A 143,912-nucleotide genomic window follows, 5' to 3' on the forward strand; every position below is an offset into this window, starting at 1 on the left:
AATACAACATAACTTTTCACAAAAAAAATAAGAAATTCAATCTATATTTAAAAGTTTTCATTTAAAAAAACTCCTGGCCCAGATGGCTTCACTAGTGAAATCTGTGAAATAAATCCATATATTTAAAGAAGCCAAAATAGCAAGCACAAAAAATATTCCAAAGATTAAAAAAAGGAAGATCATTTTCCAATCATTTTATGTGACCAATAAAACTGTTACCAAACTGATAGGGACAGAACAAGGAAGGTAAATGACATGAGATTTTTACTCATGAACATAGTTGCAAGATTCCTAATCAAATTATTAACAAAATGAATACATGAATACATACAAAACATTAAATGATAATAGGTTTATTTATGAATGCAATGACAATTTAACATCAGATAATCATTATAACTTAACACATGAAAGGAAAAATATGTATGTATCTCAAAAGGTTTATTAAAGGAATTTACTAAAACTCAATCTAAAAAAAAAAAAAAAACTTGGCAAATCTACTAAATGACCTGTTTAAAATAATAAGAAGAAGAAATCCTAGCTAGAACAATCAGGCAATAAAGATAGACAGATAATGGTGATAGATAGATAAAGCTATATAGATTTGAGGTATAATTATAATCTCATTATTTGAGGATTATAAAATAATGTATGATGTCATAAAATCCAGAATAGGGACTCTGGGGTGCCTCAGTCTGTTAAGCATCTGCCTTCATCTCAGGTCATGATCCCAGGACCTGGGATAGAGTCCCACATCAGGATCCCTGCTCACGGGGGAGTCTGCTTCTCCCTGTGCCTGCGGCTCCCCCTGCTTGTACGCTCATGCTCTCTCTCTCTATCCCCCTCTCTCTCTCTGGTAAATAAGTACATAAATAAAATATTTTTTAAAAAATAAAATAAGGGGTGCCTGGGTGGCTTAGTGGGTTCAAGCCTCTGCCTTTGGCTCAGGTCATGATCCCAGGGTCCTGGGATGGAGCCCCGCATTGGGCTCTCTGCTCAGCAGGGAGCCCGTTTCCCCTCTCTCTCTGCCTGCCTCTCTGCCTACTTGTGATCTCTGTCTGTCAAATAAATAAATAAAATCTTTGGAAAAATAAATAAGTAAAAATAAAAAAATAAAATCCAAAATCATCTACAGATAAATCATTAGAATTACTAAGCGCTTGACAAAGATTCAGGATATTTAGTTAATATACAAAAATTAGTTGTCTTTCTATATACCATCAATTGTCAGAAAATAAAATGTTTTGAAATATTACGTATAATAACATCAAAAATAGCAAATACCTAGAAATAAAATTAAACAGAGAGATGCAAAACTTGTACATGTAAATTTATAAGAAATAAGTAAGAAAGTTGAATAAGGGGGCACCTGGGTGGCTCAGCAGGTTAAGTGTCTGCCTCCGGTTCAGTTCATGATGTCAGGGTCCTGGGATCCAGTCCTGCATCCCCATCAGTCTCCCTGCTCAACAGCGAGTAGGCTTCTTCCTCTCCCTCTGTCCCTCCCTACCACTCCTGCAGTCTCCCTATCTCTCTCTCACATGTAAGTAAATAAAATCTTTTTTAAAAAGTTGAATAAGGCACAAGTACATTGAGATATGCCATATTCATGGATTGGAAGATGCAATGTAGTAAAAATATCAGGCCTCCTCAAGTTGATTTCAGGCAATCTCAACAAAAATGCCAATAGTTTTGTGTGTTGAACTTGACAAACTAGTCCTAAAATTTACATGGAAATGTGAAAGCTCAAGAGTAGTAAGCCTTTAAAAAAAAAAAAGAGTAATAAGCCTTTCCTGAAGGAAACGAGGTGGGACAATTTGCTTTACTTGATGGCAACATTTATTCTAAGGGGATGGTAAATAAGAGAAGGTATCACTGGCACAAAGGGGCAAAACGGAGCAGTGAAATCAGAATAACAACTAAATAAAGTCTGAACTAGGCAGAATCCAACTGAGAATCTATGACTATAACCAAAAATATCGCCTACAGTTCTAACAGGAACATTTACAGACTGGCAACAAAATCTGTCACAATGGAAGGCTCTGAAAACTATGTGGTTCTAAGGCAATTCTTGTTTGGTCAAAGTCTAGCATGTTCCAGAAAATATGGCAATGGCAGTTTCCTCTATCAACTGTGTTTTATCTAGCAGCAATATACAATTCAAAATTGTCCAGTGCAGAAGTTCTTCATTTCCTTCATGGCTACTTTTGCACTTTGTCATTTGCCATTTACTTCTGGATTCACTATCTGGCTTCCGTCGCTTCATTCCTCAGTAAACATGCACTGATTGACTACTTGCTATGTGTCAGGCCTCACAGGCATTCATAAGGAAGTCGTGGATCAGGGAGAGTCCTGTAAGTTTGCTGGAAAAGATAAATGCCTATGGAGGCAAAGAAAAAACATCCTTAACATTCAACATTTCTTTCAATTTATCACCTGCCAATTTCTATAAATAGTTCTTTTGAATTCAGTGAGATTTTATGATAGAAATGCAAATAAAGTTATCCAAGGTAAAAGAGGCCGGGTTGAATACAAAAGGAAAGTAATTACTTTACTAGGGTCAGAGGTCAGAAGCTAAGGTCAATCAGTCTGAAGCTGTCAAGTTCTCCAAATCCTATTAAAAAGATGCAACACCTGGGTACTACTGTTAGCAATCAGGACACACAGCTTCCAAGAGAAGTATAACCATAGGAACAGCACCTGATTCACAGCCCAGTGGAATTCATCTCAGACGAACTCTGAACACTTCAGTACTCTTCACCCAGATCGACAAGTTTTCTTAGTCTCGTCTGCATTGTGTTATTCGTGATAAATTTAATTATTTTAACACCATGTGTATCAATAGTATCAGAAATGGACAAATAATTGACACCTGGTGGCTCAATCGGTTAAGCGTCTGCCTTCGCCAATCAGGCCGAGATCATGATCCCAGGGTCCTAGGATGGAGTCCCCCATGGGGCTCCCCGCTCAGCAGGGAGCCTGCTTCGCCCTCTGCCTGCCACACCCCCTGCTTGTGCTTTCTCTGTGTCAAATAAATAAATAAAATCTTTAAAAAGGAAAGAAAGAAATAGACTGTGTTCTAGTCCCTACCTCCTTTCTCTCGAATCCACTCTTGCTTAAACTTACAGCTATGATTCCAGGCAGTCACTTATACCCGGCTCCCACTGTCAATTTTTTTTTTATCACAGAACAACCCGTGATTTGTGTTTGATCACATGCGAATTTTTACCTCATCTATATGAGTACTAGAATTTGTTCTCATATTGTATTGTATTATCTACCATGTCCTACATGCAAGAAAATATCATGGGATTTTCATAAGGGATTTCTCTTAGTCCATCCAGGTGATATAACAAAATAGATTAGGTGTTTTATAAACAACAGAAGTTTATTTGTCATTGTTCGACAGATAGGGAAGTCAGGAAGAAGACCTCAGCAAATTCAGCATCTGGTGAGAACCATCATACTGGTTCATAGACAGCAGTCTTCTCTGTGTTCTTGTGTGGCCCAAGGAGCAAGGGAACTCTCTGGCTTTTCTTCTATAAGGGCATTCATCCTATTCTGATTAATGGGACCCTTAAGACCCGATCAACTTCCAAAGTCCCCACCTTCAAATTCCATCACATTGGGGATTAAATTTCAATCCCCAATTTTAAGAATTTGGAGAAGACACAAACATTCAGTCTATAACAGCATTTTAAACATTATTCATGAGAGGTAACACAAGATTAAATTGTGAGTCTACCTTTTCATCTATTAAATTTGAGGAGAACAAATTTTGGAGGCAGAATGCCTGTGTTCAAATCCCATTTCCACTATTTAATAGCTTGTGTTATCTTGTGCTTAAATTTCCTCCTTTGTAAACTGGAGATAAAATACAGAGTGTTTTTAGAAGCATTAAGTGAGGTAATAGTTGTGAAGTGCTTAGAAGTATAAATGGTAGGTTCATGAAGGAAATGCTCTATTCCAGAGATTTATAAGAATCACCAATATTTCCAGATTTATATCAATCATACCAGTCTGGTGAACTATACCAAACACTTTGGTTAAAATAATAATTGGGGAAATGCTCAGAATATAAAAATAGGCTCCAAGAGAAACAGCGTTCCATTATCATGCTACTGGTTACCATATCTTAGAAAGCAGGTATCAAAAATGTATCATAAACTGAAATTTGATCTCTTTGTAATCAGAACAATGCTAAAAGGACCTCCAAACATTTCTCAGAAAATTTATGTCTGTTACTGAGTGAATAATAATGGCCATTCTACATAAATAAAGATTTCATGAACATTTGAATTTGCTTTTACAACTCTTTTCACATAAGAACCAAGGATATTTTTTTCAAAAACCCTTTGTGTACTTTATTTTTTAATGTAGTGTTTCAATTTACATAGGATTAAAACTTTCAAAATTGAAAACTTCTCATAAGCAGTTCTGATCTTACCAGAATAGTTAATATGGAAATTAACATATGTATTCATGGTAAGAGCACATACATATAGAATTTCTTATTCTCTGCCATGGGATGATCTCAACCCATACACACACAGTGGACATTAGGTGCTTTGACACAAATGAACATAAAAGAGAATATACAGAAGTTTAATACCATTAAGAATTCAGGAGCTAAGACTACAAATAAGTTCCCTAGTAGAAAGAAGACATAGAACTTATTTGATATAAAGTCCTCAAGTGACACCTTTTTCCCTTAAATTTCCCCAAAATATTGCTCCATTCCCACCTTACTTTAAATGGTGATTTTGAGAAGTCTAAGGCTGCTCTCATTATCTTGTCCTTGCAAATTATTTGGTCTGTTAGTACATAAGTGCTAAGGATTTTTTTTTTTTAAGTCTCATAGTTTCACTAGGGTGCATTTTCTGGTTGGTTGGTCCCAATTTTTTTACACTATTAGTGGTGCCAATCTAAAAAGATTCAGGTCTTTTATTACTAGAAAGTTTTCCTGGTTTAACAAATCCAGGAAATGCTTATTTAAGTATTAGATTTAAATTAATAATTTAAAATAAAATTAATAACTCAAATTTAATAACTTCATTAAATCCCATTTTATTTTATTATAATGATTTAATTAGCTATGAAGTAATAATTAATTTTTAGTTTGATTACTTAGTTTTATATATTAATTGTAGTGGGGCGCCTGGGTGGCTCAGTGGATTAAAGCCTCTGCCTTCAGCTCAGGTCATGATCCCAGGGTCCTGGGATTGAGGCCCCCATTGGGCTCTCTGCTCTGCCAGGAGCCTGCTTCCTCCCCTCTCTCTCTGCCTGCCTCTCTGCCTACTTGTGATCTCTGTCAAATAAATAAATAAAAATCTTTTAAATAAATAAATAAATAGATATTAATTGTACTCTAGATAGTACTCTACATCCTATAGGATAAGTATTCTTGATCTGAGGATTCAAGGGTTAAAAGTATGTGCATATTTTTGTATGCACGCCTGTTCTTGTGGCTAAGTGTATTTTGCTGGCATGAGAGAGTCCAAAGAGTTTAGTAGATTTTCAACAATTAACAAATGTAAAAAACTCCAAATGGGAATACTGGTATTTTGAAAATTTACCTTTGTCTCTATAACTCCATGCCTTTAAACTATAAAAATAAGTTGGAATATACTCCAATTTGAAGGAAATTATATTTAAAATGCAATTGCCTGATAAATTCCTTTATAATAATGAATAATTTCTAATGTTAGTTAATTTATTATTATATTCCATGGCTATACTAAAGAGCAGATAACGGCTTGCTATTTCCTAAAAATTGCAAATATGCTAATAAATCAAATTTTTATTACTTTTGTCTAATTGTTTATAATTATAAAGATAAATTAAACTCATACACACCAACTGTTTGGTAATGTCTTATTACCTTATGTTGTACATTATTAACCACATATAGCTTATCATTATGGTAAAATTCCACTGGTGGTATTAATGACATTTTTAATTAGAATACCTAGTCAACCAAAAAAAAATAGATTGAAATGCTGCATTCCTCTGACAGTGAGATATGGTGAGTAATCAATCCTCTCTAACTGGAGATGATTTAAAATGGACGAAATTGTTTCCTTTAGTAATCCATTGAATCCCAGGTGTCTGAATTATTTTTTAACACCTTATCTGCCATTGGCTGAGATGATTAGGATGATGTGGCAGCCAAAGAATTTAGTTCCAAATGACATCGTTTTTAAAAATAATATAATACTGACTTAGAAAAATTTCAGCCTTAACCAAACAGCAACAAAGGCAAGAAGAATTCGTTATTGCAACTTCAAATAACTATTCCATCAGAGTCATTCTTGACCATAGTTTATCTTAATTTTAATTTGTAATGCAAACCTGCGGTGTTAGGTGGTTTTCAAATTTTTCTGGAGACCTGGGAAGCAAACTCGTATGCTGCTGTCCCGTTAGCATGACAGAAGACATCTTATCTATGCCATCCGCAGATTCTGCTTTAAAGACATTGCGGGATAAGATGTAATTAGATATTTCTGGAGGCTGGTATACACAGGGAGAAGATAATTGAGGAGGAACGGCAAGTACTGGAATGGTTACACGAGCAAAAACTACTGCATTTCAAGTAGGTGAGACAGGAGGCAAAGGGGAAAAGCAAGGAGGAAGCTCTGAAATAAGCAGTGTTTGATATCACTTTGTCCTTTCAGTTGGGGTAGTGCTCACAGATGGCAGGAAAATGTCATCAGCAGCAGAGGCAGGCTTAAATGCCAAGGGGGTCCGCTGAATATGGCACAAGCAATCTGGCATTACTGAGAACAGAGCAGCAACCAAGCAAGAATCTTTATGCCATCTATAAAACTTAAAACAGGATGTTTATTTCACACTTTGCTCTGGGATTGGACTTAGGCAGTTCACATCTCCCAGTGTTTCTTTGTTTATAAATTGGGATACAAACACTAACCTAGTCCAGATCTATTGTAGGGGGAAAAAAAAACACACACACACAAATAAATGTGACCGAGAAGGATTTTGAAAAAATAGAGGTACATCAGTGTCTTTCCCTGGATTTTCTAAGAATATTAATAACCAGAATCTTTCCTTCTTCAACTCCCTTAGATGGCGGGGGGGGGGGGGGGGGGGGCAAGATGGTGGGGAAGTAGGAGGAGGCGCCTTTTCAACTTGTACCCCAAAGTGAGCGGATAACCTACCAAAGAACTCCAATCACCCATGAAATCAGCCTGAGATCAGAATTATACACATCTGGATCTCTACAGGGGGAGAAGATGCCAGTGGGCAGGTAAAATGGAGTGGGAACAGCGGACTGATATTGGAAGAAAAACAAAAGGGGGAGGGAGCCACCAGAGGCGACCGGTTGGAAAGTAATACCCCAATACCAGCGAGAGTGCCCTGTGTCTGGGGACCAGCATTAACTTGGAGACTGGTCAACTCCCTTAGATATTAATCAGTCAATACTTTTGATATACATAATAGGTTTTATGTTATACTTGGTGTATTTGAAGGCACAGAAATAGAGGAAGATACAAAAATGTTCCCTCTTTTTTTTTTTAAGACTTGAAGTGCATGGCAAATCCCTTGCACATATTAGTTACTCAATAAATATTTGCTTAAATTCTTTAGCCTTAGTAGAAAAATACTAAGGAGACTTAATGCATTCTTCTTAAGCAATCAGAGCAAAATCATGTATTTCGAACTGAGAGCAAACAAGGATTTCACTGATTGTACAACGTGGAAAATACTGTAAAAAGGAAGCAAGACCCTAAGAATGTTTCTCCTGCACACCAAGGAGCCAGGCACTAACCAGAGCAAAGCACAACCTACAGAAAGAGAAATTCTTCCTGGAAAAGTAGACAAAAAAAAAATCTAGCTTAATTTTCAACTTAATTTTCGTTTTTTTTTTTTTTTCAAAAAAAAATGCAAAATCCAAAATGAACGGGTAGCCAATTTAACTCCAGCTCAAAGTGGAAATATTTCCTAAAAGAAATATTCCAGTAGGAATTAGAATCCAACTTCCATGATTAAACAAATAAAAGTAAATGGATTTTCATTTCAAAATTGAATATGATGGGGCACCTGGGTGTCTCAGTGGGTTAAAGCCTCTGCCTTCGGCTCAGGTCATGATCCCAGGGTCCTGGGATCGAGCCCCACATTGGGCTCTCTGCTTGGCAAGGAGCCTACTTACCTTCCTCTCTCTGCCTGCCTCTCTCTCTGCCTACTTGCAGTCTCTGTCTGTCAAATAAATAAATAAAATCTTTAAAAAAAAAAAAAAAAGAAAGAAAAAGAAAAGTGAATATGCTTTAACATTGGGAGCTATGATTCTACACTTTTTTACTCAACTTGTAAAGGACAGATTAAAACAGAGTCATCTTTATGTGGAGGCGGAGAAAAATCAAGGCAATCCCACCTCAGGTTTAGCTTTAGCATAAGGGCCATCTCAGACCCCTGTGCCCAAGGGCTGAACTTTCCCCTACTTTACTTTAGTTTCAGGAAGCCCCACCCTACTTTAGTTCTAAGGACCCCCACGCTACTTTAGTAAGCCCCACCCTGCTTTGGTTCCAGGAATCCCCACCTTGCTTTAGTAACAAGAACCCATAAATACCCCTGCCTTAACTAAGCTTGGGGTCCAAGTCCCTACTCCTCTTCGTTGGGTATACTTGGGCCCACTCTTAAGCTTGTCAAATAAATCCTCGTGTGATTACATCGGTGTTGGCTCCTTGGTGGTTTCTCGGACACGAAAACTTGGGTATAAGTTTTTTATGGTCATAGTTAAAACCCCATAAGGTGATTTTCATCTTGATGACCAGAGTACTAAGCACATTCAGTTGCACTGAGCTAATTTTCTGTAAAGTACCTAAAAGGATGCTATAGAAACTGAAGTTTCTGCAACAGTGCAGGCAGGGTTTTGTTGCTGTGGCATGGGCTTGCTGCTCCCTGCCAGGGCTGAGGGCACACCCTGAGCCAGCTGTACTGTCAGGAAGCTGCTTAAGTGACTGGTAGGGTCTTGTTCCACGTAGAGGTTGACAACATAACTATGTGGGCCGAGACCAAGGCCAGATTAGTGGTGGGAGCGGGAAAAGAATTGCTTAACCAGAAGATGTCAGAGCCAAAGCCAGAGAGAAAAAGCTACTGCAAAAAGCTGGATCTGGAATTTAATTATCTAGAAGGTTCAGAGAGCCCCAAGCCAGCCACTGATGGGGCAACCCATCCACTGCCTTAAACTGAAGCTAGAGTCCGCTCAGTGGCCACCTCTGGCAGTGCAGGAACTGGGAGCTCAGCTGTGTGGTGACAGGGACAACCCTCTGCAGGGGTTGGGTGCATTTTTCCAACCCTTGGCATCTTGTTTGTCCATCAGCCCCATCAGCCCCAAGGCTATGGCGAGGCCTTGAAAGACTGTAAAAGCTAGATTCTCACCAGAGAATCAGATCTGTTCTCACACCCCCTTCACACTCTAGATCTACCCAGACATCCCCACTTGCTATCCTATTCAGGTTTCAGCCCTGAATATAGAAAATATGTTCTATCATTGGTGAGAAGGCCAGAGGAGAACTCAGACTCATTTTTCAATAAGCCTCTTTTCTATGGGGTGTTTCCTACACTTGTCGACTAGATATTTTTAAAGAAGAACATCATCCCTTACTGCTAGACCATCCAGATTCCAAAATCAGCCTATCATTCTCAACTGAAGACCTCTTGATACTTCTCTCCTTGTCTTTGGGCATGATGCCCCTTTGATCACATCCTTGATTAGTGGTAACAAGAGGGTTTTAGCTTCACTTTTATAAAGGACAATAGAGCAGGGTGGTTCAGAGTGAGGACTCTGTAATTAGATTTCCTATGTTCAAATTCTGCCTTTGTCATTTACCAGGTGTGTAATTCAGGCAACTCCCTTAGCCTTTCTGTAATTCTGTTTCTTCCTCTAACAGTAAATACAAGCATCACCTACCTTATTAATGTTCACGTTGTAAAGCACTTAAGCCTGGCACACTCCATAAAATGAGCTAGAATTACTCTTCTGGAAAATATGTCCCGTTTTCTAGACCTACATCCCTCAGACGTCACCAACCTGACTGGAGTTCTGATTCTGCCCCTCCACCTCTACCATCTCTACCACGTTGCTGATGATGCCCCCAAGGGACACATATTCTATTATGGCATAATTTTGATGAGACAATAAGGGGATATATTTCCTATCATGCTCGAATCTGATTTAAAAGATGGTCTTTCAGTTACTCAGCAATGGGATAAAAAGGGATTAAAAGGCCAGAGATAAATCTTACAACATGTATTTAATGTAAGAACACTGTAGAATCCACATTTCACAACCCCTGGGGTGGCACTTTATCTAAATTATTCTGCGTCTTGGAAGCCTTATTAGTATTTGTACTTTATGGGCAGACGCTGTGCACTGTGCTATTACATTTCCAGATGGGAATGAGAATCATAACATCCCTGAATTGTTCTTGCTAAGCATTTATACAGATGAACAAAATAATTCCGATAAGAAATCATAGAAAAGAGGAAAACTTAGAAGTGTCATAAAGAAACTAAATTCTTTCTGAAGTAAATGTCAGTGACTCTGACCTCATTTAATATCTTCTGTTACTGTTCTGCTGTTTGATTTATGAGAAAATGTATGACAAAATAAGCTACCCTTGGATGATCCAGTGGTAGATTTTTTTCATTCTGAGAATCAACTCAGGAACACTCACTTAACCACAGAATATATTCAATTGACATCCTCAAGTGTCTATTTTTCATTCTTCTGTGATATTATTCCTCTTAAAATTTTTATTCTTCCCAATATCAGACACAGAAATACATCTCAATTATCTTGAACCCTTCCCCAAAATTCATATGTTTATGTCCTAACCCCTAGGATTGCAGAATATGACTGTTTTTGGAGATGAGTCTTTTGAAGAGGTGATTATGTTAAGACAGGGCTGTAAGGCTGTCTGATCCAATCTGACTGGTATCCTAATGAGTAGAGGAAATTTGGATACACAGACACCAGAGGCATGAGTGCACTGAGGGAAGCAGGAGGGTGGCCATCTGCAAAGCAAGGATAGATGCCTCAGAGGAAACCAATTCCGCTGGCATCTTGATCTCCAGCTTTTAGCCTCCTTGATGGTATTCTATTTGAGAGGAAATTTATCTCTGCTGTTTATGCCACCAGTCTGTGGTATTTTGTTATGGCAGCCCTAGAAAACTAATACAGAACCCAGTTCAGCAAATGGCCAACTTCGGCACCAGATTCAAATGATCAGCCGAGCTCTATCTTGGCTCATACCAGAATCACCTGACTCTGACAATTTGCCTGGGCAAAGCTTCCAAATCCAAATAATTCTCCAACAAGATATGAATGACTACATTTTCCCCATCAAGTAAACTTTCTAAAGCCTGCCTCCCATGGTCAACAAATCTTGAAGAATCAGGCAAAGACTAATTCATTTAACTTTTTGACTGTTTGGTAGCAATCTAAATTACCATATTAATCAGATTGTGTTTATGTTGCCCAATCTTTAATACCACGCTTCGGATTCTATTTTTATCCATCCCTTGAACGTCTATACAGACATTTATTTGCAAAGTCTACAATGATCAGGGGCTTTTAGCCCTGACTTGTTTGAAGAAGCCAAGGGCACCTGTACAAGATCGCTAGGCCTGCTCTAACAAAGGGCTACAAACTTGGCGGCTTGTAACAACAGAAATCTGTTCTCTCACAGTTCCCTCTCAAGGTTGGAAGTCTGGACGCCAGGTACCAGCCGGGCTAGGCTCTCTCTGAAGGCTCTCGTGGAGAACCTATTCTAAGCACCTCTCCCAGCTTCCACTGTTGCTGGCAACCTGTGGCGTTCTTCACTTGCGGACATTATCTGGCAGGTCTCTGCCTCCATCGTCACATGCTGTGTCTCTCTGTGTGTCTCCTCTCTTCTTATAAGGACACCAGTCCTCCCTACTGCAGTATGGTCTCATCTTAACCCATAACACAACAACTCTATTTCCAAACAAGGCCACATTCTTAAGTTCCAGAAAGAACATGAACCCAGTACAGCATCTAAAAAATGCAGATGTCCATGCCAGACATGAGCAGGTGACTGACAAGACCCTGGATACATTTTCTTTGCAGTGTTTGAACAACTAACACTAGGTTGAAAAGGGACCACAAAAAGCAAACAACACAGACCAGAAAGAGAACAAAGCGGCATTCATGGTAAAGAAAACAGAAAAAAACTTGTTCAGGAAATAAATGCAGAAAGCACTCTGTAGTTTCTTTATTTTAAAAAAATAGCTTTATACAGTAAATTATACAGAGTTAGCCCTAGCTTAACTGTTAAGACTAATAATAAAGGTCAATTCTGGGGCACAATTACTTGCTAAATCTTATGTAAGTAAGTGGCAGAGAAAATCTCCACTGACCTGTGGGTGACTTTCTTCCCAGAACCATGGAACAACTCATTTCATTTCTGAGCTCCAGGGCTCTCCCTGAGACCTGCTAATCCATTCTTTCCCAACTAAGTTAAATTCAGGGGATGCTACTGAAACATTTCTTTCTTTAAAAATTTTTAAATCCTATATTTTGTAGTGGAAAACACAGATCAGCAGCCCCTGGTCTCTATATCTCCTGTCACCCTAAGATCTATAGCCACAAGATATCGTCCACCACCTTCCCACACTAATCTCTCTCTCTCTCTCTCACACACACACACACACACACACACACATATCATGGTTCCATCCCATTATGACATGATTTTCCATTGTAAAAAAAAAAAGAAATTTACCTTCAGTCTGCTCTAATTTTGCCTCTACTACTTATTTCTCTTAGGAAGCCCCCTCCTCTCTGTTGGCTTGCTATTGTGGAAGTTAGTTTAAATGGGATTGTCTCCATAAAACTTTTCCCAATCCTAGGAGGCACAAGGAATGAGCCTCTCTTTTGACCTCCCATTGTACTTTGTTTAGATCTTTTTCACTATTTCCCTAAATCTTGTTAAAATCATTCATGTGACTTCTTGGGACCACAGAGCTTACAAAAAAAAAAAAAAAAAAAAAAAGAGGGATGTTAGAAGACATGTGACAATAATATTACTCAGAAGACAGACAACTTGAAAAGGTCAGATTTCTTACTTTCAAGTACACAATTATCTCTTTTAAAATGATGGTTTAAGACACACTTTTTTTTTTTAGATTTTATTTATTTATTTGAGAAAGAAAGAGAGAGCATGAGCAGGGGGAGGGGCGGAGAGAGAGAGAAGCAGACTGCACACACTGAGCAGGGAGCCTGAAGTGGGGCTTCATCCCAGGACTCTGAGATCATGACCTGAGCCAAAGGCAGACGCTTAATTGACTGAGCCATCTATCCCTATCCACAGCAACAGGGCAACTACAATTTGCCCAAGACCAAGAAAGCAATTATTTCCAAATCACAAGAGAAGGCATTCTAGTGAGCATTCCACACACCTTCAGTGGTATCACTGATGCTGAATTCATCACAAAAAGTCAAAAGAGTCAATCAATTTATCATGTAGAAAACTGAATACCTTTTACATAATAAAACACAAAGTAGGAAACTGGTTTAGTGGTTGGCTTCCAAGTAATGAAAATATTCTAGTTCTTAGTATTTAAAAAAGGCAATTTTCAAATATTATACACATTTTTAACTCAAAAGACTTTGTCTCAAACAACTTTGCAACCTACCTTTAAAACCTGAAGGTTTGTTAGAGTGGAGGATGTTCATTTTCATGTATATTTATTAGAGAAAGCAATTAGAAGCCAGAAAGCCCAGGATATTTCTGTAATAGCATTTGGAAGCATGATCTTTTCATAGGAAACAATACCAAATTGATATGTTTGTTTAGAAACAATCAGTTTTGTTGCTAAGAGAGTAGAACTTAGAAGTTCTCATCACAAGAAAAAATAATCTGTAACTATTGTGAGATGAAAGATATTAACTAATCTTCAGGCAATCATTTCTCAATACCTACCTATATCATTATACTGTAGACCTTAAACTAATACAGTATGTCCACTATATGTCCACTATAACTCAATATGTCCACTATAACTCAATTTTTAAAAAGTAAAGTTTAAAAAAAGCAATCAGTTTCATGGAATCACATACTTTTAAGTGGAAATAACGTACCAGTGATAAAATATGAGACAGATAAATGTCTTTTAATCCACTCCCTTTGCCAATCTACTCTTCCTCAACATAAACATAATGCTTTAGTATACTGAGAGCACTGAAAAGAGAGAAACCATAAATCTGATATACTATTCCTTTTTTAAGATTTTTTTTTAATTTCTTTTCGCGTAACAGTGATATACTATTCTTAGCTGAAATCCTCGACACATTTTCCAGTAATATCTTTTTTTTTTTCATGGTATAGATTTGCAATGAATCCACATCAAGCGGAGGCTCTTGTTTGTAACACACACTGTGCATTTGGGGGAACACACAACATCAATGAAAACTTCATAAAGAGTGCTTGCTATTCTTGAGATTTCAATCAATGAACATTAAAAGAAGCATCTGCAGTTGCTAGTTCTTTTACAGCCTCTCAGTGGAAGTTAACAGCACCCAGAAGGGCTTAGCTTTACTTTGTTTTTTAAGAGAAGACATGAAAACATGTCCGTTAAAGCTCACAGACCGCATCTATAGAGCTGATCAGGGATGAATTTAAGAAAGCCCACACCTCCTTGATGGGGCTATCAGAGAATTCACCCAGTGAAGGTGCTCTCTGGTTCTTTCTTGTTTTGTTTTCCTTTTACATCCCAAGACTCCAAACAGCAATTCAGTTTGATCCACTGAATTTTGCCATAGGATTAATTTCAAACACTCTCAGTGGAGTGCCCAAGACAGCAACGGCCATGAGCAACTGCTGTAAGTACTCACACAATCAAAACCTTCCAGAGGTACACGAGCATGACTCCTCAAGACCTGATCTATAGAACAATCTGCCTTAGTTTTATACAGCAATGTCCTGACACTCCAGCCAGACAGGAAACTGACTCCTACGCAGATCACTTAGCACTACTATAAAATAAATAATGAAAACATACATTCACTCTTCTCAATGCACTTACATTACAGTAGGGAACATGAAATGGACACAAATAACCATAATCCATGTCAGAAAGTGATTTTGAAAAGTTAGGAAAGTATATATAGAATGCGCTGGTTAATCAAAGTGAAGTTCTTTTCAACAAAGACAATTAAGAAAGGCTTGATAAATGCCATCTATTGTTTATTCATCCCGTTATTCACTAACAAACATGAATCCAGTGCATAGTATCAACTAGGTATACGCTGGAGATGAAACATAGCAAGTTATTCTTCACTCCTGATTATAAAAACAAGACAAAATCACTATTTTTAAATTGCCAGAAAGCAATTTATTTCCTGTGACTTCTAAGGGCAGAAAAACCAATTTCCCGTTTGTTCTCAAGAGACCACTCTGGTGAGTACTTTCCGTTTTACAGCTTGGCCACCCTTTTCTGCAGCTTTGAAGCAACTGCAAACACTGGTAAAATAATCCAAAGCTTCAGAAAGAGATGCTAATTATTCTGTATTCATTGTGTAAATCGGTGAGGATACAGATAGCAGCAGGTTTCTGAGAGCTTTCTTTTTTCTTGTTTCTTTATCAAATCCACCAGAACAAGAAAGCAGGGGTCCTGGGTTTGGGCTCTGAGGACCAAGGGCAAGATTGAGGGGAATTCCACAGGGAAAAGGACAGAGGTCTCAGCAACAGGCAGGCAATGGGAGCTGGAAATGAAGAAATCATGGTGAACCCCTGTGCAAGCCTGGCTGACAGCCTCCAGGAGAATGTTCTCCAACACCCAACGTTAACTATTCCTCTTCTGCAAAGTGTTCAAGTCAGCCTCTTGTTGGCTAATCTGGGGTGCTGTGCCAGCATTTAAGGGAAACCCAGAGCAATATGGAGTGGCAACTCAGAGAAGGACAAAGCAACAAACAGAGCCAAAGATCCTACCGCAGACCCCTCTGAACAACAGAAACAAAGCTAGATCCCTCGTCCTGCCGGGAAGGAGAGGGAGGGCTCTTGCCATCACATCTGCACCTGCAAAGGGAAGCAGAGCTGGGTGGGAAGGGAAACCTGGGGACCCTGCAGTTCTCACAAATGAGTATTACTACATGCTGTCTGCTCGCAGAAGACTCACTGTCTTGGGCCTTGATAAATGAGGAAAGTTCAAACTCCTTTGATGGGGATGAGGAAGATGAGCAAAGGCAAAAGCGGAGACTCCCAGAGTATGCAGGGCTCTCTTTTTTTTTTTCCATTGGAAGAACAAAAAGATTTTCTCTGCTCCAAAAAGTTTACTTAAAATGGACTTTTGGAACCTAGTCCTAAACGGAGGGCTTAGAAGAACACACCGTACTAAATCTTCACCGCATGGCCGGAAGAGAGATTTCTACTTGAGAACTGTAAACATGAACAATTATTTTTGCTTCCTAATTTGCAATCAGTAATGAGGTAGCATATTTTAAATCCAAAAAAAGCCATCATCATCAGGTATCATTTATAATCTTAACCTAGAAGTATATTTTAAAATGTTTCACAACAAATATCTTGTTTTATATGATTGCAACAAATCTTGCTTTTTTATTAATCTGACTCTTCTAATGCTAATGATGAAGTTTTAGAACGTAGGTGAGCTTCAGTGGGGTGGAGTCTGGAGCCGATGACCAAGAAAGAATTCTTGAGACATCTTTGATGCAAAGGGGTGGTTTATTAAAGCACGGGACAGGACCCGTGGACAGAAAGAGCTGCTGCACTGGGGTTGTGAGGGGGGGCAGGTTATATACATGGGGTTGGGGGAGGTAAAGAAAAAGGGAGGTTTCAAAAGAACTTTCATATGCTGAAGAGCACCTACAAGATAACAGAGGCCTTGAGGCCTTTTCGTTGCCAAGGTTTTTTTTTTCCCTCTAGCAAGGTATGAACATTAAGATAGTTGGGAGATTCCCAAAGAACGTCACATATGCGGTGGGGGGGGAAGGTTTCAGGGTGTCAGCTTTTGCTTTGTCCTCAGTCAGCCTTCTGTTCCCTCATCAATAACGTTTGCCTAAAAGTAATGAAAACATAATAGGTATTGATGATAATAACAAATATCTTGTATTCGCACGAATATCGCTTTTAACAAATTTTAAAACATTAGCAGAGACATGGTTCTTATAATGTTCAAAGGTTCTTCTCATTATATTCTCTCAAAATCCTGACCCATTTTACTGGGCATGAGACATCTCCATCTTTTGAAAGAAGAATAAGACACACAGGTTAAAAGACTAGGTCAATACTACAAAACCACTTATTGGCTTAACCTTCTAACCCCTAATCCAAATTCTTGCTAGTATCTCAAAATGCCTCTCTTGTGTCTACAATAATCCCCAGGTTTGTAAGGTCCCCAGGATAAAAAGTCATCCCTAACAACTAATCAGTTCACTCATATTGTGAATTAAATTAACTATCCTTTTTAAGAAATTAAACCTGTTTTTTTTTTTTTAAGATTTTATTTATTTATTTGACAGACAGAGATCACAAGTAGGCAGAGAGGCAAGCAGAGAGAGGAGGAAGCAGGCTCCCTACTGAGCAGAGAGCCGGATGTGGGGCTGGATCCCAGGACCGTGGGATCATGACCCAAGCCGAAGGCAGTGGCTTTAACCCACTGAGCCACCCAGGTGCCCCTCAAACCTGTTTTTGATAGTGTTCATCTATCAATTCAAGCAATGTCATAATTCTGGGAGACAAGCAGAGACTGTGGATAGACACATTCAGTCTGAAAGAATTAATCTGTTAATATCTAACAAATGTTTATTATATTCCACATTCAGCAGTGTTTGACATGCTTTTTGTTACACATTGAAGAAGAAAGCACACACACATTCTAAGACATTGCCTTTAGCCAAAGCAAGAATGTCAGGCACAATTTTTTTTCAGTTATATTGTGTTGCAGGTGGAATCACTACCTCCAGAGGCTGATAATAAAGAAGTAAGGAGAAATGTGGACTTAAGTTGATTTAACAAAGGAAATTAATGTAATTAGGATGATGTGATAAGCCCCAAATTGGGAAATAATATGTCAGATAAATTTTCCCATCAGCCCACCAGTTTCATGCTCCAAGCAACATGACGTATACTAACTGGGGCCACTGTTCCACAGCAAAGAAATACTGCTATGTTTTTTTAAAATAAGGAAACGAGGTCGGATATAGGATGTAAGTGGATATAAAAAAAGAAAAACCACAGTTGCAGAGGCCACATGTAAACATGCAGAGGATGTTACATATTTAGAAACAATCATTTTAAAATTAAGAATATTCTCTACTAGGAAGTGATCTTGAGAAAGAGAATTAACTTTAACACGTGTTTTTCCCCAGTCAAAAGACTGTCAGAAGTCTGTTTGACAGTCACACAAGAGAACAAGTTTCTAACATAGAGGACGAGATGAGAAATAAAAGATAATAAACCTTCTTACTTCCAGACTACTCACTCCTCACAAGCAGGGACCGTGTCTGCCCACGTCTGTATCACCTATGGCTGACATGAGGGGCTGGCATTTAGTGACACTTGGTAAATACCTCTGAATGCATAAACCAAGTGTGCTGATTAACCGAATCTCCTGATTCACTAAGATCCATATAACAAACCCTGCATAGGTTACCGATTTTCAAGGAATTAGGATACATGAAACTGCATGTAGCCCCAAAGCTTATCTTTTTATCCCTTGAAATATTTATAAAAATCTTCAGTGTCACTCAGCGTGCCTCGGGGATGCTTTTAGGGACAACACTATTGCACAGTGTTGGGGGGAAAAAAACCTTTAATGTTTGGACTATCTGCAAATTAATGAGTTCTTAGGCTAGATTAGTAAATTACCTACAAGTTACAAGTTATCTGTAAGTCAACTTATATCTGAACAAACTGTTGACTAGAACATCATTTCTGAAAGAGAGTTGATTTATATTTGATATCTAAATTTACTCACTTTCCTCTCTTCTCAGTAACCTGAGTCTCTAGAGTTCACTTTCTTATACAGGAAGAACCCAGAGTGGTTCATTCTCTTACTGGGTATATTTTTATTGAACCCATTTTATGTGCTAGAGGTACAGCATTGAACAAAACAGACAATACCTCTTGCCTTCACTGAGTCTAGTTTCTACTTAAAAAAAAAAAAAAAAAAAAAAAACAGTAAATAAATCATCACAGTATGTAGTTTCCAGAAAGTGACAGAGACTATGAAGAAAACAAAGCGAAGCAGGGTGAGGAGGTGTATGAGGGATGGAAGCAAACTTTAAACTAGGTGAATGGGGAACGCTTCACAGAGGTCCTATCTGAGCTCAGAGCCAAGGAGGGGAGGCAGCTGAGCATGAAAATAGTTGGGGAAGAGTGTTCCAGGAAGATGGATCAGAGAGGGCAGGGGACCTGGTGTTAAAGAAACAGGAAGAAGGCAGGAAGGCTCAGACAGAGAGGGTGAGAAGGGAAGTGGCCTTGGGAACTGGTCTAAGAGATGAAGTCAGAGAGGTAAAGGCTGTGTGGTCTGTGAGGTCCTGACAGAGCACTGCATCGATTTTGGCTTAACTCTAGGCAAGGTATGCAGCCATCAAAGAGTGTGGGGGAGAGAAGCCACCTGCTCTGACCTATGTCAAAGGAACAGCTCATGCCTCTGTGTTGAGAATACACAGCAGAGGAGAGAAGGGAAGCTGAAAGAATCCAAGCAGAACAGGATTAATCAATTGTGAGAGCTCAGAGTGAGGAATCTGGAGATCAAAATATGAGCATTATTGTTGGTTAAAACTTGGTTGGAAACATTGAGGACGATAGTGATTTCCCTAATACCTAATCCCGTATTTCTGCAACCAGTCACAGAGAACGGGAGTCAACCACAGGTCTAGTTGACCAAAGGTCTAAGCTAAGCTTGCAGCATAGGCAAGGACAAATCAAAACACACTGTTCTCCCGTGACAGAAAGATCATAAACAGAAGGCAGAGAAGGGCTGAGCCTGATCCCTTGTCCCAGTAATAATTTATTCCTTTTCGTCTTGGAGAGAAGGGTGAGGGGTAGAGAAAAGCCAGAAAGGTGCTATAGCAGTGACCCCCTCTGCCTGGAATCAAGAGAAAGGAAGAACACATCCCTCCTCAACCCACCTTGCTTTTGGTTCACTTAATGCATTGGCTTAAGGAAGCCTTTGATAAAGGAAGGGCGTGGGTCATCCTATTGGGCAAGAAGGTAAGCAGCCTAACAGAGCCATTATAGCCTGGCTGTCGAGCCACTCTCCTAATACCAACCTCCACTGTGGATCCACCTGAGACCACCAGTGAGCAGAAGGGATTTTCTGAGAACAGCATGCTCCCACAATGCCCTGAAGTGTCTATCAGTTAAATCACTTCAGGAGGTTTTTCCCTTAAGTCCATACTATCTCTGTTCTATTTATTATTCCAAACTATATTTCCAAACACATCGTACAATTTTTTAGCACTGTATTTTATCAAAAGCTGCCTTATCTTGCCATCAAAAGTCCTACTGCCATCCCCGAATATACAAAGAGCTACATTTCTGTCCTTTCTCCCTATGCAGCAACATTATTTCATAAAAGCTGCTTTATGCTGAACCTCCACTACACGCCCAGTACCAGGCTGAGTGTTTTACATTATAATTAACCAACAGAACAATGCTAGAAGGGTAAGTCTCCTCCTTCCCATTTTGCAGATGAGTTAAAAAAAAAAAAAAAAATCAGAGAGGTTGATTAAATTGCCAGACGTCACAGAGAGAGTAAGTTGCAGTTATGGGCTTTGAACTCAGGTCTGATGTCAAAGCCTGTGTTAATATCATGCACTAATGGGGATCCATAATGAAATTGGGCGAAGAGAGCCTGGGAGCACGGGGACCAACTGGAGAACAGCCACCACCTCCAAGCTCCCAGCTCCTTGCCCCTGCAGAAATGTGGGACCAGCATGGTGAGAGCTTTCAAATGCCTTCCAAAATGGTAACATAGAGAGACCCCACATAATAGAGACAACAAATGAAGATGTCCCAAATTGGGCATGAAGCCTACACTATCAAATTCCCATGGAAAAAATGAAATCTGAAGACCAAATCTGTTTGCAAATTAAAGCCCAAAGATATGGAAATCTAAAGTCTGAAATTAAATTCTCTTGTCTTTGTGAATTAAGAGTCTAAAGAAATAAATATATCAATTTCTTATTCTATTGAGAGAGGAGTTTTGCAGCCCATATGTATGGATTTTCTTTGAGCAGCTATGTCCTGATCTATGGATTTCTTCAGGTATTACTGGTTTTAATTCAATATTAAATCTCTCATAAGGTTCACCTTTAATGAGTTCAAAGTATCAATAGCCCACTTAAGACCGCCACAGCTGAGCCCTACCCCCCTTAGAATCCCAAGAAAAATCATTTCTTAGAACTCTGTACTTAATGTTGCCAAAAGCCACAGAAGACTATTCAGTGGCATCAGAAAGAAGGTGAAAGAACAGAGTGTATCTTCTTGTTTCCCACCTTTCCAAAATGCCACTTAGTTTACAGCAATTGTCAAGAGTCCACAACAGAAGTAAAAACAGGTATGTGGGACTGTATCAAACTACAAAGCTCTGTACAGCAAAAGAAACAAATGAAACAGCAACTTACAGAATGGAAGAAAATATCTGTAAACATACATTTGATAAGGTGTTAAATATCTAAAATACATAAGGAACTTCTATAACTCAATAGCATATGTATGTATATGACCAGATTAAGAAATGGGCAAAGAACTTGAATAGATACTTCATCAAAGAAGACATACTTATGGCCAATAGGTATAAAGGTATAAGAAAACACATTCAGGAGTGCCTGGGTGGCTCAGTGGGCTAAAGCCTCTGCCTTCAGCTCAGGTCATGATCTCAGGGTCCTGGGATTGAGCCCCACATCAGGCTCTCTGCTCAGCAGGGAGCCTGCTTCCCACCCCCCACCCCAGCCTGCCTCTCTGCGTACTTGTGATCACTCTCTCTGTGTCAAATAAATAAATAAAAATCTTAAAAAAAAAGAAATGTTCAGCATCACTAATCATCAGGGAAACGCAAATCAAAACCACAGTGAGATATTACCTCATAACTGTTAGGATGACCATTATCAAAATAACAAAAGTTAACAAACATTGTGAAGAATGTGGAAAAATTGGAATCCTTCTATACTCAGTGGAAATGTAAACTAGCACAACGATTATGGAAAATAATATTGAGTTTCCTCAAAATATTAAAAAGAGAACTACAATATAATCTAGCAATTCTACTTCTGGGTATTTACCTAAGGACTTGAAATCTTGGATCTCTATACAATATCAACATTACATTCCCAGGTTCTTTACAACATTATTCATAACAGTCAAGATATGAAAACAACCTAGTATCTATCCATGGATGAATGGATAAAGAAAATGTGGTACATACAAACAATGGAATTTTATCTAGCCTTTAAAAAGAAGGAAATCCTACCATATGACAACATGGATGAATCTGGAGAACATTATGCTAAATAAAATAAGCCTGTCACAGAAAGATGAATATCATGATTCCACATAGAAGAAGTATCTAGAACAATTAAACTCACAGAAGTGAAGAGTAGAATGGTGGTTGCCAGGGAATGCTAGAAGAGGGAAATGGGAAGTTGGTCAATGGGTGTAAAGTTTTAGTTATGCGAGATGAGTAAGTTCTAGAGATCTATTGTACAACATAATGCCTATAATTAACAATACTGAATTGTGCACTTAAAAAAAATTGTTAAGAGGGTAGATCTCATGTTAAGCGTAATCACCACAAAAACAAAACAAAAACAACAGGGCACAAGGAAACTTCTGGAAAGGCTGGATAAGTTGGTTACCTTGATTGTGATGATAGTTTCATAAGTGTATGGATACGCCCAGACTCGTCGAATTGTATACATTAAATATGTGAAGCTTTTTATCAATTTTACTTCAATTAAGCTGATTTAAAAATAACCCAGGTTTATGATTTGCATATTCAAACTAGCATAATGAAGCAGAAGGTAAGGAGAGGGTGAATACATGTGTAGGTAATATATATATATATAGTTGATATGGAGAATAAAGGAGATTTATCTGATGGCTCTATCTTCTCTGAAAAATAGAGTAAGGTAAAATTACTAAGGATGATAGAATTTCAAATACTCAAGAGAAAAAGTAAAATTTGAAATTGTGATTTTGAAAATTGGAGCATACAATGAATAGCAATTCAGTTGGCTTGCCAAGCAATATGAAGAGCCCATTGGATGTGAGTGGAACCTGAATATATAGGAACTAATATTCTCTTTTATGTGACTTCTCCAGAAATAATCAGAAAATGGCAACTTAACTAAGGCACAGAAATAAATGAATAGCTAAATGCAACTAGGATTAGAGTTTTGTCAGAGGAATGGGAGAAAGGACAAGAGTAGTGTTGCAATCCTAGGTCATGATTTCTAACCTGGATTAGGAGAGAAAAGAAAAGTAGGTAACAAGGAATTGGGAGGACAGGTCAATGGTCTGATGGCTCAAAGAGGCTGGAGGATGGCTGCAACTGGGTTGTTTGAACAAGCAAGTTGCAATGAGAGAGGATGTGGTCAGGGAGCAAGATGACTGACTGAATTAGCCATTTTGGAAGTAGAGCCATTACTATTAATGACAAGATCCAAAGCTGTGACTGTGGGAATGGATGGTTCAAATAAAAGATAAGGTGACTAGAGAAAAAGTAAGAAATCCAGGCAATAAAGGAAGAGTAAACTTTCTCCTGTCTTTATGATTTTACAACATGGAACATGGTGACTCTGTGTGTGTGTGTGTGTGTGTACACACACGAGCTTTGGGGTTGGGGGGATGAGGTGCTGAGGGAGAGGGAAAGAGAATCTAAAGCAGGCTCCAGGCACACAGGGCCCAAGGTGGGGCCTGATCTCACAACCCTGAGCTAAAATCAAGAGTCAGATGCTTAACCGACTGAGCCACCCAGATGCCCCTCGCTAGATTACATTGAAAAATAATGGTTCCCTAAAAAAATCATTCCCTGGCAAAAGGTTTTTAAAAGTTATGCATTTAAAAGGAGGCAGAGAAAGAGTTTATAAGTTCAAGTTTCCTAAAGAAATGCTCTAAAGAGAGGGAGAGGGTCAGAGGCCTACAACCAGGAAGAAACCTGTCAAAATTTAGTCAAATGAAGGGAGGGTGCAGATAAAAATGGATGATATTTAAAAATACATCTTATCCAAGGAATATGCATTTATCTTAAAAGTAAAACTTTTAGTGTTTGCTAAAATTTCCCCCATGAGCCTTGCTGGGGGAAAAAAAAATCTAATTTTAACATATTTACATAGATCACTTTTTAAAGCAATTTGATATCCAACTAAAAATCTTAGAAAGGAAGAAAATATAAGAACAACCAAAGAAAAATAAGATTCTGTTTTTGATTCAAGATTTTATAAATAACGCATAGAATGATAAGTAAAAATGATTCCACCTAGAAATACCTAAGGGTTCACATAAATCAACAAAAAGAATTACTTTTTTAGAGGGAGAAAAAAGGCTTTTATATATGAGTTTCTGAAACTCAGTTACAGTCAAATAAATGAAAATTACAATACACATGTATACAAGCCAAAAAAGAGTTCCATATTGCCCAGAAATCATGTTTACCAGCTCTCTAGGCATCCTTTAGCCTAGTCAACTTGACACATAAAATTAGCCATCACAAAGTAATTTGAAGATATTTTTTGAAAGCCACTCCCAAGAAGAAAAATTGCAAGTGACCAAGAAAAACAAGTTAAAATATCTTAAAGTTATTAACAATCTGAGAAATGCAAATTAAGCCACTAGTTGATCCTACTGTGTACACAAAAGTCATATTAAAGCACGATTTAGACAAAATGTAAAACAAAGGGAATTTTTTTAAAGATTTTCATTTTTAAGTAATCTCTATAACCAACATGTGGCTTGAATTTACAATGCCAAGATCAAGAGTCACATGCTCTACTAACTGAGCCAGTTAGTAGACTAACTGAGCCAGTTAGTAGACTAACTGTACCTCTGAAAGAAAATCTTATACATTGCTGGCCAGTGTAAGTTAATACAATCATATTGGTAAGGAGTACTGCAGTGTCTTATAAAGATATATACACAGGTCCCAGAAATCCCACTCATATGTGTATGAGAAACAGAAGTAAAAAAAAAAAAAAAAAAAAGTCATACATATGTACAAGTATGTCCATGGCAGCAATTTTTGTAACTGGAAAAAAAAAAATCTGAAAACAATTATCTGCCAACTGAATAATGGCAAACTTTTAATAGCAGTGAAAATAAATAAATGAACTAGAGTTACAAGTATCAGCAAAGACGGATCTCAGTAAACTAACATTGAGCAGGAAAGAAAAAGGAGCATAGGTGTAAACAAAATATATTACTTATATAAATTTTTAAAACATGTAAATCTAGGCTGCATGTATTAGGAAATGAATATATGTAACAAAAGTCTATTTAAGAAAGAATTTTTGCCATTCTAACTGGTGTAAGGTGGTATCTCAATGCAGTTTTGATTAGAATTTCCCTGAGGGCTAATGATGTTGAACATTTTCTCATGTGTCCATTAGCCATTTCTATGTCTTCTTTGGAGAAGTGTCTGTTCATGTCTTTTGCCCATTTTTTGACCTTTGATTTGATTATTTGTTTTTTGGGTGTTGAGTTTGAGAAGTTCTTTATAGATCTTGGATACCAGCCCTTTATCTGTAGTATCATTTGCAAATATCTTCTCCCATTCTGCGGTTTCCTTTTTGTTTTGTTGACTGTTTTCTTTGATGTGCAGAAGCTTTTTATCTTGATGGAGTCCCAACAATTCATTTTTGCTTTTGTTTCCCTTGCCTTTGGACACAGGTCTGGAAAGAAGTTGCTGTGGCTGATGTCAAAGAGGTTACTACCTATGTCCTCTTCTAGGACTTTGATGGATTCCTGTCTCACTTTGAGGTCTTTCATCCATTTAGAGTTTATCTTTGTGTATGGTATAATAGAATGGTCTAGTTTCATTCTTCTGTATATAGCTGTCCAATTTTCCCAGCACCATTTATTGAAGAGACTGCCTTTTTTCCATTGGGTATTTTTTCCTGCTTTGTTGAAGATTAGTTGACCATAGAGTTGAGGATCCATATCTGGGCTCTCTATTCTGTTCCACTGGTCTATGTATCTGTTTTTGTGCCGTACGATGCTGTCTTGATGATCACAGCTTTGTAATATAGCTTGAAATCAGGCAACGTGATGTCCCCAGCTTTGTTTTTCTTTTTCGGCATTTCCTTGGTGATTCAGAGTCCTTTCTGGTTTCATACAAATTTTAGGATTATTTGTTCCAGCACTTTGGAAAATGCCATTGTTATTTTGATTGGGATGGCGTTGAAAGTAAAGATTGTGCTAGGCAACATAGACATTTTAACAATGTTTATTCTTCTAATCTATGAGCATGAAATGTTTTTCTTTTTTGTGTGTCTTCTTCAATTTTTTTCATAAGTGTTCCATAGTTTCTAGAGTATAGATCCTTCACCTCTTTGGCTAGGGTTATTCCAAGTTATCTTATGTAAACTCCAAATTTTGGATGGAGAGTTACTTCCAACTAGTTGGTAAAGTTTTATTTCTTGAGCTATACAGCATGAACAAAGATAGTCACTGCATTTCTTTGCCTTTAAGCCTTTTTTTGTATGTATTGAATTTGTCATAGTAAGTTTTCAAAGATTCTTACCCTCGTTCATAATTACAGAAACGCAAATAGTCCAGAGGTTTAATTAGCTAGAAATATATTTATGTAGAATCTCTCATTCTCTGAGGCATTTCTCTATTCAGCCTGCTGAAGTAAATCAACATTTGCACTTTACAAAGATTTTGACACGCAGAATCCTAATTTGCAAAGATTAACCTAGCATAAATGGAAAAAGAACAATTAATTCTGTTCATGAAGGTAATTATTCAAATACAATGGGCTCTACTAGTCTGTGATGAGCACACAGCATGGATCTACAGAATTTTTTTCAGGAAACTTACAAATGTACTCTCATGTGATCATGAAACATTCAACTGAGTTGCTAAAACATTTTTAGTATATACTATGCTAAAATGCTATAAAACTTTCAGAGACCAGTATGTCAGTGCCTACTCTGTAAAGCCTAGATGTCTGCATTCAAACTAACTAGGTATCTTTGGCCATGTGTTTTTTTAAAAGATAATTCTAATGAGAAATTAAAAAAAAAACTTTGGCTAAACTAAGAAAAAAATGTAGGTTTATTCATTTAAGTAAATCATTTGTTTTCTAACATTTACGGGATGGCAAAAGAGAGGTAAACCAACACAGCTGGGTACAGAGTAGGCATTTTTCCCACCTTATAAATTAGAAAGATGAGGACTAGAGAAGCCAAATAATTTATGTAACACCCAACACCCAGAAAGTAACCAAACCAGAGTATAAGTCCCATTCTTCTTCATTCTAAATCTACCATTCTACCGAATAAGTGAAAACAATGCACATAATACAGTTTCTCTTGCCCACATATACCACATTTTTCAGACTAGATATTAGAGAAGATTGGTGTGTGTGTGTGTGTGTGTGTGTGTGTGTGTATGCACAAGCATCTACTTAAGACCATACAATTATAAAACTGATCTTTTAAAACACAAATGATAATATCCTTCTTAAAAGGTTATACATGGACCAATATGTTGCCTGTTAAAAAACAGGCAACTTCCAAGCACACATTTAGAAAAGCAATGGCTTAGGTTGAAGAAGACCCAACCATTCTGGATACTGCCAGCACTTGGGTGGCTGACTGAGCCTCAAGTTGTTCTGAGTTCCTCAGGAGGAGAGGAGAGAGAAAGGGAGGTAAAGAAGAAGCTGAATAAAAACTACTCTGAATATCCATAAAAACATGAATAAAGTAGATTTTTATATTGAATTATTTCATGGGTACAATCACTGTAAATAAAATTGTGTCCCTTTACTTTGTCTTTGGTATTACTATGCGTCCCTATTATTTTGCACTGAGGTTGGGAATGAGGGCTGTATACAACAGATATTAAAGCAGAGCCTTTAGGATCTCATGCACTGAAGAGATACAGGAAGCAGGAATGGAAAGGAATATAACTAGCAAGAACAACTTTCACAGTTGTCACTTGGCTGACATGGATGAATGGTGCTGCCATTAACCAGACTAGGAGGTGGAAAGATGGTGTCAGCCCTTATGGAAAGATGACAAATTAAGTTTTGGATATATTAATATGGACAAACTGAGGTCCCTCAGATATCCACTCATCTGGGCCTCAGTTGGGAGACTGGAGGCTGGCCACCAGTATGCTTCCGTTATTCATTAACAAATAGCTTTTTTTTTTTAAGATTTTATTTATTCATTTGACACAGAGAGAGAGAGATCACAAGTAGGCAGAGAGGCAGGCAGAGAGGGAGGGAGGAACAGGCTCCCCGCTGTGTAGACAGCCAGACATGGGGCTTGATCCTAGGACCCTGAGACGATAACCAGAGCTGAAGTCAGAGGCTTAACCTCTGAGCCACCCAGGTGCCCCACAAATATCTTTTTTTTAATCTGTCAGTCACAGAGCTACATTCTGGGGACTCCAAGATGACTAAAACAGAGCCCCTGCTTTCTTAGGCTGGCATACAAGAGAAGCTATGAAGATCAATGGAAATATTTTGTGATATGTGCCATGATATAGGCACATTCCAGGCTGTGGAAGTTAAACAGAAAGCTGAATCTTCCTGGAGGCATCAGGGATATTTCACAGAAGTAACAGTTAATCTCTGTCTAAAATGGATGCTAAACTTTCAAACCACAGATTTCTAAGTTTTCTTCTTGGGCTTGTAACATCATTTATAGGATTTCTAGAACTAGTGAAAAAAAAAAGTGTTGGACTCCCAGTTCAATTTTAATTTCAGATAAACAACAAACAATTATAGAGTATGATTAGTTATTGTTAATCTGAAATGAAGCCGAGGTTGTTTTTTTTTTTTTTTTTCCTGGCAACCCTAATTAGTTATCAGTATCATTCAAAAAGTAGTGAGGTTAGAGACAAAATTAGTTACATAGCAAATGAAGTAGTTATTGTTAAAACTAGACAATTAAAAAGAATTTTAAAAGAACAATGAATATCATAAATGTTCTCTTTTCTGAATTTTTTAAAAGATTTTTATTTATTTATTTATTTGTCAAAGAGAGAGAAAGAGAACACAACCAGGAGGAGCGACAGCCAGAGGGAGGAGCAGGCTCCCAGCTGAGCAGGGAGCCCCATGGAGCTAGATCCCAGTACCACGAGATCATGACCTGAGCCAAAGACAAATGCTTCATCGACTAAGCCACCCAGGCATCCCCTAAATGTTTCTTATAACAGAATGTATGGCAATTTACTGATGCTTTCCAAGGTATCTCTAAAGTCTTTGGAGGAAAATATACAAATATAAATTAGGCTTTTGATATTTGCACTACCAACACTAACAGATAAGAGTCTTCTTCACTTTTGCAACATTCCCAGACAAAACTGCTATTACACTGCCAAATACCTTCAGCAGTTTAACAATTACAACAGCTGGTTCTCCAACAGTATGATGACAGATGAGAGTTCTTAACTGAAAAATGCCATTGCTAATTTCATGGGAGTCATACTGCTGATTCTGCCTGTCAAACTATGTACAGCCCAGCAGTATTGGGGGTAGTGTGCAATAGAGGTTAAAAAAAAATCCTGACAGGGGCACCTGGGTGGCTCAGTGGGTTAAAGCCTCTGCCTTCCACTCGGGTCATGATCCCAGGGTCCTGGGATGGAGCCCCACATCAGTCTCTCTGCTCAGCAGGGAGCCTGCTTCCTCCTCTCTCTCTGCCTGCCTCTCTGACGCCTTGTGATTTCTGTCAAAATAAATAAATAAATAAATAAATCTTTAAAAAAAAAAATCCTGATGTCCACCACAGTAATTTTTAAAGTCATTTTTTTTTTTTTTTACCATAACTTTAACGTCTCTCACCTCCCAATGTTTCCAGAGTGGCCAACAAGTCAAATCATCCCCAGAACTTTATTAACCAACAATGAGAGGTGATGTTTGAAAGACATCTCCTCTAAACATCTCTAAACTAAAATCATCTCTATGAATCCTTTTTTAAAATATAAGCTTGAAATCATTTAGCGACAAGAACAGTAAATACAAGAAAAAAAAACAGTACTCAAAGAATGAGAGTAAATTTTTATAAAATATTTTTAGTCCTGGTAGTAATTGTTCTTACTGAGACATATCAAACATGCCTAGAGGTAACCGAGTCAGCAATGTGTTTTGATATTGTCAACTCACTGAGAAGCTACTAAAACTCCCTCCCAAACCTTGAAAGTCGATAGCTGATATCATCAATATAAAGTGGAGTCTATGGAATCAAATAAAGCAAATATATTGATTTTAACAAATATTCATAGAGTACTCAGTATGTGCCGGGAACTATTCTTAGCGGTCTAATTTTAACATTAAGTCATTTGCTCTTCATTGGGGACCCCCATGAGAAAACACTGGCCCAGATCCGTTCCCCAAGATCAAAGGAACCGGAGCGCGGCTGGGTCTGAACCAGAACCCAGGGAGGCCGGCTCCGCAGCAGGGCTCTTGACCATAATGCCAGGCTGGCTCTCCTGAGTCCAATGTCGACAGTAGTCGTTCCCAATTGTATTCCAACAAATCCAAGGCAACTACTACGTGCTCATCTCGTACCTCACTTTACCTAAGTTACCTCGGTCGTCGTCACAGCGCTGGGCCACACAGAGGTTCGGATCTGAGGATTCCCCAGATGGGAGATTCCAAACGAGCTCTCAGGGGCTTTGAACCCCAAGGACTTTCTATTTCCCAAGACCGCGTCGTTATGGTGACTCGGAGTCATTACTAGAGAGTCTTAGAAACCTCAGAAATCCTTTTCCCTGGGATACATTTGCACTGAAAGCTGCCACAACACTCACAATCAACACTACACACACACACCCCACACCTGTGCTTCAGCACATGCACATGCGCACGCGCACGCCTGCAGGCCCGCCTGCGCTCACGTGCACGTACACCTGTGCTCACGCGCAGGTACACCCTCCAGCGCGAGCGCGCACGCATACAAAAGCACCTACCAGGGAGGAGTCAAGATGGCGGAGAAGTAGCAGGCTGAGACTACTTCAGCTAGCCGGAAATCAGCTAGATAGCTTATCTAAAGATTGCAAACACCTGCAAATCCATCGGCAGATGGAAGAGAAGAAGAACAGCAATTCTGGAAACAGAAAAACAACCACTTTCTGAAAGGTAGGACCGGCGGAAAAGTGAATCCAAAGCGACGGGAAGATAGACCCCGGGGGGAGGGGCCGGCTCCCGGCAAGCGGCGGAGCAACGGAGCACAAAATCAGGACTTTTAAAAGTCTGTTCCACTGAGGGACATCGCTCCAGAGGCTAAACCGGGGCGAAGCCCACGCGGGGTCAGCGTGGCCTCAGGTCCCGCAGGGTCACAGAAGGATCAGGGGTGTCTGAGTGTCGCAGAGCTTGCATGTATTGGAACAGGAAAGCCGGCTGCAGAGACAGAGCCGACAGTAAGCTCCCAGCTCGGTGTTACCTTGAACCGGTCGCAGGCTCGGTGAGCTCAGAGCGCGGCCGGAGGTCAGGCAGACGGGAGTAACTGGGCACTGTTCTCTAAGGGCGCACTGAGGAGTGGGGCCCTGGGCTCTCGGCTCCTCCAGGCCGGAGACCAGGAGGCTGCCATTTGTATTCCCATCCTCCGGAACTCTACGGAAAGCGCTCAGGGAACAAAAGCTCCTGAAAGCAAAGCCAAGCGGATTACTCAGCCCAGCCCCTGGTAAGGGCGGTGCAATTCTGCCTGGGGCAAAGACACTTGAGAATCACTACACCAGGCCCCTCCCCCAGAAGATCAACAAGAAATCCAGCCAAGACCAAGTTCACCTACCAAGGAGTATGGTTTCAATACCAAGGAGAGCAGCAGAATTCCAGAGGAGGAGAAAGCAAAGCACGGAACTCATGGCTTTCTCCCTGTGATTTTTTTTTTCCCTGTGATTTTTTTAGTCTTGCAGTTAATTTAATATTTTTCTTTTTCATTTTTTTTCTCTTCTTCTGCTAATATTTTTTGAAACTTTTACCCTTTGCTTTTTTAATGTTTTTTAACTAGTTTATCTAATATATATTTTTTCCTTTTAATATTTTTCTTTATTTGTTTTCCTTTTTTAAATTCCTTTTTTTTCTTTTTTTCTTTTCTTTTTTTTTTTTTTTCTTTCTTTCTTTTTGAACCTCTTTTTATCCCCTTTCTCCACCCTCACGATTTGGGATCTCTTCTGATTTGGTTAAACCATATTTTCCTGGGGTTGTTACCACACTTTTACTATTTTACTTGCTCTTTCATATACTCTTATCTGGACAAAATGACAAGGCAGAAAAATTCACCACAAAAAAAAAAAAAGAACAAGAGGCAGTACTGAAGGCTAGGGGCCTAATCAATACAGACATTGGTAATATGTCAGATCTAGAGTTCAGAATGACAATTCTCAAGGTTCTAGCCGGGTTCGAAAAAGGCATGGGAGATATTAGAGAAACCCTCTCGGGAGATATAAAAGCCCTTTTTGGAGAAATAAAAGAACTAAAATCTAACCAAGTTGAAATCAAAAAAGCTATGAATGAGGTGCAATCAAAAATGGAGGCTCTCACTGCTAGGATAAATGAGACAGAAGAAGGAATTAGTGATATAGAAGACCAAATGACAGAGAATAAAGAAGCTGAGCAAAAGAGGGACAAACAGCTACTGGACCACGAGGGGAGCATTCGAGAGATAAGTGACACCATAAGACGAAACAACATTAGAATAATTGGGATTCCAGAAGAAGAAGAAAGAGAGAGGGGAGCAGAAGGTATACTGGAGAGAATTATTGGGGAGAATTTCCCCAATATGGCAAAGGGAACGAGCATCAAAATTCAGGAGGTTCAGAGAACGCCCCTCAAAATCAATAAGAATAGGCCCACACCCTGTCACCTTATAGTAAAATCTACAAGTCTCAGTGACAAAGAGAAAATCCTGAAAGCAGCCCGGGAAAAGAGGTCTGTAACATACAATGGTAAAAATATTAGATTGGCAGCTGACTTATCCACAGAGACCTGGCAGGCCAGAAAGAGCTGGCATGATATTTTCAGAGCACTAAACGAGAAAAACATGCAGCCAGGAATACTATATCCAGCTAGACTATCATTGAAAATAGAAGGAGAGATTAAAAGCTTCCAGGACAAACAAAAACTGAAAGAATTTGCAAACACCAAACCAGCTCTACAGGAAATATTGAAAGGGGTCCTCTAAGCAAAGAGAGAGCCTACAAGTGGTAGATCAGAAAGGAACGGAGACAATATACAGTAACATTCACCTTACAGGCAATACAATGGCACTAAATTCATATCTCTCAATAGTTACCCTGAATGTTAATGGGCTAAATGCCCCAATCAAAAGACACAGGGTATCAGAATGGATAAAAAAACAAAACCCATCTATATGTTGCCTCCAAGAAACTCATTTTAATCCCGAAGACACCTCCAGATTTAAAGTGAGGGAGTGGAAAAGAATTTACCATGCTAATGGACATCAGAAGAAAGCAGGAGTGGCAATCCTTATATCAGATCAATTAGATTTTAAGCCAAAGACTATAATAAGAGATGAGGAAGGACACTATATCATACTCAAAGGGTCTGTCCAACAAGATCTAACAATTTTAAATATCTATGCCCCCAACGTAGGAGCAGCCAACTATATAAACCAATTAATAACAAAATCAAAGAAACACATCAACAATAATACAATAATAGTAGGGGACTTTAACACTCCCCTCACTGAAATGGACAGATCATCCAAGCAAAAGATCAGCAAGGAAAAAAGGCCTTAAACGACACACTGGACCAGATGGACATCACAGATATATTCAGAACATTTCATCCCAACGTAACAGAATACACATTCTTCTCTAGTGCACATGGAACATTCTCCAGAATAGATCACATGCTCAGTCCTAAATCAGGACTCAACCGGTATCAAAAGATTGGGATCATTCCCTGCATATTTTCAGACCACAAAGCTCTGAAGCTAGACCTCAACCACAAGAGGAAGTTTGGAAAGAACCCAAATACATGGAGACTAAACAGCATCCTTCTAAAGAATGAATGGGTCAACCGGGAAATTAAAGAAGAATTGAAAAAAATCATGGAAACAAATGATAATGAAAATACAACAGTTCAAAATCTGTGGGACACAACAAAGGCAGTCCTGAGAGGAAAATATATAGCGGTACAAGCCTTCCTCAAGAAACAAGAAAGGTCTCAGGTACACAACCTAACCCTCCACCTAAAGGAGCTGGAGAAAGAACAAGAAAGAAACCCTAAGCCCAGCAGGAGAAGAGAAATCATAAAGATCAGAGCAGAAATCAATGAAATAGAAACCAAAAGACAATAGAGCAAATCAACGAAACTAGGTTCTTTGAAAGAATTAATAAAATTGATAAACCCTTGGCCAGATTTATCAAAAAGAAAAGAGAAAGAACCCAAATAAATAAAATCATGAATGAAAGAGGAGAGATCACAACTAACACCAAAGAAATACAAACTATTATAAGAACATACTATGAGCAACTCTACGCCAACAAATTTGACAATCTGGAAAAAATGGATGCATTCCTAGAAACATATAAACTACCACAACTGAACCAGAAAGAAGTAGAAAGCCTGAACAGACCCATAACCAGTAAGGAGATTGAAACAGTCATTAAAAATCTCCAAACAAACAAAAGCCCAGGGCCAGACGGCTTCCCGGGGGAATTCTACCAAACATTTAAAGAAGAACTAATTCCTATTCTCCTGAAACTGTTCCAAAAATTAGAAATGGAAGGAAAACTTCCAAACTCATTTTATGAGGCCAGCATCACCTTGATCCCAAAACCAGACAAGGATCCCATCAAAAAAGAGAGCTATAGACCAATATCCTTGATGAACACAGATGCGAAAATTCTCACCAAAATACTAGTCAATAGGATTCAACAGTACATTAAAAGGATTATTGACCACGACCAAGTGGGATTTATTCCAGGGCTGCAAGGTTGGTTCAACATCCGCAAATCAGTCAATGTGATACAACACATCAATAAAAGAAAGAACAAGAACCATATGATACTCTCAATAGATGCTGAAAAAGCATTGGACAAAGTGCAGCGTCCCTTCCTGATCAAAACTCTTCAAAGTGTAGGGATAGAGGGCACATACCTCAATATCATCAAAGCCATCTATGAAAAACCCACTGCAAATATCATTCTCAATGGAGAAAAACTGAAAGCTTTTCCGCTAAGGCCCGGAACACGGCAGGGATGTCCATTACCACCACTGCTATTCAACATAGTACTAGAAGTCCTAGCCTCAGCAATCAGACAACAAAAGGAAATTAAAGGCATCCAAATCGGCAAAGAAGAAGTCAAATTATCACTCTTCGCAGATGATATGATACTATATGTGGAAAACCCAAAAGACTCCACTCCAAAACTGCTAGAACTTATACAGGAATTCAGTAAAGTGTCAGGATATAAAATCAATGCACAGAAATCAGTTGCATTTCTCTACACCAACAGCAAGACAGAAGAAAGAGAAAATTAAGGAGTCAATACCATTTACAATTGCACCCAAAACCATAAGATACCTAGGAATAAATCTAACCAAAGAGTCACAGAATCTATACTCAGAGAACTATAAAGTACTCATGAAAGAAATTGAGGAAGACACAAAGAAATGGAAAAATGTTCCATGCTCCTGGATTGGAAGAATAAATATTGTGAAAATGTCTATGCTACCTAAAGCAATCTACACATTTAATGCAATTCCTATCAAAGTGCCATCCATCTTTTTCAAAGAAATGGAACAAATAATTCTAAAATTTATATGGAACCAGAAAAGACCTAAAATAGCCAAAGGGATATTGAAAAAGAAAGCCAAAGTTGGTGGCATCACAATTCCGGACTTCAAGCTCTATTACAAAGCCGTCATCATCAAGACAGCATGGTACTGGCACAAAAACAGACACATAGATCAATGGAACAGAATAGAGAGCCCAGAAATAGACCCTCAACTCTATGATCAACTAATCTTCAACAAAGCAGGAAAGAATGTCCAATGGAAAAAAGACAGCCTCTTCAATAAATGGTGTTAGGAAAATTGGACAGCCACATGCAGAAAAATGAAATTGGACCATTTCCTTACACCACACACGAAAATAGACTCAAAATGGATGAAGGACCTCAATGTGCGAAAGGAATCCATCAAAATCCTTGAGGAGAACACAGGCAGCAACCTCTTCGACCTCAGCCGCAGCAACATCTTCCTAGGAACATCGCCAAAGGCAAGGGAAGCAAGGGCAAAAATGAACTATTGGGATTTCATCAAGATCAAAAGCTTTTGCACAGCAAAGGAAACAGTTAACAAAATCAAAAGACAACTGACAGAATGGGAGAAGATATTTGCAAACAACATATCAGATAAAGGACTAGTGTCCAAAATCTATAAAGAACTTAGCAAACTCAACACCCAAAGAACAAATAATCCAATCAAGAAATGGGCAGAGGACATGAACAGACATTTCTGCAAAGAAGACATCCAGATGGCCAACAGACACATGAAAAAGTGTTCCATATCACTCAGCATCAGGGAAATAGAAATCAAAATCACAATAAGATACCACCTCACACCAGTCAGAATGGCTAAAATAAACAAGTCAGGAAATGACAGATGCTGGCGAGGATGTGGAGAAAGGGGAACCCTCCTACACTGTTGGTGGGAATGCAAGCTGGTGCAGCCACTCTGGAAAACAGCATGGAGGTTCCTCAAAATGTTGAAAATAGAACTGCCTATGACCCAGCAATTGCACTACTGGGTATTTACCCTAAAGATACAAACGTAGTGGTCCAAAGGGGCACGTGCACCCAAATGTTTATAGCAGCAATGTCCACAATAGCCAAACTATGGAAAGAACCTAGATGTCCATCAACAGATGAATGGTTCAAGAAGATGTGGTATATATACACAATGGAATACTCTGCAGCCATCAAAAGAAATGAAATCTTGCCATTTGCGACAACATGGATGGAACTAGAGCGTATCATGCTTAGCGAAATAAGTCAAGCAGAGAAAGACAACTATCATATGATCTCCCTGATATGAGGAAGTGGTGATGCAACATGGGGGCTTAAGTGGGTAGGAGAAGAATCAATGAAACAAGATGGGATTGGGAGGGAGACAAACCATAAGTGACTCTTAATCTCACAAAACAAACTGAGGGTTGCTGGGGGGAGAGGGGTTGGGCGAAGGGGGGGTGGGGTTATGGACATTGGAGAGGGTAGGTGCTTTGGTGAGTGCTGTGAAGTGTGTAAACCTGGCGATTCACACACCTGTACCCCTGGGGATAAAAATACATGTTTATAAAAAATAATAATTATTATAATTAATTAATTAATTAACTTTTTAAAAAAAGCACCTACCATTACACCTGCAAGATTCAGGGCAGAGTTCCTAGAGTGGGGGAAATCCGGCTGACTCCTCCTCGTGTTATCAGAGTTTAAGACAGTCTTGGGATAAGCTGGTGCTCAGCAAATGCTGGATGAAAGAATGAAGGAATCCATCTCCACATCCTTTAATTTAGGAATTTTTATTAGAGACAAATTTCAGGAATACATGAATAGGATACATAGACTAGGTAGGAGTGGGGGTTCCGTGATCACTAAAGTCAAGTTCTGGGGGGGAAAAAAAGACAAAAATAAAAAATGACCACTCCTACCACCACCTTCTCCCAACTCCCAAATCAAAGCTGCATCCCTTCAAACCTATGAGTAATAAATCCATGTTTGAACAGCAGCAATCTAAGCTATCATTAGGAAAGTCTTCTATCTATATTTTACTTACTCGTACTGTGAGCTAAACGTGTTCTATCACTAGTGTAAAGTTTACCACCTTCATGTTGCTGCAGGTGAAACGATGTGTTTCCTAAAGGAACCCAAGAAAATTAAGGATATGAGTGGTAAAGTAAAAAAATAAAAGAATATTTTAATTCAAGAAGCATTAATCGCTAAGCTCTGTTTTGCTTCATATCTCTCAGCATGAATATATAAATATAGATATTTTAAGAATAATACATTTTCATTTGCAAAACTCAAATGCATGCACATATGATTGTATTTATATATTTATATAGAATCTGATGACCATATCATGTCATACTATACATGCACGTATGCGATTTGTTCCGTAAGTTTATTTTTAAGTCAACTTTTGAAATTTGAATCATATATTCCATTGAAATTAACTTGATAAGTTGGTACTGTGGGCAGAAAAATACATGGTGCACAGTTTCTATACTCAAGAGAGACAATGATGTGTTTTTATCATAGAAAGACAAATACATTTAAGTAGCATTAAGAGGATACAAGAAAGCTTCATAGTGTGCACTAGGCATAACACAGAATTCTGCTCTGAATTGGTTCCTGGTCTTAGAGCTCAATGGATCAATTTAAAACCCCACTGCAGCACTGTGATCTGTATCAGAGTCCTGCCAGAGACTGAAAACAGGAAAAAAGGTCAGAGGGGCCCCTCAACCCCAGCTGGGGGCAGCAATGCTTTAAGCAGATGATCTCACCAGGATCATGCGTTTGTAGTGAAGAGCTCAGAAGATGCTCTTCATAATTAACAAAAACAGAAAACACAAAAGTGCTTCATTTGTAGAAATTATTCTTATACCAAGTAAATTCTCCAGTGGCTTCTCCCATCATGTCTAATTTCACTATTGGAAGACGTTCCCCTTCCCCTTCAAGAAAGAAAAAAAGGAAGAAAACAAACAAACAAAAAAATAGAATAAGTTGTAATAATGGAATAGAATAATGGGGGCACCTGGGTGGCTCAGGTGGGTTAAAGCCTCTGCCTTCAGCTCAGGGTGCTGGGATGGAGCCCCGAATCAGGATCTCTGCTCAGCGGGGAGCCTGCTCCACACCCGCAGCAACCCCCCTCCCACCGCCTGCCTCTCTGCCAAAGAGATCAGTCAAATAAATAAATAAAATCTTTTTTAAAAAAAGTAAATAATGAAGTACTTGAAATTCCCATACCACCTTATTAAGCATAACACTGAGTATCTTCTATTCAAACAAGATAGATTTGTGATACACGATTGAGTACTTTTCAGCTCGAGTTAAGCTTCCCAAAACCTGCATCATATCACAGATTTGAAGAAGACATGATGGAGGCACCTGGGTGGCTCAGTTGTTAAGTATCCACCTTGGGCTCAGGTCATGATCCCAGGGTTCTGGGATGGAGCTCACATCAGGCTCCCTGCTCAGTGGGGAGCCTGCTTCTCCTTCTCCCACTCTCCCTGCTTTGCTCCCTCTCTCCCTGTGTCTTTCTCTGTCAAATAAATAAACTCTTAAAAAAAATGAAAGAGGCATGATGGAAAGATGTTTATGTATTCTTGTGAGAGGATGTATGTGTGAGTGCGAGACAAGAAAGTGACCTTTAAAAAGAATCAAAGTTGAAGTGTCCTTAACTATATTTTTATGGAGATGATTCATTTTCTGTACCTTTCCATCAAACGCCTACCCACAGTAATTGGCAGCATTCCCCTCCCCCCAGCTCATTTTGCTTTCAAGGCTAGTTCTTTCCATGTATAAGAAATATTTATTCTATGTCTCAGCAAGCTATATTCAAAATCTTTTTTGTCCATTTGGATCTCTGCCACAGTGATATTGAGTATAGTTAATATTAACAGAACCAAAGTGTGTTAAACAGTGTTCTTCTGGAGGTAGAAGCGGAAAAATAGGAAAAAAAACATTACTTCTGTGAGTAATCTAAAATAGGTAACACTGTAATTGCAACTTGTGTGATGAATGAAAGCAATGGAGTAAAAATTAAGAAATTTATATTTTAACAACAGCTCTGTAACTAAGTCGCTATGAAACCATGGAAAATGCTCCTTTCTGTCCACCTTGGTTTGTCTAAGAGAAGATTGACTTAAAGGATCCCTATAATCCCTTCTAAAACTATTCTATGGCTTTCAATGAACCTCATATATCATTACATGGAAAAAACATTCCATGGACTTTTGTACCAAAAGCATTAATCACTTGGTTCAATAAATCACATAGCTCCTGCAGACATCTGTGCAAACACATAATGTAATTATTTGGCCGAGAGAGAGAGCCATTTTAAAAACTAGCACATCTAATATATCACTCCTTTATGCACTTAGTGTTACAATTATAAGGTGCAGAATGTGCAGCAAATTGCATCACTTCAAACAGACACTTTCCGCTCCCAAAGTCTGACAGTCTTTCAAAAGGAATTATCCAGCCTCAAATGACACCCTGATTCCCGTTATTACCTCGGCCTCCCGACCTGTCCGCTGAGCTGTTTGCTCCAAGCTCTTCCTTATGCCCTGGAAAGCTCTTTGCCCAGTGAATTCCTTCTCACCCTCAAGACCCAAGCTCCAGCATCACTTTCTCAGGGAAATGTTGCTTGGGCTCTGTCTACATCTAGTACCCACAGTGTAGGCACGAATGTCAACATGAGCTTTGTAACAGGTATCACAAATACTGTGTTAAGTTAATGTTGATCCTCTCATGGGGCCATCAATGCTAGGAAAGCGGAGAGCAAGCCTGGTTTTGATGATCATCACCTAGTACAATGGTTGTCAAAGAGCAGACCCCCCCCATAAGTATTTGTGAATGGAAGAATTGTTGTCTTTAATACTATTATAATAACACAACCACAAATTTGATATGATAATCTTTTCATTAATATTATTTATTTCTCCCCACAAACTCTCCCAAAGCGTGTAGTAGACTAAAAGCCTCAAAATTCTACCGGGAGGATCTAGATAAATCCATGGATCACTAAGGCTACAATTTTTACAGATACACTCAATTATGAATTATATGACCCTAAAAATCTTGACCTCTCGAGTGTTTTTCTTGCCCTTCACTCCTATGCTTAAGATGAAAGAACAAATGTCACTGAACCATGCCGGTTTACACAAGCGATCTGTTTAAAACCACGCTGCTTGACATTGAGTCGGTTTCAAAATACTCTTAAAAAAAAAAAAAATGTCATGTTAAAGTACGAAAGTTTTTTGTTTTGTTTTTATTTTTGTTTTGTTTTTTTTTGCAGGTCAATTTTGACAGGAAGGTAATAAGAAATATTTCCTTTCGGCCTAAAATAAAGTGCTTCTTATAAATTACCAAAGCCAATCTATAGTTTCATTATCTATTTTTAGACTGCAGACTAAATTGAAATGCTACCCAGCCCTTCCCCATCCTACCCACCTGACATACACCTCAATGATCAGCCAGCATGACCAGCAAGGCAGGACAGAGGAGAATGTAATGCGAATGACACAAAAATTGTCTATGTTCCTGCTCTTTTTATTAGGAAGAATAGATTTGTTCTGCTTTCCATAAAGCTGTTTCTCTTTTTATTTGCTTCCATAGACGTTTAAAGTGGTGAAAATACTTCAGAGAATTTAACTTAGATTATGAAACACTTTTCTCCACTTAAAAAACACTTAATGTTGCTTTGTGAAAATGAAGGAGTAAAATTACAGTAAGGTGGATCATTTATTTTACCTTACCCCCCTCACATCTCCACAATTTGGTTTCAAGCACAACATTTATAATATAATGTGAATTTTGAGGCTCTGCGTTACCTCAGGGTGCTTCTTATTAGTTACTCCATATGAAATGGAGTAAAACAAAGATAATATCATTTCCATAGAACAAAGAGAAAATATATATAAGTATATAAAATATTATTTAAAAATAATAAAATATGAAAACATTGAAGAACAATTTTGAGGGAACAAGGGAAATTTCTGGGATTGGTAACCTGTTCTTTTTCTAACAGGGTTGTTCGCAGTCCTGTAAAATGTTACTCTATAATCTGTCCAGCTCAGATGAAGATTGCTAACCACAATGACCAACACCTGTGCCACAGAGAAGAACAGGCGATCGAAGAAAGGTCGATCATAGACCTCCAACCCGGTCCAGATTCCACAATAAAACAACAATAATAAAAATTCTTGGATGCTATTATGGGCCACGCCCTAGCAAGTATTAACATGTATCAAGTCATATTATCCCTAACATTTTGGTGCAAGAGTTAAAAATAGAGACTAGATTTTTTATATGTAATTTTAAGGTTATAAATAAAGCCTCTGTCAAACTCAAACCCAAATTAGGGGACTGAACAGGTCCCCAGGGAAAAAATGATAAACAGATTCTTTTCCCTTGTATCTCCCATTTCCCACTTGGGATTTCCAGACCATTCTAAGAATGTCTCCTAGCCGCGTATCACTGTAGCAGAAGCATAGGGAGAGGTAGCACCGTTATCTGGGGAAGCCGGGCCGCCGAGCCCCTCTGGGGCATCCAGTGTGAAGCAAAAGTAGCCATTCTGCCTGGCCAGGGCAGAGGCATGGTCTTTTTTCTACCCACTGGCATCCTGCTATCTCAGTGTGTCCACATTTCCTCCTTTTGAAAGGACACCAATCAGCTGGATTTAGGCCCATTCTAATGGCCTCATTTTTAACGTAATCACCTCTTGAAAGACCCCCATCTCCAAATAGTCACATTCTGAAACCAGGGTATGGGCTTCTACATATGAATTTGAAAGGAACAAGATTCAGTCCCTAAGAGCCCTTTTCAATGTGGGACGCAACCAAGAACCTCTCTTGCCCTGGCCTTAGGTAATACTCACTTCATTTTAAAAGCTTATTAATTATTCCGATTTTACAGAGAAGGAAATTGAGGTGCAGGGTAGTTAAGTAAACTTGCCGAGATCACAGAGTAGTAAGCAGGCAACCCAGTACAAGAGCCTGTGCTTTAAGTGCCAGCCCTCTAAGATTGCTCCATAAAGGCAGGTCACATGACCTCAGCCAAGCCAAGGGGGATTTCTTCCCAGGAGTTTTTGACTCTGAGCTGTAGAAGGATAGTCCTATCCCCTCTGACCCTGGAGTTACAAGCTAATGAGCCTGCTCCTGGGCATTTCCATTGTCACCTGGAAAAAGATGCTTAGAAGAACCAAATCCTAATATGCAGGAAGGAGACATGGCAAACCATGATGGTGCTGCAGACACCTGTTGGGACTGGCCTTGCTCTTTTCGAAGCTTGACCCATTCCCCCTTTGAATATATGTACTAACCAGCATCTTTCTGGGAAAACTTTTTGTGCTTATTACATCCAATTAAACCAGCTTTGGTGATGACTGCTCTTCATTCTTTAGATACAACAGACATACTTAAGCCAAATCAACCTTAAAAGTTGCCTCATCAAAACTGGTTTGTTTGTTTGTTCCTTTTTAAATTCTAAAACCCCTGTTTTTATGATCTTCATGTTAGGGAGTTCAGTTAAACATCAGTTCCAGTGATGCACGTGGAACTATTTTAGAAACCAGCTCTGTTCCCTCTCATCCTCAAATGTTCACTCTTACTATTATTCTTTCCTACCATTATAGTGTAGCACGCTGAGACCTTAAGGCAGGGTCATTAAGCTGTAATCTATCATTTGTCAAGAAAGAATGAAAAGCTGTCTATCAAATTCATCAGTATGGCAAATGATTTGAAAGACATAATGAACAATGCAAAAAGCAAAGTGCAGATAGTTTACTTCTAAGATTCCCCAGTATCTGTTGGGGAAGGAGACACGGTAGCAGTAAAAATTAATAAGCAGTTGCAATATAAGTCTTCGTGAGACGCCATTCAAATTCTAGAAAATAATTCTAAATTAAAATGCCTCCAAGTGTGGCTACACATTAGTAACTGGAATCAGTCAATTTAAGAAGAACTATCAACCTGGCTGGAGTGAAGAGACAGACTTAATTAAAATACTTCAATGTGGCTGAAAACTCATTTTCGTAGTCATGCTGAACAAATGCCTGAAAAATTTAAAAAGTTAATAGATTGATTTCTGTTTATTTTAGCTCTTTGTTAGGAGTAATATATTGTCCTATGTTCACTGTATACCCAAAACTAGTCTCTCCATTGCTAGAGAATATAAATCAATAGAAGGTACTATCTCTGCACTCAAAGAGGAAAGAAAACTATACAGGTAAAAGACAAGTGGAGACAATGTCTGCAGTTCCCAGCACAACAGATTTTCCACCCTCCTGAGCATCCTGTATATCTATAAATACATACTAGGTTCTTAAAAAAATAAATGTTGATTGATGAATAGTCATGTGTGAGAACATACATCATAGATCAAGGTTTCCTGAAGTAGATTGACTGTAGTACATGGTAAAAATTTCATTATGCTCATCCAAAAGGAGTTCATCAGAGTTTAAAACAAAAACAAAAACTAATTTAAAAGACAATACACATAACATTGGTTAGTATTATCAAATGTAAGAATGTATCATCTCGAATGTTATAGAATCAATACAGTCTCTGCATCTGATCTCATCTTCAAACCTAACATCTTTCATTCATACTCAACATGATCTCCCAAACTACTTATCTGTATGTGGGGATATGGTAGGGAGTGAGTCCTGCCATTTCTTAAAGGTACATGGATGATCATAGTGCTACGAGAACAATCAAGACAGCCTAATTTTTAAAAGACATTTTAGGAGAATATGTATCTGTAGCCATGATTTTTTCCCAGCAAACCTCTATGAACACTTCATAGATATAATGGCACAGAGCATGGGCTCTAGAGAAATTCAGTCCATTCCTGGCTCTGTAACACAGTGACTATCTGAGGTTGGACAAATGAGGTAATACTTCTGGACCTAAATAGCTTCATATAGTGATAATAATGGTGATAAATAATAATAATGACAATACTGACCTCTACCCCATGAGATTAGTGTTGGAACTATGTGAGACTAAGATAAGAGTTCAACAAATAACAACCCTTTTGAGAATGATGGTGTAAAAAGTAAAGACCTTAATGTAATTGAGCAAGGCAAGTGAAAATCACGAGATGGGATGGGGACTAATGCTAAGCCTTGAGGGAGGTGTATGGGTCCTACATGTGACTTCTGCTTGTATTTATACTGTACTTGGGTCCCTGGCTGGCTCAGTCGGTAGAGGACGCAAATCTTGATCTTTGGGTCTTGTCTCAGGGTCCTGAGTTCAAGCCCCATGTTGGGCATTGAGCTTACTTTAAAAAAAAGAAAAGAAAGAAAGAAAAAGTACTTAATGTGGCTAGCTTAACAGGAAACATTTAACAAATAAGGAATTAACAACAAGGAAATTAAGGAATGGTCCTTACTGACCAAATCTGGAGTAGTAAAATTGCCTCAAAACAGAAGATTGGCAAATTTTTGAGATTCTAGGCCAGGAAGCAGATTTCCCAGTAGCATCAAACCAATGCTCTCTCTCGATATCAACAACGACAAAAAGATGGATTATCAAGAAGACCCCAATTACCCGATGTTATGATCTGATAGACAGAATTCCTAATTTATTCCCCCATTACATTATTTGATTATGATCTTTCTATGGCAAAGCCAGCCTATCTGGTCCTCAAATATCCAAATCCTTCTGCCACCCAGTGAGCTCTAGCTCACACACACCTCCACACACCTCCCTCCACACACTGGTGGAGGGAAAGCTACATTTATCTTTCTGAAAGCTATCTCTTTAAGTAGAACAATGTTACTATTTCTGTTATAATTTTTAGTTTATTTGGAGCATTTGGGTAGGGTTTATATCCCTGTTTCTATTATTTTAAAGCATCAGACCTCTTTCTGAAACACAGGCAAAAAGAAATCATCCAGAGTTCCTAACCAGTCTGGAGGTTTCTAAAAGACAAGATGGCCCCAGGCAGAATGATTAATACCACAAGGTTTGCCTTAGAGAAGCCACAAATTCCCATAACACATGCCCTCTCTAGGCTACTCCCAAGAACCATTAGAGATTCATAGATTAAAGGATGCTTTAGAAGATGATCAAACAATTTCATTCACTCTAAGGTGCAAACAGCTGACAAAGCCTATGTTATCGCCAGGCTCATGGTGTGTAATCGGCTTGACAGATCTCAAGGAGGAGATATGTAGAGTTACATGTATATGCAGGGGCTGAAGTACAGGAGAGTAATTCTTCTGGTGGTAATTATAATCAAAATTAGTGATACCTGCACAGGCTGATCTCAAAGCTAAAGATGCTAATATTAATCCTCATATTCAATAATCTCTGTTTAGGGACCATGTAGACAAGTCCTACCCAACCAAAATGTTAGAACATACCAAGCTATTAAGACTTGATGCTCCTTATTGGACTTTTCCCTATAGTTTGGGCTTGAATTCTCCACCTTTCTGTGCCAGCATTAGGACAATTTCTTCCCATGTTCTCTGACACTTAATATTTCCTCTTTCCTTCTTTTAGTAACGCATGCCAGCCTTCCCTCATTTCAAGTTTAAAAGGACTGTCCTGCTGCAACATAAGTTTGTATTACTTTGGCCACAAATCCAAACAAATTAAATATCTATTATACAAAATTCACTTCACATACACTGTCAAATACAATGATGGATAATTTATGGTCTCTGTGTGCAAGGTAACACATCGATAGAGTGATGGTCAGAAACACAAACAAATAAGAAAAAATCCCTGGGATTCCATTCTTTCCAAAGGTCAGATGTTCAAATAAATGAGTGATGCCTCTTAGCAGAAATTCTTAGGAAAGTTCTTAAAATAGGGATGGCAGACCTGTTGGCTAGATGAATGCATTATGTACAATCATCATATTCTACCTGCTGTAAAAAGTGATTGTACTTCTAGGCTACATTATTAGTGGTAGAAGGGCCAAATCAAAAGGCCTAACAGAATCACTTTGCACTGTACCAAAACACATGGAGTATTTTTGATCATTGTTTCACACTTATTTCACATATATTTCAAATTTTAGGAAAAACTGGCAAAGTAGATCATAGGATGCTCGAAGGAATTCAGCAGCGTACTGACAATTCTTTGTCATGTTTATTACAACTGAAAACCTGTGAATATTTGACCTTAAAAAGATTTGGAGCCATCATGAGAGGAAAAAATTACACCTGGCTTTTGGTGAGAATAGGTAGCCCATGTTACAAGTGAAAACCCAGAAACTGGGTTTCCATCTCTGAGACATTTGTTGAGAGGATTTATGCCTTGAATAGATATTGGATGATTTATAGTCCAGGTACCTTTAAACTTCAAGATTTCATGTGCCTTTGGAATCCAGGAAGGACAGAGCTGGAGCTAAATATTTAGGAAATCCAAATAGGAGGGAGAATTGAACTAGGGTAGTAAAACTGTAGATGATGGAAATGCACAGAGTATACAACTATGAATCCAACTGAGCCATCATGACCCTCTGTTCTTGCTCTCCTCTGTCTTGTTATGGAGCTATTCATGCAAGGACTGCTCAGTCTATGTGTTCAGTGGACTAGGCTTACTCCAGATGGGATTGTCTACATCACAAATGTTTGTTTGTCTCTATTTAGAAAAGAAAAATTTATGGATTAAAGATGGTGTATGCACAGAGGCAACCCAAATGGCTGTCTTTTTCTGGAAAGCTAACTCACTCACCATTGTATATTTACCACGGGTCTCCAAAGTGGCAGCAGGCACGTTCCCACCAGGATTTGCCACGATGACCCACTGGGGTTCAGGGAAAACCAGTACTTTATTAGTGTGTTCATCTAAAATTAAGAAAGAATGTAACATTTACTTTATCACAAAGGTGATCTTCCCAGGGGAAGGCTTATCCATTGCACTCCAGATGTGCTGATCCCTGCAATTTCCCCAAATGGGGGGAACTTGAATGCATTATTGTGACTCTTGTCTTTTGCGGTTTGAGAAAGCATATAAAACTCTGATGTCTATTATGAGTGCATCTAGGAGGGAACTACAGTATTCCAACTTTATTAAAAAATCCTTCCCTTAATAAAAAAAAGAATGTAACATATTTACTGACATTTACTACATGGATTGACCTGTCCTTACAGCAAACATCAAGAACAACAATATCCAAGGGCAGAGTCAGAGTGACAGTTATACCAGAAATGGGCACTGAAGATCACTACTCATCAGGGGGGGGGCTTCCGGTTAAGAGTTCTTATAGAATACATTATTTCAACTCTTTGAACTCAAATAACCCTCACAATATGAGAACGTACCTTTAAAACACACCTACAGGAAGCCATAGGTGACCTATAATATTTATCATTAAAGTATGTGAGAACAATAAAAAAATGCCAGAACTTACCCTTTTCTTACAACTAAAACAAGGTATTACTTCCATTTGAGAATAAAAATAATAATGATCTAATGAGATCAGATAAGATTCCCAAACTGAAATTATCAAGAATACTACTGAAAGTCTGAATTTGCATCCATTTTATCTAATGATAAGCCTCACACTGAGTCTGTATTCTGTCTTCAGCTAATAGCCCATGATGGTATGAGGGTAACACTATGAACAAAACATTTTAAAAAGTAAGCCAGTAGAACCATTAATAAAATTTTAGTGGCAAGAGAATGATGTTATATCAAAAAAGAAGAAAAAGAAGTTAAATATTAGGGGTTTATTTTTATCTTATACTTTTTAAATATCTATATTTGCATATGTTTTTAAAAAACATATTGTATAGTAGAACATGTAGGTAATTTATATATATATACATATAATATGTGAATACATTTTATATATACATACTGAAGATAGACATAGATCTTCATAGATATGTTGGGGGTTCAAAACATCAGCTGATAAGAAATATATATATGATATGCATACATATAAAATATTTATTTGTGTGTGTGTGTGTAATAACCATTTTACTTAGAAACTTGTGGCTTACCTATAAATACTTGGTATTTCAGGACTTTGAAAGACTAGGTAGCCAATGGCTAGATTTTTTCCCTATCTATATACAGTTGTTTACCTAGTTTTTCAGGTTACTATCTCTTAAAATCCCATGAACATACTGCCTGCATTATATAAAATAATAAAAAATACTTTCACACAATTTTACTATTCAAAGAATACCTTTTCCCATAATAGTTGACAAATACTTGAAAAGCAAACCAGATAATCTGTATTCTAAACTCTCAAAGATTATGCTTCTATCTGTCAAGGCTTAAGTCTGAGACTTTAATTTTATGCTGTTGCAGCTCCAGTGGCAATTCCTATCAGATGAATATCTCCAGGCCAAAGCAACAATCTCGTCTGTATTCATTATCATCCTAAATTACAGATATGAAACATACATAATCCATGAAGCCACGTGGTGATTTTTCTATGTTAACACTTCCCAACTGACTCAAATAGGTTGTGTTTATACATCTAATTAGAGAATTGAAAAAACAAAACAAAACAAAACAAAAAAACCAGCACCTGATACCAATAAAGAGATGACACAACTGTACTTCTTTCTATCATGACTTATTCATATGCCACACTTACACGGGTAAAATTAGGTCAAAGTTGAAAATAACAATTTTTAGTGTCTATGGTACTGGTAAGATAATCAATGAAACCACTTTTACATTTGTTAATTCCCACACAGGTTAATTTAAACCATTTTCAAAATAATTAGGTGGTGAATTAAAGTTCTTCTGTAGTAGTCAGGTTTCATGTGTTTGAGTACTATATTTGTTTAATTTTTTAGAATATCACATTCCGTGATGTATTATACCAGTAACTTTTATCTTTTAATGGACTTTATTTTTTAGAGCAGTGTTAGGTTCACAGCAAAACTGAGCAGAGGGTCTGAAGCTTTTCCGCATACCACTTACCACCACGCATAAATAATCCGCCCATTATCATCATCCCCCATCAGAGTGGTCCATCTGTTACAGCTGATAAACCTACACTGACAAATCATAATCATTCAAAGTCCATAGTTCACGTTTTGTGTGGTGTATTTTACTCAAGTACATGATCCCATCGATGCAGACAAATTTATAGTGGCATGTGTCCACCGTTTTGGTATCACACACATCACTGCCCTAAATACCCTCTGTGCTCCTATCCACCTCCCCCTCCCCTCACACCTCTGGCAAGCACTGTTTTGTTTTGTTTTGTTTTTTACTGTCTCCATAGTTTTGCCTTTCCCAGAAGGCCATGTAGTTGGAATCATAAATGTTTACAGCCTTTTCAGATTGGCTTCTTTCACTTAGTATATACATGTCCATTTCCTCCATGTCTTTTCGTGACTTGTTAGCTCATTTCTTTTCAGCACTGAATGATATTTCACTGTCTGGATGTACCTAGTGTATTTATCCATTCACCTACTGGAAGACATCTTAGTTGCTTCCAAGTTTTGTCAATGATGATAGATAAAGCTGCTATAAACATCCATGTGTGTATTTTTGTGTGGACATAAGTTTTCAACTTTTGGGGTAAATACAAAGGGAGGCAATTGCAGGGGTCATGGGATAAGACATTTAAGGACATTTAGTTTTGTAAGAGACAGTCAAACTGGTTTCCAAAATGACAGTACCATTCTGTACCTGCACCAGAAATGAAGGAGAGTTCCTGTTGCTTTCCATTCTCTCCGGGATTTAGTGCTGTCCATGTTTCAGATTTGGCCATTCTCATAGGTGTGTGCTGGTATCTCGTGGTTCTCATTTGTGTTCCCCTGATGGTATATGATGTGAAACATCATTTCATGTGCTTATTTGCCATCTGTGTATCTTCTTTGAGGAAGCTTTTACTTAAAAACAACAATAACAACTTGAAAATTCCACTAGTTTGGGTGAAAGAGGTTAAAATGAAGTATTTAAAAACCACAGAAAAATAACAATAGTGTGTATCAGGGAGCTTTCTGCCCCTAAGCTGCACGGGAAATCCCACTATAAAATTTATTAGCTGGTTTTTCAATCAGCTCAGCCTTAATATTCAAACTTTGTGCCTGGGTAGGTCATTTGGTTAGGCATCTGCCTTCATGATGTCTGGGTCCTGGGTTTGAGCCCCACATCAGGTTCTCCACTCAGCAGGGAGTCTGCTTCTCCCTCTCCTTTTGCCCCTCCCCACTGCTCATGCTTTCTCTCTCTCTCTTTCTCTCTCTCTCTCTCAAATAAAAAAATATATATATTCAAACCTTAGTGAACACTTACCTGAACTCAGCAGTACTCAGCAGAGCCTCTCCCCTCATACTGATATCAGTCAGCTTATTGGCCATCTCTCCCTGCTTCTCTTTAAGCACACTTTCTTTATCCCAATATTAATTATAATGGCTCAATAAAAATAACTTGAATTAAGGAGAAATCAGTTTAATTGAATTCTGATGATATTGAAGGCTTGTCCTTGAAATTATCTATGTAGTGCCCAGAAGAAAAGAATCAAATTAACACTTTTCAAATAAAGGGATTGTATAAATCCCTTGTACAATCAAGTACTTAGTCTAAATTTAGATACTAAGTAAAATTCTGCTTGGAGTAAAATGTTAAATAAAAAGAGATATTATGAAAACCTGCATTTGAAAGAAAATATGTGCAAATTTCTCACCCTAGTAACCAAATGCGTGCTTACCACCTTATTCTTAGAGAAAAAAAAGATTGTGAGTTTTGAAAAGGAGAGAGAAAAAAAGATTTGTTTGCAGATGCTGACTTTCCCATTCACTAGCCTCGTTACATGGTGGGTTATCCAATCTCAATTTCTTCATGTATAATTGAGGATAATGGTATATAGTCATGTCGTCCCTGTGAAAATTCAGTGAAATAATGCTTATACAACACCTTTCACAGTGCCTGTCACGAATTAGGAACTTAATAAGGGAGAGGTTCTATTCATTCCATAATTTATCAAAAAAGAGCACAAGGTTTAAAAAAAAAGAAAGAAATTTAAAACAAACAAACAAAAACCTACACCCAAATAAAGCAAAGCAAAACTCCATTGTAGTGAGAGGCCCTTAAATTCTACTTTCAGCAAACACAAAAATTTCAATTTCTCATAAAATATTGTAATTTCAAACTAAACTACATACTAAACTAAACTTACTGTCACAGAAAGACAAATAGTGCATGACCCCACTTATATGTGGTATCCAAAATAGTCAAATTCATAGCACCAAAGAGTGCAATAGTGGTTGGCAGAGGCTGGGAATGGAGGGAAGGCGGAGTTGCTAATAACGGAGCATAAAGTTTCAGTTAGGCAAAATGAATAAATTTGAGAGATGCTTTGTACAAACCTGTACCTACCTGTATGTAGTTGGTAATACAGTATTGTTGCCTTAAAATTTTGTTAAAAATTTTTTTAAAGAAGAGTGCTGATTCACAGACCTGTACCCCTGGGGATAAAAATACATGTTTATAAAAAAATAAAAAATTTAAAAAAAAGGATAGATCTCATGTTAAGTGTTTTTACTATAATAAATGAAATTAATAAAGAAAAAAATAAATCAGTACATCTAAGCCACTATAGCTCCATAATAAATAAGACGCTTTTCCCTTTGAAAATGACAACAAAAGCTAAACATAACTGAACAGCTCAAAATCAGATCTCTCAAATCCCCTTAAATCCATTCTCAGAAAAATATCAAAACCACCAGCTCCTAGTCCCTGTGTCAAACCAGAATCTTCCATGAAAGCAGAGGAGGTATGAGCCTAAGTGAAGGGCCCTTGCCCCAAACAGAGAAGTGTGCCTAGAATCCTACAATCCTGGTAGGTACTCCACTCCGTGTTTTCTGCTCTAAACTTCAAATAGCCCTGGAGCATTGATTAATATGATCTCATCTACAAAACATTTCTTCGAAAGCTTGGTTTAGTCTCCAGATACTAATGTATGTTTTTTCTAACTAGTGATATTTTGAGTAAGCCAATAAGCAGCTGGTCTTTCTCCAGGGCGTGCCACCCCCCAAGACTTTCACTGAAGTAAGCTAGTGTTGCCTTTCCTAAAAACCTTTAAGATGCCAGCATAAACTTTAACTGATATTAAGCTATGGAAAAGGAAACAAGATGATAAGTATTTGTTGAATTGAAACAAGACAAATAGTACTTTCTTTTAGCAAGCCTATCTACTAAAAGATATAGTATAGAAATCAGCTTTAAAACAGCTTCAGTCTTATCAGGGTAGTGAATAAGGGTAAGAGAAATATATGAATGTCTGCACTTCGTTGCAGAATGGAAAAAGGGCAGGAACAGGAGAAGCGCTCGAGAAAGCCACTGGGGAGTTCAGTGGAAGAAATAAAAAGGTGTTTCTGGCCGGGATCTGCATTACAGTAAGATGTGAAGGAAGAGTAGAGTCTGGTCAGATGGGAAGACCCTTCAGGCACAGAAAAAAAGCCATGTTTTCACACAAGCTGAAAAGCACTAGATGCTCTCAGTGAAGATGGGCAGGACTTGGTAGTTTCCACAGCACAAAAGGAGATGTTGGGTTCTGAAAAGTAAAACTCTGACAGTTGCTGCTGTGTTTGCGTGCACGTAAAAGAAAACCTCAATATAGGCAGTGGTTTAAACCAAAAAAAGTATAAAATCTTTTTAAAAACTGGGGGGGCGGGGAGACACCTGGGTGGCTCAGTGGGTTAAGCCTCTGCCTTTGACTCAGGTCATGATCTCAAGGTCCTGGGATCAAGTCCCGCATCGGGCTCTCTACTCAGCAGGGAGCCTGTTTTCCCCTCTCTCTCTGCCTGCCTCTCTGCCTACTTGTGGTCTCTCTCTATCAAATAAATAAACAAAATCTTAAAAAAAAAAAAAAAAAACAACCTACGAAAGTTCATTTCTTTTAATATGAAGAAGTCAGAAGTAGGTAGTTGTCTGCATTGGTTCAGTAGTCAAGCCTTTCATGATCAATATCTTCATATTGAGTCCTTTCCCTGTGGTTTCCAGATACCATAGACTTCCCCATGTGTCTCATTGACAAGAGCTACAGCAAAGGACACTCATAACTGCAAAAAAAAAAAAAAAAAAGAAAGAAAGAAAGAAAGAAAGAAAGAAAAAGAAAAAAACAACTAGAAAAGCAAGAGGTTAGCCTTTACAGCTTTGATAGCAGATACAGGTGAGGGAGGAGGAAGATAAGATTAGGGTGGGTGGACCCCAAAGTCACCTACAAGTGATAAAGCCTTGTCAGGTGGAAGAGAACTTACAGGGAATTAAAAACCAGTGAGCAGGATTTCCACAGAAGCAACAGCATCCAGCTGAGGGCTGGCTAAGGCCGGATCACACACACTAGAGAACTACAATCATGGAAATGTTCTGTGAAAAGCGAATGACTCTTGGGAGAATTAGCACACAAGGGAGTCCTGAAAGGAAGTGAAAGTGAGGCCAACACCACCACAGTCTACAGAGACCTTGTCTCCACTGATACTTTCTCTGCCTCTGTGGTGGGCACCTGCTTGTGTCAGTGGCTTCGTGCTCTCCAGCCCCTCCCACTCCCTGTTCCAAGAGTTTTGACTTCTAGCTCAGTTTCTCTCACTCTTTGGAATCCTTCGGCAGGTCTGAAAATGTCCTTACAAGGCATTCAAGCGTCCACTACCTCCACCAAGTGATGAAGTTCCCGGAAGATAAAAAAACTAGTGCTCCCAGAGCAAGGGCTTCCTACCCCCACCCCACAACCCCAGCTTCTGTGCTTCCCAGCCGAGTCACGCTTACTCCTAAACAGTTCATGTCTTTTGTCCCTCAGTTGCTACTTTATTTATTGAACCCAAAGAATAGGTCTGAGATAATTACAACAGAGCTTTGGAGACCCCCAGGTAGCTACCCCTGTTCTCTCCAGCCTTCTAGTGATGATCCTGGCTCTGCCTCTAGATTCCACATCTGAAAAGTAAGAGGAATTGCAGTTTGGGTTTATCCCCAATCCTATTTCCCTGCTGACAAAGTCACTTATGAAAAGTGTTGTTTTTCAGGATGACTGGGTGGCTCAGTCAGAGAAGTGTCTGCTTTTGGCTCAGGCCATAATCCCCAGGGTCCTGGGATCAAGCCCAGCGTTGAGCACCCGGTCAGTGGGGACTCTGCTGCTCCCTTTGCCTCTCCTTCCCCCCACTTGTGCCCTCTCTCACTATGTCTCTCTCTCAAATAAAAAAATAAAATCCTCAAAAAAAAAAAGAAAAGAAAAGAAAACTGTTATTCTTCTGATTGAAAACATGAAAAGTGTGCAGAATATGGCAGGGGGAGGGGGAAACATATGAAGACATCAAAAGATAATCACTGCTGAAGTTTGCTGCATATCCTTTCCGGTTTTGTCTACATAAAAATGCATAAGAATAAATCAATGTATGTACAATATATGTATGGGGAGGGAGGGAGGAAGGTTCAGTTTGGAATCATACTGTGCGTTCTGTTTTATACCCCTGATTTATCATCACTTAAAAATGTCACTAAAAGCTATTTTTTATATATTCTTAAAACAGTAGAGCAAGAATTATGATACAGACACCATCATAGAAAATTCCCTAGAAAGAAAGTATATTAAATTAGTAAAGTTTATTTTCTCTGGAAAAGTGGTCCCAGTTTACTATTGGGATAAAAACAGCCTCTGGAAGAGAAGCTCACACAGACCTAAGAAAAGCAAAGTAAGCCTGGAGTATCATCTTCCCTTAGGTAGTCTCTTGCCTGTGGCTGTTTTCATCAGTCAAAACACCCACAGGGGCTTCTGAGGAGGCTTCACTCCCACTTGGATGACTGTGACCATGAATTGGCAGACAATTCAAGATGCCCAATCATCTTGGGTAGGAGACTTGGTAAGCGGAAAGTTTAGGGAGCCCCCAGGAAAAGGAAGATGAGACAGCTTTCGGGACACAAGTCTTTTTTGGCCCCCAGCTATTTTCATGATCTGGGCCCTGCAGGCTTACTGGCCCTAGTACCCCTGCTGCAGAACTTGCTACTGAGGTGTTAGAATTACAAACAATGCAAAACCTCAGTAAAGATTTTAAGGGAACAAAAGGAATTCAAAAACTAACCATCTAGGAAATAGCCTAACCATAGCAGAAACCAATAAATCACTGGTAAAATTCCCAGGGCTGTTTCAAAAGTCAAGATTGACCTAACTCACATTCTTGGCAGGACTGAATCCATGCCTCATAGCCTGAATGAAGTTAAAACTAGCAGAAAATTTAAAGCTTGGTTTTTCGGAGAACAGTTTCTCCCTAATCATCTGTTGTTTCTTTTCAGACCCCACTAGCAAAAACACTAACAGTCTCTGCAAAAGACTCAAGGTTAACTGATTGGGTTCCAGACAGAGAACAAGAAAGGTCCTGTGGACCCCACCCGAGATGAGCCCAGTCCAATTTATAACTGGCTCTTGGAGCATGCCCCCAAATCCAAGGTACCTCTGCTTCATTATAATGGTCAAGACTCCACCCTTGGAATATCACAAGTTTCATTAACATAACAGACAATGCAAGCATAGGCACACCTGCACAGTGTTATGCCCACCTTTACATGCAATGAAAAAGCAAGCCCCCCTTTCCAAATATTGATCTTAAACCCTAAATAAAAGAACCTGCTCACCCCTGCATGGTGACAAGGGAAGGGGTAGCGGATTAGAGGGGGTGGTTCTTGGCTTTGGAACTCTTTCCCCACAATCTTCTTATTTGCTGCAAATAAAGATACTTTGGGTGACAGCTCCCTCTGGTTCAGTCTCGATCTGTAACTTACTGAGGAGCAAACTCACCTTAGTTCAATGACTAGTTGATACTCTAAATATTGTCAACTCCCAGGCTCTTGGGAGTGATATTGGAGGGAAGAGGTTTATTATTATTTTTCTTTTTAAGATTTATTTATTTGCGAGAGAAAGAAAAAGAGCACAAGTGCCAGTAGGAGGAGGGGCAAAGGAAGGGAGAGAGAATCTTCAAGCCGACTCCCCCTAAGCACAGAATATGACTTGGAGCTGGATCCCAGGACTCACAAGAACATGACCTGAGCTGAAACCAAGAGAACAGTTTCTCCCTAATCATCCACCCCAGGAAGAGGATTATTTAAATTACCTAAATTTGGATGAAGTCACTCCATGGACATTATGACATGGGTTCCCTTTTATTTCAGATCTATCAGGACCAGATTTAAGCTAAAACGGATTTCTTCGGAGGACCCACCATCATTTGCGTTCTCAACTCTGCACTCTTTTCTCCTCCCTCCACACTAAGAATCCATTAAATCTCGGTGGCAAACCTGGCAATGAAACATCTTTCTACAGTGATTGTGAATTAATGGGGCTTTCTCCCACTTACCCTTTTGTCAAATACACCAGGTTTTGAATGGCATCTAATAAACACACTTAGTAAGCATTTACTGGCAGCGTTGTCCAGGGTAACTGGGGCAGAGTGGATGGGGGAGATTGGGATGTGATTATTAGCATCAGAGCAGCGATAATTTAGTTCCAGCTGCAAGAAAAACATGAACGAATGACAACAAAATGTGCCAACATAATCATATGATAAAGTTAAATAACGTGATCCCGGACAAGGACTGCAAGTGTTCAAAGAATGAGGTCAACGAGTATTGAGTCAGGAAAGATATTAAGGAGAAGATACAACATGAGCGGGAACTTGGAGAGAATATTTATGCTGAAGAAGAGAAGCTGCATAAATTGTGGAAATTGCTGAAATTCTAGAAATTACTGGAGACCCTCTTGGTTATTCTGGGCCCACTGGCACAACATGTGTTCATCTATCTAACAAAAACTTTTGGACAATCCTTTCTCTCAAACCCTATGCTAGGTGTAGCTAAACAGGAGGGACAAAGTCCCTAATCAATGAGCCTACATTGTCTTGGACACATACTTAAAATTATTGATCAGTCAATGCAGCTCACCTATTTCCCTGAATATTGAGATTTTTGTTGCTATTTCAGGGCATTCAATCAATAGCTTTAAGTGTTATGTTCAATAACTCAGGCTGAAGATAACTTCTGACATCTGAAAAAAATCATGCAAATGCAATTTTTAAATAAAGATGTGTTTCCTCTCATTATTCTCCCTGGCCAATATATAACTAACAAAGCTCTTTGTATTTCTTCATTTTAAAAAATATATCTGCTATGGCTCATCTTTCTCAGGGTATTTAATCTAGTTTCTGGTCACCACAAACTAGTCTTTTCCCTTACGGTAAATCTTCTCACACTAAGACTTTTGAACTTTAGGAACACTAATAGAGTCCCTAAATATTTTAAAAAATACACTTTGGGAAATAGAACATGAGATAGCTCACTGTCAATAAGCAACCAGTATAACATGTCAAATACACCGAACTAAGATGACAATAGATGAAATTATGGAATTATATACCATGTATTTCAACCAAACACATGTCCTCGGCAAGCTCTTTTCCAAAAACACAAATTGTCTTCCAGCCATCTTTATAAATATTTCAGATAAAGGAGTGGCTACTCTTTTCCAGACAACCTACTCTTTCCTAATTTATTTTTATCCTTTTTTAAAAAATATTGAACCTAAAATATTTCTCTCTATAAAAATTCAAACTACTGGTTCCAGCTCAGCTTTCAAAAGCAATACGTGAAAATTTGGTCCTCTCCATTACATGATAGCCTTTCAGAGACTACCTTGCTCCAAAATAAGATCTTGCTACGGACTTTTCTCTTTTCAAGTTTAATCATACTTACTCTCTGTTAGACAGACTTTGTAAACTTTCTCTTGAAAATATACAAATGAAATAATGTGCTATCCCTGGTTCTAAGAAAACTAATAAAAATTACTCTAAAATGCCCATACCCAAAATTATAAAACTATTGATAATAGTGGGAATGGTAAAGAAAGCTTTTGTTGTAGATCTAGACTGGTTTCCATAAAGCACATGAGGCCATTTTCAGGAATCTTTGTATCCCAACAGAATACTGGGGAGTATTAAATATTGCAGCTTCCTCCCCTACCACTTCAAAATAAGCAAAGGTAATGATCCCAATAATGACTGCCCTAACACGGTGTGGAGTGGATAGCTGTTGAAGGAAAGTCTTCCAACCTGGGTGGTTACAGGTATGCTGAGATATTAACCACATTCAGCCACAGTGGCCAGAGTGCCAGGTCAGTTCTTTCTATCCATGGGCAGTTTCATCTGATTATACCATTGTCATATGCAAATAATGTCATTTTCTATCAGTGCCATGACATACACATGCTTGGGGGAAAGTGGTTTATTTTATATAACATTAAATTAATTAGAAGTTCACTTCCTGTGAGGAAAACAAAAATTGCTACCCAACTTCTGTCATCCCACTCAATTTTCCCATCAGTAAACACTCAGCTGGGTAGGGCAGTTGGGCAGGGCATGGGAGACTTTTTTGAAGTTACATGTCTTGTCTGTAAGTGCTGACACCTTGAATAGTTATACCATTTTCTTGGGTATATCAAATAAACTTTTAAAATATATATACATCTGTATGTATATATATTTTATTTATCTATTTGAGAGAGACAGAGACAGAGATGGCGACAGAGAGCGCAAGCAGAGAGGAGAGGCAAAAGTAGGCTCCCCACCGAGCAGGGAGCCTAATGCGGGTCTCAATCCCAGGACCCTGGGATCATGACCTGAGTTGAAGTCAGATGCTTAACCCACTGAGCCACACAGGTGCCCCTCAAATAAACTCTTTAAAGACATTGGGAAATTAGAAAATTGAATGATGGGGGTGCCTGGGCGGCTCAGTCAGTTAAGCAACTGACTTCTGCTCAGTTCTTGATCTCAGGGTCCTGGGTTCAAGCCCCGTGCCCAGCTCTGTGCTCAGTGAGGAGTCTGCTTCTGCTTCTCCCTCTGCCTCTGCCCCTCCCCCTGTTCATGTACTCTCTCTCTCTCAAATTAATAAATAAAATCTTAAAAAATGAATAGAAAATAAAATGATGGCTAAGGATATGTCCAGAAGTCCTGGATGCTACCAAAAACATGAACTGGACAAGTAGGGGATTTGACAAGTCAAAGTGCAACATGAGCAGAACTTCTAGAATTTAGGAGAAAAAAAAAAAAAAAAAAGAATGGGACACATGCTGGCAAGAATACTCCCCATAGGATGTCATGATAGTCTTCTACCTTGAGCAGAATTAGTCTGTGGACTCTAGTTACATGGCCCTGGGAAAGAAGCCCCTTGAGTACAACGCTCGTTAGTGAACAGCCTGCTGCAACATCTTCCCACCACTTTATATAAGTAATAGACAACACAGGACCACCTTGCAAAGCCCACACAGAGCAATGCTCTGTCCAAAAATGGCCATGAGACTCATACAGAGAAGTACAGCCATATGTACAAGACAGATCAGGCTCAAATCTACATGAAAGCAACTTTTGAAAACAGCTGGGGCTAAAGACAGTGGTGTCCCTTTCTGTGAAGCATTGGTGTCCATGGGAGGCATTCACAGCAAGTAAGACAAGAAGAGGAACAGCTCTAATCCCCAACATCCAAGGAATTCTGGGCAGAGGTTGTCTATCCCTGTCCTCAGCCAGTGTACATTTGTAAGACAGGAAGAGGGGTGCTGGAATTAGAAATGAATGCCAATCCATACTTCACAGGTCTGATTGCTATCATATACCAGGTGTTGAGGTCACAAGGGAGAAAGGAGTCTTGGCCAATATCCATGACTTTCTGCTTGTGGTTCAGTTCAGCCCAGAGTAGGTACTAAAGTTTGGTCCAGTGTGTATCATCTGTCCAGCACGATGCTGAGAAGGACATAGTCTCTGCTCTTAGAGTCGTTACCAGGAAGACAGATTTGTAAGCAAATAAAACTGTACTGTGTAATGCACAAAAGGGAAAGTGTATAAAATATATAAGTAGGACAGTGGAAAAGGCTATGAACACAGTCTGGAAGACAGGGAGCACTTCATATAAAAGATAATACCTGAACAGGGTTTGGATGATCAATAGGGATTTCCAGGCAGACTGGAAGGAGGCGTGCATTCTAGGAAGAGGTAAGAACATGTGGAAATGCACAGTGTGTGGGGAGAATTTAAAAGAGTTTGTGATGACTCAGTCGTAGGCCTGGAAGAGAGAGGAGAGGCTCTAGAGAGGGGCCAGACCGTGAAGGGCTTTGAATAGGACATAAAAGAGCTTTGGCTTCATCCTGGAGGCACAAGGGAGTGGTACAAATATTGTGAGCAAATTGTACTTTGAATTTCAAAATTTAGAAATATTATTGCAATCATTGCATGGAACATAGATTCAAAGGGACAAGACAGGATGCTATAAAATGAATTAGATCGTTAAATGAAATAAGAGAGAAGAAAGCGAGGAAAATGGGGCATTCAGGATGAGAAAAGTTCATCAGCTGGAAAGCAGCCGTGGAAACAGAAGCAATGGACAGGCAGAGAGGCGGCCCAGACAGCCAGCCAAGGAGGCGACAAAGAGCACCAAGGGAAAACACTGATTGACAATTAACCTTATATGCAGTAAGGACCCCCGTATCCCTTCTATGATGTAGGATTAGTGACTCTGTTTACTTGGAGGTCATTTCTTAAGGGAGAACACTGCCCTGGGCTCTAGGGACCAAGCATTCAAGTACAACCTAGAATCGTAAACCTCGCCCGTACCCACCTGTCCGCTGTGGGATGTTATGACAGTTCCTCCACTCCTTCAGCCTTATGACCATCATTAACATTTTATCTTCTCTTCTCTTGTGTCTATGGTTCAGGGATTTTTACAGCTGTTATGGGGTAAACTATGGTATCTATATCACAAGGGTATTTATTTATTCATGCTTGCTTTCCCTTGATTCCTAATTTGAACAGAAGCATCTGTTCAGATGAACAGAGAGGGATGGAAGGAGAAATAAGATGAAATCAGAGAGGAAGACAAACCATAAGAGACTCTTAACTCTAGGAAACAAACTGAGAGTTGCTGGCGGTAGTAAAAGGGATGGAGCTACTGGGTGATGGGTGTGATATCATGAGTACTGGGTGTGATACTCAACTGTTGAATCACTGAATTCTACCTCTGGAATTAATAATGGCTACATGTTAATTAACTGATTTTAATTTTTTTTAAAAAAGCATCTGTTTAACATACTGAAAGATGCTTTTCTTTTTTTCTCTTGTTCTAACATCAGCTCAGAGTCAGAGGGCTGACAATGTTAAGAAAAAGAAAAAACTGAAACCCGAAAAGAGACACTAGAAGTGTTAAAAAAAAAAATCACAAAACTCACTCTTCACTTTTTACCTACAGATAGAAAACCTTCTGGCAGGATAATTTGTTGACATGTGGAGTCAATGAAATATTAATATTGCAGTAGTAATTTGTTTAATATTAATGAATGAATCATTTTTCCCTCACATCTCCACTCATTTCAAGGTAGCTTGGCTTTTTTAATTTCTTGTGTCCAGGCTTTTGGAATGCACTTTTTTTTTAAAGTCTAAATCCTTTGAAAAATTATTTTTTTAAAGTCTCAGCCTTTTGGAGAGGAGAGGGAGAGTACCTGAGGCACAGAGAGAAGAGATGCTCCCAGGGCAGCAAGGGAATCCTAGTCTGAGGTTCCAGTGGGATGGGAGCCTGTGGTTTGGACAGTAGCATGTCAGGCCAGTGCTCTGTGTCCAGCCACAGCCCCCATGGGTGGTCACATCACCATGGGGTGGGTATGTGGGACACCTACTGAGAAACAACGCTGGACAGTAGGTTCCTAGAAATGCCAAAGATGTGTTCCAAGACAGGTAGTGCCACAAAGCCCACAAGTACTCAACAAGCAGGAAAATGGGGTGTCTCATCAATGATCAGTAGGGACCCAGGACCCCCTCCCTCAACTTTTGCCCAGAACCCCCCCATACACATCCCAAAACCTTAGGGTGGCCCTGAGAAAAGGAATCAATGCAGTGGGTTTATTTGAAGAACATTTTATCATATGCTTTTTCTTTCTTTTTTTTTTTTTTTAAGATTTTTATTTATTTATTTGACAGAGAGAGATCACAAGTAGGCAGAGAGACAGGCAGAGCAGGGGTGGGGACAGGCTCCCTGCCGAGCAGAGAGCCCGATGTGGGGCTCGATCCCAGGACCCTAAGATCATGACCTGAGCCAAAGGCAGAGGCTTTAACCCATTGAGTCACCCAGGCGCCCCAAGCATCCAACTCTTGACTTCCATTCAGGTTGGGATCTCAGGGCTGTGGGTTCAAGCCCAGTGTCAGGCTCTGTGTTGGGCATGAACCTGCTTAAGATTCTTTCTCTCAGTCTCCTTCTATCCCTACCCCCGACTTGCATATGCACTCTATCTCTCTCTCTCTCCCTCTCTCCCTCTCTCAAAAAAATTTTAAAAAAGAGAAAAGAAACTTACACTATCACTTGGTGCAAGACATAAACTGTGAGATGCTCCATCTTGGTCAAGGACTCCATGAACTCAAATAATAATAAACAATCTATAGCTGCTGTATTGACAATGACTACAAAATTTCTTTGCCCAGAATTACTATTAAAGGATAATTATTAAGTATTATAAAGAATGCATTGTAATTACTCGCAAAGTAGTTGCATCATTCATTCCCTGTGATATGGAAATAGTAAATACCTGCTAATTGCCTAATATGCAAAAGTCTTACATCAGTGTATTAGAGCTCTGCATTCACAATTATACCATTCGTAGGTATCAGATTAATGGAATCAACGTCCTTAAGGAGAAAAAGAGATGGCGTAAAAGAAATTATTTTTTATTAACATTTTTCCTTGATTAAGACAGTCCATATTACCAAGGAGCTAGATATTAAACAGAGGGCAGAAATTCATTGTTGCATTATTTTATCACAGTAGCAAAAAAAAAAAAAAAAAAAAAAAAAATTTTTTTTTTTAAGGAATAATCATCAGCTGAATAGGATATTGCTAAGTCAAGAGCAATTTTATCCGGATACTTGTCTTGAAGATGTTACTCAGTTTCAGCTTTTCCTTTGTTTGTCTTTTTACCCTGTTTTATTTCTTCCCCACTTTTTAAATTGGGGTGCCAGGCTGACATTCTGATTGCCATATTGCTATGCAAAAGCACAGACTGTTTTGGCTTGGCTTTTCCTCCTGCCCTTAGCAATAGTTAAGTAAGTAAATTGCCTCTGCTGCTTGTAATAACCCTGCTGTTCCTCATTTTTCCCCTTGTAAATTAGCCCCAGAGGAAGACTGAATTGATATTTGGACTTAGAAATGGTAGTGGAAAACTACTCAGACTCAGAGACAAATCGAGAAAGGTTTCCAGATGGAGTGTCATATTCATTCATTCATTTAAAAATTAATTCTTTCATATGTAGGGCTATGGGTTTAGAAACTACCGGTCGATCTTGGAGGGCTGAAAGAAAGCTAGGACATCAACATGCAAATGAGAATTTATGTTTGCTGTTAAATCGCTTGGAGCAAATTTACTTTGTGTTTCAATAATACTCTCATGTATATGAATACAGATGGACTATAAATCTGGTATAAATAAATGTTTCAAGTATAAATATGTATTTAAACAGTCAAGCAAGTGCGTGTATGCGTTCCTGTGAACACGCAAGTTGACTCACAGGGAGCATTCTGTCAGGCTAGGAAAGGAATGATGGTTCGCATCAATCCTGTACAAACTAATGCTGATCTTTGATAGCCTGCTGAATTATGCAGTCAATCCCTAAAACAGCAGAAAAAGAAAAAACAGGAGAGAGGGAAGATCAAATTGAATGGTTTTATTGTCATAGTTCTGACATGAGGGGCTGAGAGCCCACACGAGGGTGACAGCAGAGAGCGCTCTGGGAGAGATACGGTGGCCCATTGACCTCTGCCTCCTTATACCTTGCCAGGGCCTCATCTACCAGTCACCTAATATATGTCAGGGACAGTGAATAAATCCAGAGACCTGAGGGGATGGAAAAAAAAAAGCAGCAATGAATTGTAAGGGCCTATTTAACCAGGGTGACTCCATCTTGATTAAAAAGCCATTTTGTTGTTTGTGCAGTAAAACTTAAACTGACCCTGCCTGTCCCCCCACTCCCACCCTGAGAAACTTACTTAGAAGCAAGTCTGGAAAACCAGTAAAATATGGTCGCTAGTTCCTAATGACAGAGCCCAGAATACAAGGACGAGTCAGGCCAGGTGGAGACATCCAATCAGTAAAAAGCACACATACTGTCTCCCTGACCACCAAAGAATGTAAACCCCAGCTTTAGGGCGCCAAACTTGAGCGCCAATTCTGACCAGAGTAATAGGTTAGTTCAAACAGCTACTATAGGGTAAATTGTAATTCAATTGGCCACCTGCCTGTGGCCTAACATGACTATGCAATGTTACAGTCTCATTGGCCACCTATGTGTGGCCAGGCTTTTGCTCTATAAAGTTAGTCTGTGAGGCTGGGAGGGGTCGCTCTCTTTAGAGGCAGCCCTGACCAGTCAGTCCATTCTTGAGCCTGTAAGCTGGGGGTGGTCGCTCTCTTCAGAGAGGGCCCTGGCCGGTCAGTCTGACTTCTAATGCTTGGCATAGAATAAAGCTTTGCATAACTTTAACTTTGTTCCAGTCTCATTCCCCTGGCTGATCAGTCTGACTTCTAATACTTGGCATAAAACAAAGCTTTCAATAACTTTCCCCTTGTCTCAGTCTTGTTCCTTTGATAACGGACTCCAACAGAATTATTTAACATAGAGTCTTAAATCAAGAATTCTCAAGCTTTTGAAATGTAAAAATTGGAAAAGTAGAGTAGGTTCCTGGCAAATATTTGTCGGTGTCTGTGATGGTTCATTGCATGTTGTCAACTTGACTGGGCTACAGTACCCATTGGCTCAATCAAACAGTAATCTAGGTGTGCTGGAAAGGTATTTTGTAGGTGTGGTAAATTGCTACAGTCAGTTGACTTTAATGATACTTCTCAGTAGATTATTCTCAGTAATGTGGGTAGGCCACATCTGATGCATCAGAAGGGCTAAAAAACAAAACTGAAGTTTCTCTAAGAAGGAAGACATTCTGACTCAAGATGGCAGCATCCAATTCTATCTCAATTTTCAGCCTACCAACCTACACAATAGACCAACTTATCGGCCTTTATAATTACATATCACAGAAGCCAACTCCTTGAAATAAATCTCTGGAATAAATAAGAGATGTGTGTGTGTGTGTGTGTGTGTCTGTGTGTGTGTATGTGTGTATTTATGTCTTTCTCTGTCTCTCATATATAGGGACAGAGGTGGCTCAACATAAGTAACCCAAAAGTCCTTAAAATGATAATGTGAATCCTCTTAATTTTCAAAAATGGTCTTAACCCTAGACTCAACCACATTCTAATCAAATTGAAACAGTCAGCTTTATATTGAAAGCATTAAAGTTTCTACTACTTGAGGAAACAGTCTGAAGACCAAAGAGAGACCATCTCATTATAAAGAGGTGTTTGCTTGAAAATGTCAACCCCCACAGGACATATGCCAGAACTCTTACGGCAGCACTGCATCAGTCAGGGTTCTCCAGGACCCCTTATTCCACTAGCTTGGGGCCTGTTGATTTTTCTCCATCATCTGTGTGGAGGCTGCTGGAGGCCTTGGAAACTCCAGGACCGAGCTTAGATATCAGAGATGATATCTGGATTAAGACTGGGGGTTATTACCAGGGATGACAATATTTGAAGCAAAGAAGGAATCCTCCAAAGGACACTAAATGTCTCTTTCACTGAGTCCTTACTACCTGTCAGGCGCTGGGCTTAGCATTCTTACTGGATCTGATTTAAGCCTTACAACCGCTCTCTACTAAAGGCACAGGTATTATTGGACCTTTTTTACAGATTGGGAGACTAGACTGGAGAGGTCAAATAACTTGCCCAAGGTCAAAGATTCAGTATCCAAACACTGGTCCTTCTGATGCTAGATCCTTGCACCACCAAGCTAGCAGGTGACCTGCCTTATACTATAAAAGAGGACATTGAACTCACAGCCAGAATTAGGGTGTGGGGAGAAAAAGAAGAAAAAGCAAAGTTGTCTCCCACAGAGACAGGAGGAAACATTGGAAATGTTTTAAGTTTCCGAAAGAAATGACAAAAAAAAAAAAAAAAAAATCAGTCCTTAAAGAAATAAGAAGGAAATGAAGAGCATTGTAGTGTTCCAAATAAATGTAAAGAAGAACAGCAGGGAGATGGCCTTTCCATTTGTCTAGAGTCACTGAAGGCAGGGATGATAAGAAGAATAAAGAAGGCGTGGTTAAGAGATTCAGAAATTAAAAAGATACAAAAGAAATTGTAGTTAAAAGGTAAAAGTTTTGGTCTTCTGTCGAATGGTTAAAAGGAGAGACATGGAAGCTATTTGTCTTAGAAAGTAGCGAAGACTGTCTAGAACACAAATGGAAGAGAACTTGGGGAAAACAGATAATGATGAAGAAAGCCAGACAGCTTGCTAAACTGATAGAGAGAGAGAGACGGGGGGTAGAGAGCTAGGGATGCAGGTGGCTGGGAGTTGTGGGGGAGGGAGGGAGGGAAATGAAAATGCACCAACTTGAGACTTGAGTATTTAGTCCGTGTCCTACATTGGCCAGAGGGTCAGCTGTCAGGGACGAGATTCACACTTTCCTATAGAAATGACAATTTATGTATTAGTGGTCGGTTTAGGGCTACCTCACACAGATCCATGTCACCCCAATGTAAAAACCAGCTGTGACCCTCGTTTACTGTGCTACATCACCAATGAACGTAAATACAACCTTTAAATAAAATGAGCAGGCTCTTGCTCTATAGCAGGATACCCAACACAAACCTTAAAGAACAATGCAAGCGAATGAGTTTCTTATAAAATTTAAATGACGTTTGGCTAGAGGGATAAAAAGAAAGCTGGTAGAAATGTTTGTCAAGATGCTTAAACTTCTGGGCACTTTCAAAGGCTTTAGAGAATGAGTCAAGTTTTTGTGATTTAATTTTATTTCAATAGTGACATTCCTCTCCCTTGATCCTGGCACCATCATTTCCCTTAGACTCTTTTTTCTTTTCTTTTTTTTTTTTTTTTTTTTAAGATCTAACCAACATTTTTTTAAGATTTTATTTATTTATTTGACAAAGAGAGAGATCAGAAGTAAGCAGGGAGGCAGACAGAGAGAGAAGGGGAAGCGGACTCCATGCTGAGCAGAGAACCTGATCTTGATGCCGGGAAAGCCTGCACAGGCACTGAGGCACTAACAAAATAAACATACGCTGATTTCCTTCATTAACACAGATCTGTTGTCAACATTTTGAGGAACCTCCATGCTGTTTTCCAGAGTGGCTGCACCAGCTTGCATTCCCACCCAGCAATTTCACTATTGGGTATTTACCCTAAAGATACAAACGTAGTGATCCAAAGGGGCACGTGCACCCAAATGTTTATAGCAGCAATGTCCACAATAGCCAAACTATGGAAAGAACCTAGATGTCCATCAACAGATGAATGGTTCAAGAAGATGTGGTATATATACACAATGGAATACTCTGCAGCCATCAAAAGAAATGAAATCTTGCCATTTGCAACAACATGGATGGAACTAGAGCGTATCATGCTTAGCGAAATAAGTCAAGCAGAGAAAGACAACTATCATATGATCTCCCTGATATGAGGAAGTGGTGATGCAACATGGGGGCTTAAGTGGGTAGGAGAAGAATCAATGAAACAAGATGGAATTGGGAGGGAGACAAACCATAAGTGACTCTTAATCTCACAAAACAAACTGAGGGTTGCTGGGGGGAGGGGGTTTGGGAGAAGGGGGTGGGATTATGGACATTGGGGAGGGTATGTGCTCTGGTGAGTGCTGTGAAGTGTGTAAACCTGGTGATTCACAGACCTGTACCCCTGGGGATAAAAATATGTTTATAAAAAATAAAAAATTTAAAAAAAATCAGAAACACAGAGAACTTAAAGGGATTTCGTTGTCACAAAGGCAGCCCATCAGCCACACAGCCTCTCCCTTGACAGTGGTGTGTACGTTTCCCTCTCTGTGACTCTTTGCAGAAACTTCAAAATTAAGATACGGAAGTGTGTGTGCAGCATTAGGCTTGGCTGCGAATTGGTGTGGAAGAGGGTAAAGTGAATTAAATAAAAAGCCGCCCTAAAATTTTAAACAGTGACATAGAAAAACTGTTAAGTTTTAATTTTCCCTAATTCCACCATATCTAACTACCAACTGGAACATTTTCCACTGGAGGTGCTTTTACAAGGGAGTGAGTACCATGTACTGGTATAGTGAGCGCAGAAGGAAAGGGTCACATTTTCTCTGTAAAGGCAATAGTAATGACTCCTCCAAGACCACTAGGACCCCCTGTCCAAGTTTTCGTCAGAGGTGGGTTGAAGAGAGTAAGAACACTATGCAGGCCGTCATCGCAACAGGGGTTTCAGCAACCGCAGTCACTCCAGCACGTCTGCAAGGTCTCAGACCCACCATCCTGGCTCCCTGCGCCTGCAGCTCCCGCCCAGGGAAACAGAGCCAGCTTCCAAAACGGTTCATCCGAACTGAGATCAGCCTTTCACAGATTCCCAAGACATGGTCAGAGAAGCAAAATTCCAATCATCAATCATTTAAATGTGTTCTCTTACTTAAGGAGAAGTAGAATTAACTCACGTTCAGAAATCAGAAGTCCTCTGGGGAGCCTGGTGGGCTCAATTGGTTGAGTGTGGGGGCTCCCTGCTCAGCCCCCTTTCCCTCTCCCTCTGCTGCCCATCCTGCTTGTACTTTCTCTCTGTGTCAAATAAATAAATAAATAAATATTAGCTTAAAAAAGAAAGAAAGAAAGAAAGCAATCAAAAGTCCTCTTGTAACCAAGACCCCCTGGCCAGCGTAGTATCATTTCTCATTTGTTTTGTATCCCGGGGCAAATAATACCTTACATGTTAATAAATAAATAAATAAATAAATGTGCTCTGTGCCTAATCCCAAAGTAGTCATTGTGATGCATGACAATATGCTCTGGGATTTTCCCTAGGTGGCTAACATGCGCTTCTGTTTTCCTTATTCCCTAATCCCAAGGTGAGATCACTACTAAGAGGATATTGAAGAATTTGCCCATGGGCTCAAATAAGGAACAGCAAGCAGCTGGGCCCCCTTGAAAAGGTAAACCAGGCTGAGCCCTGGCTGGCCAGCTGGAGGGGAGAGCCCTGTTTCTCTCTGAGAAAGGGAGGGAGAAATGCAAGGGCTGGGTGAATCCCCTGGCTCCTTTTTTTTTTTTAATATCCTGGGACTGTCTAGTGGGCTAATCTGCTTACCTCCCGAGCAAACCGGTTAGAAATGAAGTAGAGAAAAGGGACGTGAACAGGTCAGTGACAAATGAGTGATGGCTGTTTACAATAACCAGGGAGAGAAAGAAGCTCGTATTTCCTAAGTGCTCTGTGCAAGATTCTGAGCATGGAACCAAATGCAGAGCAGGAGCAGCTCATTTCCTCATCAGAACAACCCAAAAAAAAAAAAAAAAAAAAAAAAAAAAAAAGCAATCATCATTCTACTTATGAGGGACCTGAGAAGCAGAGAAATGAATAAGCTGTGATAAGCCCCCCCAAAGCCACACTCGATCAACCCTGCAAAATGCCAAGTTCCATGCTCTTTCTCCATTAATATAGTAATATCCTTAAAAATAATGAAATCATCAGACATTTGCAAAGCTCTTCACAATTTAAATGGTGATTTTACATGAATGTCATTGAATTTCCGTAATTAACCTTCGGAGTAGGTACAATTAACACCATTTTCCGCAAGTGTTTCTATGCTCAAAACTGTACTTACTGTGTCTGTTTTTATGATCATTTCGTACATGTTCCTATATGTGAGCTCTACAGCCTCAGCAAGAATGTAAGATGTTAACTACTCATTTCGGGGGAGGGGGCAGTGGAGTAGACATTACCCCCTTCATCTTTTATTTTTATTTTATTTCTAAGATTTTATTTATTTATTTGAGAGAGACAGTGAATGAGAGAGAGAGCATGAGCAGGGGGTGGGGGTGGGGAGGGACAGAGTGAGAGGGAAAAAGAGGGAGAAGCAGGCTCCCCGCTGAGCAGGGAGCCCATGCGGGCTCGATGAGGGGCTCAATCCCAGGATCTCAGGACCCCGGGACCATGACCTAAGCTGAGCACAGACACTTAACTGACTCAGGTGCCACTCTCCCTTACCTTTTAATCTCAATATCTACGCCTTGCATCATTTCTGATGCTACGTGTACATATTTTACGTCTGTTGACTTGACTGAAAAACTGTCATTTTAAAAATCCGTATCTAGTGACGGGCTCTTAGCACCTGCCCTCGGTAGTTCCCATAACAGAGAGTGAAGCCGCTGGGACGCAGCTCCTGAATATACTCGCTGAAGTTGGCCAAGGGCACACGCCCCAAACTGTCACCCTGAGATGCTTTTATGACAGGAAAGCCATCATGGAGGAGTTAATAGCTGAAACTACATCTTCCCCAGACAAAATTACTGCATTGCTGTACGGAAACACTGAAGTTATTTGCTTTAGCTTCCTTCTGCTTCTAGGAGCTTCTTTTTCATACACATCAGGGTTTTTATACATAGTAAATCATGTCAGACATCATTATGTCTTTCTTTCCCATTTGAATGCCCTTTCTTTCCTTTTTCCTCTTTTTTTCTTTTTTTTTTTTTTTTTGCCTTATTACATTGGTTACTATGCTTTTAAAATAATGCATTTTCAATATTTTCAGAAAGAAAATTTAACCTGGACTCCCTCTTAAGAGCACCTGCTCTTAAGAAACCTCTTTTTAATGAATAAAATCCCATTAGTTTTGAGAGAGGCAGCAGCTGGGGAAAGAGAAGAACTATTAGCCTGACTGTCAACAAAAGTGGAGGTGTTGGGCAAATCGACCTTACCTCTCAGAATCTCATTTTCGAAACAGGAATTTAGTGATGAACTCAAATATTTCTTTTCCTTAAAAATGCTCTCATGCGATGGACGTTCCTTCAGAAATAATCTTGCCCCACCTTCCCATGTTCCTGAGGAAGAAACCAAACCACAGAAGAGTTACAAGATATGCTTAAAATGGTAAAATAGGTAATGCCTTTGCTGAGAGGGGGACATTGCCAAGACCTAAAACGGGATCTTCTAACTGCTACCCCCGGGGCCCCTCTTTGTATATTTCAAAAATGCCGCACACCGTTGTGGCCGCCACTCAACATTCCGGCAGAACCTCGTCCTCCCAGTTCTGTTCCACTCGCGTTCCAGTTTGTCCCACCAGTCACCCGGTCACCAACTAGATTCGGCGTGAGTGGTCAGCATTTGTGTCTTCACTGAGTCGTGAACACCTTGAAGGTTGGGACCTCGTAAAAAGTAACCTTTTAGATCTCTAGGAGTGAGTCGAGTGTTCAGGCTGTTAAACATTTAGATCTTAAATAGAAGTCTATTGACATTGACTTCTTGGAGGTTCATAATACAGAACAGCCAGAATGGTGACGTTTCAGGTAGCGTAGTATGGTTGAAAAGCACACATTAGAGTGTCAATAACTCCGTGTTTATCCACGTGTTTTCCCATCAACCCGTGACCCTTATACACCACACCACTTCCTCAAGTCTCGAATAACATGAGAATAATAATGCCTAAAGGACCTGAAGCAAGAAGCAAGACCAGCCAATAACCCAAGATTCTCTCTGGCTCTAAGAGCCATGTTTCTGTGAAAACAACATAGTCACACACATGACATTGGGTAAAATAGACAAAGATATCAGTGTACAAGTATTTATAGCCTTCTTTCCTCCTCACCTTCAAAAAGTAAATAGCATCTGTTGCTTGGGAGACTAATGCACTGGGTGATTTTGGGTGTGTGTATCTGCAAAACCAAGAGCCAGAAAAGCTAAAGAAAAAAAAAAAAGTCCAGAAAGGCTAGATTTAGCTACACTAGAATGAGAACAGCTCAGGAAGAGAGAAAGGAATTCTGTAACAGAAAGGGTAGAATGATCACACTGGTGTAGAATCAGTTTGACCCCATGTGAGATCAGTCTGGAGAGAACTGGGTTGAGTTTGATGAGGGGGAAGCAGCAGACATTCTGGAAGCAGTTTCTATGCTTTTTGAACTACCATGATAAAATAAAAAAAATAAAAAATAAAAAAAAAACAGAGAAAATCAATAATTTTAAGTTTTCCTGTATGTATTTTGAGGGGATCACCCACTCTTGTGCCACACAATGACTTCAGTATTTTGACAAGATTATGAAGAGCTAATCATTCTTTTGACTGTAATGTCATGCTGAAATAGGTCACAAAAAGAGCCAACTATGTTCAAGAAACATTGTTTTCAAATTTTGGTTAGTTTCACAAGACTTATTATTTCCACAAAGCTACTTTAATCCCAGATCTAACATTCTACTCATTGATAATAATCTAACTCAGATGTCACCTCCTCCATGAAGCCCTCATTGGTCTTCCTATTAAGATGCAATTCTCCTTTGTTGTAGTCGTTAAAGATGACACATATATTCTAGTTCTCCTGCTTCCAAGCAGGTGCTATAATCACACTTGTTAATCCCCTTGAAGTCAGGCTGGCCAAGTTAGTTATTTTGACCCAGTGGTATATGGGCAGAAGACTATAAAAGCCAGTGCAAAATGTTCGTGTTTTCCCACCCTCACTATTTTCCTTGTTGAACACCAGTCACATTCCTGGGAGCGGAAACTCCCTTAGGCTGGGCCCAAGAGTGAGAAGATATGGAGCAGAGCCCCTAGTGAACCCATAATGAGCACATAATGTGCATCAAAAATAAACATGTCATTTGGGGCTATTAAGATTTGGGGCTGTTTGTTATGTCAGCATAACCTAGCATTTTCCTAACAGATACATAATTTCTATGAAGCTCTCTAATGGAACTCATCATTTCCCATTTCATAATTAAACTTACTGGCAAACATTTCTTATCTCATATGCAAACCTGTACTTTAAGGGCAGTAGTATTCTCTTTATACCTTTTATTATTTCCCATTGTGGTGACAACATCTAATGGATAAAAAATTAGTGAGTGGATAAATATGAAGTAGAGATTTTATTTATTATAGCTATAACTTACAGCTATCTATTTTTACTCTGCCAACAAAATTATGGCTAAAGCTCTACCTGATGTTTTCTTAAGTTTCTTAAGTTTTTCTAACTAATGCCCTATACCTATGAATCTCCATGATCTTCATTTAAAAATAGTTGCTAAAGTCACCACTGAACTGATCTATACTGAGACAATCTTGCAGAGATGATTATGTTACTGTCCAAGCATGCATAAAAGCAATAAAGGTGAGACCATTTCAAAGTAAATCTTAATGAACATAAGAAATGCTTACTAAAGCAGAAATCTGTAATAGCCTCTTGAGTATACCGAAAAGAATGAGCTTTAAAAGAAAGCATAAATGTAATAAACTCGCCAATAATTCAATGGTTTCAAGATTATGATTCAAACGTCGGATTTATAATTTAACACAGATCTTTTAGTAAATAAAATAAAATTGGCAAATTGAACCTAACTTGATTATTGTATTCAAAAATAACTTTTTAGTGATGAATGTCATGCATCAGCTGAAGTTTTCCTTTTCTTGCTGAACCAACCAATTAAAACTAAATCTGTAGAAAATCAGAGTCTCTTGGGGTCAAAAAGTAAAATTGCTGAAGAAAACAAACTGAGGGTTACCAGAGGGGATAGGATGGGGGGATGGGCAAAATGGGTGAAGCGGAGTGGGAAAACCAGGTTTCCAGTTATGGAATGAGTTGTAGGGATAATAGCTACAGCATAGAGAATGTAATCAGTGGTATCGTAACTGTAACCACATTATATGATGACAGATGGTAGCCACACTTGGGGTGAGCACACCTAACCTACACAGTTGTCAAATGACTATGTTGTGAGTCTAAAACCAATGAACGTTGTGTATCAGCTGTACTTCAGTTGAAAAAAAAAAAGAGTACAATTTCTGCTTTAACTTAGTCTGCTTATACAGATAAAAGTTCCTCCTATTAAAGGTGAAACTTAGAGAACAGACCAAAACAATAAGGAAAATAATCACTTGTTACCTAGAGTTTAATAATCTCAGAGCCACTCTTTCCTTCTCTGGAACAGAAATAGATTAACGTTGCCTCAGATAGCCATTATTCAGAAAATTTTTTCCTGCAATAATAACAGTTGAGTTTTTAGAGTTTCTATAACGTGCAATAAATAAGAAAATTTTCAACTGTTCCTCAAATAACAATTTTAAAAAATATGACCAGATACTCTCCTTTAAAAATACTTACTGCTATAAATTCAATTCCTCTTCTCAGGTTTCCTTAAGTTATTGGACCTTCCAGAGAATTTGGAGTCAGTTTGGGGATAATGGGTCTTACTTCATCTTCTGGTCAGTTTTTGTGCATCGCAGATGCCACGCCCAAATTGATCCCCATCTTCAACCAAATGCTGGTGTCTCTTCAGCCTTATTTATCTAGTAAGATGATAAAGGGATGGTCTTGAGGAGGGAGGGGTGGGAATAATATGAAAACACTCATTAAAGCCAGACATAATTCTTCTATCAGGCATTGTTGTCAAGATCCTGGCCAATGCCACAAACCACGTATTTATGCAATGAAACCTTCCCCAGCAACTAGTCCTGCCTCTACTACCAGTACTATTTGTATCTAGCAGAAGAAAGAGCAAGTTAGGAAGAAAAAAAGAGGGAGAGAAATGGGGAATGACACAGGCCTGGACTTTGTGGCCACGCATTTCATCCAAAGTGTTCAGTAGAGCCAGCTCTGCTTAATTGGTTGATGTTAGACGCTCGATGATAGAGTGCTCGATTACCTAAAACAGCCTGGGACAGAAAAACAGAAACCGCCAAATACAGGTGGGGTTTGTGAATCAAAACAAAGATAGTACTAGGGATGCCTGGGTGACTCAGCTGGTTAAGCATCTAACTCCTGACTTTGACTCAAGTCATGATCTCAGGTTGTGAGATCAAACCTCATGTCCAGCTCTGCACGAGCGTGGAGCTTGCTTAAGATTCTCTCTCCCCCTCCGGCCCTTTTCCTCTCTGAAACACACACACACACACAGAGCACTAGCTATGGGTTTGCATTATTTCTGAATTCCAAAAGATAGAATTCCAAAATCAAAAGTTTATTGAAAGCAATTTAAATATCTTCCCTTTGAAGGAGCCTGATGTGGGGCTCCATCCCAGACCCTGGGATCATGACCTGAGCTGAAGGCAGCCACCTAATCAGCTGAGCCACCCAGGTGCCCCAAATTTCAAAATAATTTATGCTGGCATAAAAAGCTATGTTCTATAGGATTTCCTTTACATTCCAGAAAAAGGCAATGCTACAGGGACAGAAATCAGGTCAGTGGTTCCACGGGCTGGAATGGAGGATAGAGTATTGTCTATAAGGGACATAACAGAAGCTGTTGGAATGATGGAAATATTCTATGTCCTGATCGTGGTGATAATGCATGACTATATACATTTGTCAAAATTCATATAACTATACAACTTTAGAGAGTAATAGGCTCTGTATGTAAATTATACCTCAATAAATCTGACTTCTGAAAAACACAAACAAGTATGTTCGGTAGTGGAAGACAAACTTTGCTTAAGTGTTTAAGCTTTAAAGTAAAAATTAAAAAGAATCCTTTGTATGTTATACCTGCCTCAAGCTCTACTATCACTTACGCTGGGAGACCTAATCACTTTTTTCTGCCCTTAGGAGTATTCCAGTAGAAAAAAAATTAAGGGAAACAACCATATTCTGTGTAACTTTCCATGCCTGAAAGGAAAGTTTTTCAGTAGCTTTTCATTAGGGATAGAAAAGTTTTCTTATGTACCCATAAAATATCTGGGTTTTATGTATCTGAATGGTGATTATTCTGAGTTGTGTTAAAAGACCCTGTATTTGTGGGATGCCATATAAGAAGAAATAATACAGCTATCTTCAGGTGTTGACAGTATAAGGTAGATGCCATTGCAAATGTGTTACTTTGAAGGAAGTGGCTCAATTATGAACAACGATGCTAAGGCAAAAAGGTCTTTTTAGGTTGGGAACAAAAGGCAAAAACAATAAAGTAAAATTTCATAAATATGGATATCAACATTTAAAACGATTAGATATCATAGTTCTGAAAAATAAAATGACAAATTGGGGAGAATATTACCAAACCATGAAATGAACCAAAAGTTAATAGATTAAGGGCTCTTACATAACTCTAAAAAGAATAAATTAGTACAGGTGAAAGCAAGGAGTTCGAAGTGACAGTTCAGAAAAGACTAAATCAAATGTTCAAAGGACAACAAAAATTTTTCATCTTGATTAGTAATAAAAAGAGTGCAATTTTTATCTATCAAATTGGCCACAATTTTTAAATGAAAATGACCCATATGATGTAAGAAAATGGCACTCAAACATTGTTGGTTGCCATGCAAATTAATGCAAATATTCTGAAAAACGGTGCTAATATGTAAAAACTCTTGAAAATGTCCATCTGTTTAACTCAGCAATTAAAGAAGTACTAATTTTATGATCAGAATAATAATATACCCATGTAGGAAAATATCTAGCTACATGGGTATTCATCTTCATAATTCTGATAATTATGAACTGGAAATAATCAGAGGGTCTATTTAAATAAACTATACATACAATGGGACTATTATGCAAATATTAAAATAATGTAGAAAAATACATTATGAGACATTTAATAAGAGACAGGTGGAATATTACAGACATTAAAATACAAAAAGTTCGATTCCATTTATTACTTTATTTTCAAATGAGGAATGGAAAGTATACAAGACAAGTTTGGAACATTTTGTCATGTCAAAAAGTCAAGAAGCTGTTAATGACTACTAAGGTGTTTGTAGGACTCTGAACCAACTAGAACTATTTGCTGCCAAAATGTGGGGAAAATTGAGCATCTGTAAACATAATATCTGCAATAGATTTAAGGATCAAATATACTTAAATCCATGAGTCTGTAGTGATATTCCAAATAGAAGGGAGAAAATCCCAGTTACTTTAGAAGAGGTTACAAAACCAACTCATTATTTTCCAAGGGGGAAAAATCAAGAATTTATTATCTTTCATAGGTAAAATGTAATTCAGGATACTCAAAAGGTTAATAGAAGATACTCCTCATGTATATAAGTACTTAGAGCGTGTACTGTACTTATTCATATAAGTACTTCTTTATAGGCATAGTCTAGCTAATCAAGGAAGAATGATAGAATTAGAATATCATTTTTCAATATCTAATAACTCATACCTCTAGGCGATTATCATCAATAACTGCTAACATCACAATAAAAAACCAAAGTTCCATGTATCAGTAATTTAAGAAAACATAAAGAAGAGAAAGATATGTTGGGTAATACCATGGGGATGTTATCAGAAAAAAACAAAATATAAAAAATTCTACATCAAATAAAATTTTCAACAAAGAAATTGGGGGGGGGGAGAAATGAAAGAAAATATTATAAAATAAAAGACAATTAAGATATATCCACCTAATTTGAACTTAAGAAATTAGGATCTTAATTTGAACAATAAGAAAAACAAGTAAAAAGTAAATGAGAAAAACATTCATGAGACTATCAGAGAAATCGGAACACAGACTAGATATTTGATGATATTTAAGTATTATCATTAACTTTTTAAAATGTGACAATGGTATTACAATTATATTTTTAAACATCTCTCTCTTTTTGAAAATACATACTACATATTTATGAATAATAACTATGCGATGCCTGAGATTTGCTCTAAAACAATCGGTGGGTGGAAGTGGTACTTGAATGGGGGTAAAGTTGAAGTTGTATCAGAATTAATAATTACTCTTCAAAGATTGTTGATGGATACCTAGGTTTTTTATACCACTGTCTCTACTTTCATGTGTACTTGGAAGTTTTACTATGTTTTATTCTTTATCATAAAGGGCAGATTGAATGTTTCAATTTCCTACTATTCAATGTAAAGAGTACTCTTTTATTGTCAAATTGTATTGCCACAGAGCCTACTTTTTCCCATTTGTGGCAGAAACTATCTTCTATTAATCTCTCAATTCTCAATACCTATTTTCTCTTTTTCCCTAGTAAAAAAAGGTTTGGAACGTTCCCAGCTTCTCTTGCAGCTAGATGTAGCCACGTAACAAATACTGCAAAGGAGATGAAAGCAAAAGAGATCTGTGCAACTTCTGGTTTGTGTCTACCCCTCCCCACCTCCTTCCAGCTGATGGAATATTCACAGAAGATGCAGTGACCCAACTCTGACCATGCAGATGAGGGCAACAGCCTGGGAGGTAGGAGGAGTATCTTTCCTGCCAAAATCCCTCTTCACTATTCAGTGTATTTTCCAAGAATTTGAAACAACTCCGCCAGTTACTTACCCTTTGTACTTGTGACAATTTAGGTCAGAATAGAAATAACTGAGTTTCCCATCACTATAGTATTTACAGAAGGCCTGTTTCCTTATGGGATGAGACTCAGCTACCTTCTCCTTCTTAGAAGATTAATGTGAATTTTCTTTCACATATGGTAGAAGGAGCAGAAGAGTTCAGATAGTAGTTGTTCTTTGTTTCTTTCTCCTTTTTTTTAGATTTTATTTATTTATTTGAGAGAGAGAAAATGAGAGAAAGAGTAGAGTAAAAGCAGGGAAGCGGTAGAAGAACATGGAGAAGCAGACTCTCCACTGAGCAGGGAGCAAAACCCAGGGCTCTATCCCAGGACCCTGAGATCATGGCCTGAGCTGAAGGCAAATGCTCAACTGACTGAGCCACCCAGGTGCCCCCGTTGTGTTTCTTTTCAAAATTGTTCTTTAGAGACAACACACGCATGACATGATCAGAGTATGGATTCGATGGAAGTTTCACACATTTGAATATATTTATATTAACTTGATTATAGATATTTTAGAGAGGTTAGAAGATTAGGCTTCTAAAATAAAGGCTGTAGGGGTGTTTGGGTGGCTCAGTCAGTTAAGCTTCCTACTCCTGGTTTCGGCTCAGATCATGATCTCCTGAGTCCCGGGACTGAGCCCCACATCAGGCTGCAAGCTCAGTGGGGAGTCTGCTGGAAGATTCACTCCTTCCCCCCTGCCCCAACTGCTCTGACACATGTGTGTGCTCTCTCTCTCTCTAAAATAAATAAATAAATCTTTTTAAAAATTAAAAATAATAAATAAAGTAAAATAAAGATCATAAATTGTTACTCAAATCATAAGTAAAGTTAGCCTGCCATAAATTATTGGTAACATCATGAGAGATTATGGTAGTTAGTGGTAGAGAGTAGACTCTGAAAGTCCCTAAGATAAGAAAATTCAGTGCTCTAGTGGAGAAATTGGCCTTAGATAGAACAAATTCATATTTTCATATTGAGACAAAATGTGAAATATTAATAAATTATATCCTGAAACACAATAAAGGAAAAATAAGCTGGAAAAAAAATCGTATAGACTCTGGAGCTCAACTGGCTTCATTTAAATCCCAGCCCTGTCACTTTCTTTTGATAAGATTGTCTTATCTACCTGACTCAAGATTCAGTTACTTAACTGAACCTCTCTCTGCTTCAGTTCTTTCGTCTAATTATTGGAGATAACATTAGTTCATGCTTTATAAGGTTGGGTTAGCTGTTGTACATTGAATTGTCCCCCCAAAATTCATATGGTGAAACCCCAACCCCTGTAACCTCTATTACCCTATTTGGAAAAATCATTTTGGAAAAATCACCATTGCAGATATAATTAGTTCAGATGAGGTCATATTAGAGTCAGATGGACCCTAATTCAATACAACTTTTTTTTAAGGTTTATTTATTTATCTGAAAGAGAGAGAAAGAACATGCAGGAAAGGGCAGAGGGAGAGGGAGAGAGAGAAAAGCAGACTCCACTCGATCCCACAACCCTGAGATCATTACCTAAGCCAAAAACAAAAGTCAGATGCTTAACCAACTGAGCCACCCAGGAGTCCCTGATTGGTGTCCTTATATAGGAAGAAACTTGAAGAGGGTCACATGGAGAGAAAACATGTGAAGATTAAGCAAGAGGTCAGGATGAGGCTTCAACAAGCTGAGGAATGCAGAAGATTGCCTGCAACCCTCCAGAAGCTAGGGGACAGGCATGGAGCAGATTCCTTCTCAAATCCTTTAGACAGAATCAGTCCTGCTGACACCTTGATCTTGGACTTCCAGCCTCCAGAATTATAAGAAATAAATTTCTGTCTTTTAAGTCATCCATCCATTTCGTGGGACTTTGTTATGATATCCTAGCAAAGCCTGAATACATGTGTTAAAGGAATTCTTACATGTAGATGATTAAGAACAATGTCTTGCCCATAGCAAGTTTTCCATTAAAGTGAGCTATTGTTATTATTTAAAACTATAAATCTTGAGCCAAGATTTCCAGTGGGGAGAAAAAAACCTATTAATCTTTCATTTATGCTTTTATTTGCATGATTCTGCTCAACACCAATAACTAAAAAATATGGGAAAAATTGAACTATAGTTAGGAAGTTGGTTCATTTTACCAAGACTAAATAATTTCTTTATATTTAAGGAATAGTCATTACAATATGAATTATGATAAAGCATTTCTTAAGTTATCTTCAGTTATAAATTATGCCATCTTCTTGAAAATACTTTTCAATAAAAGTATGATAAGTTAAATTACATTCAGTTACAAAAATATTAATAATATGTAAATTAACAAAAGACCCTCAAGATAACTTGCAGGATCTCATATACAGTAGTTTTTTTGTACCCTGGATGACTGCAATTTCCTGTATTCTCATGTACATCACTTTATTAAATTTTAGGCATTGTTTTTTTACTTTTTACAAAGTACAATTCTGATCTTTTTTCCAGATATGCAAATAAAACCACAAAGTGTGTTAAGAGATTTATGAAAAACTGAAGTTATCTTTGACTTTGAACATTATTTCTTTAAAGAAAAATGACTTAGGGTATATTGCCACTTTCCCATTTCACAGGTTTTTGGCTATAAGCTAATATTTCAAACTTTAAAATTAAGCACTTGGATCAGAACAAAAGTATTAGTATTCTATGCAATCATGGTATTTTTTTTTTTTTTTAGTGAAGATTCTTTGTCTCTTTTTTTTTTAAAGATTTTATTTATTTATTTGACAGAGAGAGATCACAAGCAGGCAGAGAGGCAGGCAGAGAGAGAGAGAGGAGGAAGCAGGTTCCCTGCTGAGCAGAGAGCCCGATGAGGGGCTTGATCCCAGGACCCTGGGATCATGACCTGAGCCAAAGGCAGAAGCTTTACCCACTGAGCCACCCAGGCGCCCCTATTTTTTAATAAAAATTACAAAAATGAGTATTAGTTTAGGATAGAATGAAAGCCCTGAAACATGTCTTTGAATCATATGCATTTTTAAAAAGATTTTTAACACTATTTTTTAAAAGCTGACTATAAAAGTCTTTTCTTGTTTTTCTTTTTTCAATTTCTCTAAATAATTCTGACAAGACTAGAGCTACATACTGCCAAAAAGTCCATCATTTAAAATAAGAAGTTGGAATTGATTAAGCCTGCACCATAGAAACAAGAGAATTTGTGACCTGAGTGCTTATTTTGACTTCATATGACAGAACCTGAGTCTCAGACCACAATCACATAATTATGCAAAAGAATATATCAATGTGAGTTGGAAGAAACATCTGTCACAATTTTACACTAAATTATTCAGAAATTCAAACGTTTAATCCAAGAACAAAATGTACCCAAAATGTCACCCAATGTCACAGGGAGAGCATAATGATACCCAGCCTTGACAATTTGGGGGCAAAAGGAACATTTGCAATCAATCCAGATATGTTGAGATTTAAATAATATTCAGATTCAATGTTGCCTTCTCTCCCCCTGCCTTTTCTTTTCTTTCTTTTAGTAAGGGAAATCTGGTATATAACAATCTATAAAAATATGCATTGAACTTTTTTTAAGTACAGAGGAATGTTATAGTATAGCTGCCACTGACCACTTTTGTGTAAAAGACACTCCTTGCAAAGTGTGCTGAAATGAAATCATGGATACCCAAGATTTGGAAGAACCGAGTGATTGACTCTGCTAACTTTTGTATTTTGACAATGTAACTTATTAACTAATCAAAGTTTAAATGAATGCAGCCATCAAAAGAAATGAAATCTTGTCATTTGCAATGACGTGGATGGAACTAGAGGGTATGATGCTGAGTGAAATAAGTCAATCAGAGAAAGACAATTATCATATGATCTCCCTGATATGAGGAGTTTGAGAGGCAAAGTGAGGGGTTTGGGGGGTAGGGAAGGAAAAAATGAGACAAGATGGGATCGGGAGGGAGACAAACCATAAGACTCTTAATCTCACAAAACAAACTGAGGGTTGCCAAGGGGAGGGAGTAGGGAGAGGGTGGCGGGGTTATTGACATTGGGGAGGTATGTGCTACGGTGAGTGCTGTGAAGGAAGTGTATAATCCTGACGATTCACAGACCTGTACCCTTGGGGTAAATAATACATTATATGTTGATTAAAAAATTTTTTTAATTGTATTCAAGACAGCATAGTCATCTTGATCATTCAAATGATATGGGAAATAGCCTCCTTCTCCCAACCATTGATCTATGAAAGGTGTGGCAAAGCTTCAAGTTCCTTACAGAAACCTAGGAAAATTCTTCCAAAACAAACATACCAAATTCCCCTCCCATGACATAGCTCCAGAAATTCTTTTTTTTTTTTAAGATTTTATTTATTTATTTGACAGAGAGAGATCACAAGCAGGCAGAGAGGCAGGAAGAGAGAGAGAGAGGGAAGCAGACTCCCTGCTGAGCAGAGAGCCCGATGCGGGGCTCGATCCCAGGACCCTGAGATCATGACCTGAGCCCAAGGCAGCGGCCTAACCCACTGAGCCACCCAGGGGCCCTCCTGAAATTCTTAAGAAACTCACAAGAAAATGTGGTGGAGATCATGACTACATATAATTCATCAAGAAGAAGTTTTTACAAAGTGGAACATCATTATCTGAACTTCTGGGGTTCCATTTCATGAAGGTTTAATAATTTTTTCATATACATGTCAATGGATCCCAGATCCTTTTTCATTTGCTAAAAATCTGGACTAACCAATATATTAAATAAGCAAAGACTGAATAATTGAGATTTATCAGCAAATTTTGTACAAAAATTAGATCAGAGATTCTGGGGGGCTGCAACTCAAATTTCATATTTTTTAACTTGGTCACTTAAACATTGTTTTAGATTATGGCGGAGCTGGGTGAAGGATGCCTTTTAGCTGTTGTAATTTAGTGCCACTATAAACATTCATATACAAGTTTTTGTTTTTGTTTTGTCTTAATCTTTTGTTTATTTATTTGTCTGAGAGAGAGAATGAGCACAAGCAGGGGGAGCAGCAGGCAGAGGGGTAAGGAGGCTCTGAAGCAGGGAGCCAGACCTGGGACTGGATCCCAGGACTCTGGGATCATGAGCTGAGCTGAAGGCAGGAGCTTAACCGACTGAGCCACCCAGGAGCACCACAAGTTTTTGTTTTGAACACCTGCTTTCAGTTCTTTGGGGCATGTACCTAGATGTAGAATTTCTGGGTTTTATGGTAATTCTATGTTTAGTCTTTGGAGGAACCACCAAAACATTTTCTACCATGGCTGTGCCATTTAACATTTCCCTCATTTATGCACAGTTGTTCTAACTCCAATTTCTCTATATCCTTGCTACTTACTTCCCCTTTTTTGGTGACAGCCATCCCTAGAGGAATAAGGTGGTATCTCACTATGGTTTTAATTTGCCTATGACTGATGATGTTGCATGTCTTTTCATGTGCCTGTTGACCATTTTACATGCTCTTCCAAGAAATGTCTATTCAAGCTCTCAACCCATTTTTTAATTAGATTATCTTTTTGTTGTTGAATTGTAGAACTTCTTTGTATAGTTTGGGTGCCAGACCCTCATCAGATGTATGATTTGAAAATATTTTTTCCCATTCCACAGATTGCTTTTTCACTTTCTTGATAGTGTCCTTCAACACAAACTTTTTTAAATTTGATGAGGTCCAGTTTATTTATTTTTTTTCCATTTGGTTGCTTGCACTTTTGGTGTCATAGTTAAAAACCATTGCCAAACCCAGTGGTCTTTTATTAATATTTACTCCTGTGTGTTTTCCTCTAGGAGTTTTATAGTTTTGGCTCTAATATTTAGGGCTTTGATTCATTTAGAGTTAATTTTTGGATATGGTATAGAGGGCCCAAATTCATTATTTTGCATGTAATATTTAGACACTTGAAATTTGGAATAATAAAGGAAGCACATAGCAACCTGTACTATATTTTAATGTATACTCTATTTGATGCAGTGAAGTATCTTTTGGTAGCTAATTCAGATTGTGAGATATGTTGGAATATCCAGGGAATATGAATGAATGAAAGTTTATTTAAACACTAACTGAACGAATTAAATGATTGCTTTATAAGCTAGTAACCCCTACTACTGGCAACAATGTTATCGCAATATGCATAAATTAATTCCACATTGGGCTGCCATAATTTTCATCATTCATATTACCAAATATAAAGAAAAATTCATAAACAAATATGTGACCATTGATTCCATTTTCCACACTGAAAATCATATGAGACCATCGCATTGAAATTGAACATAGTATGTAAAAGACAATCCATTGGTATTTATGTCATTGGAATAATAATACATTTTAGCAGTAAAATATTTCTTTGTAAAAGCAATCACAGTGACCTTATTTATCTGCTCTGTGAAGAATTTTTCGACACAAACTACATATTTAAAATTGGGATAATATATTTCTTTGATGGAGATATTTCTTTTAGACTCTATGCTATACTGGTGATTTATTTGTTCATCTTAAAGCTAACAGCCTGTTACACACCTTGTTGGACAAAAGAATATTAGATATAGAATTTTAAATAGAACATTCACCATTATTTAAGACTTTCTTTCCAGTTACCATGACAATGTGATCTAATTATAGGTGTTAGAGCTAAACTATAATAATACTAGTATGATTATTTTCTAGTCACATCGTTCACTAATCAAATAACTAGTAAGTGGTGGTAAAAACGCTAGTACTGGCATATTTTTCTTGTTATCGCAATTCATTTTCAATGGCAGTAACTATACTTTCTAAGATACCTATCCTCATATTCTGAAACCCCTTTTCCACTAATAGCAAATGTATTGTGGATGTGAAAAAAAACAATAGATTTTAATTTTACAAACATGCTTGAGATGTTTAAGAGAGTGCTCTAACAAAAACAGGTAAGTTGAAATTTTAATAACTCCTTTGTCCCCATAAAAATGAATGAAAGTTTATTTAAACACTAACTGAAAGAATTAAATGATTGCTTTATAAGCTAGTAACCCCTACTACTGGCAACAAATAATAACTCTGTTTTATATAACCCTTAAATATTTTCAGGGGAATGATCCATTTGATATTAATTACTAAAGTTAATATTCAATGTCATCATAAGTGGACATTCAGTGTGTTTTAAAAGATTTGTACCATTAAATGGAACTAAAAATAAAAGGGAGCGTGGAAAGCACGTCCATACCCTGATATTCCCTATTCCTAAGTGGCCGCCAAAGGCCCCACCCATCCCCATTCTCCATCTTGTTACAGGGATACATACTGTGCCAACAGAGCGAGTAGCACCTGGTCATTGTCTGAGGTAGACCCCACAATTGCCTTCCCACCAGTGCCTGTTTCTCCTACAGGCTCCCACAACCCCAAAGCCATGATGGTTGATGTTCTCACATAAAACCATAAGAGGGAAATCTTTGGCCAGAGGCAAATAGCTACAACTCTGAGTGCCAGCCACACCACCATGGCACAGGGCCATCCAAGGACAGTTCAAGTGCATGTGAAAGATCTTGGCCAGCCCTCTGAGAAGAGAGGGATGGGAGAACCAATGAAGGCGCCTCAAATACAGAACTCTGGGAGCCTGAATTGTCTAGTTGCTAACCAACCAGAATGTAATATTTGAATGGGACACTAGGTCTGCCAATATCCCATGCATTGCTTTTGTTGTTGTTGTTGTTGCTGAACTAGAAAAGTGGTCCAGAATCCTGGGAAGGGAAAAGGCCATGGTGGTGAGTAACAGTGGCTTTTACCAATCAGTACAGGAGTTTGATAACTTTAACACATAGTTAATTATCACCTCTGCCTAAAACACGCTAAGTGTTGAAGCATTACTTACTATGGTATATGACATGATTATAATAGAAATCATATTATGATTTTTATTTTGTCTTGTGTTTTTCATTTATTTATTTAATTAGTTAAAGTCCCAAGGGGGGGTTGAGCTCACAACCCTGGGATCAAGACCTAAGCTGAGATCAAGAATCGGATAATTAACCAACTGAGTGACCCAGGTGCCCCCAACATTTTGTTATTCTTTTAAATAGCTTTAGGTAGGAGGGCACCTGGGTGGTTCAGTGGGTTAAGCTTCTGCCTTAGGCTCAGGTCATGATCTCAGGGTCCTGGGATTGAGTCCCACAATGGGCTCTCTGCTCAGCAGGGAGCCTGCTTTTCTCCCCTTCTCTCTCTCTGCCTGCTTCTCTGCCTACTGTGATCTTTCTCTGTCAAATAAATAAATAAAATCTGTAAATAAATAAATAAATAAATAAATAAATAGCTAGGTAGGGTAAGCAATTACTGACATCTCTTTCAACAAATGAGAAAATTGAGGCTAGCAAGGTTACATGATTGGACAAGTTCACACAGTTAAATGCATTCATGTTTTCTGATTCACATTTCAGTGCACTTGCCTCTCCACTAACATGGAGATGGAAAATTAAAATGACAGGGAGCTACAGATGGGAACTAAAAATACAGGAATAAAATTGGATCTGACAAGATTCAACATGCAATAGAAACTGAATGGACTTGTGCTTTTAGGAAGGATATCACAAATTGTCTTAACCTCCTTGGAAGTTATAGAGCCAGAAATCAAAAAAAGAAGTAGAAGTCTTTCAAAATTTTGTGTGGAATCCCAGTTAAAAACTATGGGCATAATTTAATTTTTAATGTGTTCTCTTTCACTTTTAAAATTGTTCTGATTTATACAATAAATTATGTGATTACTCTTTTGCACTTAAACTGATGAGTCCTGGTCTCCTAGAAGGTTGATCATTATTTGATTGTCCTTACTCATCAGACTGACTGTGGTTCTAAGTATTAACAAGTGTGATAGTAAAATCATTTGAAAATTAGTAGGAAAACTATTAGTAAAGATAGAGTGCTACTGGATTTCTTAGGGAAGAAAACTTTTGAGATGGCTGAGAAATGGATAAATAAATCTCTGTGGGCAATAAAAGGACATCATTGACATGAACAGTTCACACATAGGACATTACCTCACTCTGGGGTCAAAGGAGGTTGCTGCCCCCTCCCCCATCCTTTTTTCTGTCTTCTCTCCCTACTCGAGAACATCAAAGGATCAGGAGCTGAGAAATTCTGTATAGATTTGAAATGATAATAAAAAGATTATAAAGAGCTCTCTAGGATGAAAAAGGACCCAAGAAGGCAAAATCTTCTTTTAACACAATAAAGAACTTGTAATTTTGCAAGAAATAGGGTCTATATTATATTATAAAAGGAATATGCTTTTTCTCAGATGAACATGAGCTGTGTTGTTTTGGGGAGAAAATTAACTCTTCTTCTAGAAATCAATTGTCATTTTAGGGCCACTCAGCATCTACTACTCCTTCTGGAAGGCCCTTTACACTCTATATGGAAAATGCAGCCTTTTTTGTCACACAAAGGCTTGGTAAGATTGTACAGGTAAAGAGTCCCGAGCTGCCACTTAAGACTAATGGGACCTCAGAGATCTCTCCCGCCAGATCCTTCCTTTTGCTGTCCTGGTCCAGTGTTAGCACAGGACTCAGGTTCAGCCATTTGAACATTCTCTCCTTAGATGTGAAACCTCAGAGGGGTGACACAAAAATGAGGAAAATGGCTAGAATCCACATATTCAGGGGAAGTACCTGGGTGAGACAATCTAGCAGTTCCTGTCAAGTAGACAGCCGGGGCTGCCTTGTTTCTCTTTCTTCCAGGCCTGACTGTTGTCAGTTGAAAACAAAAGGTGCCTAATAAGCTAAAGTTGGTAAGTCATGTTTGACTCAATCACAGGGAGCGGTTTCTGATGCCATCCCTGAGGAGGGAATCTAAATGGAATTGAGACGTTTGAGATCTTCCCCATCAGGATGCATGAGCTCACCGGCTCTGATGGGAGAGTCCTGATGAAAAGAAAACCTTTTCTTTCCTCATGTCCTCTCCTAGCCAGAGATAACAGAGCTTGTAAGGCATGAGATAGGAAGATTGGATGGGTACTCTCTCAGATGGCTGAGTGTTCCAAAGAATGGGGATGAATCGGTACTTGGAAGGCGGGGTAGGAGGATGAGAGGAAACAGAGCAGATAATGGTGGGCAGTGAAGGGGCCTCCACATAGAGCTACTCCAAAAGCCTCTACCATGTGTGGCAGGTCTTCAAACTCCATGATCCTTCAAATGCTTGAACTCTCCAAATTCACCATGGGTTCAGTGGGGTGCAATGTTATGTACCATCATCCAGGGAACATCAGTGCCTCCTTCTCCATCAGTGGCAGCACATCCAGTTGAGACACGACTGTTGGGGCCCCAGGGCCACCCCACTGATCACTAACACAAGAGGCTATAGACTTACATGTGTGTAATTCACCAACACTAAGACCCTAGGGCTCTTCTCTTTGATGACTTCTTTTACTCCATCAGGGTAGCAAAGGCCCCTCCTTTTAATGGGACAGACCAGAATTGCATAGCTATCCCTAACTAAACATTTTCTCTCCCCTTCAGAATTGTTTGGGGTCATTATTTATTTAACTGGGTCATTTCGGAAACACTTGTTTCTCTAGGATCTCACAAAAGCTAAGAGGGACCAGGTTAGGATTTAGGGCTCAAAGCAGGTAGCTGCTAGCTTAGGACTGGTTCTATGTCTAGATTTCCCAGTCTAGTGAGGTGCAGGGAAGCTGGAATTTTCCCAGTTATCCTGCCAATGGGGTAGATATGCACGCAGGGACCAAGACAGGTGTCCTGCTTAGGAAGTGCTCACCAACCACAGCATCTCCCATGAGGTTCCGTGCATCCAAACATGCTTCTCTAAGATGTGACAGTGGAAGATACACCAAGTTCAATATTTACAGATTATAATTAAAAATGAATCTTCCTCAAGATATTTGATGGGGCATCAAACTCTTATCATTGGTTACATACGATTCTTGATTCCTATTTTTATTTACGGAGAAATGATCTTTCTCGGTATTTAAAAAAAAAAAACCCACAGAACCCTAAACTAGCTTTTATTTTCCTTTTTTTATTTTTGTGTGTATATGTGTATGTTCCCATTTTTAAAATACAGATAAAAATACAGTGTTAATCATTTCATTTCCTCTGATACCAGGTTTTTCCTTCTATCGCTTCTGGGACTGTTAGATTCTTGCCCCTTTCTTATCACAAACTAGTCTCTATTTATCTTGGCCTAGTTATGATTACAAATAACATTCCACTAAAACAAACTGGGCTCTCAGGCAGGTATTTTCAATGTTTGTGGGTTGTTGTTTTTGTTGTTTTCTCACCATGTAGTAATCCTATTTGCTAGGAAGGATGTTCTCTTGAATACTTCCAGTTATGCTCTTCTCTTCGGCTGCAGACAGTTTTATGAGCTTTCTATCTGATTTTCTCAGTTGATTCGTCCTTGAGCAGAATGCAATTTACCCAGGCTTAGTGTTAGGATACAGCAAAGAGTTCACAAATTATACTGCTCGCAGACAAGTTCACCTCCCAGTTCTGATGCTGGAGGATACATTCTGCAATTTAAAGTGCCTAGTACATTCCCTATAAATAAAAGACCTTTGAAAGATTGGGTTTCCACGTAGAAGTGTTCCCATCCTTGGACTCTAAGCAGGAAGAACTTCCCACCAACTTTGTATAGGGTGAAAACATGGTCATTGGTTTCCAAATTGGAGGACAAAAGTGAGACCCGTGATTACGCCTACTCAAAACCCTGATTAAAAGTTACCTTGAGAGAGTTTGTCACTAAGTCTCTCCTTGTCTGCCTTTCAGGGGCTTGTCCAGGCACTACTAATTCTGTTAATCTGGAATGCCTGATTAGGACATGACAAAGGGTCTCAAATCTGTGCGTACACCGAAAAGACTGGGGAGCCCTAAAAAATACCCACGCACATCTCAGAGATTCTAACATCACTGTATTTAAATGTTCCCCCAAGAGATCTAACAGCCAAAGCAGGGAACCACTGGCCTGGGGCCACTCTCTAATTTCCCTTAGTTTCAGCTCAGCTGCCACAGAGAGGAGCCCTGTAAGACCGTGGTTTGTAAAACTTAGCCCCCAAACCAGTAATGTCATGTTATCAGGGACCAGGTGAGATGCCGATTCTCAGGCTTCATCCCACTGGACCAGAAACTCTGGAAGCAGGGCCCATAAATCTGTGTTCCAAAGTTCAAAGGTTTAGGAACCACTGCTAACAATGTATCAATGCATCTTTCTGACTTTTCTAGTCCCCCAGCACAGAGTGACACAGAGAGCATCCAGGCTGTACCCACTCCATTCGGGACCTACAGCTTTAGGAAACAGGCCAAAGCTGTTTCTTATTCTTCTGTTTTCTGTGCCATTAAAACCCCTATCAGAACCCCCATCTGCTCAATTCTCTTTTTTTTTTTTTTAAGATTTTTTATTTATTAATTTGACAGACAGAGATCACAAGTAGGCAGAGAGAGAGGAAGGGAAGCAGGCTCCCTGCTGAGCAAAGAGACCGATGCAGAGCTCGATCCCAGGACCCTGGGATCATGACCCAAGCCAAAGGCAGAGGCTTTAACCCACTGAGTCACCCAGGCGCCCCATCTGCTCAATTCTTAACAGGAGTTCTTGGTGCTGCGGTGAGATTATTTTCCAACATTCAGGTACTTTAAAGGACAACATGGTAGAAAGTTAAGCCAAGGGGTCTGGGCCCTCCAAGCCAGATACCCTCATCCCCAGAGGTTTGAAGGCAATTTCTTTACATGAAATTAAACAAGCAGAAATGACTCAATATGGAACACTTCTTTCTCTAAAAGTTTGAAACTTAGATCGACAGCTCAGACATGACTTGGCAGTTGGAAACTCAATAAAATAGCATTAGGGCAGGCGAAATGTGAATCAGTCATTCTTGGGTTTAAAAAAAAAAAAGGAAGGAAAAGAGGCTGATAGAAAGCTCTTCTTTTAAATCGATGCTTGATTTGTTTCTTTGATTATTTTTCTTATCCTCCTTCAGGTCCCTTCTCTCAAGGGAATTACATAATGGCAGAGAGGCCTTTTTAAGGGTCAGTGAGAAAGGAATGTTTGATGGATGGTCTCAATTTCTTTTAAATATCAATTACTCCAAAAAATAGGTCTAAAAAGTAGCTTTCTGAAATGTTTTTGAATCAAGAAGGAATGTTAGTGGTTGTTATGGACTAAATTGTGTCACCTTCCTCCAGATTCATTTTTGCAGCCCAATCCCCCAGGCGACTGTTTTTGGAGACAGGGTCTCTAGGAAGTAATTAAGGCTAAAAGAGGTCATAAGGGTGGGGCTCTGGTCGAAGAATAAGATAGATTTCTTTCCTCCTCCTCTTCTACCCTTTCTCTCTCCCTCTCTCCAGCATATGAGGACACACCAAGAAGGCAGAGATCTTGCTACCCAGAAAGAGAGCTCTCACCAGAAACTGACTCCACTGGATGTTAATCTTGAATTTGGAGGCTCCAGAACTATGTGAAAAAAAATCCACTTCTGTTGTTTGAAATACCTGGCCTGTGGTATTTTGTTACAGCAGCCTGAGTTGACTAATACGCTAGAAAAACAGAAGAATAACCACAGTGTTTGTTTGGAGTATTGGTTCTCATTTCATAACAAATAAGTTAGAAAATTGAAAGTCTTTCCAGTTTTATGCTTTTTTTTAATCCAATAACTTTATACTGAATATAAAAATTGACTTCCTTAAAATAACCTCAACATACAAAATACCCCGGGCAAACTAATAGGCATTGAGAAAAAGCTCTAAAAAGAATCAAACTAGCAATGAGAAGATATAGAAATAGGAACTATTCGATCTGTGTTAAAAAAAAAAAAAAATAGAATTCAAAGGCAATATTCCTAAGAGGAAGTCAATGAAAATTTACTCCAAATATCATACTTGGTAGGCTGCATTCTGTATGTTGGCTGCTTTCTGATCTACCACCAGTGGAAAAAAATCTCTCCACAATTCTGATTAGCATTATCAAAATTGGGAGCTGATAGGTTGAGGAATACCTCATCTCTTCTACGTGGGACCACACATAAGAGGTAGACCATTCCATTCCAGGCCACTGCGAGGTCACAAGGCCATATCTGGTCCATTCAGTAAGACTTCTTGGGCAAAGAATAGCCTGGAACTGCCTATTTGAGCAAGAAACACTGCTAGGGAAATTTATCTCAGGAAGGAGACAGGGAAAGGCAGGTAAGTTCATTGACATGACCCATAGACTTTCATCGCTGATCTCTGGCAGAGCCATGCCTAGAACTTGGGCCAAGTAGTTTTTCAAAATTATACCCAAAAATATAATTTTCATTTTATAAGGTAAACTGACATCCTGAAGACAAGAAAAAAACATAAATACAACTGCTCATTTCCTTAGATTAGTATAGTGCAAGGTATGTTTCATGAAAAACAGATGTTCTATTTAAACAATAAAAATGTCTTTAAAAAGTTAAGGCTAGGAATATTATTTGTATTATTTTAAATGTATCTGTTTACAAGTATATGTAAATATATATGCTAAAAAATACTAGTCATGTATATAGAGGACAATTAGGAGACACCTGTACTCAGTGCTTCTTTTTTGGGGAAGTCTTTTGGCATATAAACGCATGCCTGAAAATTGCATGAGCTGAATGTTTGATCTGAATATTAACTCACAAATAACACCACAGATCCTACATTTTGCAAGGCATTTGTATGATGACCTTTAGTAAATGCGTGCCTTTTTTCCCCCAAATTACAATATGTAGTTGTAATATTTAATATTTCTTGGTCTTTAACCTCATTTCAAGTGTGCCTTAGTAACTCCTATGGGTTTTCTTGATTTATTGTAATTTACAAAGGGCTCCCTGGTCAGATATTTTGGGAAAATACTGCCCTCAATGATACGTCTGGCTTGGAGGAAGAGAAATAAATGGGGATTGTTACATCTAGCACATATAGGCACCATAACTAAGGTAACAAGAGGTAATGATAAATAAGGTAATGAGAGGGGTGCCTAAGAGGCTCAGTGGGCTAAAGTTTCTGCCTCAGCTCAGGTCATGATCCCAGGATCCTGGGATCGAGCTCCGCATCCAGCTCTCTGCTCAGCGGGGAGCCTGCTTCCTCCTCTCCCTCTGTCTGCCTACTGTGATCTCTGTCTGTCAAATAAATAAATAAAATCCTTAAAAAAAAAAATAAGGTAAGGACAGAAAAAACTCCATGATATTGTGCATCTGCTTCATATCCCAAAAATGGGACTCAGTCATCCCCACGGTTTTGTGGCCACTGCTGCTGTCCCCAGGGGAATGGCTGACAGACAGTTCTATTCTGCCAAGAAGTCTGCCCCTGCTGTCACCCTGCCAGCTAACTCTGGGGCCCCTCATGCTGGACCTGCCCTGGCTGCAAGCACAGCAAAGGAGAGTGAGTTGGTATGAAAAGCATGAAGGTAGCCATTCCCTTGAGCCACAATTTGGCTCGGGTGGAAAACAGCAAAGCATATGGTGCCTTTAGAAAGGACAGGACACAAGAAGGGTGAAGCAGCATGAATATAAATATAAAAAAGTAAAAAGAATGGAGTCCTGTTGAGGGATTGCAAAGAGCAAACAACGTCTGTCAAACAAGATAGCAACAGAGAGCAAAATGAGCCCATGTCTTTTTGGGGGGGGGGGGGTGCCTTCACAAGACCTCAGGCCTTGGAGGGAAACCCAGATAAATGACACCTTGAGACTGTAATGTAGCTTTTCTCAGAGAAAGAATTAAATTTACCTTTGAGATAGCCCTTAATTCTGGGAACAGAACTCAAGTAGACTCTTCAGGAAGATAAAGCAAGTATTCACCCATTCCAGCAGGAAATTGTGACATCATTAACTGAAAAGCAAACGATTTAGACTGAACGTGTATTATTTTACCTGTTAACTACTCTTCCTCATTATACCGTAAGTTCAACGCAAGGCAGTCTACACGGCTCGCCATGTTCTCCTCAGCCCACACAGCCCAGACTCAGCACACAGCAGACCCTCACAGAAGGCGGAATGTAGAGGTGTAAGAATAAAGCATAAAGCACTGAGGCTATGGGCAGAACCCACACAGAACGAGGGCAGGACTAAGCCCTCCACGGTGCTTGTCATGTGGAACTGTTCTTCCCATTAGAGACATAGTCATTATGAGTGACTTTTCTTTATGTGAAGATAGGAAGCAAATATTAAAGATACACTTAGTACAAAATTTAAATAAGAAATTAAACTTTAAACTATATCTTTCACTCTTTCTCTGCTATCTTAAATTGAGGAATAATTACTCATTCTTCTATTGTACAGGCAGGTCTAGTAAAGGTCACTCCAGCTGGAAATGCCCCACAGTCAGCCCTTCCGTTTCTTCTATTAGACCCAGAAAACTGAGTATTTGCTGGCTGCAAAGTGAAAGAGAGCTTTGCAATTACACTTTTAAGTATGTTGCATCATACTGAGCAGTTAGTATCGATCAGGGCAGGCAAAAACAGAGAAAGTACACTTGAGCACAAATAAGTATCACTCTTACCACCTTACCATGATTTCTAAAAAAAAAAATTTCCAGGTCCTGGGTGGCTCAGTGGGTTAAGCAATTCCCTTTGATTCATGTCAGGATTCTGGAGTCCCAGGATCGAGTCCCACATCAGGCTCCCTGCTCAGCAGGGAGTCTGCTTCTCCTACTGACCTCTCTCCTCTCATGCTCTCTCTTTCTCTCATTCCCTCTCTCTCTCTAAAATAAATAAATAAAATCTTTAAAAACATAAAAAATGTCTTCCACCATTAGTCTTTTTTTTTTTTTTTTTTTTTTTGCTTTTACCATTAGTCATTTTTAGGGACTACTGGATTACCTTATTTTTCAAAATAAAAAGCCTTTCAATTTCCGATGTTGAAATGGACTGTTTTCTTATGCAAATTCCTCACCATCCTAGTAGGGGACAGTGGATCAGATTGCAGTTCAGCCATTTGCTAAGCTGGGACAAAAGTCATTTAACTACTAAACATCAGTGTCCTCATCTGTCCAATGCAAGTTAAAAAACAAAGAAAAAAACTAATGGAAACACGTCTGTTGGAATGGAATGACAGGGCACAGTAAGTAGGTGCACAGTGCGGGCATTCTTGACTGTGTTCAATGAGCATTTGATGTCCTGCTCAATGAGGGTCATCCTCCCCTTCTCGTGTCTACCCACTCTCGTGCCGCCACACACAGGCATAAGAACTTGACAAGTGTGACTCATTGAACCCTCATGTTAGTCCTTTCAGATAAGTATCATTATTGTTGTGAAAGTACCATTTAAAAGGAAAGCAGGATGCAGAAAGACCAAATGGCTTGCCCAGACTCACGCCCCTAGCAAACTGCAGAATTGGAATTTGGATCCAGGAACTCAAGCTCCAGCGGGTATGCCCTTTTTAATTTCATATAGTCATTCATGTGTCATTTTTTAAAAACCAGATCATGGGCCCATACATAAAAGAAATGTACCTATCTTATTAGTGTAAATCAATATGCATGGTAAATTATAGCCATTACCGACACAAGAAAGAAAAGCCCTCTGCATCTCCCTATTCACTTGTGACTATCCATCCATTCGTGGTTTTTTTTTTTATTCTGTCATATTCAATGTGCACATTTCCATGTAATTATTTAAATGCAGTGGATTTACAATCTTCTTTAAATCTGTATTTGCCACTTGAGAGTTTATACAGGATGTCCTCAGGATAGAATTCAGGTTATTTTTACATAAGTATCTAGTGCAACTTGATACTGAATGTTAGGGAAATTTGTCAGTGTAATTTCCCTGATAGCTTAAAATGATTTAAATCGCTGACTTCATGGAGTGAAATGTATAATCAATGAATGTATTGTCGAGAGAGAGGGACTTCTGGAGATGTGTTTATACAGAAAATGCTTTAAGAGGATGATAAAGGGAAACCAGCACGCTTCCTTCCATACTTCCGTGTCTTAAAGACAGAGAATCAGGATGGAGGTGAAGTGACTCCCTTTCATGGAGCGTTATCAAGCGCGGAGAACATTAATGATCCTCCTCTGGGTACTTCCTATGCCAATACCTAGTCATTATTGCTCCATTTGGATAGATTGGTAATAGAAATTTTGAGTCTGATGGTCAGGCTGCAATCCTTTCAGATGCTCATATTTTCACTGAAGGAGAAAATAAGATAATGAAAATCCCTATTATAAGATGACAATAGGGGACCACTGAAATAAAGATACCGACATTGTCTCTAAAGTAACCTATATATTAAGATTGTATATATTAAGAGTGTGTATATTAAAATCGTATACATTGACCATTAACATAGACACTGAAAGAGGACAGACATTATTCAATCAGCAAATACTTTGCAGTCAAATGCTCTACCACTGAGCTATACCCCCTCAAGCAGCAAATACTTTGAAATGGCCACTATGTGTCAGACACATTAGGTACCGCAGCTCCAAAGGACTAGACCATGTTTTCAAAGATCCTACAGAAATATGCAAAGACAGGCGTGTGAACAGAAAATCAACATTTGTCACCAGAGGTGCTTTGACACAGCGGGCAGAGAGCCATTTCATACCCTGCCTCGGAAACCTGAAGAGATCTGCGAACCAAAAAATGTTAAAGGTCATCGAAGGTCTCGTGCTAATGTGCTACGAGTCTGGATATTTGTCCTGAAGTTTCTGTAATGCCGTCAGAGAATTTCAAGGAAGGGAAATCTCTTAATCGGATATGAATTTCAATGGAATTAGTTTGACTTTGGACGGCAGCAGGAAAGTGTGGGCTGGATGGGAAGGTGGCAGCAGCCTAAAGGGCTCGTTGAGTGAAAAATCAAGGGGAAACACAAGAAGTGGATGATCTCGGGCTGTGTCACCGACATGGACAGAAGGATGCTGATTGCAGAAATATCCGGAGGCACAATCGGGGCTTGGGGAGGGATTCTATGTGAAGAATGAAAGAGCGCTGAGATAACTAGGTAGAGCCGAGGACACAGGAATAAAAGATGCAAAGCAAACGGGGGGTGGTCAGCACAAAGGAGAAGAGGCAAATACAGCCCAGGACATCTGAGCTTAAAGAATCAATGAGACAATTACCAGTGACAATGTTCAGCCAGTAGTAACTGGTTACAGGAATCTGGAGCTTGCTTGATAAAAATTGCAAACTGGATGATAAGATTTGGAAGTCATCAATTCATTGAGACTAGAATAGCTGTGAGATTGGAGAGGGCCGAAGCGCGGCGAGAGCAGGAAGCGTGCCGAGAACAGAGTGAACCCCAGAGAACACAAATATTGAAAGGCCAGACAAGAAGGAAAAGACTGAGAAACTTTTATAAAGAAACAGCAAAAGAAATCAGAAAGAAACCAAAATAACTTGTTGCTAGAAGACTCTTCCTCACTTGGCTCCCAAGGAGAAAGTAGTCATTAATCAACACTGACAAATCCTACAGCACGTTCAGAGATTCAGAGAACTGAATTTCTTCTCTAAAATTACTGAACACATAAAGAAAGTACATTTCATAAGGATGGTCTTGCTTAACTTGCTATAAAGTCACTCAAAAGTTTTTTCTTCAAGACATGCCCTTCTTTCCTTTGAAAGAAGGTGGGCCCAGTCTCTGGCCTGGATCTCAGTCTGGAACATACCACCATGAGAAACAGCACATGGGGGGCGCCTGGTTGGTTCAGTGGGTTAAGCCTCTGCCTTCAGCTCAGGTCATGATCTCAGGGTCCTGGGATCAAGCCCTGCATCGGGCTCTCTGCTCAGTGGGGAGCCTGCTTCCCCCCCACCCCCACCTTGTCTGCCTCTCTGTCTACTTGTGATCTCTCTGTGTCAAATAAATAAATAAAATCTTTAAAAGGAAAAGAAGAGAAAGAGTACATCGGGAGTGATGCCAGCCCACCTGAGGGCCAGGCCATGCTGGCCTACTGTCCTAGCCATGTAGGAAGGCCAGATTCTAGAGATGAGTTCAAATACCTGATACTCATCGCCATAGCTTTTATTCAGCTCAGGAGAGAATATGATCCAAGCATGATCAACAAACATAAAAGAAAGTGATGAGACGGCTCTTTCATGAAAGACTCCCCATGGCAGAGAAGAGGCAGTTCCCCACTCTGCTCCTTCGAACCCGGCCCCCTTCCCTGACTCTGAAGACAAAAGTATTCGGACATGATCAGGGTAGCCCCTGTGGTCATCTTTGTCCGTCAGTGTCGACATCACTGACCTGCTGTGCATGGCAGAGATTACAGGCTGAAGGAAATCTGGTCCTGGATAACGTGATTGAATGCCTAAAAGAAATAAAAAAAAACATTCACCTCTGGACTTTCTGTTATGTAAAAAAGTAATCAACCCACACTGTTGAAGTCAATTGTAATCAGATCTTCTGTTACTAACAGCCAAGAGCATCCTAACCGGTGTACCCATGACTCAAGGGCCAAGGTAATGTTATTTAGACATAAACCGAATAAACCCCCTTGCTCTGAACAGGAATGACAGACTTCTACTTCTGAAAAAAAAATAAATAACACTGTGCAAAGCCTCTAACAAATATGATAATTTAATGTATTTTACCATTATAATGAAAATGCATATTTTGATAAAAACAATTGAAGCGTACAACCAGAAGTATCTATCACATTCATGATAAGCTTAAGATTAATGGTTCTGGGGAATTCTGGACAAGATTTGAGCCGAAAAATGCAACAAATTAATAAGCTCTGCACATATCTGTTGTTGAACTCCCACGGAAAAAGAGCAGAATAGGGTGCCAGGAGAGCAGATTAGGAAATGCAAACAAACGGCTCCCCCCATGCCTCAACTTGAGATTTGAGGCCAGGTTTTGTTTGTTTATTTGTGTTTTCAAAATTTCCAGATGGTGCATTGCACTGATTAGCAGTTTACTTCTCTATAATAATGCCCTTATAGACAGCAGCACATGAAACCATTGGACCAGGATTAGAATGAACACAAAAGGAAATCAGGTAGATACACATTATCAGATCCAAAGCCTCTCTAGGCTGGTGTGAGCCAAGTAAACACTGTATAATACGGGAAGGTTCTCTTTGGTCTTGCCACATCGTTAGAATCTTCCAGAACAATGGTAGGAGTTGATAGCTACCAAGGATGTCTAGGCACACTGCTTTTCATTCCTTAAAGTCCTCTTTGTTTTTATGACCCACAAAATTAGGAAGAAGGGACCTGTTGGTGCAGAAAGACTTGGCGAATATTAGTGACACCAACCTATGGACTCCGAGGCAGCAAACAGGAACATTCTCAGGGAAGATATTAATCTGAGCTTTCCCGATATTAAAGATAGGGACTTAACCTGAACATACTCTTGTGATGATTGAAGTAAATTTCCTAAGGCAACTAGGACGGTCCCCTAAGGATGTGGTGCAACATAGAATCCCCTGTGTTCTAAGTCTCTGAAAGCCTTCCCTTGCTTACCTGTAGCCCAACACAATCAGCTCTCAAAACCACTCATATTGTCTGCCTAAAATCTTCCCAGTGACTGGAGCCAGTTCACCAAGACCCTTCCTGAATGTCTGAGAATCCATCCATTACATTGAAATTGTCCATTTGCTCAAGAATTTTTTGTTTTCCTTTGGCTCATGAGATTCACAGATCACGACAACAACTGTAGGGCCCCAGGACAATGATGAGAGTGAACAGGCGCCTGCAAAGTGCTTACTTACAACAAATGGAAACACGGGGTATACAAAGAGATCTCTCTGGATGCTAGCAAGTAACAGCCACCATGGTTTTCTTCCAAGTCAGATGTGACCGGTGTGTTGTATTCATGAGAAATTATGTTGTGTTGGTCTGGAATCACAGACAATGTTACCTATGAGGCAAACGGTTTCTGAGTCGAACAAAAAGAAAGCTTCACAAATGGTGAATGTATTTCTGAATTTACTCTGAGGTAAAAGGGAGTCCTTTTGAAAAATCTGGGGGTTCAAAGCTTCATATAATGCTCTTCCAAAGGCAGAATTATATTCTGAATCAATCCACAGGCAGAGCTGAAAGCCAGTTATTATTTTTTAAGGAAGCCTACTCACAGAATTAGTAGGGTTCACCACATGCAAGGAAACCAGACAATTACCATTTCAAACACAGTCTGGACAAATCAGTAGCAAGAAGAACAAAAGTTCAAAGCATCCTTTGATGCCAGATGCCAGAAAGTTCCTTCAAGGTCTTCCATTATAATGAATACTTTAGTGACAAACATCCCTTATTAGGATGGCTGCAACTTTTCAAGTTCCCTTCATCTGGGTGACTAGGTCAAGAATCATCTTCTGGGGCACCTGTGTGGCTCAGTGGATTAAGCCTCTGCCTTCGGCTCAGGTCATGATCTCAGGGTCCTGGGATCGAGGCCCGCATCAGGATCTCTGCTCAGGAGGGGGCCTGCTTCCCCCCTTTCTCTCTGCCTGCCTCTCTGTCCTACTTGTGATCTCTCTCTCTCTGTCAAATAAATAAATAAAATCTTTAAAAAAAAAAAAAAGAGAATCGTCTTCTGTCCTATGATCTTGAAAGTTTATGCTTAATCCTTTGATTCCCCTATCTTGAAAAGATCTTTGACTAGTTATTTCTTATCATGCATTAGAAATAACGAAGGCACTGTCCAGGTGCCAGTAAGGTCTGACTAACTGAAGATGTCCTGTCTGCAATTTCCACTTTTAACATGGGCACGCTGACAACCAGAAGTTTGAGAATTCATTCTCACAGAATGACATCCATGGTAGTGTTCTAGAAGCCCTTACGTTTTCCACTTAGGCGTGGCTAAGATTGCCACCTTAGCAATGCTTACCTAACTTGCAGTAAGGTAGCATTTGTGGAAGATTCCTTTTTAAATACAAATATATTACCTTAGGCTACCAGTCGTCAGTAAAAACTCATTCATTTAATGAGCAAAGAGAATAGCCCTAAGAGTAGGAACAAATCCATTTGGATTTTGAGGAAGGATGAAGGCGGAAGATGTTTTGGAGCATGAGCAGGGCACGATGATGGGTGTTATGGACTGAATTGTGTCCCTCAAAACTCATATGTTGAGACCCTAACGCTCACCGTGACTGTATTTGGAGATGGGGGCTTTCGGGCGTAAATAAGATTAAATGAGGTCATAAGGGTGAGGCCCTTATCCAAAAGGAATGGTGTCCTTACAAGAAAACAAAGAGATGCCAGAGTGTTTGCACAGACACACACACACACACACACACACACACACACACACACACACACAAACTGTCTCTCTCTCTCTCGCTCTCTTTCTCTCTCTCTTCCTGGAAAGGGAAAGGTAAGAAAACACAGTGTGGAAACAGAGGGGAAGGCGCCCATCTACAAGCCAGGAAGAGGTCTCACCAGAAACCAATCCTGCAGCAGCTTGACCTTGGATGTCCGATCTTCAGAGCAGCGAGAAAATAAATGTCTATTGTTTAAGCCACTCGGGCTGTGGGGTCTTGGTATGGCAGCCCAAGTTGAAAAATATAGTGGGAAATCCTGAAAACCCAGGAAAAACACAAGCAAATCCCTAACTTCAAAAATTAGGAAATGGAAATACAGAGAAAGATAAAAAACAAAACAAGCAAACTACAAACAAACAAAAACAGGATGAACAATCCAAAAAGGGGCAAAATTTCCCAAAGTGACACCTTGGCTTAAGTGCTTACTGAATTTACAAGTGATGGATCAATCAACGTCCCACTCTCGTGCTGGAAGGTGCTCCATAAGCAAACCATAGATATTTAAAAACTTCCATGTTTCAGATCAATATGCTATTTCAAAATGAATATAACAGTATCTACGTAATAAGAAAAAATTCCAAAAGAATTTTGTTTTTAGTCAAAAATTCTAGGACAAAATTCTAGGACTCTCGGCATCAAATCCTATATGAAATTATTACTAGTGATACTTAAAACGAATTTCACCCAACAGGGAGGATATGAAACATTATCTACATTTGGCAGTACCGTGGACTCACAGCTGTCAGAGTTGGAAGCAAACAAGGAAATTAGTTCAATTTTCTCATTTCATGCACTTATACACTCATTAGACTCTAAAAGCATTGAAGGTTGTACTTTCATTCATTGTTGAGAGGATCATTATTTATTTAAGATAATTACTAAGGTAAGATAGTACCTTAAGAAGAATTAGCTCTACGATTTTAAAATAATTGATTTTTTTTTTTTTTTTTACTGGTTTCCTTTTATTAATCAGAGTTTGCTTTCATCCAAATTCTATGTGGGTATAGTTTAATAAAACAGCAAAGTCTGTTAAGTGAGACATTATTTTCTGGCCTCCCTCCCCCGGCCTCACCCACTTGCCCAAGACCAGCGCTTTTGACTCCATTGGTTTTACTGGCATCTACCTTTGCAGCTCTAAATAAAAATGCTTCTGTTGCTAGCTCTTGTTAGGTTTTAGGCACTAGCTCCTTTTTGTTTTGGAAGGGGAAGATTTAAGAAACCAAGCAACCTTTTCCAGGCCTCCACCCCCCATGACACAAAGGCCTATCTGCTTCTCCTTTCTCCTCCACACAGTGCTGTGATTTGGTTAAATCAATACTAAGTAAGCTAGTAGGGGAATAACGTGATTTCTTTTCCTTCCTATATGGGGTGGCAGCCAACAGATTTTTCCACCTCGGCCAAAGCTTCAGAAGACTGCCGTGATCTGAACCAACCCCTCCAGCTAAGCCACTCCCGAATTCCTGACCTGCAGAAACCCATACTGTTGTTTGGAGACACTGTGTTGTGGGGTAATTTGTTACACGGCAATACGTGACTGGTAACACTATGTTTTTGCTTTCCCAGATATTGTCATCTTTCTTGCAGGTGCTGAATTTTCTATGGATTTATCCCTCTCTTACCTCCCTGGTCAATCCGCAGGCAATACGTTGATTCGCATCACGGGTTCACTTCTGGAAGCAGCGTCCACAGTGGCCCCTGAGGAGCAGCTGTGTCCACGGTGGCCCCTGAGGAGCAGCTGTGTCCACGGTGGCCCCTGAGGAGCAGCTGGCGGCCCAGGCTGTCCCCTTCACTTCCCTCACACGGATTCCTTTCACCTCTCCCAGGAATTCTGCCACCTGGAACCCGTGTCTTCCTCTATGTCGGTTTACTCCTCGTTTGGGTGGAGTTAAAGTGTGTGTGAGGTACTTTCTTCAGACTTCGCAAGACCAAAACCCGTTTCACTCTGCCTCACACCAGCTAGTTAGGGTGTCAAATATAGGCAGGACTTAATTTCTTTCAGAATCTCGAAGGCACTGCTTGGTGGCTTCTCCTTTCCCAGTGCTGCTGTGGTGGTGGAGTCGAAAGCACGTGATTTCTACCCTCTGTAGGCGACCCACTTCTTCACGCAAGCTCACTGGATCATGTTTGTCCCCAGTGGTGTGAAATGTCACAATGATGTACCTTGTGGGTCTGATTTTGTTCATTGGGCTGGGGTAAATGCCAAACCCTTTCAGTCTGGCAGTTTAAAATCTTTCGTTCTGGGATATTTTTTTTTTTTTAATGTGGTTTTGGTTGGTTTCTTTCCATTTTCTCTGCCTCTTATTTCTGAAATTCTTGTGATTCTGATGATGTCCCTCCTTGGTTGCTTCTCTAATTTCTACTTTTCAATATTTCCTTATCTTGTCTAGTTTTCCATTTCTGCTATCACACACTTTTTTTTTTTTTATAAACATGTATTTTTATCCCCAGGGGTACAGGTCTGTGAATTGCCAGGTTTACATACTTCACCTGCTATCAAACACTTTAAAATTTTTTTTTTAAATTCATTTATGTAAGTAATCTCTACGCCCAAGGTGGGGCTCGAACTCATGACTCCGAGATCAAGAGTTGCAAATTGCCCCCAACTGAGGCAGCCAGGTGCCCCACTTCTGCTATCATATTTTTAATTTCTGAGATCTCTTTTTAATTTTCAGGATGTCCTGTGTTTTTTTTTTATTTATTTTTATTTTTCATGGTATTCTGTTTTTTTTTATTTCACAGATGCCTTCTCTCTCTGACAACCTTAGTGATAGCTTTAGAAAATATTTCTTCTTCCTGTAGTCTGTTCCCCCTTAACTTGTCTTCTGCTTCTGTCTCCATTTTTCAAAAATACTCAACACTCCCCTCAGGCTGTGGTAATTCTTGGGTGTCTGTTCCCATGGGTGACAGGAGACAAAAGAGCTGATTAGAAGCCGAGACTGCTCTGATGAGATCTGTCTACTGTGTAGAGCGGCCTGGCTGAGCGGATTTGTGGGGAACCCCTGACATCAGTACCTACTCTTTACTTCTCTGGGCAGAGAAGATTCTTCTGCTCTCTGGTCACAGGACTGTTCTGTGAGCTCAGTGAGTAGAAGAGGTCAAGTGTGTGTGTGTATGTGTATGTGTGTGTGTGTCCTGCAGGTTCCAACATAAGAGTTGAGGGTTGTCTCCACATTCCCCATGCATTCCTTCACTTCCTCCTCCTGCCATCAGGATGGCAGTCCTGTCCTCAACTGGGCTTACAGTGCATCTGAGTTTTGTGGGCCTGAAGCATATATGATTTTGCAACCCCTTTTAAAGAAAAAGAATGCAAATTTACAAATATAAGAACAGGACAGGGCCCCTGGATGGCTCAGTTGGTAGAGCATGTGACTCTTGATCTCAGGGTTGTGAATTCGAGCCCTATGTTGGGTGTAGAGATGACTTAAAAATAAAATCTTAAAAAAAAAAAAAACTTAAAAAAAAAAACCCACCAATATAAAAATCGTCATGAAACTGAGTGTTTATTTAGAGAAAAGAACATAACAAATTACAAGTTATAGAAGCTGACAAATAACACGAACATCATAGAATCAAGAATAACCTGATGTTTTTATTAATCGTCTGCCTGACACACCTCTGTATTCATTTCCCTACATTTTTCAGCTACGTAGTCTACGATTGCTTCTTCATGTGACACAGAATGGGTTAACATCATTTTCTTCAAGAGAAAAGAAAGGTAATTCAGGCTTTCCTCTAGTATAGTCGACTGAAATTTATTTTCTATTACTGACAGTTTAGAAAAAATTTTTCAACTTACAAGTAATCTATAAATACAATACAAATTTTAGAACTGTTGTAAAATTTAGGAAAATCTCATGTTTCTTTCATAAATAAACTAAGATTTCAGGACATTTATCAGTTTTTCTTGTATGATGACTAATCTTAACCACTCCCTGAATTAATGGGGTAACCAGCTGGTCCCTGGAGGAGGGCACACCATGGGTTTTGTCATCTTCATTATTTTTTCATGTTAAGAAATTTAAATGTTTTATCAGCACGTTCATATGATTTGCTCCTCTTTATTAACTAGGTCATCAAACATCAACCATCAAACATGAACCATCGTCCCTAATTAAAACTGGTCTTGTTCTTGTAATGAATTACTAGCTTGTAGTATAATTTGAAAATGTTTTGTCGTACTTTGATTTCAAGAATATCTCTAATTGCTCACCGTTGTCACTTTTGTTTTGACCTCACTTTTCCCCTCAGCTTTTTTTCAAAATGTTTTCCAGCTTTACTGAGATACAATGGATATATGTAACATTGTGAAAGTTTAAGGTATACTTTTTTTTAAAGTATGCCCAACGTTGGGCTTGAACTCACAACCTCGAGATCACATTGCCTATTCTACTGACTGAGCCATGCCCCTTTCCCTTCGTTTTTAAGTACACTTAAAGAGGACTAAAGGTACCCTTTGTATATTTGCAACTCAGGAATTTGCACTTTCTCATGGTTTTAGCAATGTTTTCAAAAGATGTCTACAGATTGCAGCTAAAACAGCATACTCCTAATTCAGTCCTCCAGTCACATTCCAAAAAAGGCCTAGGCTACTTCAAAGCTGCCTGACGCAAGGGTTAGTTAGTATAAAGCAGAAAAAGGAGGAAGTGAAGGCAGAGGTTTTCTTAACTGAGTACAGTATAACTACAGTTTTGATGTTTGCAAAAACACAGGATCACGCGAACACACAGTGCGGGTTCTTTCCAGGGCCCTGGACAAGGTCCACGCAAGCCAAGGGCCCTGAAGCTGAACTTTATTAAATGGTTTTCACATCATAAATCCACCTTTGTGTGCCCAGTATAGGAACTCCGTGTCTCCTACTCTCTAAGGGGAGGGACCCTTTCATTCTTCTGCTAGGGTGGAGCAGGGACAGTCTCCCAGGGACACCGGAGTTGGGAGTTGGGGAGGAAAGGGCAGGGCTCACTCAGAAACAACTTTCAACGCATCCTTCTGATCCAAGCGCTTGGTTTCACCCCACTTCTAGAAGTACCTACTGCCACCAATTCCTGAACTTTTGAGGATTCCATAATGTAAGTTGCGATGGCTCTTGGTTTTCCTAAATGCCAGTTTAGGATTTGGCTTTCTTGGAACTTAAGACAGTTACTTCATGTAACTGCCTTCCAATTCCCAAATGTGATCTATGTCTCTATTCTCCCTGAATTTGTAGATCTGTGCCAGCTCATGGTCCCGAAACTGGCCCTGCTGCCGGGGTCCTCGGCCATAACTAGCTAAAATAATTGGTTTCTAATTGATCAATTTCCCCTCACTCAACTGATTCTCCAAATTAAAGGTAAATTTTAAAATTGTTAAATAGCAGCCTGGGGAATAACAAAAACACAGATATAGATATTTTCAGGTTAAAAATTCCATAAGTTCCTTTTGGCAGGTTTCGGTGTCCACATTGCTGAAGAGCTTTACTTCAGGTTCTCAGTCCCTGCTCAAGTCCCTGCTCAAGTCACTCAAGCTGTTGAGAAGGCCATAAGGAAAGTTCTCCAACTCCAGGATGTTTTGCAACAAATCCACAGTATGTATGCAATTACATAACGGATTCAATCTATTTCCTCTTAAAGCTAACCTCTACATGGAAGCAATATACCAACTCACCTCCCCGCATTTTCTTTTCTGGAAAAACAATGACAATTCTAGTTCCACGATTGTTTTGTTGTGTTTTGTTTGTTTTTTAATGAAGGAAAAGATTATCAATTATTTTAACTACTGGTGAATTAATAGGTTAATAAATCCATTAATTAATATATAACTAATATATATCACTGACTAAAGTTATTATATCCCAAAGGTTTGTAACTGTGCACTTCTGAATTGATTTATTGTTACTCCCTCTCATACACCAGGATATGTTAAGAAAGCCTGTATGTGTTTCTTTATTGTCTATTTATGCACATATGTAAATGTAATATAGGAATATTTTTGAAATGAATCAGTGTGATCCTTTTCCTCTTGGCCAGCGAGGTGACACACAGTCTGGTGGAGAACTGGGATCTTTTGAGCAAGAATGAACATAAGACATGTCAGTTACAAAAAAAAAAAAGACAAGTGACAGCCTTCAACTTCTAGCATAGCATCCTGAGGCATAAAGTCAGTCTTAAGAAACAGATTTTGTTAAGAGAAAAAATGAAAAATGGGGTTTCTAAATGACAAAAAAAAACCTTATTTTTCACTGAAATACAGTTGACATAGCGGCACCCAGCTGGCTCAGTTGGAGGAACATATGACTTTGATCTCGGGGTTGTGAGTTGGAGCCCCACGTTGGGTGTAGAGATTATCTAAATTACAAACTTTATAAACATATATTTTTATCCCCAGGGAGACAAACCATAAATAAAAAACTTTAGCCGACATACAATGTTGTATTAGTTTCAGGGGTACAACATAGTGATTCAACAATTCTATACATTACACAAAGTTCACCATGGTGAGTATAGTTACCATACAAAATTATCATAGTATTACTAACTATATTCCCTATGTTGTACTTTCCATTCCAAGAGTTATTTATTTTATAACTGGTGAAGTTGGTACATCTTGATATCCTTCAACTACACAAAAACTTCCTTTTATGAATCAAGAGTCAAGATTAACGAGTGAGCCCAAAACTCCTCTTCCTATTGGGTCTTTGGAGAGACTAATGGGGTCCCTGGTGCCAGTGGAGGGAAGTCTTGTGCTCTGTTCTCAGGCTATGGGTAGACAATAATGGGGATTTAAACCAGGCCTCACTCCGCTCTCAGGCACTCTCCAGATCCACATAAATCTGACTGTGACTCCCAGGTGATTCCTGGCTGGGCTGACTTTCACTATACCACCAGCCAGTGGCTCACTTCACGCCGTTGGGATACAATATTTAGGGAGATGATTTATCCCTGAAACTGATCTGATATTGGTCAGAATTATTGAACATCACAGACTGATTCATGTAAAATTAGCCATTTCACCCAAATATGAATTTCACACAAATATAAAGTAATCTAGTCTGCCCCAATGATAGGCTATTTCACCCCATCATCAAATTTTTAAAGTGTATTTTGGGAGACATATAAAAAATTAATTACTTTGTACAGTATATTTATAAAATCCGAAGATATTATAAACAAAAAGTAGGACCTTTGGAGAGTTCAGTAAAATTCATGGATGATTCCACAAACTGACCAAGGGAAGCGAGGATCTTTTTCAGCTACAACTATAACCTTTTGAAGTTAATGTCACAGAACACAAACATGTCCTTTCACAAAATGTACCTTGGAGCCACTGTCAGAGGCATAATCATAGCTTAGCAGACTATTAACTGGACCACATCTTCTAGTCTCCACAGACTTCGACATCCAGTGGTTTAAAATTATAAAGCTCTTCCCTGACCTTTCCATAAAATTTTTCATTTCTTTGCTTGAAGCCAACACCTCAAACTCTGTAATGAGTCTATGATTTCCAGTTATTCTCTTGCAGTTTCTCTATGCAGCTTATCTCATTAATGTATATCATTAATGTATATCAATGTTGGTTGGTGTATTGTAAATAATCCTGGTATAGAAACCCAAGGACCTGTGACCAAAGGTCTAGTTCTGCCACTTGCTGGTTTTATGATTTTAGACAAATAAAAACCTCCATATGCCCATTAAATTCCTCATGTATAAAACTGAGAAGACAATTTATCCCTAAAACTGATCACATATTGGTCAGAATTATTAAGCATCACAGACTGACTCATGTAAAATTAGTCCTTTCATGCAAACATGAATTTCTACCCTCAATTCTCCATGGGAGAGAATGAAATAATCACTCAAAACCAATATTGACTACAGGAATTCTGAGTAAATGGCACTACTTATCTCTATGGCTCTTTTTTTTTTTTTTTAAGATTTTATTTATTAATTTGACAGAGAGAAATCACAAGCAGATGGAGAGGCAGCCAGAGAGAGAGAGAGAGGGAAGCAGGCTCCCTGCTGTGCAGAGAGCCCGATGCGGGACTCGATCCCAGGACCCTGAGATCATGACCTGAGCCGAAGGCAGCGGCTTAACCCACTGAGCCACCCAGGCGCCCCATATGGCTCTTTATTTAAAACCATGAATGGCTGTTTTGGGTTTGAAGAAGAAAGGTGAAAGTGAACAATCCAAAAGTCAAAGAAATAAAATAACAAGTAAAATTGCGTGACTTACTACAACAAGAGGGAATTTGGAGCTACTTCCAATGGCTTGAGAGAGAGAGAGACATAAGACAATTAGAGGGACAGGAGTACTAAAAAGAAGGAACCCAGCAAGATAGCCAGATACTGGGATTCTTCACAAGCAGATACTCAAGGAAAATGACCAAGCAAATTTATTTAAATCAATATTACTCAATATTGGTTCAAATATTATCCAATTTTAGCACACTTGTGGCATAATGCTCTGTGTTATAAATCACCTACCTTAGCCTTAAATCGTATTAAATACCAAAGTTTAGTGTATGTGTGATCTTTTAAGTGTCAAAAGAACCTGGGTGACGGTCAATGCCAGAAGGTACCAAGGAGGAACTGCCTGCAATTGGCAGGGCCTCGGGTGGAGGGAAAGCACGGCCAGAGCTGATCAAGAAGAAAAAATAACACTTCCCAAACTCCCAAGACTTCTGGAAGAAATGCTGTTTCTCTGCTTTTTCTAGAAAGAGAGTTGAGTCACTGTACTTAAATCAAAAAGACAAAGCGACTCAGAGCAGCCTAGAAATTAACACCTAATTTTCCTCATTACACCAGAAAGCAGCATGGGAAATACTTAAGAAAATCTAGGAAAAAAACAGCATACCCACAGTCATACACTTTGCCAGCATTTCTAATCTAGAGACTCCCAGGTTCATAGGTATAAATTTTAATTTTTGTAATTTGAGGTGAGCAAAACCAACCCTCCAAGTGATAAGCAACGTGTTTTACAGACGAGGAAACTAAGACAGTGAGAAGCTTTGCAACTTGCCAAGTTGTTTTAATCAAGGTACCACTGGCCACCATAAAAACAAATTCCAAAACAATAGAATTTTAATTTTTGGTCATGTCAAGTCCAAAGCAGATGTTCTGACTGATTGCTGTTCTCTTCTTAGAGCAGACGCAAGGACCCATACTCCCTCCCTTTGATGGCTCTGACACCTTCAACACATGGTTTTCAAGCTGTAGTATATATTAATTTCCTATCACTGCTGTAACAAATGACCATGAATTTAGTGGTTACAGACAGCATAAATACCTCACAGATCTATCGATCAGCTCAGACACGGGTCTCCCTGGGCTATGATCGGGTTGTTGGCGGGCCTGCTTTCATTTCTGGAGACTCTGGAGGAGAATCTCTGTTTCTTTGCCCTTCGCAGCTTTTAGACCTGCTTTCTTTGGCTCACGGCTCTCTCCAACATGTCCAAAGCTAACAATGTCAGCACAACTCCTTGACCTGCCACCATCTCTCCAGCTCTCTCTTTACCTCCCTCTTCTGCATTTGAGGACCTTGTGATTACACTGGGCCCACTTGGATAAATGAGAATTATCTCACTATTTTAAGGTTGGCTGATTAGCAACCTTAATTCCATCTGCAACCCTTTGCCATGTAATGTACCAAACTCACAGGTTCAGGGGATCAGGACCTAAACATCTCTGGCAGGGCTACTACTCTGCCTACCATCCAGTGCTTGTCTTCATGAACTGGCACATGGGGGAAGAACGAGGAGAGGCAAACAATCAGTTTTGATGATCCAGCTCTGCAAGTGGTACACATCATTCCTGCTCACGTTCCATTGGCGAGAACTCAGTGATGTGGCCATGTTTGTAGAGTCGGCTGGTATACCCAGGAAGAAGAGAAACAGGCTTGGGGAAGAGCCAACCAGTCAGGAAGTGGCAGAGCCAAGGTTTAATCCTGGTGTTCTGGTTCCAGAGTTCCAACACTTGTTCCCAGTGTTATGTGGATGTCCATCTCCACTCTCTTTGCTCCCCTTCCAGATCTAGAATTGCCTCCTTATATATACGCAATTTCCATCTAGTAAATTCAAAGAAATTTATTCGTATCTACTCAACCTCCAAGTAAAAACAATGTCTTCTTTTTTTCCAGCCTTATTGAGGTAATGATTAACAAATAAAAATTAAATATATTTAAGGTGTACAATGTGATGTTTTGATATATCTATATATTACAAAATAATTACCACAATCAAAGGAATCGACACATCAATGACGTCACATAGCTAATCTTGTTTTACTGTGGTGAGAACATCTGAGATCCACTGTCTTAGAAAATTTCAAGTATACATTATTTTTTTTTAAGATTTTATTTATTTATTTGACAGACAGAGATCACAAGTAGGCAGAGAGGCAGGCAGAGAGAAAGCCAGGGAAACAGGTTCCCTGCTGAGCAGAGAGCCCGATGTGCTTGATCCCAGGACCCTGGGATTTTGACCTGAGCTGAAGGTAGAGGCTTTAACTCATTGAGCCACCCAGGCGCCCCTCAAGTATACATTATTATTAACAATATTCACCATGCTGTGCATTAGGCTGCCAGAACTTACTCATCTTATAACTGGAAGTTTGCACCCTTTGATCAATATCTTTTCTCCCACCCAAGAACAATGTCTTCTTGATGCATCTTTCATAGTATCTACTCTGATGCTTATTAATTTTTCATTTACTGTAAAGTTGTTTTTAATGAATTACTTAAAAATGACAGGGAGTAAATAAATTTGTATATAAACACACACAGAGACATAGAGTAGATTTTCATTATTCATAGCAGTTTTGCTCTATAAATTTACCAAAAACACTGACATAGCAAATACTGAACCATTACTCCTATAGGAAATATTGGGTTAGCTTACTGCAAGCCTCTGGTCACACTTTCCTCAACAAATCAATACATAAGTTTGGCTTATGTGTGTGTTTCTGTTTAAAGACACCATATTTCATATACATTGCTGAGTCATAAACATTGAGCCCACAAACAACAGCACTATAACTGTTCATGCCTGAACAAAGTTAATCTAATGTGTATTTTTTTCAACAGACTCATCACAGCCTTCTTGGGCTCAGAAACATTAGTCAGCCCCTCTGCACTACACTTGGGGGCCATTTCAAACAGAAAAAAACCCACCAATAAATAGAACAAAAATGTGAAAAACATGATACTAAATGGACCATAAAAAGAATGAAGAGTCTAAGAGCTGAAACAAGAAGGCAGGAGGTCACCTTGCTTGACCTCAGCTGAGAATGTGTATCAGAAGAGTCAAATTTTTCACCTCTCTGTGCTTGTCCAGGAATGACAATGAAAACACCCAGGTATTGATTTGGGGGTTACAAATAAATTTTAGCAAGTAGGCAAATTTGTAAATATGGAATCCATGAAGAATAAGGATTGACTGCTAAGTATATATATACATATGTATGTGTGTGAGAGAAAGAGAGTGTATGTATAAAATGGTAGGACAGAGAGCTCAAGGCTCCCTGTGATGTCTCTAGCATGAGATATCCACTCGCATGAACTGATTAAAAGACGTAGGATAAAAACCTCTTAAGAAATGCCCTGAAATCCTGTCTACCATTGGTAATGCTGGTGGATGCAAGATTATGTGGAAGGAAAAGAGGGACCCAAGTGATGACTTAAAGCATAGGAAGAAGTATCTGGCTTAGTGAACTATATTTACCAAAAGGGCTTTATAACCTCAAGAAAAGGTGATCATACTTGGCATAGGTCTTAGGGATTAATACATTTTCCTTGATTTTTTCTTTTTTTCTTTTAGTCTTGGCATCTATTTATTTATCAAGATATTACATCCAATTATGAATACTTCATAAGAAAATTTCCCCTTGTTTTTTATCGAAAACCAAGAGACTTCAACAAATTGAATTTATTTCATTGCATGAATAGCCCTGTTTGTAGCTTTCTCAAATTTTATATTTACAGGATACTTAACTCTTGCTTTTACTTTTCTAAAAAATAAATGTATTATAAAGACATATAAGGACATGTGTGACCAACGTTTTGTGCTTTTCTATACTTCATCTTTTATTTATATTAGGAACCACCTAGGGATGAACTTAGGTCATGATCTCGGGGACTTGGGATCCAGCCCTCCTGACCCCCTGACCCACCAGCTCCAGGCTCCGTGGGGAGTCTGCTAGAGGTTCTCTCTCTCCCTCTCCCTCTGTCCCTCCCCCACTTTTTCTCTCTCTCTTTCAAAATAAATAGGTAAATCTTAAAAAAAAAAAAAAAAAAGGAAATAAAAAGAAATAAGAATCATCTATTCTGGTAAAGAAGAAGTAAAACTATCACTATTTGCAGATGACATGATACTGTATATTTAAAAAGCCCCTCAAGACTCTACCAAAGAATTATTAGAAGTAATAAATTAATTCAGTAAAGTTGTAGGATATAAAATTAATGCCCAGAAATTGGTAGAATTTCTATACACTAATAACAAAGTAGCAAAATCAGAAGTTAAGAAAACAAACTCATTTTCTATTGTACCAAAAAGAATAAAATACCTAGGAATAAACTTAACCAAGGAGGTAAAAGACTTGTACTCTGACAACTATAAAACACTGATGAAAGAAACTGAAGACAACAAAAGCAGATGGAAAGATATTCCATGCTCATTGACTAGAAGAACTGATACTATCAAAATGCCCAAAGTCCCCAAAGCAATCTACAGATTCAAAGCAATCTCTATCAAAATACCAACAGCATTTTTCATAGAACTAGAGCAAAAAAAAAAAAAATCCAAAAATTTGTGAGTACAACAAAATAACCAAATAACCAAAGTAATCTTGAGAAAGAAGAATAAAGCTGGAAGTATCACAACTCTAGATTTCAAGATATCTACAGAGCTGTAGTAATCAAAACAGTATGGTACTGACACAAGAATAAACAGATAGATCATTGGAACAGAATAGAGAGCCCAGGGAGGAAAACCCATTCTTACATAGTCAATTAATCTATCACAAAGAAGGCAAAAATCCATGAAGGTCAAAGATAATCTCTTTAACAAATGGTGCTGGGGAAACTAGAGCTGCATGCAAAAGAATGAAACCAGACCACTTTTTAATACCATACACAAAAATAAACTCAGAATGAACTGAAGACCTAAATATGAGGCCTGAAACCATAAAACTCTTAGAAGAAATAATAGGCAGTGACTCCTTTGACATTGGCAGTAGCAACATTTTTCTAGATACATCTCCCAAAGCCAGAGAAACAAAAGCAAAATAAACTTTTGGAACTACATCAACATAAGAAGATTTTTCACAGCAAAGGAAAGCATCAACAAATCAAAAAGACAACCTACTAAATGAGAGAAGATATTTTCAAATGATATATTCATTAAGGGGATAATCTCCAAAATACATAAACTTACACAACTCAAACCTGGACAAACAAACAAAACACCCCACAAATTATCCAATTAAAGTAAGTGGAGGACTTGAACAGACATTTTTTCTCAGAGAAGGCATCAGTCAACAGACAGATGAGATGTTCAGTATTACTCATCGTCGGGAAAATGGAAATCAAAACCACAGGGAGACATCACCTTATAACTGTTAAAGTGGGTAAAATAATAAACACAAGAAATAACCCATGTTAGTGAGGATGTGGAGGAAAATGAACTGTCATGCACTATTGATGGGAATATAAATTAGTATAGCCATTGTGGGAACCAGTACAGAGATTCCTCAAAAAATTAAAAATAGAAATATTATATGATCCAATAATTTCACTATAGCACATTTAGCTAAAGAAAATGAAAACACTACTTGAATAGATATATGCACCCCTATATTTACTGCAGCATTATTTACAATAGCTGAGATATGGAAGCAACCCAAGTACTCAACAATAGATAAATGGATAAAGAAGATGTGGTGTACACACACACACACACACACACACACACACACACGGGCATGCACACAATGCACTATTACTCAGCCATAAGAAAAGAATGAAATCTTGCCATTTGCAATAACATGGGTGGATATAGAAAGTACAGTATTAAGTGAAATATGTTAGAGAAAGGCAAATACCATATGATTTCACTTATAGGTGGAATCTAAAAAACAAAACAAATGAATAAACAAACAAAAACCAGAATCGGGTCTATAAATACAGAGAATAAACCAGAAGTGGGGGAAGGAGGGAATGAGCAGAATGCGTGGAGGGGAGTGGGAGCTAAAGCTTCCAGTTATAGGGGCACCTGGGTGGCTCAGTGGGTTAAGCCTCTGCCTTTGACCCAGGTCATGATCTCAGGGTCCTAGGATTGTGCTCTCTGCTCAGCAGGGGGGCCTGCTTCCCCCCTCTCTCTCTGCTTGCCTCCCTGCCTGTTTGTGATCTCTGTCTGTCAAATAAATAAATAAAAATCTTAAAAAAAAAAAAAAAGCTTCCAGTTATAGAATGAGTATGTCATGGGGATAAAAGGCATAGCATGGGGAATATAGTCAATGACATGGTAAGAGTGTTGTATAGGGATAGATGGTAGCTACATTTGTGTTGAGTATTAATATAATGGATTAAGAAGTTGAATCACTGTGTTGTACTCCTGAAACTAATGTAACACTTTGTGTCAATTACACTCATAAAAAAACTTTTTTTAAAGTAGTTGCTCAAATCTGTCTTTCTTTCTCTTTTTTGGAAAGTCCTGTTGAAATGGCCTTCAGGCTAGCAGTTCATTTTTTCTGCTTGCATTCCTCCATCTTTTGAGTGTACATTGATTTTTCAAAATAGCCAGAAACCATCAGAGCAAAATCTAAAGAAAAAAGTGGGTGATCAGGCTGGTAAAGTACTCTTTGTCAAAAATGAACTCCAAATATATATTATTGTGCAGTTCATAACTCTTTCTAATAGCAATTTCTAAATAGGCATTCTCAAGCATTACCAAAATTGCTGCATTGGTAAAAAGGTAATCCTGAACTAAAAGAGATGTTCGATTTGGATGCCTGCTCTCTGGTGTGAGAGATGTGCATGTGCATGTGCACAATATTTTAAATATACATGGGTCACAATCAATGTTTAGATCATTACCTATAAGTTACTTCAGTGAGGTCCTCATAGATTTTCCATGTGCTCCTTCTTTCCTGTTTTCTTACTCCTTCTCCCTTCCTTTTTTTTTTCTTTATTTTTCTTTTCCTTCTTTCCTTCTCTACATTTTGCATAACTTGCATCATCCTTATTTCTAACTATGCCCTCAAGTTACCCCCCACCGAAACTTCAGTGAACCACCTTATCTTTAACAGCCATAATTCTCTTTTCTTTTACATTATTTTCTTTTGTTTCACAGCAAAATCTAATGCGGTGTGGAACTTTATATTTGTTGATTATACTGATTGGTTTGTTCATCTATTGCATTTCTTCCCCCTAGGATACAAACTGCAGGAGAACGGGCATTTTGTCTCTTTCATCCCCAGCTGTATCCCCAGCAGCCAGATGTGTGCCTGGCACCTAGCATGTGATCCATAAAAAATCAGTGAATAATTACTTAAAATTCCTATGTAGAAAATAAATTTGTTTAGTGTTTAACATACATTTTCAAAATGAAATGAAGCCACATGTCAAATTCCCCATTTTTACCATATTCTTTTTATATATGTTATATATGTGTTATATGTTATATATTATATATTATTTTTATATGTTATATATCTTATATATAACATATATGATATATGTTATATATGTTGTATATATGTTATATAACATATATGTTGTATAATATATAATTTCTCTATTTTTCCAATAGCTAAAAAAATAACCAGTATAATTATTATCAACATTTAATACAAAATGAACACAACAGCATGCCTAAGAATTATGTTACAATTTCCTTAGGAAAATTGTTTCCACTTAAGGTAACCTGAGAGTCCACAATCGACATGCCCACCTAGCTCAGTAGTCTAAAAAATCTACTTCCTCAAGACGTGGAGGTACAACTCAAATGTAACCCGTCTTCTTGTGGTATTTTCAATAATGCATTTTATCAAAGAGTATATATCATATTCAGCATTATAAGAGCTGAAAATGAAACTTTAAAAAACAATTACCAGTCCATTTTAGTTTTTAGTTTCCCTTGAATCCTTATATCTAGTTTTAAAAGTGACCTCAGAAAGCAGGACACCAAATTAGCCACTGTCCAGGGGATTTTCCAGTTTCTCTAAGAAGGTACACTAATACTTCAAAACAAAACAAAATAAAAGAAACAAAACAACAACAAAAACAACAAAACACATTCTGCCATGTCAGTGGTTTTTAACATTTTTGGTATTTGGGTATCTTAAGGATATAATGAAGGTAGTGCAGCTCCTCCTTTTAAAAATTCACAAATGTATACAAACCAAAACTTTGACTCACTCATAGGCGCCTCTCTGATTAATAAAGTAACGATTATATGTAAGTCTTTGGACTCTGTTGGGTAACTTGCGTTACGAGCTTTTTTTTTTTTTTTTTTAAGCAGGGAAGCAAGAAATTAAATTATTCATAGAGTTGACTCAGTTCCCTTGAATTAGGCTAAGAATCCAAGCAATAACCAGAGAGAACTAAAGGAAGACAGTCTATTGTAACATTATTTTATGCTTTTGTTTTTTATTGAAATCCTAGCTAGGAATCATCATTTGAAGCTTAAGCTAGCTTTTTGCCCTGTGAGAGTAAAATGTCACTTTTTAGTTCAATAGAATAAATGGGATATTGTCACCTTCAGTCAGTGAGAAGAGCAAACCCTCCATCAGTGGAGCTGGTGAGTAATGGACGGGCTTTATGAATACATCGCCCTCGCTGCGTGCATATCTGATTAGCAGAGGAGAGAAAGGACAGGTTTTGATCTGAGATAGCAGAAAGGCTGGGTGAGGTGGAGAACATGCCATTGTAATTGTCTCTTGAATGACAGCTTTTAAACGGAGCAAGCCATTCCCAAAGGGGCCATAGCTTTGATCCCTGAGAAGCAACCTGCCTAACGGCATCCTCCCATCAGATCTCAGAGATGACAACTTTGTTGTTGGGGGTTTTGTCTTCTCTGGGACACTTTCTCTCTTCCCCTGGGCAAATGCCTGTGGTGGTAGTGGCTATGCCCAGGGCATGGCAGCAGCTGTCAGAAGAACTGTCCCTGCCTCATGAAGAGCCACAGGTCTCCCCTGTGACACGCTTCCCTCCTGAAGGTGGGGCTGGTTCTGGATGGCAGGATTTTCACTGCACCATACCCGTGATTAACCCCCCCATCTCACCCACCCCGTTCCCTGAAGCTGCGAGCCTCCCCTCTCCTCTGCACACTGGCCAGGATGCAATGAGGGGAGGAAGATTGTTCCTCTTTCACAGACAGACGCACCGAGCCCACCCTCATACAGCCTATGGGTAGAGCTAATGGTTTCTTTCCTTTCCTTTCCATGCTAAAGTTGATCAGCCCATTCCCCCTTGGAACTATTGATACAAAAATCTGAGATAAGTATTTATGAACCAAGTCCAGGAGCGTAGAGAAAAAAACAGTAATAATTACAAAATGTAGGATCTCCTCTTTTTTTAAGTTTGTTTCTAATTTTTTAAATATCAGGGATGGGGTACCTGGATGGCTCAGTCGTTAAGCGTCTGCCTTTGGCTCAGGTCATGATCCCAGGATCCTGGGACCGAGCCCTCTGTTGGGCTCCCTGCTCAGTGAGCAGCCTGCTCTCCCTGTGCCACTCCCTGTGCTTGTGTTCCCTCTCTAGTGATCTCTCTCTGTGTCAAACAAATAAATAAAATCTTTTTTAAAATATTAAAAAATAAAATATCAAGGATAGTTTCGCTACTCTTAGTTTAATTTACACAACAGATTAAAGTAGCAAAACCCATATGAGTATCCCAATAGATGAAAAAAATCTGATAAAATTCAACTATTTATGAGTCAATCTCCTAAAAAAAATAGGAACTGAAGGCAATTTCTTTAATCCAAATACAGATGATCAATTAAAATCCAAATGTGTTGTTAAAGCCTTAGAAACCTTTTCCCTAAAAGAACAGGAAAAGATGCTTGCTCTCATCACATCTACTCAACATTGCACCTGAGGGGTTTTTTTGTTTTGTTTTGTTTTTTAAGATTTTATTTATTTATTTGACAGAGAGAGATCACAAGTAGGTAGAGAGGCAGGCGGAGGTGGGGAGGGAAGCAGGTTCTCTGCTCGGCGGAGGCTTAACCCACTGAGCCACCCAGGCGCCCCTGCACCTGATGTTTTAACCCATATATATGATACAAAAAACTGCAGTAAGGAATAGAAGTATTTTTTCAATAGAAATAAGAAATATAAACATTTTTAAATAGAGATATAACTATTTGTTATTTACAGATTATATGGTTATCTATAAGCTAATGGTTTTTTACCAAACATTTTATAACTTTAACATCAAAAGAATCACTAGAACGATACATTTATCATAAGATATAAGAAATACTTCTATTGGACCATAAATTGAAAAATTCTAAGAAAGCCCGTTAGAAAGAGTATGAAAGTTGGGTTTGTTTTTGTTTCTTCATTTCCCTTTCCTTCAGGGGTCTGCTTACGTATTACCTTACCCCCCTTTTATATTCTCTGCCACCCACCCTCAGTGTATAGGACAGCATTTGGAGGACTATGAACTGTGCTTTTAATGAAATTTTTAATTTTCATGTTTCCCTCTTATCCACAGTATTTTCAGAAGAGACCGGGCGCCTGGGTGGCTCAGTGGGTTAGGCCGCTGCCTTCGGCTCAGGTCATGATCTCAGGGTCCTGGGATCGAGTCCCACATCGGGCTCTCTGCTCAGCATGGAGCCTGCTTCCATCTCTCTCTCTCTGCCTGCCTCTCTGTCTACTTGTGATCTCTGTCTGTCAAATAAACAAATAAAATCTTTAAAAAAAGAAAAAAAAAAAAGAAGAGACCTATTATTATTAAGAACCAGGATGTCCGGCTGGCTTGGCCAAAAGAGCATACAACTCTTGACCTTGGGGTCATGAGTTCGAGCCCCACATTGGGTATAGGAATTACTTTAGTAAAAAACAAAAAAACAAAAATACAATCATTACATGTATCAGTTATAACCTAAAAACTCAAGAAGGCCTGGACACTCTTAGTTTACATTTTTTCTTCTATATGAACAGGCTTATTAAATCACAGAATCCCAGGTAATGGGCATTTTGACCTTGCAAGTTCTACTACTTTCTACTTGCTGAGCTTGAGAGACCTAAGTCATACAGATGACAGAGTTCTTCCATATTAGTATCTAGTGAGATTTCTCTAATTTTTTTTTCTCAAAAAAATCAATATACTTAATACCTAATCCCAATTCTTCATTAACCTGCAAATCCTAAGGAGCAGAATTATACAGTCCTTGGTCTAAGAACTGGAGAAATCAATGATGTAGAAGGAATTTAGTTGATTCCTCCTCAAGAAGAGACGGTGGAGAAATGTTTGGGAAACACTGGTTTTTTTTTTAACTGTAACTGCCAAAATGAGACTTAGGATATAGTTTTTGGGAAATAAACACATCTATGACACGCCATCAGTATTACCAACAATGACTATTCAACTGCTTATCATGCACAATCAGTCAAACTCTGGTCTGATCTGCAGAGTTGATGAAAAATTTGGGTGTTACAGATTAAGTGATATATTGTTATGGTGGAGTTTGCAGAAGTGTATCACATACACAGCCCTCAAGGAAATCTATCAGGAGAGACCACATGTATACTAAGTGCTACTAGAGGGAGGCAAACCCAACAAGGGGAAAGGGACAGGAGTCACATCTGGTTCCTAGAACAAAAGAACAGACGCCCAAAGACAGATTCTGCGAAGGGCCCTGACCATGCGCTCTGTGTGAGTTGATCTGAGTGTCCTGCCGGCAAACAGACAAGCTCACGTTCAGATTCTCTTTCAGATGCTTCATCGTCTCACTCCCCTGACTCTCAGATGACCACTCTCTATCATCCACCTGCAAACTAACTATCTTCCAAATTAAACAACTAGACACTTAAAGAGTTCCCTTTGTTGCTGTTGTTCTAGACTCTTTGTTAGCCAGAATGTTCTTGGTTCCATATCCTAACTGCCCCTTTTCACTTATCTCCACTTCTTCAAAACAAGTGAAGAAAAAAAGAAGAAATGTTCTTTCTTTCAGAATCTAGAACACAAAGGAGAGGCATTTGATAACCATTTCTCCTTTAGCTGGACAGTGCTGTTTACGTAACTGTTTCTACTGATGACACTTCCTTTTTTTCGGGTTTATTGAGGTATACTTGGCACACAAAATTATATATATTTAAAGCACACAACATGATGTTTTAGTATATGTGCACATTATGAAACAGTTGCCACAATCAAGCTAGTTGATCCATCCTTTTACTCAGTATGTACTGGGTGTATACTATGTAACCCTCAACAGTGCAGATAATGGGACTCAAGACAGAAAAGACAGAGGTTCTTGCTTCAATTAATTCACCATCTGCTGTGTAGACAAGTATGAAAATAAACCATGATGAAATATCATGAGTAAGTTCAAGGAACATTAAAGTGTCAGGAAGTGTAGTCTCTATGTCAAGCACGAAGTGCGCAGATGAGAAGAGCTTGCTCATGATGTCCCTTTCTGTTCCAGGACAGTTTCTATTCCATTCTACGATAGAGAGCAACTGAAGAAGTTGGAGTAGGAAAACGATACGAATCAGATTTGCATACTGAAAGGAATACTTTGTTGGCGATTCAAAGACCTGATCACTAGGAAGTCACTCGAGAGGCAGTTGTGTGTACATACAAGTGAAGACACCTTGCACAGGGACTGTGGTAGAAGAGGGTAGAAGTAAGGATTGGAGGGATTCTGGGGGAGCTGATCTGTCTTCATGATGACTGGATAAAGGACAGTGAGAGACTTATTATGGCTTTTGTTTTCAGGTTGAGGCAGCTGGTGTCGTTCCATCAAAAGAGAGATCGCTAGAATAAAGCACTTCATAGACTTCCTATCAAAACTCGAATACAAATACAAAATGTACTACAAACACAGTTGTCTCTGAAGAATGCTGAATCAATGGCTCTCCAAATCCACAACAGAGATTAATACCAAAAGAACCATTTTGTCATGAACCAGAATTTAAAATGTAATTTGGGGGCGCCTGGGTGGCTCAGGGGGTTAAAACCTCTGCCTTCAGCTCAGGTCATGGTCCCCGGGTCCTGGGATCAAGCCCCACATCAGGCTCTCTGCTCAGCGGGAAGCCTGCTTCCTCCCCTCTCTCTGCCTGCCTTTCTGCCTACTTGTGATCTCTGTCTGTCAAATAAATAAATAAAATCTTTTTTAAAAAATGTAATTTGAATAGCTAGATAAAATTATTATTTTATATCTGACAAGTCTGTATCACAACAACTGTCCTGAAAATAAAATGCCAGCATTTGGGTGCCCCTTCAGATTTACCTGTCTGTTTTCTTTCAGCTCTCCCTGCTAGGGTTTCTCCATGAAATTCCTTCTCCTATTAGCAGTTTTTATTTTTGTTTTTGGGGGTTTTTTGTGTGTGAAATCTGCTCTAGTTCCATGATTCCTTGTATCAACTTGCCCTTATATTACAAATGATCTACATTCTTGGCCAGAAGAGCTATCTAGAATATCTACATACAGTAGACCAGACAAATTCAGGATAGCAAATTTTTTTAGGTGGGTGGCACAATGGAGGGTTGACAGTGACACTCCCTGTACCTAGAAAACATTGAGCACTGCTTTTGAAGAAGAAAAGACAATGGGCTATAATTTCACATGAATTCCAATTGTAAGGTTTGGATTTTTCAACAACTCATGGAATACAATGACTAGGAAAGGCCAGAGTTTAAAATGACACTCCTGCCTATTTCTAAATCACCTGTAATGAGACCCAGGATCATTTTCCACAGAATACGTAATAGTTCTCAACCACATCTCCCTCTCTTTTATGCATTTTCATTCTTTCAATAGCCAGTACATAAAGGACACATAATGGAAATTATTTGAAGAAAGAATGAGAGAGAGAGAGTGTTACAGGCTTGATTTCTATACATCGCCCTAGACTTCTTCATAAAGGAAGATATAAACAGTAATAAATGGAGTCTATAGTTTTTAATTCCAAATTATAGTCTCTGCCATAGCTATGACTGTTTCATAAAGATTTCCTTCCTCTATTCTCCCCAGCATCTCCACCAAAAAAAAAAAGCAAAAAAACTCCATCAAAAATCAATTGAAAATGACCTTTTATAAAAGGGGCTTGAACAAATCCTCTCTCTTCCTTTCAATTTTGTAACTTTAAATTGGTACCTGGCCTCCATGGCTACCTATCTATGTTTACTCAACCATCCATTCATTCAATCAACAGTCATTTTCAGGTACAGTCAGGTCCACCTATTATCTGGTTATCAGACTCTAATAAGAAAAAACACATTTCTTTGTAGCAGAAGGACAATGAGCTTTGCGGTCAGAACAGTTGAATTGGAATTTCAGATCAATCATATTCTATCTGCAGGATCCCTGACTCTAACTTGGTGGCTGTATCCACTCCTGGAGGAGGGTTTGGAAAAAAATACAGAAGTGGTTAAAGTTGACTAAGCTTGGGCATTGAGTGCCTAGGAACCAGTTTCTAACAGGTTTCAATATCCTCATAGTCAATGCTTGTTCTGCCTGAAATGTCAATCATTACCCTCAAGAGACTAAGAAATACACCATCTTAATCAATAAAATAATACTAAAAACGATACCTATCTTATTGCAGAAATTGTTGGAAGAAAGAAGAGAGAGAATGTATGTGAATAAATTTGAAAACCAAAAGAAATGATAAAAGTTTAGTTACCAAATTTATTTAAATGATGAAATTTTATGATTAAATATTATGATTAAATATTAAGCACAGTGGATTACAAGGAAAGAATACCTGCTCTGGCTAGCCATGCTAAGGGTCAGGTCAAGCAGGTTAAGAGTAGATGTGGTTTGGGGCATGAGGCAAGGGGACATTACACGTAAGTACGTATAATATATACGTAAGAAAGAAAGAAGAAAGAAGAGAGTATTATATATATATATATATATATATATATATAATTATATATAATAATTGTTATATATAAACATTTACATATATATGACAGAGGAAACTGGCTCTTCCAGTATCAAAGAATAAGGCTTGCTTCTTAGACAGGGGAACTGGACGACCATTTGCCTCCAACCCACAAGAATTTTCACTCTAGTGCTCTGCCATTAATATGACAAAGTTTCCTTCTCTCCCCCTCCTTTACCAGCTGACTTCTTTACCATCTCCTCTGTCCATGTGCTTTAGTGCATTAAGCAGAATTCTAGTACACACACACACACACACACACACACACACATACAAGGATTAAAAAATTTTAGAACATTTCAAATGTGCCAAGAGGTCCTAATAGAAAAGACATATTTATCCCAGTGTAATTCAAGCTGATTTCACCATGGAGCCCCGGCTCTGAGCAAGACCTTGTAACATCTTGTAAAACTAATATAAGAAATTAACTTTTGGAAATTCTCTTTATTTCGTGGTTTCTCCTTACTTAGGGCTCTATCTTATTTGCTCTTTTTTGCCATTGGAGAGCAAGCCCTCAACAAATATTTATTAAATTTGTGTTTAGTATTACAGATATATAATTACTCTACCAAACTTCACCTTCCCCTGGATATTTTAGTTTCTTTGTGATCATATTTAATATAATGTCATATAGTTTACATATATGCCTCATGTTCAGAAGATATCCATTTCCCAATATGCCTCAAGTAATCAGGTGGGCCCTAAGCAGTCAAAAGAATCTTTCGGGACCATTCAAAATAATCCAAATATTAAGCACTTCAAAAAATGACATAAAACTGCAGTTGGTATTGATTAAATTAGTCCCATTAATAGAATAATAACTATATGAAAAGGTAGGTGTGAGAGAATCAGTCTCAAAGAAGTTGCTTTGAAAGCTAAATAAAGTTCTTACTTGGCCAAGCATTTCCGGCTCACCTCTTAGCCTGATTCCATCCACCAACAGGGAAGAGAAAAGGCAAGAACTGGGATCCTCCATCTACATGAGTCCAAAGTCAGGAAGAGACATAGGGAAGCATCAAGTTTGGGCCTTGAACATTTGAACAGAGAAGCACTGGACAAGCCAACAACCAGGAAGAAATATTTCCGTTTCTGGCAAGAAATCCTAAACCTGGGCTTCACTCCCTCTCCACCTAACTGATAGGAGCCTGCGAAGTTCTCTTCCCCAACTCCCAAGTGTTCAGTTCTGATAAAGTTCTTTCACATGTCCTTCCAGTTACATCAAAGGACTCTGTGAATCTGCATGGTTCCAAATGTCTGTCTGCACTTGGCCAAAAGCATGCCTGGCCCCTGGGCAGGTTTCTCATTACGGTCTGCAACGGGCTTGGTTTCTTCAATCTGACGGTCGACATCTCCAGGCCCAGGAGTAATTCAGCTTGTTTTCATTTTACATTTGAGATTTTCTTCTTCATATCACTCTAAATTATTTAAGAAAGCCTGAATAGCTTTCCCATTTTTCAAACTCCTCAGCGCTATACTCCCCAAGTACAGCACGCATTACGCCCAGTGGGTGCTCAGTAAATGTTGATGAACACACTGTTCTCCTACTCCAAAGATAACAACGAAAGAAATCTGTAACTTCAGGCAGGAGGCACAATGCCTTCTGTAGTTGGAAGGTTTTATCAGCAATGAAGAAAGTAAATGTAACTGCCTGTCCATGGAACGATTTGGCTGAAAAATTCAATTCATATGAGAGAACTGAAAAATGCTTTGTGGGAGATAAAAAAATTAAGTGTTTGGATGCACACTTGAAGTAATTTGCATAGCCTTCTATTCTCATGCAGTACACTGCAATAGCTTCTAGGCAAAAAAAAAAAAAAAATCTAAGGCTGCAGAGCCTAGAGGACCTCAGAAATCTGAATATGCCTTTCCCGAAGGAGAAAGGCATATTGCACTTCCTCTTGGCAAGTGGAAAAGGAGTGCTTTCTGCCAAAGATAAGGTGATCCTCAAGACACTTAGAGCCTGAAAACTTGGGGATTAAAATCCTCACTAGGAGAACTAGGAGAATGCACTTTTTATTTAAGATTTTATTTATTTATCTGAAAGAGAGAGAGAAGGAGAGAGAGCATAAGCGGGAGCAAAGGGAGAGGGAGATGCAGACTCTCCGCTGAGCAGGGAGCCAGATTCGGGGCTTGACTCCAAAGACAGTCACTGCACCAACTGAGCCACCAAGGTGCCCCAAGAATACACATCTTAAAAGGCTGAGGTGATGTCCATCTGCAAAGACGAGTGCTTAAGAGATTAATTTTGAGTTTAAGTTGGACAAAACCAGAAGGTACAGCTCTCCACAGGCCGGTGGGACAGGGAGAGTGAAGAGTTTCAGCCCAAGCTCCAAACAGTGACCTTAGAGAAGGATCTGCCTCTTAAAACTGAACCACAGTGGACAGACTCAGTCATGCCCTGGAAGCCCCCCCCCACCCCACCCCGCTCCAAGTACAGCACTAGTATGGGAGCTGGTAACTGACACTGGAGGGCTGTAACCTTAGTTGGAAGCTTATGTCTTTGGGGGAAGTCTTTCCTTTCTTGGGATAAGTCACCAGATGAGAGAGAGAGACCTGGAGAAATTTGGAGGTTAAACCTAGTCTCGGTATCTGCACAGGGCAGGAATCGCAACTACACACACACACACACACACACACACACAGCCCTCACAAAGCTATTAGAGAAGAATTCAGTAAAGTTCTTGAAAATCTCCTGAGCAGTGGGTGATTCCAAGAAGCAAGAATGGAGCCTAGAGTAAGAGGAAATTTTCACCTCCAGAAAAGCAAGGGAAAGAGAATTATTCTTCCCTGAAGAAAATCAAGAAGAGATAATATTAATTCTCCCAAATATCTTGTCTCATATCCTTGAAAGAAAGACATGAAAATGGCCACCATTTTGCAAACTCTGCCCTATGTGATTATAGGAGTTTTTCCTTCCACCTAGAGTTCCTGCTTAAAACCCAGAGCTTTCTGGGACACCTGGGTGGCTCAGTTGCTAAGCATCTGCCTTTGGCTCAGGTCCCAGGGTCCTGGGATCAAGCCCTGTATTGGGCTCCCTGCTCAGTGGGAAGCCTGCTTCTCCCTCTCCCACTCCCGCTATATTTTCTGTCAAAAAAATAAATAAAATACTAACCCCACACACAGAGAGAGTTCTCTCTAAGGCACAAAAGGAACCCCCCCCCCCGCGCCAAGATGAGGAAATAAAACAAATAATGCAAACAAAGGAACCCAGAGGAATTCAGGAGTATTAAAAAGAAAATCACAAAAATTTTTCCTCATCTGATCCCTGCTCCAGAGTTTAATTTCTGTACTCCATTCTTGGCACTGAAAGTGTAACTTCTCTAAGCTTCAGTTTCTTTATCCATAACAATATAAAACCACATCATATTTATATAAAAATATTTTCTAAAAAAATTTTTTTAAGCTGCAGGGTTTTTTGTTAAGAGTCAGTGAAATAAGTTAAAAGCAATGAACTCAGTTCTCATTAAATACTAGGGTTTCTTTTTCTCCTCTCCCCAGAGAGGATAGCTGGATAAAATAGGCTCAGTTAAAATCAGATGTTAGATAAACAACAAAAAATTTTCTCATATAAGTAGTCCCAAACGTTGCATGTGTTTGTATTTATTAAATCTGGCAACCCTACCCTTCAGAAAACAGAAACCGAGTACGCAAACAACATGGGGTGGTAGAAACAAAACCAGCTCAATACTTAAGAAATTCTTACCCCAGCTGTTTGGCACACTGTGGGTAGCTGGCAAAAAAGTTCTTAGCCTTGGTAAATTTTTGTAACCTGTGGGCAGAAATAATGATAATCAAAATCTCCTTCAAAACCAGAGTGCCAAACTTATATAACAGCTATTGAATGGACCCTCTCATCTCCTAGAGTTATGAAAATAAGTATTTCGATACTCAATATTAAAGCAAATCTTTCAACACCCTTTGTGGGAATAGGCTACCAGTGCTAAAAGACCACCACACCTGGAGACTAAAATGTGGATTTGGACACAGCAAAGCAAAGGCACTGAAGAAAAGTCAAGCTCTGAAAAACTTCTATAATCACAGAATTTCAGAGAAGTTTTAATTTTGGCATGTACGTAAGTTGGTGTTTTACCATTTCATAATGTGGGAGTTGACATTATGATAGGGGATCACAATTTTTCCAGCCTCTGTAAAGGTTTTAATCCAGTCCTATATATGATGGGGTCAGGTGAGGGCTGGGACTTTGTGAGGGCCCTTCCCGGAAGAGAAATAAGTGGTAATGAGTGCAGGAGAATGTGAAAGGAGAGATGATCTAAAAACTGCTGCAAGAAAGTCCTCATGAGAAAGAGCTAGAACATGATTCACACCATGTCTCATAAACATTGGGTGAGGCAATCATGGGCTTCAAAGAAAAGTGAATGAACCAGCTTTGTAACTAGAGCAGAGAAAGGAGTCTTTGCCTTGGTACCATAATGGTTAAAATCATGGTGGAGAAAAAGATGTTCTTTGAGAAAACAATAGTCCATGATCATCAGTTTGTAGTAATTTTGAAGTAAAACATAATTTCCACAGTCAAACAGTTCCCTCTATAAAATTCATGAAAATCATCTATAGCTGGGAACACAAAGATGAATAAAGCTCTGTCCCCAAGGGGCATTCATCAGGTGGAGAAGATGCCCCCATAAATATGGGATGACCTTAGAGCAGATGAGGGGACTAGAGCACCATGAATGGAGAATTTCCTGACACCTGAATAGTGAGAGAGACCATCACAGAGAAGGGGACATACTAGCAGAGGCTTCATGGAAGGAAGGAAGGTGGGTAGCTACCAGCCAAGCATCCTAGAAGACAGGAGCAGAAAGTCAAAATCATGAAAGCCTGATAGAAGGCAAGTTTTGGAGAGTGGAGACACTCTAGAAAAGGATAGGGCACAGGGCCACAAGGTATGTCCATCTGAATGTCCCTCAATTCTGCACGTTCAGACTTTCTTCTGTGGAAACTAAGGAGACATGAACTTGAGCTTGAGAGCGACTGGTGAAAAATATGTAGATGGATAGCACAGAATTTAATTAAGAAAATGCTGTAAACCAGATTCGGAGATTATTCTTGTTCTCTGTGCCAAATTAAAACTGGAGGCAGATGCATCTTTATTCAGGAACAATCCCCAAAACATAGCAGGAACTCTTTGAGCAAAGAAAGAAAAAAAACAGAATTTCCTTCTTTCTATAAAAAGTAATACACACTCATTGTTTTAAAAAAATCAAATTACACAGATGGTCATATAGGAAATTAAAAATCCTATTCATGTCCCCTATAGTAATGCGATGCTTTGAGTTTTTTGTTTGTGGTTAGTTGGGTTTTGTTATGATATACACAACAGGAAGACATTCCCCTATGTGTGCATATTCTGAAAAGCCTTACATTTCACATATAAGAAGTTAAGTTGCCCAGTCACAGAGGGTGTGTGCAACAAATTTTGACGACTAGTAAAATTGCCTTCCAGAAAGGATGCAGCCCTTCCACACCACCACCACTCTGGGAATGTGTGTCATCCTCCATACCTTTACCAACTCTGAACAACAGCCCTTTTTTTTAATTCAAGTTCTTATTCTCTCATAAATTATGGTAATCACTCAGATCAGAACCTCATTCAAGAAACATCTACTGGGTGACTATGGCAATAAATTACAGTCCTAAGACCAAGAAACAGACTCTCAACTACAGAGAACAAACTGATGGTCACCAGAGGGGATGTGGGGCGGGGGATGGGGAAAACAGGGTAGGATGAGGAGGGCACTGGTGACGAGCACCAGGTGACGGATGGAAGTGGTGAATCACTGTATGAGACACCCGAAACTCATAAAACAGAATATGTTAACTATTCTAGAATTTTAGAAAGCAAATAAATAAAATACTTATAAAAAAATAAATAAATGCTGAATGGAACTAGAGGGTGTTATGCTAAGCAAAATAGGTCAATCAGAGAAAAAAAATTATCATATGATCACACTGGTATGAGGAATTTGAGAAACAAGACAGAGGATCATGGGGGAAGGGAGGGAAAAATGAAACAAGAGGAAACCAGAGAGGGAGACAAACCATAAGAGATTCTTAATCTCAGGAAACAAACTGAGGGCTGCTGGAGGGAAGGGGGGAGAAATGGGGTGGCTGGGGGATGGATGTGTGGAGCTGGATATTGGGGAGGGCATGTGCTAGGGTGAGCACTGTGAATTGCATAAGACTGATGAATCATAGACCTGTACCCCTGAAACAAATAATACATTCTATGTTAAATAAATAAATAAATTTTAGTACTAAGAATTTTTGGTGTATATAAATATGAAGAAACTATGCTCTCCTTCTGGAACCCCTGACTAGAAAGAGCCAAAGGAGAAAACCAAATATCTTCAAAGTAGGGTGAAATACAGGAAGTAACGTAATAGCGTAAATAACTTGTCACTCAGAGCAAGAAACAGTTATTCTGGCCATGGTGCTGAGGGAAGACTTCATGGAAGAGGCATCTTTTTTTTTTAATTTCCCCTAAAAGCTAGCCAAGATTTTAATAAACCCAGTGCTCAGAAGCTTTCAGGTATAGTGAAGGGCATGAACCAAAGTGTGGTCCACACTGGCCCAGGGTGTGGTTGGGCAACAGCAAGGAGTTTCCAGAGACTGGGACAGATGACAGACTGACCTCGGGCTTTCTGCTGAGAAGATCACACTGGAAAATCAACCTGATGTCTGACTCCCCCTCTGGCCCTTGGCCACTCACCCCAAATTACATCATTTATTTTTTTTCTTCATTGAAATTCATAGACCTTTTAACATTAGTTCTGCCTTTGTAAGGGCCTTTAAGAACAAATTTTCTTTTTGTGCAACCATGACATAATTTGCAGCCATGGAGAAACAGTGGAAAGACTCTCTTATGGAGATCACTTATAAGTAAATAAAGTTATGTTAATGACTATATTCTAAGCATATCGAACAAATGTATCATCATATTATTCAATATATATTCAATGTATTCTGAGTCTGTATTGACCACAAAATGAGCATGCATTGGTATGCTAAGTAGCATATCAATCTTCACACCTTATGTCAACATTGTTAGCTGAATAATTTACGATCCATCTTCTTTCTTCAGCTTCTGCCTACTTTCCTTGAATGTTTGTTGGGTTAAAAAGGAGACTTCTTTTCCTAAAAGAGTGATGTTTTCTACCAAGCCAAAGAATTCTTTTTCAAGAAATCTTCTGTGAAGATGTCAAGCATTATTATATTGACCCATACTCTTAACACCATCATATTGGTTCTATCCAGCAAAATCCACTTTTTTGAGGGAATAACTTCCTCTTCTGACCTTTCCCTTCTTCGTTCTTGATAATTGGGCTTGTCAAAGAAAACTTAAACCTGAGCCATATATTAACTCTGGAAGAAATTGTGTCTCTTCTAATGTACTTAGGCAATTATTTCCCATTAGTTTAACAAATGATTATCTCAGCTAAGAAAATAGGGTACCATGAGAAATCACAGCAAAAGAGCTATACTGACTTTTTAAAAATTTGCCATGCAGAAGAATTAATCCACAGGTACTAAATCAAACTATCAAAAGAGTAAGCTTCAAAAGCTATTAGCAATAGCTTCATAAATTAACTCAAGTCATTTTAAGCAAAACAGTGACTACAGTTCCTTCAACTGTCTCTTCTAAATTGTGGAAAGGTATGTTTCCCCATGGTTCACCTATGCATAGTTTTCACATCAACACTCTAGCAAATAAACACCCACATCCCCAGTGACTGACTGAAAACTAATATCCGATCTCTCTCCACTCCTTTTCAGGCCAGCTCAGAATTTTGTGATCTCCACGCTATCTTGGCAGTATCTTCTTTCTCTAATCAGTGGTGGAAACAGATTTTTTTCCCTCCCAAATGACAATGCAAAAAGCAATGTCATCATCAGGAACCCAAGGGAATCCAAGAGCAAATAAGTCACAGCAGCTCTGTCTGCTGCCGTTTTCCAACTCCCAGATCTTATCCCCAGAACCAGAGCAGGACCTTTGCTTCACTTCCTGCAGAAGCCTCATATCCAAGAAAGAGAAAAAGGAAGAATCAGAGGGTTACGTGCCTGCTTTCTGCTCCTAAACTCGTAACAGAGAGAGGCCAGGAGAGGGTACATAATTGACATCACTTCACTTGGAAAGAAACATAACAATGGAGGAAAAATGTCACGCCTTCACCAGTAGGTTTCTGAATATTTAATTACTTGGTCATTTTCCTCCTGCCTAATGTGCATGTCTCCACACAGTGTCTTTGTACCTATTCATCTTATTTACCCATTTCTAGACTTGACCAAGTTCAAATTTGCAAACAGACCATGGGAGAGATGAGATATTTTACTGAGTAGTAATTCACCCACTAAATATGCATTTAATACTTAATAATGGCAATAATAATAATAGCAACAACTATACCTATCATTGATTTAGTGTATACACTGCACTAATATCTCAAATTGCTCTACGTGAATTATCTCACTTAATCCTGACAATTTCTATTTACAGTTGAGGTTATAATTTCCTGATGCCAAAACTCTTAGCTTTGTCTTAATAGCAATTAGTTGGTTGCAGGCAAGAGAAAGTAACTTTGAATAACTTGAGTTAAAAAAAAGAATTATTTTAAAGATCTTGAGTAGTTCACAGAATTAAAGGAAACATCAAAGGACCAGAAATAACAGTAAGCATCTTGGCAGCAAGACTGGTGGAATGAAAGGGAATGAGGACTTAGTGGGTATGGGGTTGTCTTTTGGGGAGAGTAGTGGTAGTTCCACAACCTCATGAGTCCAATGAATTGCACTCCTGAAGATGGTTAACTGCATGTTTTGTGATTTTCACCTCAAATTTTAAAAAAGAACTGGTGGACATCTCCCTCCCCCAGGTGCTCCTCTGTGACCAATCACCACCAACAAATTGCTTTTATCTCTGAAATGCAGGGAATGAGTGTCTAATTGACATAGCTTGGGGTATGCAGTCACACCTGGGGCACAATGAATGACAATCCTGCCAGATTATATCCTGCTCTGGCCATAGTTGGTCCCATAAATAAGTATCAGGGTGCTATTCAAGGAAAGGAAAATAAATACTGAACGACAAAGCGAAAACAATGTTTACCTCCAATGGCTCTGAATTACTAGGATATATTTTTTTCCTTATTCCCCAGGAATTGTGCTAGGTCCTGGGAATTGTGGATAAACAAAATGCAATCATCATTCTCAATGTTAGCAATGGATCTTGGAGCAAAATGCACCTACCTAAATAAAGGCAAAGAAATTGAATGATGTTGAAGGTGGGTAACAGCTGAAATGAAATGTAAGGTATTAGTCTCCTTTTTATTAGTGACTGAACTGTTTTGTTTATCTGTTTGTTTGTTTTTTGAAATAGGCTCCACAGCCAGCATGGAGCCCAATGCAAGTCTTGAACTCACAACCCTCAGATCAAGAACAGAGCTGAGATCAAGAGGCAGACACTTAACCAACTGAGCCACCCAGGTGCCTCAGTGAATGAACTGGTTTTTGTTTTTTGTTTTAAAGATATTATTTATTTATTTGACAGAGAGAGTTCACAAGTAGGCAGAGAGGCAGGCAGAGAGGAGAGAGGAGGAAGCAGGCTTCCTGCTGAGCAGAGAGCCCGATGCGGGACTTGATCCCAGGACCCTGAGATCATGACCTGAGCCGAAGGCAGCGGCTTAACCCACTGAGCCACTCAGGCGCCCATGAATGAACTGTTTTAATCATTCTATGAGGGAAGTCTTCTCCCATAAAATTCAGAAATAAAACTGTAGCACTTTCTGGGGCTCCTGGCTGGCTCAGTCAGTAGAGCAGATGATTCTTGGTCTCAGGGTTGTGAGTTCAAGCCCCATGTTGGGTGTAGAGTTGACTTAAAAATAAAGTCTTAAAAATATATCTTAGTGCTTTCTTAAGTGGACAAACAGAATGAAGAAAGGACAGAAAAGGTGACATCCATAAGTCAGGAAACCAGGACTTTGAAAGCAGTCTAGTTGAGGCCACACACTTAGAAATGACAAGGAGAATGTTGGAATCTCAGCAGGAAGCTGACCCAAGAGAGGAGAGTCTAGCGAGTATAGAACTCCAGTACAGTGTCAAAGGGTCACATTGCCTGCTACCAAGAACACTGAAGCACTGGTCTGACACAGCCTAAGTATAAACTCAGAGCCAGGAATCACTAAGTAAGAATTACCTGTAGAAACTAATGAGAAATACGTTTCTGTAATTCTAGACAGAGATACCTGGATTTCACGCTGTCCTTAACCTACATAAGACATAGGTAGAGTGAAGGAGATAATTAAGTATAGCACAGGGTGACCTGATGTCCATGTAATGACTCTTTGGGCAAAAAATGTTTTTTGTTGTTGTTGTATGTACTTCCACATCCAGAGAATAAAGCCACAGGGTAGGCCACCAATTTGATAACGTCCACAGGAAAAATAGCTGAGGGATGGAGGGTACCACTCGGGAGTCCGTACCTCCCTTGTTGTCTTACAGAAATGAGAACTCCACTATACCCACTCTCCTAGCAAGGACAATATAATGTTCTGCGGACTCCCTGGGCCTTAATTTCCCCCAACCCTAAAGCAAGGAGAGCTGGGGACTCAGAGATGATCCAGTAAATCACATTCATCTTCGGTCCCTACGTGCTGAATTGAGAAACAAAATAAAGCAATGACAGGTAAAAGATCAAAATGTTACCTTTATTAACTGTGTGGAGTAAGATGGGGACCCAGCCTATTGTAAGAACCAAATAGGACAGGACTAGATAGACTTCCCTGTCACAGGTAACATTAGTGGGCAAGTTGAGCCGACCTCCCCTGCTGCAGAAGATCTTAATTCTAGGGAAACTTAGAATCGATGCTCTCTCTGAGCAGCTAGATCTCACAATAGGAGGGCATGGCTACCAATGGCTACCAATGGCTATCAGTAGTTACCAATGGCTACCAATGGCTACCATGGTTATCACGTTAATGTGACACAATTTATTGAATCAAGTTTAAAACATACAGCAAGAAGCAAAGGAAAGAGACCAGATACAATATGGTGTAGTCGAGAGGACCACTCCAATATGTCCTGGATTATGCACTGTTCACCTGCGTTGTTTCTCTGTGCTGGATCAGCCTTCCCTGCCGACGGTGTGGTTACAAAGTTGAGATTGAACAAAGGGACCCAACAGGTGGCTGGCACCTGGAGTCAACACACACTTGCCCTACTGGGGAAGGCAGAGGCAAGCTTGCCCACCCACACTTGTGCTCTCAATGACCTGCTGCATCACCTGACTTATTTCTGAAGTTTTGCATCATTGTATACTTGGAGCCAATATTGGTGTCACCAACAGGTGGCTGATTTAGGGATCCTACTGTTGTCAGTATGAATGTGGCATGATCCATGCTTTATTAATATTTAATGTTCACTCACTAATTCCAGTCCTTTCCTATCTAGAAGCAGCTCTCATTTGCTCCATCCTTCTTTATCTGTGTCCAACCCTTGTATGTCCCTTGAGTTTATCTGGCTTAACTGTGTCATACAGCTTAGTGCCTTCAGTGCAGGCAGCCTGGGAGTTTCATCTATCCCATTTGTTTTTCTGGTTTCCCATCCAGCAGAACTGAATATTCTCAAATGGGACAGGAAAACACATAATATATAACTCCAGTTACTCTTCCAAATGTACTAATCAAGTAAATGTTCCTGCAATGAATAAAGAGAGTCTAGCAGTTATATTGAGTTTCCTTGACATAAAAGGAAACTTTGAGATTTAGGAGAAGTGTTGCTGTTAAAGATGGGGTTGGATTAAATGATCTCTAGATTCTCTATGGTGATGATGTTGTATGTGCATATTAGATATTATTCAGTTTGCACAGTGGGATAAAAATATATCTCATAAATCTAGCAGTGAATATAACTGCTGTTTGTCCAGGTTTGCTAAATTTTCAAAAGAATAAAATAAAGATTAAACAAAGGAATTCAGGAAGCTGCTGACTCCATTTCTATTTATCAATATGAATGGATGTTGCCCTCTCCATTAACCAAGATATTTCTGGAATCACATATTCATCAAAACTGTAAGACACTCCACTGTTTCAGAAATACTTTAATTCTATAGTTAAAAAATTAAATTGTCCTTTTAATAATTCTTGCACTAATGTTAAACAGTTTCATTTGCTGGTGGATATTTTAAGAAATATGAAACCCATATGGGTTATATGGTTGCCTTTTTTATGATATTATTGTGAAAGTTGATCAACTATTTCAATAAGCATGTAATTATTAAATACCAAATTATATAATACCTTGTGCTTCTGAAGTGTTTGTGCTTCTAAATTTTGCTTATCATTTAATTATATCTGGATATAATTAAACAGCTATTTAAATACTACAACTACATCACCACAACCAAACATACTCATTGAAATTATCAAATGAAGCCCCCAAACTTTACCAGACCTCCTATTTCCTTCTCACCTTACCAGAAGATAGAAGAAAATGATAGCATTTGAGAAAAGCACAAATGGAATTCGAGTCTGGGCAGAAGCACAGAATTTCACGTCTATGTTTTACCAGATTTCAGATAATTCTGCTTAGCACATTCTAATTAACAATTCAGCAAGCTGCCTATACTGCCCAAGTGTGCCCACTCCAGAATACCTTTCTTCCAACTTTTGCTTTCCTTCCTTTTCCTTTCCCAGATGAACTTGCCTCATGTCCATTCTACTGGGCTTCCGATAAGGGACTGTATAATGAGATAAACTAATTCAGTTCTGTAGCTGAATGTTAATTCAAGCCAAGGCATTGAAGCTGATGACAGTGTAATGTTTCTCATTTCTCACTCCTGAGATGTTATTTTGACATTGACCCTCAGTGGATAAATCAAAGGAATGAATAATGGCAAGAACAAAATATGCTACAGGAGATAGCAAATATGCTACTGACTTTTTTTAAGGTAAAATGGCTTTTGACACTACTTATATCAAAAATTGGAAGCAGATCCTTACTCTGCCTCTAAATGGGGGTAGAGGCTCAAGATCCCGGACCTGAGAAGCAGCTGCCAAGGCCTCTAATCCCCAAAGAGATATGCTCTTGGTCTACTTGCTTAACAATGCCAAGTTTTATGGCTGTTTGTTGGATTTTCGTGTGTGTGAATATCACTCAATTTATTGTCTTCAGATGGCTTCCCCTACCTAGGTCAGTCACCAAAAACCAAGACCAGACAAAGGAGCCCAGATCCATAGAAATCGCTACAAAAACAACTTAGAACAGTCTAGTCTCTGTTTACTCCTTTTTATGATGAGAATAATGATGCTTTTTCATACTTCACACTGTTGTTATGGAGAGAAAATAACAAAACGGGTTTTTTTATTTCATTTTTTAAATTAACTTATAATGTATTATTTGTTTCAGGGGTACAGGTCTATGATTCAACAGTCTTACACAATTCACAGCACTCACCATAGCACATACCTTCCCTAATGTCCATCTGCAGCCACCCCATCCCTCCCCTCCCCCTCCCCTCCAGCAACCCTCAGTTAGTTTCCTGAGATTAAGAGTCTCTTATTGTTTGTCTCCCTCTCTGGTTTCACCTTGTTTCATTTTTTCCTCCCTTCCCTATGATTCTTTGTCTTGTTTCTCAACAAAATGTTTTTTAATCCAAAATACCATATAACACATGCAAGAAATTATTGATTTTCTCTTAAATCAGATCTTGCTATTAAAGCCGCTACTAACAAGCAAAATACATGGTTAAAATTCTGCTCTTAAACTAAGCTTTAAAAAGAATTAAATTACTCTCACTTTGGAAGCATCCTAGCAGAAAATAATTAGTCCCTCTACTGGATTTATGCTTATTTGAGATTGAACAATTTTGGCTTCACTTTTACACCACTCAAGCATTTGACAAACTGAAAATCTGTTCTATTTTTCCTTTAGGGAAGCTTTATGTTAAAACACAAAATCCCTGAATTTCTCATATATCTATTCATTAGATTTCTTCCATTATATCAAACTTTCTGTTACTAAGTCTGTGTTTATATAGTCTACAATTGCCATTTGCCCCAATAGTATGTGCGATTATGCTTCGTATTATACACTAACCAGATGCCTCGTCTTATGGCCTTCTAGATCATTTCTGCAGATAACATTCAATCATTTGTTCATTACACCATATCTCAGAAATTATTTAAAAATCACCATGATGTTGCCCAATAGGAATAATATATGTTGAATGATTAAGATATTACCTCACTTATCCATGAATATACCTATTTTTTAATGACATAAACATAGTATCCTAAAAGGGTAGATAATGAATCTTTTTCTTGGAACAGGTCACTAAAATGTGGCCGAAATAAGAAAAAAACTAAAGTTCTACTTGAGACTACACATTTCTGCAACACACCATTTTGAAACTTCCTGTGAGTGCGCTACAGGTTGGCTGATACTGACAAGGGCGTAACAGGAAAACACTCAGATTCACTTCCACCATAGAAACGAATATCTAGGATTTGATATGCTAGATATAGGAACAGTTAGAATATCAGAACAAAAAATGAACTTTCATTCTTCTAAGCCAAAAGTCCCCAAGTGAGTGTAAATGCTAAAGCCTCCAAAACAGAAAGCTCATAAACGTTTTATGATTAACAACTGGTATGAGCTCAGCTTATGAAAATCATGGCTAGCTTGCTTGTCTGCCACCTACAGGCTGAGTGCCCTTGAACTTGGTTGTGGCTTTATGATCCCATCTGTTCTCTCTCCCAAACTCTTGGGTTCCTCTTTTTCCAAGTTCTACTTGGATTATTTACCCCTGTTTCATAACAGCTTCATTAGGTCAGACTTCCTCCAGCATTTCGGGTGAGCTTGGTTTGGAGCCACCGCCATCTTGTCTGGCTATGGAAAGGTAAGACCTGCTTCCTGTGATGCTGTCATCACATAAGGAAGGCAGAGGAGGAACTTTGGGGAGACCAACTTCTCTTTCAATTTCTGTCTCCACTGAAAGCAAATAGCCACCCCTAATGCATTCAATACAACTGAGGAAGACACACAAGTGCCAGCACAACTAAGCCATGATCTGGGACTCCAATGGCCTCTTTTGTGTCTGTATATTAGATAACAGCACCCTCTTCAGCTGAACAATTTGGTCAAGGGCAGCCCAGAAAAGCCAGGGTCAGAGGCTGAAAGTGGATGAAGAGAATGACCACATCCAGAGTGAATGGATGAGCCGGGGTCAGAGAGCAAATGGGCAGGTCTGGGCTGACCATCAGGTCCTAGACCAAGGAGGCCTCACCAGCCTGGTGCAGTCATACCCTAGCTTATTGGATTCTGAAGTCACACAGCCCTGAATTTGAACCCAGGGTGTGATCACAATTAATTAAGCCAAGAATCCATTTCCTCATCTTTAAAATGTAGACAATATTGTCTTTATTAAAGAGATATTATAAGTTAATTCTATCATGTCTGTTATGGGTCTGCTCCACTACCGACCTCTCCCTCTTGCCCCCCTCAGCCACAGCTGGGATAACAGCTGGCAATATGGCAAAACCCCAAAACTACTGATGGTCAGTGTCAGAGAAGGTGACACTTCTATGGCTCTGACCTGTTCTCACAGCTCAGTGGACACCATGAAAAGCTCACACAGTTGGCTGGGACAGGAATTATATGGCCAGTAGTTGCCACGAGAATTTCGAAGTATCACTCACAGATGAGTAGGCAAACCTTGACACATCTGGGGTAAGATTTAAAAATGTAATAGGCAACAAGAGGAAAGGTTTAAAGACAAGTAAGAAGGATAATTCAAAAGACCTGGGTTTGTTTGGTTTTCATATTCTCGCTTTTAAATAAACATTTTCTCTTGCTTCCTTGATTCTGACTTAACACAGCAGTAGATAAGGTAGGTAGGGACTTAAAATCAAGCAGTTAGTGAGGAACTGAAGTATGGAACAAGCAGGTTATGCTTCAAATGACTGCTCTTGGTTATTTCTTCAACTAATTTGAAAAGGACACGATAACCCACATTTTAGAGAACAGACCAGAAGGGAAAAGTAACTTCGCAGAGGATATAAATCAGGAGTGTTGAAACCAGGTCAGTGTGACTCCTGTGGACACTCCAGGGCACCCAACAAAGAACACTAACCAGGTGAGGGGCCCGGACTCACCCAAAGGACAACGGGAGCCATAATGATCCAGATCATGCAGAGGGGAAGCTGAGAAATGGCCAGGAGCAAAGATAAGGACTGTCAGGACCCAGAGCAAAGAAGTGACTCTAAGGGAGCAAAAGAGGTTTACCGAAAGCTTTATGATCCTGGAATGATCATGATCCTGGAAAGAGTGCCTCATAATACCAGTCATTTCTTTATTCCCAAAGAGCCTATAACCCTGACACAAGCTACTCACCCAGAGAGGACATTTCCCAAATATTCCTAAAAACCCTCTATTTGCATTTCTCTAAAAAGCAAATCCTTTGAGAACAAAGCCTATGCCCCCTTTGTGTACCTAGGTCCCCTTTGTGGACAAACTGGGCCAATCTATCCTCTTCACCCGGTTATAAATGACACATTGGTGACATTCTCCTGCTGACATGGTGACACAGCTAAATTGCGATGGACTGTAACATAAAGTTTCATTGAAATCAACATGGTTTTGTTATTAATGCATGACTTGGGTGATGGTAGTATTTTAAAAAAGCAAGAAGGAGTCTAAGAATGGGATTTAAATTGTGTCTACATACAACATCCTAGCCCAATTCTAGAAATATGACCAACCTAAAACTCATCATCCTAGATAAAAGATATTTGTTACAGATTTTGAATGACCATGTTTTTTAAATCTTTTTTTTTCTATTAGACTTCTTTTTTAAATTTATTTTGTTTTCAGTGTTCCAAGATCCATTGTTTATCCACCACCCAGGGCTCCATGCAATCCGTGCCCTCCTTAATACCCACCACAAGGTTCACACATCCTCCCTCCCCTCCCCCCTCCAAAACCCTCAGTTCGTTTCTCCGAGTCCACAGTCTCTCATGGTTCGTCTCCCCCTCCGATTTCCCCCAACTCTCTTCTCTTCACCATCTCCCAGTGTCTTCTGTGTTATTCCTTATGGTCCACAAATAAGTGAAACCGTATGATACTTGACTCTCTCTGTTTGACTTATTTCACTCAGCATAATCTCCTCCAGTCCTGTTCATGTTGCTACAAAAGCTGGGTATTCATCCTTTCTGATGGAGGCATAATGCTCCATTGTATATATGGACCACATCTTCTTTATCCATTCATCTGTTGAAGGGCATCTTGGCTCTTTCCAGTTTGGTGACTATGGCCATTGCTGCTATGAACACCGGGGTACAGATGCCCTTCTTTTCACTACATCTGTATCTTTTTAAAATCTTAATATCATAATTGCACAGTGGCCAGCATAGTACCCAATTATATCCACTTAACACTTGGCTTGTGATGATCATTTCTCTCTGCTGTATCTCTAACATTTACCCCCCACACACAATCACTCTCTACTTTTCACTTGGATATAATAGAAAGAATTCAGCATTTGGACATAGGCGTGTAAGGTTTGAATTCCAGTTCAATAACTTATTAGCTACAAGGCTTCTCTTAGGTTCCAACATCTTAATAAAACTGTAATGATCATTTTGCCTTATCATCCCCTGCCTTCTCCTATTTTCCTCTGATCCTTTCTTGTGGGCATGTAACATTATGGGATTCCAGGGAAAATGGTATAACTATGGAAACCCAAAACAAAAAGTACACATTCAAATATTCAAGGGAAGGACGACAAAATATGAAATCCTACATCTGAATTTAATAATACTAAAAAGCAGAGATGGGGGGAAAATTCAAATAGAAAAAAAATCTGAGATAGATAAAGAAGCAAACACACCATTTTCATGGCTGGTTTTAAAGTTCCATCTGCTCTTTGTTGAAATCATAAAGAAGTGGCAGAGAGACTTGAGCAAATATGTACAAAGCTGCTGGCGCTTTCTTTCATAATGACTTTGAAATCATTAAAACAAGAGATATAAAGGTCATTGGTGGCACAATGATGATTTCTGTCAAATCATATAGAAAGTCCTATCTATTGCCTGGGAGAAAGTAAATGAAATATATTTAGAAATAAATAATCTTGCTATTAAGATGGGAAATTTTATAGGAAAAAGAATCTGCTTTGAAATAGCACCAGGATTCTCTAAGACCCCCAGCTACACTTCAACGGATTCTTTCTGGGGCTTTCAACAGCTAAGGCTGTATAAAAGGATTTCTACCTTGTGGGCCTGAGCCCGAGCACGAGTGGAATAATGCTTCCTGTGTTTTAGGGCCACCTCATTCTCTCTTAAAATCACCCAGGCCATAGCTCTGGGGAAATGGGACTGCCTGGGGTGTCTGATGTCAGGGACAGCTCCACTCCTGGTTACACCCTTTCCCCAGATTTCTAGAAAATTAGCCATTACCTT

The 143,912-nt window shown here is 39.0% G+C and overlaps 1 long non-coding RNA gene across 1 annotated transcript; it reads right to left on the reverse strand.

Annotated features, from left to right (window-relative positions):
* Nucleotides 1-69,152: 69,152 nt before the first annotated feature.
* On the reverse strand, nt 69,153-99,414 carry LOC131811420 (uncharacterized). Its single transcript, XR_009345927.1, has 4 exons — nt 99,349-99,414; nt 75,087-75,271; nt 71,697-71,819; nt 69,153-69,566 (listed from the first exon to the last, which is right to left on the reverse strand). It is a non-coding gene; the product is annotated as an uncharacterized LOC131811420 (long non-coding RNA).
* Between the last annotated feature and the right edge of the window lie 44,498 nt (nt 99,415-143,912).

Source organism: Mustela lutreola, chromosome 11, assembly GCF_030435805.1.
Source record: "Mustela lutreola isolate mMusLut2 chromosome 11, mMusLut2.pri, whole genome shotgun sequence".
Classification (NCBI taxonomy): domain Eukaryota; kingdom Metazoa; phylum Chordata; class Mammalia; order Carnivora; family Mustelidae; genus Mustela; species Mustela lutreola.